General features: G+C 43.2%; 5 protein-coding genes across 14 annotated transcripts; 3 read left to right on the top strand and 2 right to left on the bottom strand.

Moving 5' to 3' along the window:
• The first annotated feature begins 6,423 nt into the window (after positions 1-6,423).
• On the top strand, positions 6,424-63,090 carry PLEKHH1 (pleckstrin homology, MyTH4 and FERM domain containing H1). 4 transcript variants are annotated; one of them, XM_081900906.1, is made up of 29 exons: positions 6,424-6,684; positions 13,128-13,290; positions 18,939-19,001; positions 20,935-21,096; positions 22,517-22,600; positions 23,341-23,422; positions 25,770-26,746; positions 27,708-27,786; positions 28,256-28,347; positions 30,045-30,195; positions 30,755-30,897; positions 31,159-31,269; positions 31,656-31,742; positions 37,144-37,305; positions 38,180-38,260; positions 38,422-38,601; positions 39,021-39,129; positions 40,368-40,480; positions 41,280-41,453; positions 42,127-42,224; positions 42,835-43,012; positions 43,205-43,360; positions 44,200-44,300; positions 44,860-45,001; positions 51,936-52,078; positions 55,505-55,634; positions 56,819-56,905; positions 57,464-57,610; positions 58,494-63,090. In XM_081900906.1, exons 2-29 carry the CDS (start codon positions 13,165-13,167, stop codon positions 58,686-58,688), a joined length of 4,353 nt encoding a protein of 1,450 aa, XP_081757032.1. In that variant the 5' UTR covers positions 6,424-6,684; positions 13,128-13,164; the 3' UTR covers positions 58,689-63,090. The 4 variants fall into 4 exon arrangements, with proteins under 4 accessions (XP_081757032.1, XP_081757033.1, XP_081757034.1 ...); XM_081900907.1 differs by having other exon boundaries at positions 30,758-30,897; XM_081900908.1 differs by having other exon boundaries at positions 20,953-21,096.
• Positions 63,091-64,373: 1,283 nt separating this feature from the next.
• On the bottom strand, positions 64,374-71,046 carry PIGH (phosphatidylinositol glycan anchor biosynthesis class H; the record flags this gene model as incomplete). Of its 4 annotated transcripts, XR_014165873.1 has the most annotated exons (5): positions 64,778-65,656; positions 65,882-66,474; positions 66,565-66,648; positions 67,202-67,411; positions 70,713-70,892. XR_014165873.1 is itself a non-coding variant. In XM_081902562.1 (4 exons), 4 exons carry the CDS (start codon positions 70,890-70,892, stop codon positions 64,599-64,601), a joined length of 555 nt encoding a protein of 184 aa, XP_081758688.1. In that variant the 3' UTR covers positions 64,374-64,598. The 4 variants fall into 4 exon arrangements, 3 of the variants coding, with proteins under 3 accessions (XP_081758688.1, XP_081758690.1, XP_081758689.1); XM_081902562.1 differs by lacking the exons at positions 64,778-65,656; positions 65,882-66,474 and adding an exon at positions 64,374-64,679 and having other exon boundaries at positions 70,713-71,046; XM_081902564.1 differs by lacking the exons at positions 64,778-65,656; positions 65,882-66,474 and adding an exon at positions 64,697-64,771.
• Positions 71,047-71,087: 41 nt separating this feature from the next.
• Positions 71,088-88,040, top strand: ARG2 (arginase 2). 4 transcript variants are annotated; one of them, XM_081902104.1, is made up of 9 exons: positions 71,088-71,224; positions 76,031-76,136; positions 76,761-76,833; positions 83,837-84,014; positions 85,117-85,276; positions 86,075-86,169; positions 86,309-86,413; positions 86,592-86,728; positions 87,594-88,040. In XM_081902104.1, exons 3-9 carry the CDS (start codon positions 76,830-76,832, stop codon positions 87,797-87,799), a joined length of 885 nt encoding a protein of 294 aa, XP_081758230.1. In that variant the 5' UTR covers positions 71,088-71,224; positions 76,031-76,136; positions 76,761-76,829; the 3' UTR covers positions 87,800-88,040. The 4 variants fall into 4 exon arrangements, with proteins under 4 accessions (XP_081758230.1, XP_081758227.1, XP_081758228.1 ...); XM_081902101.1 differs by lacking the exon at positions 71,088-71,224 and adding an exon at positions 74,350-74,500; XM_081902102.1 differs by lacking the exon at positions 71,088-71,224 and adding an exon at positions 74,377-74,500 and having other exon boundaries at positions 76,034-76,136.
• VTI1B (vesicle transport through interaction with t-SNAREs 1B) lies at positions 87,990-97,504 on the bottom strand. Its single transcript, XM_081902337.1, has 6 exons — positions 97,038-97,504; positions 95,630-95,688; positions 94,444-94,635; positions 91,709-91,882; positions 90,198-90,259; positions 87,990-88,360 (listed from the first exon to the last, which is right to left on the bottom strand). The coding sequence occupies exons 1-6, from the start codon at positions 97,393-97,395 to the stop codon at positions 88,270-88,272; spliced, it is 936 nt and encodes a 311-aa protein (XP_081758463.1). The 5' UTR covers positions 97,396-97,504; the 3' UTR covers positions 87,990-88,269.
• A 3,774-nt stretch (positions 97,505-101,278) lies between these two features.
• On the top strand, positions 101,279-118,143 carry LOC309364797 (retinol dehydrogenase 12-like). Its single transcript, XM_081902709.1, has 7 exons — positions 101,279-101,403; positions 104,116-104,234; positions 107,391-107,546; positions 112,858-112,962; positions 113,830-114,039; positions 115,277-115,466; positions 116,838-118,143. The coding sequence occupies exons 1-7, from the start codon at positions 101,390-101,392 to the stop codon at positions 116,938-116,940; spliced, it is 897 nt and encodes a 298-aa protein (XP_081758835.1). The 5' UTR covers positions 101,279-101,389; the 3' UTR covers positions 116,941-118,143.
• Positions 118,144-121,896: the final 3,753 nt, after the last annotated feature.

The raw sequence follows: 121,896 nt of genomic DNA on the forward strand, positions 1-121,896 counted from the left end.
ATGCCAACCACCTAGTTCAGGGTATTTGTTAAAGTTCCCATCCCTGGCTGGGTTCCAAGCAGTTCCATTCCTTGGTTATCTTTCTTTTCTTCTGAATGCATCCATAGTGCAGCAGCTGGGCTTGATCTTGACTTTCGGTGATATATGATGCCTGACATCACTTGCATAGCATTTACCCAGCAACCTGCTGACTCTGAGAAAGGTGCAGCAGGGAGTGCTCTGGTATGCGAGGACATCATGTACTACATGCCGTCCAATACCAGACACACAATATATTGTATAAAACTAATCTGCTAACAAGCACATTCTCCTTTCCTATGGCTTGCCAACTCCTACACCTTTGCCTCTCATTAGTTATCCCCTTTGCGTAACCAGGACCAGCCACACAATAGAAATTGATTTATTTATCATTCATCTGTTTCAGTTTTAAGCTACCCAACATAGATTAAGATATCCACATATTTGGCAAAACAGTAGGCTTTCAGTACACAACTATAGAACAGTAATGAAGTCAACATTAATAAACAGCAATCAAAGCTGCTGTAATAATGGTACTGTGCCAGCCTGTTAAGGTTTCCATTAAGCTTGGTCTGGAATCATAGAACCGTAGAGATGAAAGGGGTCCGAAGGGTCATCTAGTCCAAACTCCTGCAATGCAGGAATCTCAGCTAGATCATACATGACAGATGGCCATCCAACCTCTGCTTAAAAACCTCCAAGGAAGGAGAGTCCACCACCTTGCACACAAGTCTGTTCTACTGTTGAAGCTGCAGCTAGTGCAGAATGATACAGCAAGTCTATTGACATCAGTATAAAGCTGTGAAAGACTTGGGACCAACGTACCTTCAAAAACACCATACCTTGTTATATCCTGCCTGGTCACTTAATCTTGGTGTATGTGGAGGGTTGGGGAGAAACTCTTAGTATTGTTGAATGTGCCCAAGGTTTGCCTTATGTCCAGGGTCTTTATTGTGTTGGCACCTGCCCTTTGGAATGTGCTTCCAAAGAACAGGCTGATACGGTATTGGCCTGTGGGCACCTTCTTAAAATCTGTCTGTTCACCCAGCCTTTTTTCTGAGCGGGTGATGCAGCTATGTTGTCATATTAATTTGATCTATTGATTTGTGATGTATTTTGTACTTGTTTTATAAATGCATTTTTATTGTTGATCTTATGCTGTTCACCATATTTTTTCCTAAATGTTGGTGGTACAGTATATAATTTTTGGTATATAATTTTTTATAAATTAAAATATATACATTTATGCAGAATTGTGAGACTGTTGCTTCTTGAAATGCCAGAGCCACTTATTTGAAAGCCTGCCACTCAGTTGTCTCTCCGGCTTGGGCATGCTGGGCTGGTGTTTGAGGCTCTTTTGGTGAGCATCCTTGCCTGTTGCTGGACTCAGGGTTGCAAGCTGCAGGGCTCAGTTGGTAGCGCATAAGACTAAATTTTAGGGTTGTGGGTTCAAGTCCTACACTGGGCAAAAAATTCTGGTCCCTTTCAAGTCTACAGTTCAATAATTCCATGATCTCATTCCAGGGATCCCTGGCATTGTGGGCTTGGGGGTCTCCCATTCAGTGGTGATGCTCAGTGCCTCCTCTGTTGACACAACTGATATATTGGCCTCTAGTCTGTGCATTGAGGTTACTGCTGGAATCCAAGGCCGTGGCAACATGACTGACACTAATATTTTCATATGAAATACATCCATTTCTGAACTTTTAATTTTGGTGGCTCTCCAAGAATTGGTGCATCTCTGAATGGGTCTGCATTCGGAAGAAAAGTCAATGAGCATCACATGAAAGAAACATGAGCGGTGACTGGGCCATACAAAATGAAGACAAATATATTTCATAAAGAACATGAAAAGTTTTGAAGGTAGGAGAATACACTGCATTCTGACAGCTATACTTTTTGGCATAAACATTCCCTAGATGAGCAGAGAACAATGGAGATATAATAAATGCCTCTCAAGTTCTGGACATTTTTTTATTTGTTGCCAGACTCAGAGGTTATTTTCTTTCTCTTTTTCTCAAAAATCCCTTTGGGAAATCCTCAGGCACTTCAGCACTGGTTATTTATTACAATACATTTGCCACCATGCATAATGATTAACATAATTGGAAAGCTCAGTGCCTCACGGTCTGTTGTCTGCCAGGTGCTATTGTCTGTAGAGCTAGGAATCATTGGGGAAAGGAATGCTTCCCTGAGTGTAAAATGGCAACTACGCCAGTACTAAACTCAGTTCTGTCTAGACGCCATCGTTACTCAAAGCCTGCCAAATATTTTATGTGCTGTTATTTCTGGTTTTCTGTTTGTGCTTGTTTGTATAGATTCTGCTTACCTATTTTTCTTTTCCACTCACAAGTTTCAGCAGACTCCTGTAGCCAACAGGGTTTAACCTTCTGCTCATTAGTTGACAATTAGGACAGAAGGAGAACCATCTTGGATCAGCGCAAATGCCTATTCAGCACCATCTTTCACCTAGTACCAAGACAGGGGCCTCTTGGGAAGCCCACAAGCAGCACCCAGCAGGCCTCTCCTCTTTTTCATAAATTTATTTTTCATTTTCTCATTTTATAAATATTATAACAAAAAATAAATTTACATAAGCATTTTTTTAAAAAACAAATATTTATATTTACCCCCTCCTCCCTTTTAGTCCACAAATATCCACCAGCTTCTGTTGACCAGCTTTCGAAGGCAAACGTCAACCAGCTTACATCCACATACATCAGCCTGCTTCTGCCTTGCAGCATCCATCAGCTTCTGAATGTGAACTCCACTGACTTCCACCCACCAACATCTGCCGGCATCCATTAGGTCCATTACTAGACATCAGCCAGCTTCTGAATATGGATATCAGCAGCCTTCAAGACACCATCCCGTTCAGCAAGCAAACTTGCCTTATTATCTGTCAATAGCATTCTGCTGGCAGCTGATCGCCTCCTTCCATTTGCCAGTTCACCTCCTCCAAATAGAATAAACCTGTGCAATGCTGAATATCACAGCCATTGCAAGTTGTGTTCTACTCAAGTGCTTTGTGACATCACAAGCAGTCCACAGACAATGGCAACAATTGTGGAGGCATCATCTTCATCTCTTCAGATCTCACAATTGTGGGCACCCCGTACAGAGATTTAACTTTGTTATTGTTTATTGTGGAAAAAGTTGTAGCACACTCTCTTCATCTGTACCTATCATGGGCAGGGGAACATCATAGGGGATCTTTTCCAGCATAAAGCCTTCATTCCTTTGTAGAGGAACATCCAGGGGCTGTATGGCAGTGTTGGACAGGGTCACAGGCATAGAAGTGGAACAACAAATGTGACTCTTATCTTTGTACCATGGGCTCCATTCCAGCTATGCAAAAGCCATAAGTTTCTATGGCCTCCCATCACTCAACCCAGCTAAGCAAGAAGCACCAGTCACAGTTCAAGGATACTTTCCAGGCCAAAGTACTCAAGAGTACAGAGCGAGGCTGATGAGAGGCATGGCATAGGGAACATCCTGAGAATCAGAGAGAGTAGCCTGAAGGATTGCGTCTGGCCCACAGGGTAGAGCTTCCCTACTTCTGCATTAAAATAAATAATAACTGTAGCTTGTTCGGGGTGTTAGAAGACCCATTTTCCCTTCACGCAGCTACATTTCCCAGAGTTCTGTTAGGGGTATAGAGGTCTCCTCGCAATTTTCAGCACTCTTAATAAACTACAGTTCCAAATATTCTTCAGCAGGGGAAGCAATGAATGTTCAATACAGCTTTAAATGTATGGTGTGACCTGCATGTTGTGTTATCATGAATTATATCACAATTGACATAATAACACTATTGTTCATTTTCTCCTGTAGAGGGTAGTAATACACAATGTTTGCATGTTCCACACCTGCCTTCTGTTCCTGAACTGCTTCACTGCCCTGTGTGACAGTTCTTAGGAAAGGAAAAGTAATATGATGGGTTTGGTCATCCTAAGATCTACTTATTTGGAGAAATACCTCCAAATGACTCTACCCCCTTGAAAATATATGGGAGAGCAACAAGAACAACAACAACAGGGTATTTAGTTTCCAATGCCTTTGTGACATAACATCACCAGGCAATATGCTAGTGCATATGGGAAGACTGAGTGAGACCATACTGATAATACTAGCTCAGTATTGCTTCCCCTGATTGACAGAGGCATTCCTGAGTTCTGGACAGGGGATTTTCTGAGCCCTATTCTGGATATGCTAGAGACTGATGCTGGAATCCTCTGTATGCAAAGCATGTGCTCTGCAACTGAATTTTGGCCATTCCTTATTCCTCTTTTAATCGTATTATTTCACCATAACACTGAACAGTGACAAATATTCAACTACTGCTGGTTCAAAAGATTGCCAAGCAACCAACAAGTTCTCTACAGTGGCATTAGATGAGGCTGGCTGGATAGATAGATAGATAGATAGATAGATAGATAGATAGATAGATGATAGATGATAGATAGATAGATAGATGATAGATAGATAGATAGATAGATAGATAGATAGATAGATAGATAGATAGATAGATGATAGACAGATAATCACATTTATATCCCACCTTTCCTCGAGGGGGTTTCATGGTTTCCTGCCCATTTTGTCCTCACAACAACCCTGTGAAGTAGGTCAGGATTGGCCCAATTTCACCTGGCAAACTTCATGGCTCACGTGGAACTCACTTGCCTGGTCGGTCTTTGGCCCCTTTTGCATGAGTATGGGTCAACAGTGAGTTAGAAATAGGTGCTAATAAATAAATATGCTGGTAGGTGAGGAAGAACCAAGCAAGGATACAAACATATGTGACTGAAGGGCTGTGGAGAGAAGACACAGGGTGCCATGTTTTGCTTGCCGGACCTGGAAAATTAGACAGTGGGGCAAATAAAAGACAGTGGGGCAAATAAGCAGGAACCAGCACAACTGCTGCTTGGGCATGGACGAAAAGAAATATTCCCAAGCAAACACCTCATTTAGTCAGGACAGGGCTAAAACAGTAATAATTTAAATAGCCTTCATAATTTTTAACTGCTTGATTTAGCAGGTAAATTGACTTTATCTTGTAAACAGAATCCACTAGGAATCCTTATGCTAAGTAATATATAAAAGTACCCTTGATAGCTCTAGTTTATGTAGATAACATTGGTTGCTGCTTATACCAGACTAACTGCACAATTCTAAACATGCTTATTACACAGAAGTAAGTCCCTTGGACTTATCTCTGTAAGTAAGGCTATGTACACAGCCCTCACAACTGTGTTCGAGTCACATTTGCACACTCTTGTACACACCAAATAGGGGGTGGGGAGGTTGAACCTGATGTACATTACCTGTTTGGTTTCCCTGCCCCTGCAACCCCTGTCATTTGCACAAGGACAATGGCTGTCTCAAATGCACACACCTCAGCTTAACTGTGAAGTGAATGTGCCTTAGGTTTTCCCTTCATATTGAAGTTAGTTTAAGGGAAAAACACATCAAACAATAGTATTTTTCAGGACACTACGGGCCAGCTCTCTGTTGTGGATAACGTCGTGTGTACACAGATTCAAACACCAGCATGCACCAGAGCCAGAGTAAATGGTAATGTGTGCACAGTCTGAATGCATTTATGATTGCAGCGAAGACTGAGTTGTTCCCTATGTGGTGCGGTGTGGTTGCATCACGCCAAGCACTACCAGTCTGGCTAAGATCCACTTTCCTTTTATAACTTAGACATGTATAGATCATATAGATAACTAAGACCACTTGCGTATTATTATGCCAACACATGCGGAAAGGGCACAATTCATTGCTGGATATTGTGTGCTACAGTGTTTGCGCCAAAATGTCTTGGCTTTCCTTCCCCCCCAACTCCTCCTCCCACAAAACCTTTTCATCTTTCGACATTTTAAAAAATCACAATCAATCATGATTCTGGAACCCAGCTGCTTAAAAAAATTCTCTTTCAAATTCCTTATTTTATTTTTTAAAATCAAATTTAGGATTTGTGTATTGTGTTGTTTAATGTTGTGTAGGGGTATGTACATGGGTGTAGTGGGGGGAGAGAGCTGCAGCTGCCCCCCATCAATAAAAATCAATAAAAATACATAGCTAACTGAGGTTCTGTCCCCCCCCCCCCAACAAAAATCCTGGTTACTTTATGCCCATTTGTATGTAGCTTTCTGGAAGAGAATGAATGCATCTAGAGTGAGTATTTCTTCTCTGGGACAATGCCTGGCCAAGCTGAAATGAAAGAAAACGTGACAAGAGTGCTTGTCAGTACAAAAGAAGGCCATTTCCCACACACACACACACAAAAGATCACAGAGAAATCCTGTGGGTGGGAAGTCAGTTCCCCGCTGTTTTATTTTGAAGGGGAGGCAGCCTAACCTGATCAGGCAAGGGGTTAAAAGTGTAGTGCCGATGATGTCAGTTCCTGTGCTTCTTTGGAGGGCTGGCTGTGCTATTTGAGCCAGGCTCTCCCGCTTGAAGGAAAAGAGGGAGAAAAGAGGCAGAGAACGGGGAAGGACTGAATGGGACTCGAGCGTAGCTGTTGCGTGCATGACTTTCGTGAGATCCTCTCCCCCTCAGGGCAGCAGCAGCCCGCGTTTGCCTGGAGGTGAGCGGCAGGAGGATGGCAACACTCTGTTCCTGAGCACAATATAACCTTGTTCTGACCAAGAACAATACAAGGTCAGTCGCAACTTGGGGGGGGGGGCGGAGGCTTCTGCTATCTTGGCTCTTTGCTTGCAGTGCCCGGCTTGCCTCAGCCCTCCTTCCTCCTCCTGCTGCTGCTAGAGCAGCCTGCCCAAGGTGAGAGACTGTGTGAGGCTGGGGGTGTGCGGGGCGATCTTCGCTTTTTCTTGTTATTTCCAAAACTGATTTAAGCAGGGTTCAAAACTGTAGGGCAGAAAGGGATGATTGCTATAACATGTCTGTACTGTGTACTGGAAATCACTACCTGTGGTGTTGTATTACTTTGATAACTTCTTTCATTTAAAATTACTAGGCGAGAAGGGAGTAGGTAAATGTCCTCTTTTATGGAATGTGTTATCTTATTATTACAGATGACTTGGTGTGAACTAGTTATGACCGATGTAATGAATGGGTGGTGTAAACTAGCAGCCTTAACCATTGCCATCTCTGGCAAATAGTAAACAGTTTGGGGCTTCAATTCTAAACACATTCAGGTTCGAGAAACAAGCCCCATTGAACTTACTTCTGCATAAACATATTTAGGATTGTGCTGTTGGTCTTTTAAAAACAGCTGGCACAGAGTATTGGTACATTAACCAGGACTTTAAGGGTACTTTCATTTACTGCAATAGATGGGTATTTCCTAGCGGAAGGATGAAGTTTACAAGAGAAATGTAACTCTATGGTCGCTTTACCTGCTAAATTAAGCAATTAAGATTCTCCTGAGGACTATTTGTTTAAACTTTAAATGATTACAATGTTAGCCTTATCTTCAATAGCTGAGGTGTTTGCTTATAGTTATTTCTTTTTGTTCATGTATTGAACAAAATTAGTTCTTCCGAAGCTCTGGGTGGCTTACAAAATTGATAAAATCAACATCAATTAAACATAAAGTAGAATAAAACATACACAAGTAGCATTAAAGCAGCAGAAAGATAAAACTACAGGAAAAAGAATCCCAGTATTAAAAAGTGCTTTGTGCTTTTACCTGAAATTTAAAATGAGACACATTGATGATTCATCTCCATGGGAACCTCATTCCATAACTGTGAGGCTACAACTGAAAAGGCCTTGTTCCTTCCCACAATTGATTTAGGTGCTTTTATAAATGGGATGCAAAGCACGGTGCAGTTTACGAATCTTAAAAAGCAAAAGAACAATAAATGGGATATGTGCTTAATTTAGGGAGTGGCTCTCTCTGAGATATGCAGGTGCAAACCATAAGATGCAGTGCTTACACAATACTATTACAATGGAATGGTGATTGTGCCACCATCTTGCCTGGTTAGGCACACATGCACAATTGTTAAAGTGTAGTGTCCTCCATTTGTTTCACCAACAAAACCTTTAGAGCAGCAGTTATCATATTAAATACCATGTCCATACTAGCTCCCATGGGGTGCATGGGGTGTCAGGATAGTACTTCTGGTGGGGAACACATCGTGTTCCTTCTGGGGTAGTTTGTCCACCTTTGGTTCCCATGGATGCCGACAATAACTAGCTCCCAAAAGAGCCAAAAGAGCCATTGGGTTATACCCAACTTTAGTCATACTCAGACTAAAGCCATTGAAATCAATGGACAAGTAGCTTCTGTCCATTAATTTTAATTGGTATGCTTTGAGTATGATGGATTAGTTGGATATCACCCCCTGAGACTAGGCAAGATTTAAAACTGGCAAAACTCTCATTGAGCAGAACAGTCTTAACAGGAGCTTGAAAGTGATCTCCTTGTGAATTTCCCACCTTCGCTTTCTTTCATAATTACAAATATATAATGCTATTTGTAATGGAATAACCCACGCAAAAGTGAGTATTAGTATGGTAGTGCTTTCCACCAGCTGCATACAGTTTGAGATGAAACCAGATAATATAGATATGAAACTTCTGAAGTGGTAAAGTGAAGTGCAGACCTAAAATGTCTGTTATCCCAGCTAAATGTGTATAGCATTGCAGTCTTAATTTGAGATGGCAAATGAGCACAGGTGGCGGGAAACTGTCTTTAGTATTGCACCTTGGTGCAAGTATATATGAAACACCAGGACTGCAATATCTAATGAATTAGAAACATTTTAATTGACAAAAAGTTACAGTAGTCCAGGTCAGGTCAGACCAAGACAGAATAGTGTGGTCCTATGTACTTCCCTTGATCTGGACACTATATACCAGTATCTGTTGTTGCAACCTAGAATTGAAATTGGCTACCCCCTAAAACTCATGTGATTATTCGACTAAGGGCTGCCATCCAAGTAAAGAAATCTATGTAATGCATGTGTTTGTAAAGAAATGTAATTGCATTAATATGTATTTCACATGATACATATATCTTAAAAATGCTATGTTGATTAGTTTGTATACCTTTGACATAATGAGAAGTGAAAAAAGAAAAGATAGTTAGGTTCTGCTATATAATGGTTATGTTAGATGCAAAACCAACATTTTTGGGTAAATAAACTGTGTTTTTAAAAAGGCATATGTGAAACAGTATGGACATGTTTTCTCCAGAAAACTGCATGTACTACCATTATAACCTCTAAGATCAAGCCTTAATGCTGAATCCTTGATTACATTTTTTGCATTCCTCTCTGGATAGATGCATTCATAGTGGATATCGTAAGATTGTCTGCAAATGGCACAATACACCTACTAATCTAGTACTGCAAAGTGATTTATTATTGCAAAATGGGTGCTAGGCTTTTGATTATGATGAATACAATTTGTTCTGAGCTCTTGTAACTTTTTTTAAAAAACAAGCAGATAGAAGAAAGAGGTCAAATTCAATGTTTTGTTTCCCCCCCTAATCATTACAAGGATTTCTGTACAAGTTTATCTCTTGATACAAGCAAGGACTCAGCTGGCTTTATGTTGTGTCTTTCACCTCAAGCCTGTTCTCCCATGAGAAAAGAATGCTGTCCATGACTTCATTATAAGTAATAGATCCAATGTTGCCTTCCTACAATAAGGCACCATGTTCTGCTTAACAAAAGGCCTTGGTAGCTGGGTACGTAATTAGGGGCTAACTCTTTAGCTTTTTGGCCTTGATATGGAATTTTACTGCAGCTATGCCTGTTAGGCTTTTCCCTATTGATATATATATAACAGAAACTTGCTCAGTAGCTGGTGGTAGGGTGGGCGCTCGCGGAGGAACGGGGTTGTGGAGGCAGCGGACCGCCCCCGGCACCACTATTCCGGTAGAGTGCCATTGTGGCGGCCGCCCCCACGCGCCGCACACCCCCATGTGCACCAGGCACCATGCCCCCACAGACGGCACCCCACGCCCCCAGAACGCATGCCACGCCCCTGTGGGCGGCTCACCACGCCCTCGCAGGCAGCATGCCACGCCCCTGGGATGTGCGCCACACCCCCAGGATCACCAGCCATGCCCCCGCCAATTCTCTGCCCCCCAGTAGCGGAGCATGCAGCTTCACTGCTGGGAGTGCGGTGCCACTGCTCACCTGACTGCTGGGTAGTTCTGTTGCTATGGCTTTTTGAGAAGTAGATGGGAAGGGAGGAGGCTGCAGCAAGGTTTGTGCGGTACAGATGCAGGAGCAGAACCAACTGAGTGCTTCCTTCCAGTGTGTTTCCACCCTGCCATCTTCTCTGCCAGCTTACCCTTCACCCTCTGACACTCAGTGAATAGCAGTGAGGTGACTGACCAGAGGCCATGTGAGCAGGGGTGCCCTTCCATACTGTCCAGTACTGATCTTTCCATATTGCAGTGAAAGAAGTAATACCATTGTTCCATTTCAATAGAAAGATAATGGAGTGGCAGACCTGAAAATTAAATGGAGGTGGGGAGGGGCTCTCCCTTGCTGGAGTGTTTGCTGGCCAACAATCCATTGGCGATGTTTCTCTAGCTCTGGATGTCCTTCATTGAACAGAGGGTTGTACTAGGTAGCCTACAAGGCCCCCTCCAACTCCACAAATCTATGATGATGCATATTATATAGGCAAGTTTCTTCCTCACCATCTCCTATCCTTGGCATGTCAGGTTTGACAAGATGGGAGTGTAGAGAACCAAACTGGAAATGTATCATCTAGCCATTCTTCAATATAGGCTACTCCATTCTGTGGCAAGTGGTCCATAGGATGCAATATAAAAAGCCTGCAACTCAATCCTAGATATGTTCTCTTGAAAGTAAGTCCCACTGAGATCACTTTCTGGTACACATGCTTAATGTGGTAGGGACATGTGCTTAGTAAAATCTTTAAAGGAGTCTTTCCTGTCTCTATATGTTCATTTTATATGGATGTTCTGTCATTCTGGATTCATGTGATGCTATGGGCAATTAATTCAGTGCCCCCACATCAGTTCAGTGCTCTGAAGCTCCCAACAGCTTGACGCAACCATGAATCAGACACACCTGGTAGCGAAAGTGATCAGGAATGGATAGATTGGATAGACAGAGGGCAGCAGAAAAATACAGTGGTCCTCTGCCAAAACATTTCAGCTGTGTTCTTATGTGAGCTGAGATTTGCATGGCTGACTGTACTATGTGCATTGATGGCATCAGTGCAGCCCTCATTCCCACATGCAACAGGGTGGAATGGATTAACCCTCAAAGGCAGATTTCCAATGAAAAACACGAAAAACTGTGCCCGCAAGCTTTTCTGCTCATTAATTAATTCAGCTTTGTTTTTCAGCACTTTAGTAGTCATAGGTGCAGACAAAAAATTATATGCAGGATGGCCAAGGAGAGAGGGAGCGTTCCATCACTTCTCTGTGGCCAATACAGAAAGCAAGTGGGCTGCTGGAGGAGTGAAGTCCCCCTTTCCACACACAGCTTAGAAATGCTGCAGGAGGCTCTCCCTCTCTCCACTGGCAGCCCACGGCAGGCTGGTAAAAAGTATATATTGGAGACTGTCGCCTTTTGTGGGCTTATTTGCAAGGCTGAATTAAATCACCAGAATAGTTCCAAAGTTTTTAATTTCTATGCTCACCCCTCCAGCTTTTCAGCATATCTTTCCATTTCCATTCATTAAATTTGGGGACAAGCAAAAGGGACTTCCAAAGGTGATTAAAATGGACAAAGGGCCTTAGCTAAATATTTTTCAGACTGTGGCAATGAAATATAATGAATGGAGCTTTATCTTTGTTCTCTTATTATCTGTTTCACTTGGATAATTCATAGCCAAAGCTTTGTGGTGGAAGGGCTTCTGTCATCCATGAGGACACTTAGTTCATTGTGTCTTCTGCTGCCCACTTCAATTAGCTCATGGGCTTCTAATGAAAGGGGCATATTGGCTATGTGAATTTTAAGCATTAGCTAAGCAACAGGCCTATCGTTCCTGCTCTTGTAGCTGAACCTACATACCAGGAGATTAAATACGCACTGACAGGCTACCAGAATGACCCTGGGAAACATTAAGAGTTAGTACAGCTTGGTGGTCCAAAAGATAGCTAAACTGGGGGGAGAGAGAGACCATATGGAAACCAGAGTAACTTTGATAATGTGATCTTTAGGAGCTGATAAGAAGATTCGGTTAACTCTTTCACTGCACATTCTGGAACAACAGTGAGTTTATACCATAGTCTAAGGGCTTAGGCTGTTTGCATTTGCCTAATCTTCTAATCAGGCTTGATTGAAGCTCTTGTCCTGGAAGTCTTAGTTGTTAAAAGTTTGTTTACAGTTGGAATCTTCATTCTGAATTCTCCTAAACTTCCCGAGTGTTTAAAGTTTGAATGCAGAGTTTGTTTTGTGTAAACTGACATAAAATCATAGAATTCTAGAGTTGAAAGGGTCCCCATGGGTCACTAGCCCAGCCCCCTGCAATGCATAGTATAATGTTACCATAGCTAGATTGGAAGTAAAGGGACCATTAGGTCCAGTCACAGATGACTCTGGGGTTGCGGTGCTCATCTCTCTTTACTGGCCAAGGGAGCAGCCTCCGGGTCATGTGGCCAGCATGACTAAGCCGCTTCTGGCCAACCAGAGCAGCACACAGAAATGCTGTTTACCTTCCCGTCGGAGCGGTACCTATTTATCTACTTGCACTTTGACGGGCTTTCGAACTGCTAGGTTGGCAGGAGCAGGGACCGAGCAACGGGAGCTCACTCCGTCGCAGGGGTTCGAACTGCTGACCTTCTGATCGGCAAGTCCTAGGCTCTGTGGTTTAACCCACAGCGCCACCCGTGTCCCCAGATTGGAGGAGGCAGGGGAAATTCTCCTGTTAGGGAACATCCACCCCATATGTTTAAGACACATTCAATGCATGTTTTAAGCTCATTACTTGGCCCAAAGAATATCCAGAGCTGTAGTTTGTTAAGGTTACTGAGAATTGTAACTGTGAGGGGGGAAACTTCCATTCCCAGGGTCCTTTGGGGGAAGTCAAAGGAATGTGTTTTAAATGTGTATTGGGTGTGCTTAAAAAATATCTATAAAGACAATTCTTATAGCATTTTGGACATTTCAGTCTTTTTTTTCTTTGTCTTGCTCACTTAGGACATCTTGAGGTCGGTCTAGGGAGAAGGCATTCAAAATGGCAGAGCTTGCTGTTGAGAATGGTAGCTGCATGGACTGGCAGAAACGATGCCTTGCGTTGGAGACACAGCTCTTCAAATTCCGCCTGCAAGCTAGTAGGATCCGGGAGCTTTTGGCTGAGAAGGTGAGGCAAAAGCTACATTTTGTAACCAGTCTTTGCTGCTTATTCTTCTTTTTTTTAAATACTTTTATTTTGCTTTAAACAAATACAGATAAATATAGACAACCAAAATTACAAAAGAAAATTCCATAATAATAATGAAAAAAGCTAACAGACTACAAAAAAATCAAAGTACAAGGGTGCTTATTCTTAAACCTTTGGATGAGGATAGCTAGTAAGAGAGACTGTAACCCCCCGTGATGAGGCCAGGGACATAAGTTTCAAAATCAAGTCTTTATAATGAAAAATCAAACAGTTTCAACTTAAATTTGATACAGTACCCTATAAGAAGGTCTAGAGAAATTGCCTGTCATGTTTTAATTTGCTTATTAATGGACTGATTTTTTTAAAAAATAAATTTCTCTAAGTTAACAACATTCTGAAATATAAAGGTAAAGAGACCCCTGACCATTAGGTCCAGTCGTGACCGACTTTGGGATTGCGGTACTCATCTTGCTTTATTGGCCGAGGGAGCCGGCGTACAGCTTCTGGGTCATGTGGCCAGCATGACTAAGCCGCTTCTGGCGAACCAGAGCAGCGCACAGAAACGCCGTTTACCTTCCCGCTGGAGCAGTACCTATTTATCTACTTGCACTTTGACATGCTTTCGAACTGCTAGGTTGGCAGGAGCAGGGACCGAGCAACAGGAGCTCACCCCGTCGCGGGGATTCGAACCGCCGACCTTCTGATCGGCAAGTCCTAGGCTCTGTGGTTTAACCCACAGCCCCACCCGCGTCCCTTATGCTGAAATAGACACTATAATTAATTACAGTAACACCAACTGCAGTAGAATATCACAATAAAAACTACAATTAAAACATACATTATAAAATTAATTTTATACAAAAATGTATTTGGCTTAAGTTTCAGAGCAGCCTGAGGATGTGGACAAGAACTCGGATGGCTTTGAAATCATGATTTTCAGAACCTGATTCCTACCCTATCCACGTGCTTGTTATTTAAACCCCAAGCCCTGTTTCGTTCATTAGAAATCCTAAATTTAAATCTTCACCCAGTCAATGTTTTCGGAAAGAATTCCAGCAGAATGGTGACAGCACAATAAACTTGTCTGATTATTCCTGCACTTTGCGGAGCACCTGATGGCTGGACACCCCTGTGGAAAGGGAAATGAAGACTCTGGAGTTAATCCAGCCCTAGGGGTGTGGGTGTGTCAAGCTACCCTTTGTTGAGATTAGGGAGCAGTTTGGTTCAGTGATCAGGTTACTCTGTAACTGGCTGTATGGTTTTGTGATGTGGTTTTTCCTCTGAAGGCCAAAGAGTAAGCAGTTAAAGGCTGTAATTCAACAAAGCCTTGTCAGAAGTGCTAGGAGTGAGGGGAGGTTTTCTTCATCGTTTTCAGGCTAACAGGATGGTTGCCTTAGTGCTGAAAACGAAAACTGACTAATTTTGTAATTTAGTAAGTGATTTAGTAAGTCAGTCGAACAATTTAAGAACTGATTCACACAATTCTAATACACAACTTAAGTACCAGAATTGCAGCCTTAAGGGCTAGTTCACTAATTTGTTTGCTAATTTCCCGCCCCTCAACAAATTCCTAGGGCAGTTTCTAGTGATTCATTTGATAACTGCAGCATCAAGTGGTGACTTGTATGTATGAATGAACAAACCACAGGATGCCCATGCATATCCCTGCATAGCTCTTCAAATTCAATGTGTGTTTTTTGAAGGATTTAGTTCACACATTCAGCTTTGAACATTCACCTTTTGAATTGTCTAGTGATAACTTATCAAGTGACTGCACACACACACAAACACACACACACACACACACACACAGGTGAACATTCCCCAAAGTCCTTAATAAACATGTGAAGGGTTGTTAGAATGCTGTCTTAATAAAAGTTCTTTGCCCTGCGTTCTGCCATGCCTCTCTTGAGAAACTCAAAACAAATGCAATGCTAGCAATGATACTGCTCAAATGTTTTTTGGATGCTTTCCATGGAAATTAAAGTATGCTGGAGTTTAGAATTGTATGCATTGTATGCCTTTGCTAACTGGCATTTACTTGCACTCAGGGTTTTTTTTTCCCCATGCAGTTGCACACACTGAGGAGAAAAGGGGTAATATTCTCTTGATGAGTGACATGGCAGGCTGTTGCCATGGCAGCATGATGACCCTGTTACAATTGAGCTGTGGGGCCTCTCAGGAGAGAGAGAAAAGGACTGAGAGAGAGAGAGAGAAATGGAGAGAGAAAATGGAGCTGAATCTAATTAATGCAAAAGAGAGTAAAAGTCCAAAGAAAAATACTTTGATTCTGGCAGGAATGCCTGACTAAGCTTAGAAGTGGAGATGTGTGTACACAGGATTTCCTGGGTACTTTTCTCATGGGCTCATTTGAAGGGTGTTCATACTGACTGTTAATGCATCTTCACCCAGTTAATCTAGAAATGCGTTCAAGAATCTCATGTCTTTAGTAACTGGCATTTACTTACACAGTTGTGCACACAACGGGAAAGAGGGGTAATATTCAGTTGATGAGTGACATAGCAGTCTGTTGCCATGGCGGCATAATTGACCCGGTTAACCAATGAACTGTGGGCCATGAATCTTTGGCCGCTCTCCTCACCTTTGAGACGTCACTCTGTTCGATAATAGGGCTTTATCTTTCTACAGCATGTGGGAGAGGACAGCTTGGTGGGCTAGTGATCAGAAGCGTAGGAACCGAATTTTGAACATCTCATTTCAATGTTTGTTTCACAGTTAATTAGCCGTGCAGTGCAGTTTTCTCATCAGTATTACAAAACATGATACATAGAAAGTGCAATCTGAATGCTCAGCTTATTGTTAGTTTGCCCCTGGGGAACACATGATACTCAAAAAGCACCATGAAATTAACACTCTTGCCTGATGTTAAACAGAGCAGCAGTTTTAACATCCGACAGCAAGACAATGAAGTGGTGAGAAGGAAGATGAATACTAATTATTTTTAAACTGAGCCAGGCTACATGGATTTTTATTAGCTTATCTGAAGGTTTGGCAGACTGTCAGGGGTTGCCATGAGATCTTTAATGAATGCAGGCAGTTTCAGTATCCATTCAGTTGGGAGGTAAGTAGAGTTCTTCTGTTCTCAAAGAACCCAGGTTTCTTGGGGAGATCAGTCTCTAAAATGCTGGTCTCGTTCAGCTTACTCATGAGAGATAGCGAACCATGTCAAAAAGTGGTCAAGTGTCAGAGTGGTACAGTTGCCATCGTTCACAAGAGCAGAAATATCACCAATAATGTGCAAATGGTAATGTCTGTGCAGTGACCCATGGTACTGCAATGAAGTTGAAGTTTCAGTTTGGGACAAAAAGGATGTTAATTTCCAGGTATTATTCCAAGTAGGGGTGTATACTCCTACTGGGGTAGTTTGTCCACATTTGGTCCCCACCCTGCACTCAGCTCTCATCTGTGGCTCCTAGAAGCTGTCAGCATGTGACAGCAGCCACACCCCAGGAAAGGGCTTTGACCAACCAGCTAAACCAGGTGAGGGTAGTCAGTGAGTCTCAGACCCTTGGTGAGTTAGGGACTTCCCCTACGTGCGAAGACAGGCTCCAGCTGATTGAGCAGACAAGACCAACAGTGGGTCCAAAGGCCGAGAAGGTGGTTTTCTGCACATGCTGTAGAGGGAAGTGAGGGGCAGATGGGGCTCGTCAACCTGAGAAGGTTGCCCATCTAGGAAAAGGAAAACTCTGACCCTAAACCCCCTGAAACTCTGACCCTAAAACTTACAGGATATATTTTGGAGAATAAAAAGCTAGGGAATAAACCCTACACAAATCTGGAGTAGAGTCCATAAGACAGATGCATGGTGCCTTGTACGCATCCTTCTAGCAACTCCTGATGCCAACTTACTGCTCTGCTTTCCTTTGGAGCATATCAACGTGGCCGGGGGGGGGGGGGCGGGTCTTGTCATCTGGGCAGTGTAGGGCTTCCATACACACTGCCCAAGCTTGTGCCCTGGGGAGGTCACTTTGGTGCTGCTAATGACTTCATCCCCAAAAGGTGCACTCCATTCTCTTTCTCGAGACGATGGAGAAATCACATTGATCCCTCTTCCCTTCTGGGAATAGTAACTCTACAAGGGGAGTCACTGCACTTTTACCCAAATGGGTTTGCTGCTCCCAATCCAAAAGCATTGGTTTTCCTCAAACAACCCTCCAAGGAAAATGTTATGACAATTATTAAAATTAATGAGCTTTTGTATATAAGCTTGTGAGAACAAAGAACCTATGGGACACTGACCCATAGCCCTCTTTTCCTCTCCAGCAGGGAAAGTCTGTGTGCAGATATTGTTTTCCCAAGAAGAATGTGAAAGGAGGGGAGGTAATTTAGAGGTCTTCATTAAGGCATAGGAGAAGCCAGTCCAAGCCAGGGCAGGAGGAAGGAGCTGCAGACACAGCTCTGAATTGACACAGAGAAAGCCAGACTATTGAGAAGTGCAGGGGAAGTTACTTACATGAGATCAGGATGTGTTTAATGTAATTCCAGCTGATTTAATATCCATGCACTGCAATGGTAGTAGATCATCAGCAAAACGAGGATCAAACAGAAGCTTGGGTATCAAATTTGAATGGGGGGGGAAACCAGCTTTCTAAAATCCTTTATTTACTCTGTCAAAATTAATGCTGAGTCAGTGCTTCAGCATGGTATTACCACAGCATGGCGCTGAGTATCCCTGCCAACCTAGAACACTATAATTAAGGACGCTTCTGGAAAAAATGGGGCCATTCCTGGCAGTGCAGTTGAACCATTATTCAAGGGCATGTTTTGCAAAAGTGAATGTGGAGCGAGAGAATATAGGAGGACAATCAATCACTCAAGCCTATGAGGTGCGCACATGGGAGGTTGAAGTCTCCTGTGTAAATTGGGCCCCAAATGCCCTTGAATTTACATAATATTTATGTCAATCTCATACCTGTAAATAACATGATATGGGAATATGTGAGCATTGTTACTGCTTTCCCAAAGGTTTGATAAAGTAAATAGCACTCTTTGAAACAGTTTCTAGACATTAAAAGATCCTGCGCATCATAGTGATTATATAGTGATGCAGAATCTATCATACGTCTATCAAAGAGATATGGTGAGTTGAATGCTAATGGTGAGCTGGTGGCTTCTAAGTAAGCTGCTTATAGGAGTGGTGAATAGCATGTAAAATGTACCAGAAGGTATCCTTTCCAACGATATAATGAATGTCAAAATTCACTAATGAGAAAATGATGGGTGATAGTACTGTTAAAGAGCTATGTTTTATAATTCTAGAAATGCCAGAGATCACAGTGACAAATGATGGGTTTTATTCTAAAGAAGTAGAAGAAGTAGTAGTACTAGCATTACTAGTACTACTGGTAATACAGCATTTCCATGTGCTCTGGCACTCATCACGGTCTTCCATGCGCCAGTAGCGGTTTAGTCCTGCTGGCCACATGTCCCGGAAAGCTGTCTGTGGACAAACACTGGCTCCCTTGGCCTGAAAGTGAGATGAGCTCCGCACCCCATAGTTGCTTTTGACTGGACTTAACTGTCCAGGGGTCCTTTACCTTACCTTTACCTTTTACTTTAGTAGTAGTGGTAGTAAACCGTTTTTCATGTCTTCTTTTCTTCTGAAGATGCAAGAACTGGAGCAAAGAGTGGTTGAGGCAGAACAGAGAGCCCAAAATGCAGAGAAACAGGTAAGAGCTACTCTGATATCACTAGTCCCATAACATGTGAAAACCTTTACAGCTGGACGGGCACCCCAAGATTTCTAATTATACAAAGGTTTTCAGTTTCAGGTGACACATTTACACCTTACAGTGTTTATAAGCTTTTAATCATGTTTCTAAACCTTGCTGTAGCAGCGGGAAAACTGTGTTCTGTGGGCAAAGCCTAAAAAGTATAGCCTTTGAGTCCTCCAAATCATATCCATACCATACATTTAGAACCTATGTCTCTGCCCCGCTCCCCCCCCCCAAAAAAAATCATGGGAATTGTAGTTTGTTAAGAGTGCTGGGAATTTTAGCCCTGTGGGGAGTACACTCCCCAGAATTCCTTGGGAGAGGTCATGACTATTAAAGTGGTATAAATGTGCTTTAAAAGCATCATGTGGGTGTGATCACAGGGATTCTGTGGCCGATTATTCCCACCATTTTTAGTTGCTAAGCAATTTTTGGGACCCACACAGAATCCAGTTAATCTACCAAGGATACTATTCTTCAACATCCCTTTTTAAGGGGGGAGGGGGAAAGGTGAATGGAAAATTACAGTCCAGGTTGGACCGCCATATCCTGGCCAAACTTGGTGGAGTGAATCAGGCCTGGAGGCTTGGAGTTTGCCGCTGCCTGTTACCAGTGGCACCACCCAGCTTGTTATCTAAAGGAAATGGAAAGGCCTTTCGAAATGCCTTAATTAAATCTGACAGGCTTAGGAAGTGGTTTAATACATCATGTGGAGCTGCCACCCCACAAACAGGTATATTGTGCAGGGAAGCAAAAGACGTCTAGGAAATGAAATGACTTGTGTGCTGAGTCCTAAAGCTGGGTGTTTTTTTCAGCCCCCGAGTTCAGGGTTTTGGATGGTGTCTTCAATGTGCTCTTATCTTCAGATAAGGAAGGCAAAATGGTTACTGTCCCAGCTTGGAGGTTTCAGTGTAGAGTCACCACTCAGGCATCAGAAGAGCTGGGAGGGGCTCTTTCCTTAGACGGTAATTATTCCCAAGCTCTGATCCAAACACCGGCAGCTTGGGAGGCTAAGCTTTCTGGCTTGGGGTGCCACACGCTTGCCTTTCAGGTTCAGCGTAGGGGAGAGACTGTTTGCCTCTCTCTGTCTAATGTAGACAGACAGGAGGACAAAACACAGCTTTCTGCAACTCTGGGGCCAGGAATGTCCGCTGGAGCATAACCAGCTTTCATGAAAAATTTGGCACATAGACTGGGAAATATCCCGCACGGCATTGCCAATCTCAATTTGAGGCCTTTGAGGAGGAGGTCAGTAGGCTAGGGCCCCGGCGCCGTCAACATTTTAAAAGAGAAAAGCGGAGACTACATTTGAGAAGGTACTCTCAGGCACAACCAAATTATTTATGACATCCCTATAAAGCTTCTGTCCAAAACCCTGGAAGGGGACGGATAACAGAGCTGCTGGGATGGAGAGAGGGAGAGACATGTTCATAGAAAAAGAAGGGGCAGGTGCAGAATGCCTGCCAAGTGGCGATTCAGTGCCCCACTTATATGTACCTGTAAGACATGTTTGATGTCTTATTTCTTCTTGTATACTTGGTACTTTCTTGCTGTCTGAAGATGGCAGGCCTTCCGGGCATTTCTTTCAATTATCTTCTGAAAAATGTATTTTCTTTGAGCCTTTGAATATTTAGGTTGTATATCCACTTACCTGGAAGTGGAACTTACCTCAGGCTAGGCTGAGCAGTGCTGCTAAACTGATATTTTCAACATCAGATGCCAGCGCTCTAGTGGATGGGATTATACGAAGGGACAAATGTGTGAGAGTTCTTTAAGAAGAATCTGCCCTGCCCCAAATAAGGGTCCATTAGTGAATAAACAGTCTATTCCCACAAAGAGTCCAATGTGTTTCCTTCCCTTTCACCACCCATTGTCATTACAATGAAAGTGTGAGGGAATCTTTCAGGTGGAAGTTATGGAAGAGAAGCTGAAACTTGCCCACATGAAAACAGGCGGTTCAAGTGTACACAAGAAATACCAGGAGCTGGTGAGCAGAGTGCAAGAAAAGGATGAACTGATTGAGAAACTCGAGACACAGCTGGAAAAGCAGGTAATGAAGCTATTTTAAGCTGGGACACACATCTTGCCTCCACAGCCAGTGAGAAAGGTACCATCTGATATTATGGTGTGGTGCAGTGGTTAAGAGTGGTAGTCTTGTAATCTGGGGAACTGGGTTCGCATCTCCGCTCCTCCACATGCAGCTGCTGGGTGACCTTGGGCCAGTCACACTTCTCTGAAGTCTCCCAGCCTCACTCACCTCACAGAGTGTTTGTTGAGGGGGAGGAAGGGAAAGGAGATTGTTAGCTGCTTTGAGACTCCTTCGGGTAGTGATAAAGCGGGATATCAAATCCAAACTACTACTACTACTACTCTTCTTCTTCTTCTTCTTCTTCTTCTTCTTCTTCTTCTTCTTCTTCTTCCTCCTCCTGCTTCTAAAGTACATTTATGTCTGTCTCCCCCTTCTCAGGTCAATATTTATTTATTCGAAACAGTTATTGCTGCCCTTGAGTAGAGTTTCCAGAGCAATTTGTAGAAACAATATAACATACATAAATAAAACAGGTGACATCCCAAATGAAACGGGTGAACTCATGCAATGGGACTTCCTCTTGCTCCCCTTGCAGTTCCCCCATATGGCACCCAAATCTGTTCTGGGGTGTTGCGGGTCCCTCTGAAGCCGATTTGAGAGAACTGTGGCAGGGAGGGGAAGGAAGGACAAGTCTCATTATGTCTGCTTGCACAGCATTGGATATCCCCCTATAATAGTAATTAATACGTTAGAAGAAGAAGAAGAAATTTATTTATTTATTTATTTATTTATTTATTTATTTATTTACGACTGTAAGGGGGGGAATTATGCCTGGCTCCTAAAGGATAATGCAGTTGGTGCCAGGCACGCTTCACAATAGCCGAGGGAATTCCACAAATACAATCCCAGCACTGAGAAGGCTTTCTTTTTTTCATTCTAAATAAATAAATCTAATAACTACAAACAGGTTGCAGAAAAATAAGAAAAGAAAAGAAAGGAAAGAGAAATTAGTTTAAAAAGAAGAAGTATGGGGCAGAAGAGTTAAGTTGTCACAACTGGCAATAAATAACCATAGGAAACAGCTATGTGATTTAAGTTAATAACAGAATATATTAAGAGGGGAAAGATGCACTGAGAAGGCTGAGAAGGTTTGCCACCAGCTTTACTTTAGATGGCTGGAGCACCTGGTAGAGAGGCTCTAAATATGACTTCAGCACATAGGCAAATTACTATGGGGAAAGTGTTCCTTCTGGCACCTGAGTTCAATGGTCTAGTTCTGATTTGTAGGGAAGTTTCCACAAAGTCTCCAGAATATTCCTTACTGCTATGCAAGAATTGTGCAAGAATAGTGAGCTGTTGCCCATGGCTACACCTGCAATTTCTTCAAGTCAAATGGATCAGCTGCTGTCTTATAACATTTGTCTATTTCTTCTCTTCACAGAAACAACTGAGAGCGGATGATGCTAAAATTGTCCAAGAAAAGGCTGCCAAAATTAAAGACTGGGTGACAGCTAAACTAAGAGAGGTGATGGCCAGTTTGTTTCTTCCACACCCCTAGTCCATAGAATTACACAACTGCATTGGCATGAAAGGGGTGCTTGCAGTGACACCTCAGTAGGGATACCCTCCTCTGCAATGACATGTAAACTTCTGCATTGCACTGTTGGAGAAGACAATTTGTACAGCTGTGTGCCTTCTTTTGTGTGCTGATGGACTGTAGAACTGGGCCAGTAATGACGCTTACAGTACAACCTATGTACAGAGGTACCTCGGGTTACATACGCTTCAGCTTAGATATGCTTCAGGTTACAGACTCCGCTAACCCAGAAATAGTGCTTCAGGTTAAGAACTTTGCTTCAGGATGAGAACATAAATCGTGCTCCAGCGGTGTGGCAGCAACAGGACGCCCCATTAGCTAAAGTGGTCTTCAGGTTAAGAATAGATTCAGGTTAAGAACGGACCTCCAGAACGAATTAAGTTCTTAACCCAAGGTACCACTGTACTTGTTTAGTAATTTAGTTAGTGAAGTCTAAGCTTATTGGTTAAGCAGATCATCGTACTGTTTGGCCGTAAATATACAAGACAAAGAGAACTCTTCCTAGAGATAGGCCTTCCTTTCGAAGAACGTAGGAATTTTCAATTAAATTTATCTTAATTTTCTTGAAATTTTATTAAAGCCAAAAGTCTAGACAGAACTGTTTGTAAAAGAAATAAACTTCAAATGATTTTTTTTAACATAAAGTTTTTTCTTCTACTGTTTCACAGCTTGAGATGGAAAACCATTACCTCAAGGGTTATAACCTGAAGCTGACTGAGCAGATCAAAGTTCTTCAAGCAGCGCTGCAAGGTAAATATGTAATTTTTAAAATAAATATCTAGGAACCAGCAGGGAAAGTGAAAAGAAGAACCCTCAGATCTCTGTGCGTTTCACTGCCATTTGTGGTTTCCTTCTAGTACACAGAGGCAGAATGAGCAGAATATGATATTTCCATTTTCCATCAGTATATATTTTTAAAAAATATATACTGTGAGGCAGGCTGTCTGTGAGATCTCTGTTTCGGTCTCCATACTAATGGCTGGTCTATTAATTCAGCTGTAAAGGCTATAACTAATGTCAGTGGCAGAAAATCCATTACCTTTAGTGGGGCAACATCAAGCTTTAGATATTATCCTAGGGGTGAAGCTACTTTCTGAAAATCATAAGCAGATTTTCTTTTTTCTTTTTTCACTATGCACTCGGTCATTTCCTGACATGCTCACTGGCCAAGTTCATGGGTCCACCTAAATGTGGATTGTAGATGTCCCGTGGATGTTGCTTTAACACCAATGTTGTTCTTGTACATGCTAAGTACAAGAACTGCAAAATCTCATTAACCTCTCCGTCCCAAGCACATTCTTGTACAACTAAGAATAGCCCCACCCTTTATGTGGCTTATGCAATTGCCGAGGACCAACCAGTGTATCTGTTGCTGCATCGTTATTTCCTGCAGCTAGTACATAAAACTAGATGGGGATCCTGTGGCTGCCCTCCAGTTGTTGTTAAACTCCAGACTCCCATTAGCCTTAGCCAGCAAAGCCTATGGTCGGGGACTGTGGGAACTGTAGTCCAGCAAGATCTGATGGGCCACAGGTTCCCCATCCCTAACCTAAAGTATGGGTAATATTGTTGTGCCTTTTAAAACCTATGACATATATAATATGTCACCCAGCCCAATCATGCATTACATTTTCTATGGGCCTGTTCACACAGTGTACAATTCATACTGGGGCATGATGGTAAATATTGGGTTCCCATGCCTTTCTACTGCACATAGATACATTAAAAGTTACTGGGGGAAGCCTACTTCGCATTAATAGTGTTTGTTCACCCTCTGTACAACTAAAGACATGGGTTCTTTGTACTGGGTCCTGAAAACTTCATTCCTCAAATGTAAGGGAATTGTATTTTCCAAAATTGCGCCCGTTTGCTCTCTAACAGCAAATTAGGCATAGCCATGATGCATAGGCAAGCAACCTGGAGCACAGAAGAATTGTATGGAGGTGCCAATCCTGTGCCAATATTACCTGACTGGCCTCAGTTCTCTCTGCAAGCGCAAGCACCTTTCCAGTTGAAAGCTTTGCAAACAACTTCCCATCCGTTTTGATTGCTAGCGGAATGAAATGGTTGCTATAATAACCTGGTATTAAGTGTTCCCAAAATGCCACCAATCAGACAGCTCTGAATGATACATTGACTCCTGCACATAATTGTACTGTCTCATTGTGTCTGATTCAATTCAGCTTCTCCAACATAGGGGCTAATTTGAACCAGGGTTTAATCCCTTGTCTTCCATGCTCAGCATGGCAATGTGACAAGTCATAATGCGTAAAACAATGCCTTTGAACATATGCAGAGTGGATTTTCTTCACTTTTAAATAGCCACAGTATCTCCACTATGCACCCAAGTGTGTTTGGGATTAATAGACAGAACTTCCAAAGAAGAGGTCCAGCCTCATGCGTCTCTTTAGCTCCTCTTTTTTATTTTTGTAAATTTAACCACCTCTCTGGAAATAAAATCAATCTCTTGCAGACATCTCTACTGATTAACAGATTTATCTACTGTTTTGTTTACCTGGAAAACTGCAGGTACATTTACCGTGTTTAATACAGATCACTTTTGACAGCATTATACTGATTATTGATTTTGCTGGTTACAAAGGAATCTTTCTCCTTTAGTGTACAAATGAGGAATGCCATTTCACTAGTTTGTTGCTCAAAATAGACCTGTAAGAGCAATTGGGGGTGGTATAATCTGAAGTGTATTATCTGGCCATATTTGTCCTCTAATTAACAGATCACCAGAACCATCAGCGTGGATGGGTTGTAGGGGTTTCAAATGATTTGGGCTTAAAGATTATAAATTCCTTTTTTTAGAAGAGTGGTCTAATGGAACAAGTTTTCTACATATGATTATCTTGGCTGGCTTTGAAAGAGAAATACAGACAAATACATAGAGGATAAGGTGATTCATGGCTACTAGTTATAATGGCTGTGTTCTACCTTGAGCATCAGAGGCAGCAGGTCTATGAAACATCAGTTGTTGGGAATCGCAAGTGGAGAGATTGGTGTTGCACTCAGGTCCTGGTTGGTTGTGAGAACAGAATGCTGGACTAGATGGGCCTTCTTATGTTCTGATGTCTTTTCCCAATTGCAGATTTGATGACTGTGCCTTCTGAAGAATCTGTTTCCAACTGCAACATCCAGCTGTTTCGAGACCGATTCTCCTGCCTCCTTGAGGACTCAGACCGGGATTCCAGGATTCTTGCAATGGACATCAAACAGGCATATCAGAGTGTATCCATGAAAAGGGTTCCTTATATAGCAAGTGTGGTATTTATGAATGATGCCTGTGTAACGGGTGAGGTGAACAAATCAGTGCCTTCTCGGAGCTCACTGAGGCTTATCTCTGACTTCCCAGACTACCAGAACTCTTCGGTAAATGACCTGGTCCCCATCTGCCCATCATCAAACCACCAAGCTGAGACTGTGAAGTTTCATGGAGCTTTAACTTTTCAGTCTCCCCTGGAGGAACTGCAGAATTCCATTGGTGATTCAGACAAGACATTATCTGACTTGTGCAAGCCAGCAGATGGACTGAGTACTGACTTCAGAACTCATAGGTTGCGCTCATCCTCATCTGGGGAAGTGAAAAATGTTCTTAATGGTTCTCTTTCAACATCAACTCCAGCCCTCCAGCCCAAGTTGCCAAAATCCATTACTTCAACCTCCCACAATTTCCCAGGAAGGGAAGCTGGACTAGGTAACAGCATGACCCTCCCCAAAGTTCGGACTCCTAGCAATCCAAGGGACAGCATCCTGCTCGCCAAGCGGCATTATAGCCAACCACAGTCAGGGGCAGATTCCTTCCATCATGTGGCAAACAATGATATTGGCACTTTCAAGCCTATAAGTGCTGTTTCACATTGCCGGGGACAAGTGGAAGAGACTGATATAGATGAGGAAGTAGCTGAGAACATGGAGATGGAAGACTGTTTGGGGGAGGAGGCAGGGATGGATGAAGAGATTCACCAGCAATCTTGCTGTAATAAGGAGACATGGACTTCTGAAACCAGAGTGATGGACCCAGGAGGCAAGCCACCCACTCCTCCGCTGCACAGATTTCCATCTTGGGTAAGATATTCAGAATTCAGTACATGCCCAAGACTTTAATTCACTGCATTTTTTATTAAAAAAACAACAACCTACCAACAACAAAATCATTGCAGCTTGGAAATAACTGTGCATATTGCAAAGGTGTTGTTATTTCAATCTAATGTTATATATAATATATGTTATATATTAGGGACAAATTCTGTTTGCCATCAGAGGAACTGGAACAAATAATAATAAGATCTAAAATAAATATACAAAAACTCCTAAACAATACTCTAACCCAAGTTGTAGCAACAGGAAGTCGAGATGCTTTTGTAAATATTTTTTTCCTATATCTCTGCAAGAATTTTCATCTCTGTTCCTTTCCTTTTTTTAAAGATGTATGTAGGTACTGAGAATGAACATATATAGTGCTCGCTTTGGCAGCACGTATACTAAAATTGGAATGATACAGGGAAGAGAATGAACATATATAATTTTGATATGAACGTATTTTCTCCTTCCTGTTCTAATTTCTTGTGTGTTTCACAGTTGCTTCAGGGTATATATCAGAGATTGAAATTACACCTTATCAAGCCAATACAACTATGACCGCTGCTTTCCCTCTTTCAAACAGAATTGGAGGTGCATTATTTGTAGGAGTGAAGCAGCTGGTAAAAAGAGTGTGCTCAACACCTCCCTTTCTTTTGCAGCTCCTCTTCCCCCATGCACCCCATCCTCTTCCCTCCCGGTGTATGTTTCCAAGAATAGTCTATTTACAATTAAACTGTAGGTGGACCTTTTGTGTCTCCCTTTCTATCCAAAAGACAGCTTACGCGTTTGTGCCACCAGAGATATGCTTGTAGCTTAGTTGCTAGTGACTCTCTGGTAAAGACGACAGGACCTGAAGAAGGGACAAAGCAGCCCAAGTTGCCTTAAGTTCACCAAAAGTTACATTTTTGCTTTGTCTTTTCCCCTTGATCTTTCCCCCTTGTTTTAGGAGAGTCGGATCTATGCAGTAGCCAAGTCTGGCATGAGGCTTTCAGAAGTGGCTCTTGGGAGTGACCCTTCTAGCCGGAGTAAGTACTAGCCAAAATTGTCCCAAAGACTCTATACATGACCAGATACCGCTAGTGTTATCCGGTGGTATATTTTCAGAACATTTGGTCATGTAAACTCTTCTGTGATAAATGTACTATGGACTGAATTTATACCACATTTGCTGGTATACTGTATATTTGGTGATAAAGGGCATTTAGTCACAGAAACGTGCTCCACTAAAGGGCACCTCCATCAATTATGCTTTCTTCATTGTGGAGATACGGGAGATGAAAGATGGGTAGTCTTTACCAACACATAGTCTTTCAATGTGGTTTCAGATATAATGGTTATTTGTTAATCTTGGTCAGAGCCCCTGTTACCACATAAATGTTGATTATCCACATAGCCCCATCTAGCTAATTTAAACCCATCCATTTAAACATGCTGTGGGGATGCTAATTGCAGCTTGTCATTTTTCTTTCTTTCCTTTACATATAAAAATCTCAGCTTCAAATTCTTCAAGCTATTCACCTGCTGGAACGTTCACCTGCCTCATTTACAGAAATGTCACTGTGCCTGTGTACACCATGCTAAAAGGGGTAAGGACGATGACACTTGTGTTAGGACCAATATGGGAAGGTGGACAACTCTGTGGGAACAGATGTGGAAAGCAATAAACTGGTAGGAGAGCTCATAGCAGGGACGGAGGAGAAATTTGTTCAGTCAACATTTTAAAGAAAACTGATCTAATTCTCCAGTCCTGACCCATATGCAAATCTGAATGCAGGTATCAACTGAATTGTGCACTTCTCTGAGTTTTGTGATGCAGTTTCAGTACCAAAAAAATGCACACAGTAAGGTATATTTTATATTAAGCATACATATAAGTGCATATTTTATGGGGAAATGCTTTGAAAAGCATACAAAATGTATATTTTAGGGAAATAATGTGTACAAAATGCAAATAACAAGTATACAAAATGTGTGCTCCAGCGTTGTGTGAACAATTTACACACAATTTTGGTTTGTGTTTTTCTTAAACCTGCCAAGAAACTAGACAGAACAGAGCACATGCAAAGCAGACATGTGATGGAAATAGGTCCTTGGAAATCTAATTTCTTACTACTGGCAGAAAACTATAAGGAGTAATTACATTAGCGAACATTCAAATCAGGCAGATGACCGTCATACATACATACATACATACATACATACATGTAATCTAATCCCCCCCCCATGTAAACTTTGTGCAAGCAAATCAGGATGAAGGCTCATCTGCAGGTCTATCATTCAGTTCAGGTCAGTCTCCTTGTATGCATGAAGATGTCTCATACTCACATGGCTACACCTTAAATTGTCTAGATAACTGTTAAGTGAATCTTGCCTGTGCTGTATGTCTGCACACACACCACACACACGCTGCCTGGTCTCATCCTCTTCCCAGAAGTCAGAAAGACCTCAAGCTAGGCTCATATTTGCATTTGAAACTACAGGCAATGACCAAGTTAGATGCGTCCGAATGATGCAAAACCCAGAAGTAGGCCCAAAATAGCATAAAGACGTTATGGGAGCGGGCTTACTTTTTGTTCCCCATGAGATACTTTTTCTGCCACAACCTGTTAAATACTAACTAAAATAAGACAATGTTGTTGCATGCCAACCCAATCTCCAAGCAGTGCAGGATTCCAGGGGTTCCAAGTGCTTACAGTTTCCTGAGATCGATGGGCAGCAGAGACTGTAGTATCTTAAAGAAACAGTTTATTTACACCCTGAGCCTACGACGGAGGGGCTCACGTCATTAACACCACAAGAAGGTCTTGCTTCTCCCATAGCCACAGCCTTGGATTCAAGCAGAAATGATGTGTATCTCTCCTTCCTAAGCTTCTGCCTTTTTTCCCTAACCCTAATTGCCATTGGTAGGGCAGGCATATGCAAACTCGGCCCTCCAGATATTTTGGGACTACAACTCCCATCATCCCTAGCTAACAGGACCAGTGGTTAGGGATGATGGGAACTGTAGTCTCAAAACATCTGGAGGGCCGAGTTTGCCTATGCCTGCTCTAGGGCATAGAGAATGAAATGAACAACTATAGGGGCTTGCTTCTAGGGGCAGAGTGTAGAAACAGAACAATGTAACTGGTTTTCTTGTGCTAGCTTTTTTTATTATTTCATAAAATGTATATGCTGCTTGAATGTAAAAACAAAACAAAAAACCTCAAGCCAGTTTACGAAAGGTTCTTGTGAACTGTGATGTCTACATTCCCTTTTATCCTGACTTTGGAGGCTTGTTTTCCAGAAAGCTACCCAAATCAGCAACGTTCCTTTCTTAGACGAGTCCTCCGGCTCTGATGATGACTGCAGCTCTCATGTGAGCTTCAGAACCTCCAATGCAGGATCTGAATGCAGAAAAGCAAGCATACCAGGCAGTCCTCGTGCAGTGAAGCGAGGTAAGAGGAAGGAAGTACAGTATTGCTTTCTGGATTGCTAGGAGAAGGAGCTTTAAAATGATTTAAAAGCATCTTCAGGTAGCAGACCAGAATCATCAGGGAATTTGGGGCTTCAACTGTAGTAGAACTATCAGCACAATTCTAGGCACTTCCACTTCAGTGGAGCTTACTGCCAAGTAAGTGTGTTTTTAAAAACCAGTCTAGAGATTATCTTTTATCTGCTATAAATTATAAGTCAGCTCCCCAGCATACGGGGAAAAGTTCATAAACTTTACTGCGATCCTTCTGTTAGTCCACCTGAAATCTTGCTGCTTCAGCTCTAAAAAAAATGAACATCTCAAAACAGGTCATACACTAGGGAAAAGGCGTGTCAGTTTTGCCTTTGCAATCAAGGCGTTTTGCTAGTAATGTTAGTTTTGGGTTATTAGATGACTGGTAATTCGGCTCTTAGATGATTGGTAAATTTGTGAGCCTGTTTCAATAGTTTTGGTTCTGCATGCAAGCTTGGTCTTACTGAACCAGGCAAGCATGCATGTTCTTGGGTTCTTTTTATTTCTAGCAGGAGTCTCTATGTCTTCGCTAAGCTCAGAGAGTGACTACGCCATCCCCCCTGATGCCTACTCTGTTGATGAAGATTATTCTGAACCAGAGCACAAGTTGCAGCGGACATCATCCTATTCCACGGATGGTGGAGTGTGCAATGTAAGCTATCCCTCCCATCACCAACACCATCTGCACTTTGGGCAGCCTTAGCATCAACCTTTTCAAATAGAACAAATCCGGTGCCTGCCAGCTGGTGAGGGGTGTGGCCTAGGGAGAGGGATGTGACTGGGGAGCGGTTCTGGGCTTGGAGGAATCCCAAAGGAATCCAGCTAAAGAAGGCAGGAGGGCCTGAGGTTCCCCAGCCCTGGTTTGCACCTTGTCCATTGCACAGGAAAATAATATCTGTTTTATTTCATCTAGGAGCCACTGGAGAAATCTGGCTATTTGCTGAAAATGGGCAACCAGGTGAAGGCATGGAAGAGGCGGTGGTTTGTGTTGAGAAATGGACAGATCATGTATTATAAGTCCCCGGTGAGTTAGTAGCAAATCCTCATATTCAATAGTTTTAATAAACTACTCATCCTTTGGCCATCTTTGATATGGTTTTTTTTATCCCCAATATCAGTAACAGAATTGAGATATTATTCCCTCCAAAGAACGCACACAAGAACCACCATCACTCATAATCCCACCTACTAAAACTGGGGCTGTTGATTGATTGATTGATTGATTGATCAATGCATGCTTTCAGCCCTAATTTTTTAAATATTTATTAGCAACATTATCATGTCCTGGGTGCTTTCTCTGCTGTAAACCAGCCACGTATGCAGAATGTTACCTGGAGGTTGTGCCTCACCTTTTCTCCATCCCTTATATTGTATTCCTCGTTGTCTCTTGCATTTCCTTCCTCTCTCCAGAGTGATGTCATCTGCAAGCCCCAGGGGCAGGTGGAACTGAATTCTTCTTGCCAGATCATACGGGGTGAAGGATCTCAAACATTCCAAGTGAGCATTGCTTTTGACCTTTGTTTCTTATTTCTGAAGTCTAAAGGGCACTAACAGATTGGCAGAGAGAGAAAATGTTTTAATTGAGACAACTTTCCCTGTCATGACAAACCTGAATTGAAGTTCTTGGTTTTCATATGGTTTTGCCCTGCAGAAAAGATCAGGCAGATTAAGTTCATATACTAGAAGACCTGAAACCTAATACTCAACGTAAACTTAACCTTTAATGTTTGAAGAAAGCTGTAAAAAGCTTTTGACACAGCCCACTTTCCTGTAAAGTCTCCCAAGTATGATTGCACTTCTGTCAATAATGCAGAAACGTCTAAATTACAGCACTTTGATCTGTTCATATTCATTACACATACTTTAAAAAAAAAACAATTGAATGCCTTTTATTCCATCATACATAAAATATAAGCACAAATAAAAATAGAAGATGCAAAAATATCAGAAATGTCAACAGGGGCCACATATCCATTCTCTTAATCTGTCATCAAAATCGGAAGATGTGAGGATACAGATACATTCTCAAATCACACGAAATTCCGTAACTATCAGCCATATTTGACGAAGGTTAAATCCTGCTTACATCACTTATACTCATGATGGCTATTTTCTACCTCCAGTGTCTGAGGGAGTATGCCACTGAATCCTGGTTGTTGAAAATCCCAAGTGGGGAGAGAGCACTGCTACACTTGGGTCCTTCCTATAGGCTTCCTGTAGGCATCTGGTCAGTCACTGTGAGAACAGGATGTTAGACTTTGAGGGACCTTTGGCCTAATCCAGCAGGGATCTTGTTATGTTATTATGTCCCCTTTGTACAAAACTTGCAGTAGTGCTCCTGCAATGTTTGCAGAGCAGTGCTGCCGCTGGAATTTCTTCTGGAATTTCTTCTGCTGCCAGTTCTTCTCTGGATATCACCTCTTGGATATCGATCTGCCGTGACACCTGATTACTTTATGATCGTCAATCAGCAGTTTATAACGGGTCCGGCACACTTCTTCAAAGCTGCGCCACTGTTGCTCCCTTCAGGTCACGGCTTAGCAGAGTAGAACACACAGTGGTGTAAAGCAGACTTACTTCCTTCTTCTGGCAAGCACACACAGACAGCTCCGTCTATTTACAGCTCTTTATTGAAACATTTCAGCTACAAAGACCGGGGCTTCTTTCAGCCATATCCAAAGGCACGTCTTTGTCTCTCAGATACACAGAGAGAAGTGAAGGTACAGGGAAAAAGCTCCTCCTCCTTAGCTTCTAAAAGCTTCTGTCTCCTCCCGGCTTACGCCTGACGTCGGAATGTGACGCACACTCAGAACCCTTAACCATTTAAGTTCTGAACACTCACACCCCCCCTTGCGTTGGATTCCGACTGCACCTGTGGAACATCCTCAGCAAGACTCTGTGAGATCAATTCCTTCCCCAATGCCTTGCGCCCTCTCTTGGCGTCCCTGTTAGGCAACTGTGGAACCACCTCACAACTCTCAGAATCGCACTGTGCGAAACTTACCCACGCACCTGTGGCCTGGTACCTCTCTGGTGGAATACCCTTTGTTGTGCGACTGGACCTCCTAGGCACAAACTCAGGTGTTCCCTCTGACTCACTTTGATCAGCAGGTGTGTCCTCTGCATCATGGGATTCTCCTTCTGACTTAAAGCGTCTTCGAATCCTTTCCATCACGCTCACAGGAGAACTAGGCTCACTTTTGGGCACTCTCTTAACAACTTGTGGAGATGCCACATCCTGCTCTTGACCCTGGTCAGTGACCTGGTCGTCATCAGCAGCCTCAGCCTCTCCTTCCGCCTCATCAGAACTGTCTTCTGGATCAGAGAGACATTCTGATAGAACATCACGCCTGACAGGAGACTTTGACTTTACATCCTCCTCACAGAACTCAGCGTGTTTACTGATCAGCACCTTACTCTGATCACCTGAAGGGTAAGCAAATCGCCATGCACGGGCTTCTGGCTCATACCCACAGAAGATCATTTTCTGGAATTTGGCTCCATCTGGCCCTCGCAAAGCTTTAGGCACAGAGACAAATGCAGGAGACCCAAACTTGCGCAGAAAGTGAACCTGGGGTTTGCGGCCATTCAACAGAGAAAACGGAGTGTCACCTACCAGCGAATTGTAGGTCCTATTCCAGGTGAAGCATGCAGCTCTAGCCGCCTCCAGCCAAAACTGTGGAGGTAACTCAGACTCTGTAAGCATCACCTGTGCTGCCTGAACCAGAGCTCCACTCCTCAGCTCTGCCACCCCCCTCTGATTGGGTGAAGTAACTGTGTGACGTATCCCTTTCTCGTGAAAGAACTTCTGCAAAGCAGAACCAGTGTACTTAGCATTTCTGTCACTGATGATCGCTTGCACTCTGAGACCATGAGTCCAGGAATTCTGCGAAAAATCATCCAGAAAAGTCAGCAGATACCTGGCCCCCCCTAGACTCTGTTCCCTGACAGAATTGGACAGATCTATGTGAACCAGCTCAAAAGGTTTGGTGGTAACCCGTTCCACCTTTGGGTAACTGCACCCTCTCACCTTTGCTTGCTTGCAAGTGTCACAATTAATGGCACTTCCACAATTTTTAATCTTACAACCTGCAGCGACCTCAGGTAACACCTGCAAATCCTCTAAAGGATTGTGAATCGTTCTCTGATGCCATACGCATGCACATGAGGCATCATGAGGGGGAACTGTAGTACGCTGGTTGGGAACTGTAGCACGCAACGCCTGTGCTTTCTCAACCTTCCCCTCACCCCCAAAGAGACGTTTTAAGAACGAAAAGATCATTCTGTCCCCGTTTCACTTCAACAAGTCGTCTTCCTTCTCTGGAGATTGTGCAGGAATCCCCCTGGAAACAAACCTGAAAACCCTTTTTTAACAAATAAGGCACAGATAACAAACAGTGATGAACCCCTGGAACAACACAAAAATCCACCGCCTCCTGCAAAACAGAAAGGAACAATGTACCACAGTTAGTGACATTTTCCCGCTGTCCATTTGCAAATAAAACAGTTTGTCCTGTGGAAATTGCCGTGCAATTCCACAACTTGACTGCAGGTGTCTCAGGAACCATGTTGCGGTTAGCTGCAGAGTCAATAACAAGGCTGAGCTCGAAATTTTCCACTCGGCCGTCTTCGAACAATGCCATGCTAGCAGAGACTTGATAAGACTCTTCCTGTTTACCACGACCACCTGGTTCAGTTCCACGCCTGCCTGTCTTCCCAGGCCTGTTGCCACGGAAACCCGTCTGGTTCCCATGAGAAGTGTCCTTGCAAACATCCTGCCTCGGCTCTCTGCTCCGGTGGGGGCTACTGCCACGCAGACGTTGAACTCCAGTGGAAAAACACTGCCCGGGGCTCCTGCCAGCTGGCTTGGCCTTCCTCCTTCTGGAACGGCGCCTCCCACCAGCCTGGCCCCCCCTGAAGCTGCTCTTCGCTTCAGCACAAGTGAAAAGTCTTTTAAACTTGCCTTTGGAACTCTTCGCCCCCCCGATCTGCTCACTAGCGCTCCTAGAGGCCAATCCATCGGGCACAGGGCCTGCCAGTCCAGCCTCTCCAGGACCCAGTCCATCACACAGACGTGTAGAAGCATTACAACAGCTCCCCAACACTGTCCCAGCCCCCATTGGGCTTTCTGGGCATTCTTCAGCCCCCCCCCTGGGCTTCTTCCAGCCCCCCCCGGCCTGACTCCCGCTGAGCTTTCACACACACTCCTCAGCGCCTGCCAGGCGGCATGGGCCGATTCAACGCCCTCCAGATGAGGCTTCAGCGATTCATCAACGCATGCTCTGAGCATATCCAGCTCAAGTTGCATTCTCTGCTGGCTATCTTCAGCCCACGCAGCCCCACAGCTTGCAACGCCTGTTCCAGCTGCTGGCCAGCTAAGAGGTGATTTTGGCTCCCATTGGCTTGCTTCCCAAAGCCCTTCGACCAAGAACCATCCCCTTATTCTTCTGCTCCATATTGCCCAACTCTTTAGAGTGAGCTTTTCCAAAGGTATATTCTGGCTTTTGGCCATCTTCTCCCGTTCTCCCAAGGGGGCCCAAGCTTACTTACGATCAGGTACAGCTTCTCTGCCTCACCCTTTCGTGGAGAAACGATATTCCAGCTGCTTTTTAGCTCCAGCTGCTTCTCATCTCCAGCCAGCTCTCTGTATCAGCAGCTCTCACTGTCTCTCGGAAGCAGGCAATTAATCATTCTTGCTCTCCGGCATCCAGTCAGCTCCCGTTGGCCTCCGACGGCCCCTCAGCCTCAGAACGCTAACTTCAAAGCATTCCTGAGGCTCACAGCGTCTGCTTTACGAGCGTTGGCTGACCTCCATAACCTCTTGGATATCGATCTGCCGTGACACCTGATTACTTTATGATCGTCAATCAGCAGTTTATAACGGGTCCGGCACACTTCTTCAAAGCTGCGCCACTGTTGCTCCCTTCAGGTCACGGCTTAGCAGAGTAGAACACACAGCGGTGTAAAGCAGACTTACTTCCTTCTTCTGGCAAGCACACACAGACAGCTCCGTCTATTTACAGCTCTTTATTGAAACATTTCAGCTACAAAGACCGGGGCTTCTTTCAGCCATATCCAAAGGCACGTCTTTGTCTCTCAGATACACAGAGAGAAGTGAAGGTACAGGGAAAAAGCTCCTCCTCCTTAGCTTCTAAAAGCTTCTGTCTCCTCCCGGCTTACGCCTGACGTCGGAATGTGACGCACACTCAGAACCCTTAACCATTTAAGTTCTGAACACTCACATCACCTAGCCCATGAATAGGCAAACTAAGGCCCGGGGGCCAGATTTGGCCCAATCGCCTTCTAAATCCGGCCCACGGACGGTTCAGGAATCAGTGTGTTTTTACATGAGTAGAATGTGTCCTTTTATTTAAAATGCACCTCTGGGTTATTTGTGGGGCATAGGATTTTTTTCTTTTTTCTTTCCCTTTCAAAATATAGTCCGGCCCTCCACAAGGTCTGAGGAACAGTGGTTCGGCCCCCCACTGAAAGAGTTTGCTGACCCTGACCTCGCTTGATTATTATACCCTCGAATGGCATTGAAGAGCAACTAAATTTTTAGGTGTGTGTCATAATAAACAACACACTGGCAATTCATCTCACTGAGTGCGTCGCAGTTCTGCCCCCCCCCCCCCGCCGCCGCCTTTGGCAGCTCATCAATGCCAATGGAAGAAATAGCTGAACAGCTTCCTAGCTTTGTGGGGGGCAGGTAACAAAATGGATGAAGAGTCACAGTGCCTCTGTTATGTTTCTAAGGCACTTTTATCTTGCCTTGAAAGGTTCTAGTGATTGTGGCCAGAAAATTAGAAAGCAACTCATTTACTGCAATAACAACATTAATATGGCAAAAGCCTTCATGCTTGGTTGTAGCAACATGTAATATTTCCTTCACCTTTAGCTCATCACTGAAAAACGAACCTATTTCCTGTCAGCTGACTCTCCTAACATTCTGGAAGAATGGATTTGTGTCCTTCAAAACATCCTGAAGGTGCAGGCGACCAGTCCTACGGAAGTCCCTCTCAGTGATGCCAAACCCATTGTGAAAGGCTGGCTCACCAAGGTACTGCATATCTGCACCAGAAATAGTGGCTTTTGCCAACCTGCTGCTCCTTAGGTGCTGTGGACCATAATTTCCATTGATCTAATGGGAGTTGTAGCTCAGAATACGTGGAGGGCACCAGCTTGGCAAAGGCTGAGATGCAACACAACTGTGGGACAGCACAGGTAGATTAATATCCACTACAATAAATACGCAAAAGAATTAAACCCAACATTGATAGACTGTAACAAACCTACTGTTGCACTACTTAATTGATAGGTTGATTCACATAGACTTTGAACTCGGATTCACCATCTCGTCTCTCAGGTGTGGGCTGAGCAGAAGAGCTTTGGCTGAAGCAGAGTCTGGCCCTTTCAAGAGCTACTTGTTCATTGCTTTGCTGAGTATACTGTAGCAGCCTGAAGGCAGCCAAAATAAAAAGCTCCTCAAAGCAAGGTTCTACTGTCTTAAGCGGACCAGGGCTTCTCCATGTAGCTGGTTGGGGACATTTTGACATGATCTTCTTTCCTACATGATGGTTGGACATCCCCCACCCCTCCGACAAGGTTTGAAGCAGTGTTTTAGTACAGCAGTTTCTACGAGTTGGAATTTAAATCTAGACAGCCAAACCAAGTTGGTCTAAGTAAGAATATGGTCAAACTCAACAGTGTCTTATACTAAACAAGAATTTAAATTAAATAATCTTTAATAGGAAGCAGAATATCTTTTCCTTTCAGAACTATATTTCAAAACACAACAATCATTATGTTTTTTTATCAAAGAGGGGAGAAAGATAGAAAAGTGTGTGTGTGCAATTCTAAGTTTTCCAGAAAATGAATGAACCCATGCAAACAAGTTGAAAGAAAATCTTTTTATTCCTGGGCTGTTTCTGCAGGTGAAACATGGACACTCCAAGCTGGTTTGGTGTGCGCTGATTGGAAAAACATTTTACTATTATCGCAGTCAGGAAGACAAGGTATTTTTAATCCGCTTTTATATTCAGCGTTTTTCTCATCGGTCCTAGCCAATAGCTCCTTGCACAGTCTGTAACCTCCTGTTTTTATTACTATTTATTGATTTAACGCACACATGTATTTTCTACCATGCAGCTTAACCTGTTTGGCCTTCTTTTCTCAGTGCCCCCTTGGCCATTTGCACCTGCGGGAATCAAAGGTGGAAGAAGTGGACCGCTCCTGTGATTCAGATGAAGATTATGAGGCTAATGGTGGGGGGCTACTTTCTTCACATTGCACCCTGGTTATTCACCCTCCGGAGCAGAGTCCCACCTACCTACTCATTCGTACCAAACAGGAGAAGGTATTTAGGAAAATAATAATTAGCCACATTACAGAATAGATGCATTTTAAATAATAAATCCCGTTATTTAAAATGTACCTATTTATTACATACTCGTGGGAGGGCTCCAGATTATCAGCAATGGAACATTAAGTACGATATGCTTTGCTGGGAAAATGTGACAGTCATATTTTCCCAGGTACAATTTTTTTGCAATTTTAGTGCTTGCAAAGTATAACTTCCCTCCAGCTGTGAGGGAAGGAGTGCGTCCCTGTTATAGACTGAGAAACAAGCTGCATTTGCTGGAGACTGAAGAAATTAGCCCTGTACATCTATCACTGGTGCCAGGTGATACACCCAGATGGTATGCTATATGTTTATAGTTCTTAGGTTGATGTATGAGATTTTCAGCTCAGTCTCCTTTGCCCTTTTATTCCAAGGATACCTGGTTGTACCATCTGACTGTAGCAGCAGGAAGTAGCAGTGCAAAGGCAGGCACTGCGTATGAGCAGCTGATTGGGAAGCTACTAGATGCAGAAGGAGACCCAAGTAAGTAGAAAGGAAAATATTTTTCCTAGAGAGCTTGTTGTGTTGTCATTTGTCAACATGGTGGCTTCCCCTCCTCCTGATCCAAGGTTGTAACAGACAATTTTGAAGCACAGGAATTGGAAATGTTCTGGCAGATAGATACTTTCTTCCTCTTATGACATCTCCACAGTGGGGAGCAGGCACAATGAATGTGCAAAATCCAACTGTAAAGACAGTTCTGCTCCCATCCTTGCCCTGGCCAGATGTGGAGTAACAGAGCCTTCATTCAAGCTTCCTCAACCTTGGTCCTCCAGATGTTTTTGGCCTGCAACTCCCATGATCCCAGTGGTCAGGGATGCTGGGAATTGTAGTCTCAAAACATCTGGAGGGCCAAGGCTGAGGAAGCCTGCCTTAATTAAACACAGTATATTTGGACTATAGAAGATAAAAAGACTAAATGGTGCTCTCCTCACAACTGAAATGAGACCTTTCTATAAGTGGCCTTTTTGCTGTTGTGTTGTGTTAATCAGAAAAGTTAGGGCTTGCCGATCAGAAGGTCAGCGGTTTGAATCCGCGCGACAGGGTGAGCTCCCGTTGTTCGGTCCCTGCTCCTGCCAACCTAGCAGTTCAAATTATGTCAAAGTGTAAGTAGATAAATAGGTATTGCTCCGGCAGGAAGGTAAACGGTGTTTCTGTGCACTGCTCTGGTTCACCAGAAGCAGCTTAGTCATGCTGGTCACATGACCCTGAAGCTGTCTGTGGACAAACGTCTGCTCCCTCGGCCTACAGAGCGAGATGAGCACGCAACACCAGAATAATCTGCAACTGGTGCTAATGGTCAAGGGTACCTTTACCTTTACCTTTACATGCTCAGGCCACATTGCTTGAGAATGCAGGTGAGTGCCTAATATTTAAAAGATATTCTGTAACAAAACTCCCTTCATGTTGAAACCTAGCAAGTCTGGGAGAAGGATTGTAGCCTGATCACCTCCCCAATGTCCTGCATTTCCATTAGTGCAGAGTTTTTAACATGGCAGAAAATTCAAGCACATAGTTCCTCACCTGCATTTTGAAATGGGATGGCCCCAGGAGGGCTGTGCTTTGTGCTATTTTCTAACTGTGCTGAATGGTCCAAAGATGCTGATGAAGTAGCATGGTGCTGTCAACTTCTGATTCATTCACCAGAGTTTTAATATTCCTTTGCAATATCCCTTGCCCTGTGCAGTGTCTAACTAGCTTTGTCCCTCCCACTGATTCAGATTCTCCCTTGTGGAAACATCCTATGCTGTGTTACAGCAAAGAGGGGCTGCAGGCTTCCCTCACTACTCTGCCTTCAGAAGCACTGCAGACAGAGGCCCTCAAACTCTTCAAGGTATTTACAGAGACGGCTCTCCAAATATACTATTCAAGCATTTTATTTTATTATTGAAGAAAGATGAAAGGGAGAGTCAAGTTTGCACATGGCCCAAAAGTAACTTAAAACTCTTCCCTTTCTCTCTTGCTGCCCCTTAATCTTGGAACTGCCTTTTGGAACACCTACGATGCCTATCATCTTGCTTAATTCAAATCCTTCAAAACCCTGTTCATGAAGCCTTTGACACAGTCCCCTAGTTCCTACACCCTACAATAACGCAGACTGTAACTTAGCATGTGCAACTGAAACAACCACATGTTGTTTCCCTGTTAAGCCCCTGCCTCTGCTTCACTTCCTGTGCCATATACTGAATTGTAAGTTCCTTGGGGCAGGGACATGTCATTTTGTAATCTCTTCTGAGAAACGCAGTGCATGCTGATGGCCCTGTCTAAATACAGTCAAACCTTGGTTTTTTAATGTCTCGGCTGCCGAACATTTCGGAAGCCAAACGCCAAAAACCCAGAAGTGAATGCCTCCATTTTCGAATGCGTTTAACTGGAAGTTAAATGGCTTCCAAGGTGCGTTTTTCATTTTTCCCCATTACCTTTGCAACCAGCCCTTTGATCCTTGGTTTTCAAACATTTCGGAAGTCGAACGGACTTCCAGGACGGATTACGTTCGGAAACCAAGGTTCCACTGTAGTCATTGTCATCGTTGTCGTAGATGATAAACTTGTTAATTGTTGTGAGGAAAATGTAATGATACCATCGCTTCCATCTCAGTTAATGTACTTCTGTTCTCCACCCCCCTTTATCAGTCTTGCCAGCTGTTTATCAACATTCCTGTGGAAGCTCCATCTATTGATTATCATGTAACCCTGGCTCAGACAGCACTCCAGGTCTGCCTGACTCACAGTGAGCTACAGAATGAAATCTATTGTCAGTTAGTCAAACAGACCAGCAGGGAAGCTCAGAATCACTCCGTCATCCAGGTGAATGTTCCCCTGTTCAAGGTGCCAATTGCCACATCTGAATTTAAATGACTTATTAACAGAGAACTTCTTTACATGTTTGCATTTGCGCTGGAGGCAATTGTATTTATTTCCACAGAAACCATTTTTCTTTTTTGGTCATGTGTGATAAGTAATTTGATTCCCTGCAGAAGGGTAACATACAGACAAAGCCTGAGAAATGATAACTGAAAAGGTAAAGTCAGGACATACTCATTCAGCTCCACTGGATATAGAATGGAAGCCTTCAGTGACACTGAAAAGTGGTTGATCATTGCCTCAGAAAACCTGACTACAAACCTACACACCTAATGCTTAGCTTAGACCTTATACTGGTCTGATAGTGGTGGAATGAAGTCCTTGTAATAAGGCTTCTTCATGTTTGATGGGAGCTGAAGCATATTTTTAATGGTAAGGGCACCCAGGCAAGCAACCTCAGCAAATTGCTGCTCCCCTGGTAGAGTTGTATCTATTTACACTAGTATATATCCTTTGCAAAACTGGCTCCCTCCCTCAAAACTATTGCTTCGGTAGCATTTGTGATGTGTGAATCAACCATCCATGAGAATTGGGTAGATGATATTTTTGTCTTGAGAATAAATGGCAGGGACAACAGAAATGCAGTTATTCACAGTAACCCTATTTTTCTTCACAGTGCTGGCAATTACTAGCTCTTTGCGCTCCTCTCTTCCTGCCTCAGCAACATTTCCTTTGGTATCTCAAGCATCACCTACAGCAGCATGCAGACTCCAGGTGAAGAGCTTGTCTTGTCTGGGTTAAACTGGAGTCAGTTTTTATGAATGGATCTAATAGGACGCGATAAACAACTACCTGACATTCAGAGGACATCTTAAGGCAGTCCTGTTCAGGGAAGTTTTTAATGTGTGATATTTTAGTGTATTTTTTGTTTCTATGGAAGCCGCCCAGAGTGGCTGGGGAAACCCAGCCAGATGGGCGGGGTACAAATAAATTATTATTATTATTATTATTATTATTATTATTATTATTATTATTATTATTATCATCATCATTCAACTTATTCTCGCTAATGGAAGAAATGTTTAATTTTGAATCCATGGCTGTGGCTATGGGAGAAACAATACAATTTGGGGGCGTTAATGCTGTGAACCCCTCCATTGCAGGCTCAGGTTGCATATATGTGTAAATAAACCATGTATCATAAAAACACCACAGTTTCTGCTGTGCCTCATTTCCAAAAGGAAACACTGGCCCTGGGTGAGCACCTGGAACCCCTGGTGACGTGCAACAGCATGATAGTTATAGAAAAAACAATATTTGCAATAGTGCAATGGGTGTTTCTGAAACATATTTTACTCCCCCCCCCCCCGATTCTGTGATTTAGAACCGAAATAGGCAAGTATGCCATCTACTGTCGAAGATCAATGGAGCGCACTTTGAAAGCTAGAGAGCGAGAAGCTAGACCTTCCCGAATGGAGGTCGTGTCCATTTTGCTGAGGAATCCCTACCACCACTCACTCCCCTTCAGCATCCCAGTACACTTCATGAATGGGACCTACCAGGTGAGAGAAGAGGGCTGGGTGACTTTACACTGAGAAGATTTCAAGGCTGGGTAAAATGACTCCTCCGCCTCAGTACAGAATTTGCCGTGGGTTATGCTTGCCGATGGATCTGTACAGCTAAACTGTGTCCATGTGCTCACCCATCAGCAATGATTTTGTCTTCATGATTGTTTCTCAACTGTTTCATTTCAGGTGGTCGGTTTTGATGGCTCCTCAACCGTGGATGAGTTCTTGCAGCGGCTGAACCAGGAGACAGGAATGAGGCTGTCGTCCAACTCGGGGTTTTACCTATTTACAGACGATCCTTCTGGTAGGGATCTAGAACACTGCCTACAAGGCCCTATGAAGGTGATTACGCATGATTACTCATTATTAATATTAATATTATTAGTTAAATTTCTATACCGCCCTTGATCTGAGGATCGCAGGGCGGTTTACAATATAAAAACACATAGTACAGTAACAAACAAAAGCAATAACCCTGCCACACACAGTTTAAAAGTCAATAGATTGCTTAATTAGCCAAAGGCGTGGGAGAAGATGAACATTTTTGCCTGGCACGCTAGGTGAGCCTCCCTGGGGAAAGCATTCCACAAGCAGGGAGCCACTGCAGAAAAGGCCTGCTCTTGTCTTGCCACCCTCTGGACATCTTGTGGAGGAGGCACATGAACAAGGGCCTCAGATGATGAGAACACAAAATACATACCCCCCAAAAAACCCAATATAATCCAATAACCGCCCCTCCCACAAACACATTAACTGAGTAAATACATTATCATGTATTTAGTTTAGTATTGAGTAAGGATTATTATTTAAGTAGATTAATGATATGGAATTATTTTTGATGAAAAGAAAGGTGAATATTTTGTTTTATATATACAGCATACACATCTGTAAATATTTAATTGAAAATATGTTGGCACTGACTCACTTGTTTATTTATTTGTTTTGTTGTCCAAAGAAATAGTTAAAAGTTTTCCATGGCTTCTAAATAGTCTCTGTTCAAATATTATCACAGTGGGTAGGCTTATTTCTAAATCCTTTGCAAAGTTTCAATATTTTATAAGGATTCATGTCTCACTGAAATGAGCCCAGGTTCACAGTACTGTCCTATGACCTGTGCTGTTTTTATGCATGTCTAGCATGAAGTTTCTGTCTTCAGCCTCATTCAGTCTCTTTTTTCAAAGATCTGTGATGTCATTTCAAAGTGGGAGCAAGCTCTGAAAGAGTTGAATCCTGGAAAATACGAAGGTGGCACGAGAATAGTGAAACTAACGTATAAAAACAGGTACTGCCCACTGCTGGCTTGGATTGGTATTGCATCCCTATGTCTTGTGGAGCTTAAGGTTTGATCCAGCTTTATATTTACTTCTGTTATTTAAGTAGAACTGAAATTAATGGGAGGGGGAAGTATTGAGGAAATTCTCCTAACTGAAATTTGGATGCAGAAGTTCCAATTCAGGCTGCTTAAGTGGGACTTATCAACTGACATTGGCTGGATTGGCTCTGCTGGTGCACTTGCACCACCCTTCCCCTTCTCCTTTCTGGTAAGCAACAGTGACCCATCGCTTCTGTTAAGTGTGCTTCCTTATAGCAATAAAACAGAGAAGTCCCTGCCAAAAAAATTCCCCTCCACATATTCCCTTGAAATTAACTGGAGATGTGCAGGTCTGTGGAGGAAAACTTCCCTGGGGATTGCGCCCTGAGTAATCTCCCCGATATGGCATTAGCTTTAAAACTGTAAGTAAAGACTCATTGAACTTAGACTGAGCAAGGTCTAGAAGATGCTGTGCTAAGGTGTGGCTGGCGTGTTTCTTTTTCCTCTTTGGCATTTTTCGCCCATCTAGGTTGTATTTCCGAAGCCAAGCAAAAGGTGAGACGGACCGAGAACGATTGCTGCTGGCTTTCCAGATTAGTGGGGAAATATCCAGTGGGAGATTCCCTGTCAATAAGGAGCTGGCTCTGGAAATGGCAGCTTTGATGGCTCAGGTGAGTGGCCAAACCCTCATGCTTGTGGGTGTCAAGTTCTCTATCTCTGCATACCATGTTGGAGTAGGTAGTGTTTCTAAGGCTACGGTTTGGTTCAAATGCACATGAAGACACTGTCTTGCTGAAGCTAAGCAGGTCTGGATCTGGTCAGTGTCCTGGACTTGGAACTCATAAATGTTCACAACTGGAGGTTTAAAAGTTGTTGTTTCCATAAGCATAAGGAAGATTTATTCATAGGCATCACAACCAAATCTTACAGTTGGTTTCACTGTGGAGGAAGTGGTTAAGGTAAAGGTAAAGGGACCCCTGACCATTAGACTCTGGGGTTGCGGCGCTCATCTCGCTTTATTGGCCGAGGGAGCCGGCGTACAGCTTCCGGGTCATGTGGCCAGCATGACTAAGCCGCTTCTGGTGAACCAGAGCAGCGCACGGAAACGCTGTGATCTACTTGCACTGTGAAATGCTTTTGAACTGCTAGGTTGGCAGGAGCAGGGACCGAACAACAGGAGCTCACCGCATCACAGGGTTCGAACCGCCGACCTACTGATCGACAAACCCTAGGCTCAGTGGTTTAACCCACCATTATTATTATTATTATTATTATTATTATTATTATTATTTATTTTAAATTTCAAGTAGCAAAAAAAAATACCCATACAAAGAAAACAGGACTTAGCAGTTGTACAGAAAAGAAAGAAAAATAGCCATCAAATGAAAGTGTGTCTCCATAAAGCTCCATGAGTTGATGGAGGGTGTAAACCATGTTCGATTCTCTTAACAAAGTCAATAAAAGGCTACCCTGTCATACAGAAAGTGTGAGTCTTTCCCCACAACGCTGATCAATATTCTTACTGTGAAAATGGAGTTTGTCCTTATGCACAGTGTCCCATACTTGCAGAATCCAGGCTTCAAAAAAGATTTGCATTTAGAGCTTTCTGGTTTTTGACAATCACTTATCTAGCTGCAGTTGATAAATGGAGGATAAGGTCTTTATTGGTTATGTTCTTAATCTGAGGAGTAAAGATAGTAGGGCTAATTTTGGGTGTAGCGATTGTCCCATCATTTGATTATTTGAAAAACAATTGTGGAAACATCTGAGATGGGGTGCGTTTTAAAATCTCTCCTCTCAGCAGCGTCAGTGCTTTACCCCGGTCCTTGGGCAGTTCTTTTATTTAGGGCAGCTAAAGCTGCCATGTCAAATGGAGCTTCTGGTCTCTCTGTGTTGTTGTTATTTTCACTGCATTGAGCGCTGGTAGCCACATTGGAATCGGCTGTTGCTTGGGCTTGTGATTCTCTGATGATCTGAGACGGCGGTGAAAACCAGTTGTCCAGAGTGCTGCTTTGTGATTCCCCAATTCTGCAGCTCATAGCCTGCTTGGGGTTGTTAAAAATTTGAGCAAGACTTCATTTTGGATCAAAACGCCATCTTGCCTTGGTGATGCCACCACTCCTCCAAGGTTTAAAAGTTTTCTTGATGAAGTCAGTACAGCGTAGGTTACAAGCTGGTAAAGCACAGCAGGGTACAATACAGGCACCGACAAACAGCACACTGTTGTTGATAAGCAGTGTCCAGTGCACAGCGGAATGATGAAAAGTATGAGCCAACATGCTCTATACTACTTTATTTACAGTTCAAAGCTGGTAAGTTACAGAAAAACATCTTCCCTCTGCCAGAGCAGAGAAAGCGTCATCTCTCCTCTAAAGCACGGAGAGAATCACAAACTGAAACTGCAAAGAACAGTGAAAAACAGGAAACCAGTGTACGTCATATCCAGTCTCCCGTTCCCGTGGGAAAACCTCCAACAGTACAGACTCTGTGGAATGTAAACAACCTGTCTCGTGACAAGCACTTCGCTGCACAGAGAAGAAAGCAGAAACCAACATCCTCCCCCTTTCTGTGAACATCTCTGGGCAGCGTGTTCGTACAATATCAGTACAAACCCAACTTCTGCACATAGGTACAGTGTTGATCCCTTGATACAATCTTGGACAATACATCAGCAGGAATTTCATTACCTGGCATATAGGACACCGTTACGAGTCCCTTCTGAATACGTTCCCTAGCATGTTGCAACTTCAATTGCAAGTGCTTCGTGCTTTGCTTACAACCTTCAGAATTCAGCAAAGCCAAACATGCTTTGTTGTCCTGGTAAACCTGGATTGGACATTTGACAGGAATTTTCATATCTTTGCACAATTGTAACAACCATTCACAATCTTTAAGTGAATAAGACAGTGCATTCAGTTCAGCTTCACAAGTACTTAAGCTAACTGTTGTTTGCTTCTTGCATGACCAATCAAATAGACCCTGATTGTACTTATAGCAAACTCCAGACGTACTTTTCCTGTCTGTAGTGTCACTTCCAAAACTTGCATCTGCAAATATCTCAAGACCACCAGACTTCTGATTGTTAAATCTCAGTCTGTAATGCATAGTGCCTTTCAAATACCGCGCTATGCGTTTCAGAGCTTTCCAATCCTTAACAGTAGGATTGTTGACTTGTCTGCTTAGCAAATTACAGCTTACAGCAATGTCAGGTCTTGAACATCTGGCAATGAAGTTTAGCTTGCCTAGCACACTTCTGTACAGTGTAGTGTCAGAAAATGCTTCTTCAGTGTCATCTACCTGATAACCTGTTATCATCGGTGTGTCCACAGGGTTAGCATCCATCAGGTTTAGTTTGCTTAACACATCAGCAATTTTCCGTGACTGGTGTACTAGAATGTTACCATCTTGATCTCTCTCTATTTCCAGAGATAGGTAGTTGTTTACCTCACCAAGATCTTTCATGTCAAAGTGCTCTTTCAGTTGAGCTAGGGCGTTATTGTACATTGTGACATCTTTCCAAAAGAATAAAAGATCATCAACATAAAACAAACAATACAGTTTCTTTTGCCCCTCCTCTTTGACAAATACACATGGATCAGCTTTCCCTTGCTTAAAACCTAGAGAAAACAATACTTCAGTGAGTTTTGTGTGCCAACACCGTGCACTTTGTTTGAGACCATAAAGGGACTTTTTCAGAGCACAAACAAATCCCTGTTTTACCTGTACGCCATCAGGTGGAAGCATATAAAGTGATTCACCTAGAGATCCGTACAGAAAAGCTGTATTCACATCATGGTGACTAATGTGTAGATTTTCTTCTGCAGCTAGCTTGAGCATAAGCCTAATGCTCTCATACCTCACTGTGGGTGAGTAGGTCTCGTGATAGTCTTCACCTGGTACCTGTGCAAATCCTCTGGCTACCAATCTGGCTTTGTGTCTGACTATCTTGCCATTTTGATCAGTCTTCGCTTTGAAGACCCATTTGCTTCCAAGCAATTTCATTCCTGGAACTACTGGAACTAGCTCCCATGTTTTGTTCCTTTCCAAGGAATCAAGCTCAGCCTTCATGGCATTTAACCATGGCTCAGCTTCCTTTGAATCCAAATCCTGGATTTCTTGGAAACTTGAAGGTTCAAAAACCTTCTTGGAGCTTTTAACAGCTGTCACTGCTATGTTAGCAAACTCATCAGCAAATCTCTTTGGAGGTCTGCCTTTTGTGGCTCTCTGTGACCTACGAATTAGCCTTAAGTCTTCAACACTCTCCTCTTCCTTCTTAGGAGAAAAGTGACCTATTGTGAACAATGGTTCCTCCAATTCTTGATCAGAGCTTTCAGAGGGTCGCATAGAGGCTTTCGCACTCTTGAAATCCTCTGAATCATCTGATTCAGTTTCAGACTCAGAATCAGAACCTTCATCAGTGGGTGTGGGTTGTTGCGGTTGCTTTTGACTATCCTCAGTCTCATCACTGTCATCAGGATAACATTGGAAAATTCCCACATTCTCCCCCCACTTGGCATTGTACTCAACACTTCTTGTGAGCTTAATTTCCTTAGAGTCAGTCATCATTATTCTGTAAGACCCTTTCTGATAACCTAGAAAGATACCATGCAATCCACGCTTGTCTAACTTGGAGTTTTGTGGTGAGTGAACCCACATGTCAGAACCAAAAATTTTCATGTGTTTGATGTATGGCTTCTTGCCAAACATCTTCTCATAGGGGGTACAACCAATCGCTGAAGATAACCTGCGATTATAACTGTAAGTGAAACATGAGAGAGCTTCGGCCCAATAACTCTCTGGAAGATTTGCATCATGCAGCAAGGTTTTTAACCCTTGAAGCAATGTCTGATTTGCCCGTTCCGCAAGTCCATTCTGCCATGGCGAGCGAGGACTAGACAAATCGTGTTGAATTCCTTTCTCAGCCAGAAAAGCTTCAAACTGTTGAGAAGTGAACTCTCCCCCCCGGTCGGTGAAAAGAATCTTAATCTTCTTACCATGCACATTTCCCAACCAAGCACAGAATTCCTTGAACCTAGGAAAAGCCTCTGATTTCTGCTTGAGATTGTACACAAAAATATACCTGGAAAATGCATCAATAAGAACCATGAAGTACCTATTCCCACCCAAAGAGGGCGCTAGTGGTCCAACCAAATCAGCATGAATAATTTGGTATGGTTCTGTAGCTTGCCTACTAGACACCTTACCTTTCGCAGCCATTTTCACCTTGTTTGCTGCGCATGCCTTGCACTTCATGTGGTACCTGCAGGGTTTAATAGTCATACCTTCAACCAAGGCAGGCATTTTAGATACTGCCTCAAAATGCAAATGTCCAAATTTCCTGTGAAAAGCATGAATACAATCTGCATGCAAACTTTTGTTAGAACCTGCAATGCAACAAGTGTCATCCTGCATAACATCATCATAATACAAAAGAAACAAACGATCAACAAATTCAGCATACAATTGATAATCATTTTTCTTTGTGATGATGCACCTATTGTTCTTAAAGGAAACGTCTATTTTCCGCTCCATCAGCTGTCCAACGCTAAGCAGATTATGTTTCGCGTCTGGCACATAAAGCACGTCCTGTATCGATAAGTCCAAACTGTGAAGAACAACAGTTCCGTAGCCTTTACTGGGGATTGTGTGGTCATCTGCCTGGTGAATCGCACCTTCCTGCGGTGTAAAAGACACGAACAGTCGCTTATCGTTGCACATGTGATGCGTTGCAGCTGAATCAACAACGAAGAAAGATCTAGACGTCTTCTGGACCTCTGCAACCTCTGCAATCTTTGCGACCTTTGGAGCGTAGCGTGAGACCATTGCCTTGTGCTGCGTTGTCCTGGACACCGGACCTTTGCCTTTGCTCTGGCCTTTTCCACGCGATGAGCTTCCACTGCGCTGCTCTGTCTTGGCCCTGGGATATTTGCATTCCCTCTTCATATGGCCTAGACGTCCACACGAGTAGCATTTCACTGCCTTCAAAGCTTTGGCGCCATCTGGTGGTTCCACTGCACTATGGGATGACATCTGTGAAGCCTCCCCATTTCCCATGCAGCCATCACCCCGCCGAACCGCTTCATTCTGAATCATGGCAGTTTCACAGGCTACTGTGAGTTGAGCATTTGGCTGATCAGTGGTATCAAATTCCCCACTTGCTTCATCCAGCCTTCTGCAGCTAGCCATCACTGCTGCTTTAAATCAAGCTGCTGTATACATGCTGCTTCTGTGTACAGCTGCTTCAATCCAAAGGCAAAATCAAAACAGCCTCTGCATGTGAGCCTGTGCCGCTCTTCTGTTTATATGCTTTGTTTATCTGCAGCTGCTTCAAACTGCATTCCAAAAGCAAGTTCAAAAGTGAAAGTCCCCAAGTGCCTTTCTCTATGCTGTGCTAAATTCTTGCTGCGTCATAGAGCTGCAGTTGCACTTTACTTTCGTTTTCCCCCAGCATAGCGTCCCTTTGAGCCATTTGCCTGTGCCGCGGCAAAACCGGCTATAAAAGTTCAAAGTCCAGCCTTAAAGCCATTAATTAGAAGCTGGCAGGCTGCCCGGAGCAGTAGCACATACCTTCATCAATCATTTTGACGCGCAGAGCAGATACCTTGCGTTCCGTCTCTCTGCCGCTGTTCCGATGCTTTGCCGGCACTTCGTCTCTAGCTCCTTTGTTCCTTTGCCAGGAGCCCGACTTCTGAAGCCCAATCTCAAAACACTGCATTTTTCTGGGCCCGAAACCAAATGTTGTTGATAAGCAGTGTCCAGTGCACAGCGGAATGATGAAAAGTATGAGCCAACATGCTCTATACTACTTTATTTACAGTTCAAAGCTGGTAAGTTACAGAAAAACATCTTCCCTCTGCCAGAGCAGAGAAAGCGTCATCTCTCCTCTAAAGCACGGAGAGAATCACAAACTGAAACTGCAAAGAACAGTGAAAAACAGGAAACCAGTGTACGTCATATCCAGTCTCCCGTTCCCGTGGGAAAACCTCCAACAGTACAGACTCTGTGGAATGTAAACAACCTGTCTCGTGACAAGCACTTCGCTGCACAGAGAAGAAAGCAGAAACCAACACACACATGAGACCACTGACATGTGCACCATTTTCACCGTTGCAAGGAGGCAGGGGTGAAATGGGGTGGGGCAGACTTCCGTGCATCCCGTTGACGCATGTTGCAGCCAGGAAAACAATCCCCACACAAGTGGGGAGTTGCCTCTAGTACAATACATGACTAGGCTTAGCTAAGATGTTGATCCAACACTTGTCACAAACTGAGTTTTTGAGGGAGTAGGAACAGAAAACCAGGGAGGGAGAATGGAATGAATTTTCCCAGAAGAAAGCATGACAGGGCAATGGAATCCTGAAAAGGAGCAGATCCCAGTTGTTGGTCTGGATTCTAGTCTGCTGTTTAGAACTTCTACGTTACCTTCTTTATTTGTTATGCCTCTGATAGTTGCTTGCCTTCCACATTCACACAAACACACACACACACACACACACACACACAGAGAGAGAGAGAGAGAGAGAGAGAGAGAGAAAGAAGCACTCACACACTAATCGCTTGCACAAAATAATTGTTTGTTTTGGTGTATTTCCCCCCCCCCCTTAGGTGGAATATGGAGACTTAGATCGGCCAGTACCATCAAGTCCTGGAAGGTCATCCCACTCCAAAATGCAACATCTTCTCCAGCAAGTCCTGGACAAATTCTATCCCAAGCGCTACAAGCAAAGCATTACTGCAGAGCAGCTAAGGTAAAAAGAGTAAGCATGCCTGCCGGCTTTTTGCCATATGGAGTTTTGAGCTAAAAATAAAATATTATCTAATGCTCATCTTGCATTGTTATATGCTGTTTTTCTTTTTAGTCTTTTATTTTGAACTTTATTTTAAAAAAAATATTCTACATTTAAAAACAAGACGCAAATACAAGGGTTGAGTTTAGCTAATTGTCATTGATCTGGAACGCGAGTGGCGTTCTAAACCACAGAGCCTAGGGCTTGTTGATCAGAAGGTCGGCGGTTCGAATCCCTGCAGTTCGAAAGCACGTCAAAGTGCAAGTAGATACATAGGTACCGCTCCAGCAGGAAGGTAAACGGTGTTTCCGTACGCTGCTCTGGTTCGCCAGAAGCGGCTCAGTCATGCTGGCCACATGACCCAGAAGCTGTCTGTGGACAAGCACCAGCTCCCTCGGTCAGTAAAGCGAGATGAACGCCACAACCCCAGAGTCGTCTGCAAATGGACTTAACTGTCAGGGGTCCTTTACCTTTAATTATCATTGAATGCACACACACCTATCACTAAGAAATTCTGATTAGTAAGGCAAAGCACACACTTGCATCCTATAAAGGAAGAAAGACTCACAGCTTCAAATAATACCAACTTGACTCTCAAACTGAGGGTGAGGATTTTTTTAATATCCCGCCAATCTGGCTGAGTTTCCGCAGCCACTCTGGGCAGCTTCCAGTACATATAAAAACATAATAAAACATCAAACTTTAAAAACTTTTTGATACAGGGCTGCCTTCAGATGTCTTCTAAAAGTTGTGTAGTTCTTTATCTCCTTGACACCAGATGGGAGGGCATTCCACAGGGAGGATGCCACTGCTGAGAAGGCCCTGTGTCTGGTTCCCTGTAGCTTCACTTCTCTCAGTGAGGGAACTGCCAGAAGGCCCTCGGAGCTGGACCTCAGTGTCTGGGCTGAATGATGGGGTGGAGACGCTCCTTCAGGTATACAGGGCCGAGGCCATTTGGGGCTTTAAAGGTCAGCACCAACACTTTGAATTGTGCTCAGAAACCTACTGGGAGCCAGTGACAATCCTTTAGGTCCGGTGTTATATGGTCCTGGCAGCCACTCCCAGTCACCAGTCTAGCTGCCTCATTGTGTATTAGTTGTAGTTTCCAGGTCACCTTCAAAGGTAGCTCCACATAGAGAGCATTGCATTAGTCCAAGCGGAAAATAACCAGGGCATGCACCACTCTGGCGAGACAGTCTGCAGGCAGGTAGGGTCTCAGCCTGTGTACCAGATGGAGCTAGTAGACAGCTGCCCTGGACACAGAATTGACCTCCATGGACTGCTGTGAGTCCAAAATGGCTCCCACCTTCAGGGGCACACTTTCCCCATTCAAGACCAGGTAGTCTCCCACCCCCACCCCTCCTCCTGCGGCAATACTTCTTTCTTGTCAGGATTCAACCTCAATCTGTTAGCCGCCATCCATCCTCCAATGCGTCCAGACACTCACACAGGACATTCACAGCCTTCACTGGTTCTGATTTAAACGAGAGGTAGATTCAAGGTTATGTTCCTTTTGTTAAACCTCTTATAAACAGTGTTTTCTTTTCTGGGGATACTCAAGGGTACGCGATACCGGCACCTTTTTTTTCCTAGAAGAAAAGCACCGCTTTTAAAATTTGACACCTCTTTCTGGGTAGAAAAAAGCAGGCTCTTCGTTAGAGTCTGCCCTTTGTTAAGGGTGCTTCCAGATGATCAGTTCAGTGATCATTCATCCTGATTTGTTTGCTGAGAGATTGGATAACCTTGGCTATTTGATGGGCGTTTACTCTGAATTGTTTGCAGGGAAGGGTGGCTAGGCAATGTTGCATCAAAGCAAGTCTCTCCCACACTTCCTAGTGCATCTCCCCCTCACTTTTCCTACCTCAAAAAATGAAATTAAAAATCCGATCTTTCTGGGAAGTGAGTTTGTTGTGCAAGAGCTCCAAATCAGCTTTCATTGTAATTGCCTCTATGTGACTGAATCCCACCTGCAAACAGTGACTGTGTGGAAGTGCCCCTGGTCAGCAGCACAGCATTCTGAAGTGGGAACAGCTGCTGCCTGCAGAAGCAGATTAAGTGGAGCCTTGGGGCTCCTACACCCTTGTTGATTTGCAAGCTTTGCATCCAAGCATAATGTCAAACTCATTTTGCAAACTTCCAGAATCAGGTGTCAACTTGTGAAATCTTGCAATGGCTGAAATGTAAACAAAAGTCTGGTGGCTTGCGCGTGAAAAGTGCTATGTTCTGCACTCTTTTGCTGTACTGTAGTGCAGTGTTTCCCAACCGGTGTTCCGCGGCACACTAGTGTGCCGCGAGATGTTGCCTGGTGTGCCGCGAGCGAGTCCAAAAAAGGTTGGGAAACACTGGTTTCTCTTTCAAAAAGGAAACGTGGGTTAAAGCGGCGCCGCCGCCTCCCACTCACTTTCCTGCTCTGGCTTCCCTAACAGTTTTCCGAGTTGCGTCACTGGATCCAGCCCCCTTTTCCACATGTGACACGGGGCTGGAGGGAGGGAAAGAGGGCTTTACGTCGCGCACAAGGGCAGCCTCCTAGAAGCGCTCTGGGCCGGCGCCGTTTCACCGAAGGCGCCGGAGGACCCCCACCCTCAGCTCCTTCAGAAAGGAAGCCCCGCCCCTCGGCTCCCTACGCCGCCAGGCAGCTCAGCTGACTGACGAGGACGTTCTGCGGCGGCGGCCGCCGCACAACCACCGCAGTTGCTGGCAGCGTCCGCAGCGCAATAAGTAACAGCGCCTGGTGCTGCCAACTCTTTCTCTCTCTCTCCCGCCCCGCCCCCAAGCTCTCGCGCGCCCCGCGTCAACATCGCCGCGCGCAGCTTCCCGAGCTTGAGGCCAGCCGCTGCACGCACGCGCCGGCTCGTAATCGGCTCCGGTTGTTGCCTTTCTCCGCCGAGGTCGGTGGACCCCGAGCCTAGGCTTCCTTCCCGCACCCCGCTTTCCGAAGACCGCACACCAGTTGGGCCAGTACATATTCCCCTCCCGTGACTGGAGCGGAATAGCCCTTTCTCTTCTTCCCCAACCCTTGTCGTTGGAGGAGTCCCTCAGTCCCTCGCTTTGCTGCCTCCTCCCCCCCCCACCCCCAAATCTTGGAGGTTCCCCGGCAAGGGGGAGGGAAAAAATTGAAAGTTACACTTTCGTGCGTCCCTCCCGGCGTGACGCTGCGCGCTGACGTCACGGGGCTGTAATGGTGGCGTGCCTCGAGATTTTTTTCATCAAACAAGTGTGCCCTTGCCCAAAAAAGGTTGGGAAACACTGCTGTAGTGACTCCACCATCTAATGTTTTGAAAAGCATTAGGGTACTTTGAGGCCTTTAGGTGACAGATACTATATTAATGTATCTATTTTTATAAGCCCGTCGCTGAAAAAGATGACAGATTGATCTTATTTCTATAGGTGGCTGGCTGACCGACTGGCTACAAAGTGGATGGCGCTGCAGGGATGCTCCCCGCAAGAATGCATTCGGATCCATTTGACTGTGGCTCGGAAATGGCCTCTTTTTGGAGCCAAACTGTTTCCTGCTAAGGTAATGCTGTGTTTCTATGGACAAACACATTTTATCAAACTATATTCCACAGAATATAATTTTGGGATAACATACTGGATTTTGTTTCATAGCTGGAGAAGACACTGGGTTTACTTATTTATTTTAAATAGGGATACGGTATAGATAAGGGACATTGTTTTCAAGCTGTTAGTCTTCCTACCACTAGGGGTCGCTAGCCATCATCACATAGCCTTTGGAAATTGCAATGAAAACTAGCTTTAGCAGACAAACGGGATAAATGATCCAAATCTTACTTGTCAAGAGTTTTACCTCTCTGAAACTTTCACACTTACATAATAAATGCAGTAAGATTTACTACCACTGACCTTTGCCTTATTAATAACAACTTAAGCAAATGGAGGGTGCCATTAATCATTCTGTCAGCACAAACATTTCTGCTTCCTGATCTCCCCTCTCCTCCCCACGTCCTCTGTTCTGGGGGTTCTCATGACCCTCCAGAGTAGATCTGGTGGACACAGAGGGCAAGGAAGCTTCACTGTGCTAGCAGGAGTCCTTCTGCTCACTTCCGCTAGCTCATGGGGTTACTTCCATGTACTGTATCTAAGGCAAGCCTGTGAAAATCCTTATTGAGCTGAAATGGAAACTTAAGAAGTTTTCCAGACAATATGACAGACCATTTTCTTCTCGCCTTGGTCTGAAATTCTGGAGAGCTGCTGCCTTTCAGTGTACAAAATACTGATAGACCAGGGGTCTGTCCTGATATAAGACTCCTGTTTTCCCCTCATAATATTCCTGCAGCAGCTTGAAATTATTACAACACTACTGTATTTCATTACCATTCAGGGATGGACCGGGAGATTTATTTGTATGGAGATACTGGAAAAAAAACCCCAAATCAGGGCAACAACATGCATTCCATTCACTTTCCGCAGTCAATGTAACTTCCCTTGAATTAGCAAAACGCTAGTTTACCATCAGTAATAAATCTAAGCCTCTCTTGTCCTAATGATTCTTAAAATACTGAAACCAGCATGCATCTTCTTAAAAACAGTAATGCACACTGTGATACAGGCTTTCAACAGATATGATATAGTTAATAATGTGCACAAGATAATATGAACCCACAGACTTATCAGTTGTTATTATCCCTCCATGGTAGCATGACATTATAACAGTATTACTGTGTCTTATTATTTCCCCAGCCTGTCCTACCTTCTCCCTTGGAAGACTCTCCACTTTGGATAGCTGTGAATGAAGATGGAATCAGTATACTGGAATATAATACTTTGGTATGTTGAGAAACAGTGGCAGAGGAATTTCAGCTCTTTTCTCCAGAACCACATTTCAATAATTATGCAGGACAGAAACTGGGCATACATTCTGTCATTGACTCTGATTACAGTTAGGAGAAAACAATTTATTTGGCTGAATCAGGTGATTTATTAAATCAGGGAAAATAAACTGTTTCTTTAGGAAAGATAGTGGCAAATAGAACCAGAGGCAATAAGAGAGAAATCAGATGATTTCAAGAAAAAGCCGCTTTCAATTTATGGACTTCCAGTTCATTAAAGTCACACTACTAACTGCTGCTTCAACGTGGCATGCGCTTAAAAAAACCAAAACTGGATTATATACATTTTATGATTTAACCATTCGTGTGGCATACTGTTATGCTTTACTGTCATTATTATTTCATTTTAGAAATTCAGACTAAGAGACTTGTTCAAACCTATTCATGAACGAGGCTTAGACAATTCCTAAAACCGTTTAGAGGAGGGTGTAGAAGACCAATGCTCTTATGTAGCAGTTTATTGTCCCTAATCATCTTATCCTCTGCTTACATGAAGCACTTAAAGCTGGCTTACTCGTACTCTTCTGTACTGACCTTTGGAGGCTGTCATGATGACTTTATGGTTGTGGTCAGTCAAGTGAAGGACAGGTGCTCTGGCCAAACCACTCCTGAAAAACTACTTTTTACAATGGCAGCTGTAAAGGTGAGTACAAAGCGAAGTGTGGGGAATTTCTTTTTTTTATTGAACATACATTGAATATAAACCCCCAGAAGGCAGCTGATGTTCCTTTCTCTGGATAGGGCCAGAAAAAAAAGGCATATATGTGTGTGTGCTTGGTGCATCAAGCACGCAGGGGTAGCTGTGAAGTGTTGGTCCTTCCAAGTTTCTTCCAAGCCTGAACAAGTTCCATGTGGTGAAGAAAGACCTTTTTAATTTGGAAATGTATATTTAGGAAGTTACTTATTTATATATTATAATACTATTATTTTCTTCCTAGTGCATAAATTGCTCTTGTGTGCAGTTTGACATCTAAATTACATTATTGAATGCATAATTAACACTGCAGTACCTTTATCCTGGGTTTTAAGCCCTGTAAAATCTCAGAAGTGTGGCCTGAGACTAGGCTACTCAGTCTGGGCATTAAGTCAGAAACCTGATATTTGCTTTTTTGCGTTTTCTTCTACAGAAAGGTGTGACTCACCAAAGCATACATCCTTTCTAACTGGCCTACAGTTATAATGAGCACCTATTATCTGTGGGAAATAAAATTTCTCTCAAAATGTTTAAATTTTAGATCATACATGCATCGTGTATGCACAGTGAGTTGAACAAAGAACACTGGCCAATGCATGACATCTCTGGTTTTAGGTAGCTGAGTTTGAAAAGATCTTTGCCCAAGGCTGTGAAGTGCAGCTGCCAATCACATGACAAAACTGAGCTTGATGGACCTGTTTATATAATAGCTCTATGTCCCATTTTATAGCATGGGGTGATTGTATCAAAAGGTCAGCTTACTAGTTGGTCCAAGAAAATCAATTTTATTGGAATACTCTTTTTTTTTCTTTCCCTTTCACCTTCCCAACAGATTGCTGAAGTGACTCTCCTTATGGCTAGCTATATTAACTACAGTTCATCGACGCCACACCTGTCTCCTACGCCTCCTCCTCAGAGTGTCAGCTCACCATGGAGAACGTCATCTACTAAGAAGCTCATGGAACTTGAAAGCAGGTCTTTCTTTCCTTCTCTGCCCCGGACCACTAAGGGGCCTACACTGCTGTAAGCCCTGTTTCAAGTGCCTTTCAGAGTTGTCTTGCCACACTGTGAATTGAAGACTGCTGTGATTTCATTGCTTATGTGCCCTGCTAATCAGGCAGACTCCAGGTCTACCTCCTTGGTGAAGTGCAACTTTCCTAGAGGTTTGTTTAGAGCTATACATCTTTTTTCCCTTTAAGAACTAGAGCTGGGGGTAGGGTTACTTATTTGGAATAGAAAGGGTATCTTTCACACTTTGTCCCTGCTAGAGTTCTCACGTAGCACGGCATTGCCTCCAACCACTTTTAAACCACACCCTTGGTTTCATCTTTTTGGGTGGCTTCGCTGATTCCACGCACACTCAACTGTATCAAAGCTTTTTCTTTTGCAACCAGTATTTCTCTCAGACCTCACTCCCGATTGCAAGAGTTTTGACAGCATTCATCTTCTTACTAAACATGTGTTATGATTAGAAACTAATCATCAGTTTCTCAGCTATTGATTTCTTCCTGAATATGCATTCATCAGCTATTGACCTGCAAACTTCCCAGAACACAAAGCTTGTTTTGGGGTCTTCACCTGATTGCCAACTTACACTCTCTTGCCTTTCCCACTCTCCCCGGCAAAAATAGCACTATTTATGTAAGATCCTATTTCCCCCCAAAACCTTTTGTTTCCCTACCTCATCTTCTGAAGTGTGCTGGGTAAATGAATATGTACCATATTCCTTAAGACATTATTTCAAGTGCAAACATCCTGAGATGATAGACTGACAAAAATGGCATTGCCAAACACACTGGATCAGAGAATTCACATAATATGTAGGCAACTAGAATAATATATTGCTGCCTTGAAAAAGCGCCCTGAGGAGGGGAAATATGTGCTTTTCCCCAACTGCAAGGACTTTTGTTCTGCATAAATGGGGGTGGGGGTGAGGAGAGACACCTGACTTGGGAGAACTATTGCTTGTAAAGAAAGGGCTTAGAAGAGGAAATAGCTATGTTGAAGGTTGGAGTCAATTACTTTTGTACCTATTTTTCACAAACATACTATATAGTACTCTAAAGATGTGAGGAACTGGCTGGGAGGACTTGATATAGATTAACATAGGGATACCCAGGACCAAAAAGCAATACTGTCTGGATCCCAATAGTCCTACCAACTTTTGTGCAAGGTATGATACATTCCCTCATGGGGAAAACAGATTTTTTTCAAAAGTTGTGAGATACAGGGGTGTTCCACACTTCTGATGTTTACACCTATTGGGGTCTTGTACAGTAATGCCTCTGTTATACACAAATGTGTATTAAATCTACAAATGTGGAATCCTTGCTGTTAGATGGTGCTGACCTTATCATTGACCCTGAGTGCCTGCAAGGCTGTTGAGATGGTCTGGACCACAGTCTGGAGTGACCTAAAGAATACAGGGGTTGCCCATCCCTGCTTTAATGGATTAGCTAATTATGGGAAATGGTTTCATGCTGAAGTGTCAGACAGTAAGTAAAAAAGAGAAAGTGTGTGAACAAGTGCCCATGTTGCAAAGGGGGAAAGATACCTAGCCTTCTTATCTAGGTATCTTAACTGGGCAGTTGGAGTATGTCCAGGGTAAATCTACAAGTTTCCAAGGGTACCAGTATAAACGTAAGTCAACATTGTGGTATTGGGGCAGAAATGGCCACTGCCATTTGAAGATGCCCACACTAGTGGCAGCCAATAATGTGGAGCAGTGGGGAAATTCGCCATGTGGTGATTCACATGAATAATATTACACATTACAGGAGAGAATTTAATATGGGGATAATATTACACATTACAGGAGAGACTTTAATATGGGGATCCCCATTTGCAGGTACAGCTGCAGTTCCATTTCCCCTATAATATATAATTGAATTCTTAGCAAAAGACTTGTGAAGTAGAAGTATCAAAAAATTTTGGCACTGGAAAGAACTTGGGTGGAATGCTGTGTTCAACAGTGAATGCAGATCATGCTGACATATTGGAAATGAGTTACATGGATGATCACAGGGTCTGGGAAACAAATCCTGTAGAGGGAGGCTGAAGGAACTGGGCATGTTTAACCAAAACAAAAGAAGGGTAAGGCTGCAATTCAGTGCATACTTAATTGGGAGTAAGCTCCATTAAACTGTGAGACTTACTTGCAAGTAAGCATGCATAGGATCAGGACGCAGGAGGAGTATATTTAGAGTTTTAAAATTATTTAAAGGATATAAAAAAATATGTGTGAAATCAATTGAGCATCCTGTGCCTCAAGGATAGGAAATGATACCATGGGTCTGGGCTATAGGAAGATGGTCTCGGATTAAATATTTGGAAACAGATTATAAGAGTACTAATGGTAAGATCAGTTCAGCAATAGAAAAAGTTGCCTGGACAATTTGCGGAATGACTTCTTCGTATATGCAGGGGATACTTAAGGAATGGCTGTTTAGTATTAGAAGTTTCCTTTGATGATCCAGAGTATTTCCTTGTAGCTGAACAATTGCACACATAGTATCTAGACTTTCTGAATATGGGGGGAAAGAAACTACTTTGACTAAAACATTTTCATGGTTGATGAGTTTTCGTACATGGTACAGCATTAGGGTGGAATAATTTAACATGTTTACTTTTGAACTATAGTAAAATGCAGGTAGTGTGCTTTTGGGGGAACTGGCAAAAACATGAATGGTTGCAAGAAAATATCCCTCATATATTCTACTAGATAGATACTGTACCATAGCATTACACAAGGACAATCCCTTGGCTCTTGCCATAGAGGTGCATTTTATGATGCATAATCTCAGGTGTATGCTTTGAAATGTTGGAACCACTATATTGTATTTATTTTTGGATGTGTTCACTACTGACATTTGTACTAGGACCACTTTGAAATGGGAAGGCATCTGATGTTGTTTTGCCTCCCATCTTATGGCTTTGTTTAACACAAAAAAACCTTATTTTTTTTAGCAATACTTATCTTTGGAACTCCTGCTTCCTTCAAAGGGGAGTGGTTAGCAAACAAATACATTTCTAAATGGTGTCCATCTTGCCTTTAAAAATAAGTGATCTCCTTCCAATAATCACTTGTGACAAAGCTGATAAATTGATTATAGGTATTGCTGTTCAGATTATTTTTCCTGTAAAAATGTATACCTATAATGTGATTTGTACTGCATTCTTGAATAATCTACATTTCTATAACTAAAATAAAGATCTGCAGATCATTGTTATTTTATTTGATCTGTGTGGCCATTCTCCAGCATCCATGGACAAGCCATATGGCACTTGTTGAGTGTAGCAAAACCTTACAAAGGAAACACTTCTGTCCCAAAAGAACAAGAGCCCCACCCATGCAGATCCTCTTGCTGGATTATCTGCACATAAAGCTCAAATAATCTGTGCATCTGAATCTGCAACCTCAGCAAAGTGCACATCTGGAAGCAAAGCAGCAGCCTAAAACCATACATCAGGTTCCATCTGCATGGCCTGTCAGCTGGCAGGAAGGTGTGTGCACATCCTGTTAACCATGCATATATTTGGACAGGATCCTTTAAAGGTTCCTGCTAAAAACAGGTGAGGGCTGGTGAAATTGTTACAATTTTTTTTAATCTCTTTTTGCTCCCAATAATCCTTTTCACGTTGGTTGGGGTCATTTTCCCCCAGATTGCTGTTACAGCTGTTGGTTGTCTGTCCTCAACTGTATTTTAGCTGGTTTTTTATATATTTGTGAAAAGAGCTGTGGCCATCTGAGGATGTGAATTTTTCCTACTGTACTTGAAACTTACTGTGAGAGCAAAGAACAGAAGTACTGTAGTCTACCACACTTGGACACTGTTTACTTCCAAACTATGGAATGTATGTTCCATCTATTTCCACAGAACTTACTTGCTTCAAAGTAATGTGTGTAGCGTTGGAGGGTTGAGAACACTGTACAATCAAATCCAAACTGTCCACTGAAAATATACTTATCTTCGGCTTGTTTCCACGGATAGTGTTAGGTATGCTCCAATACTCTCGTTAATGCTGCTGATTTTCATTTTACAGTAATAGCCTTACTCCCATGTTAGATGAGAGGCTGGAGCTGAAATATAGCAGCTTACTAGTTGATCCCAGTGAGACCTGAATCCAGCTCTCTCCTCTGATGCAGAGACTATGATGCCACTATATATTTATAGTTTATTGGCATTCAGAAAACTTGTCTATTGAAACCATGACAGATTTGTAGGATTCCCTTCTAGCAAAGTTTATAAAATTCAGTTGTGAACAGCCCTGTGCCCCTAGCTGGAAATTTGCTATAGCACAACAGTGAAAAAGAAGACTTTGTTTTCACAACTACTGTTTTGTACATAAAAAACTATGATGTACTGTAATGCAATGATGGTAAAGCTAATAAACTTATGATTATCAATAAAGCAGGAGATTTTTCTTTCTTTCATTGTTTTATTTGTTACCTAGCTTTTGGGATGGTGTAAGCAGATGCAGCAAACATTCTATGCCAAACACAGGGACCTATTTCCTCTCAGTTGAACACAAAAGATCCTACTGAAATAAAGGGGGTTTCTGCTGGTAGAGCAGCTTTAACAGTTGCAGCTGGATATCAAACCAGTTCCTTCCACATTTTAACAAGAGAGCTGTAGTCTACAACACATTCCTTCAGTAAGAATGTACTTGTGTCTTCCTTGCCTAGAAATCAACAGGGGAAACTGAACATGCGTTCCATCAGCAGCCTCTTCATGTGATGGCACTTCTTTGAAATCTGGCAAGCATTTGTCGAACTATTCAAATAGCTCTCTTGACCCCATGCAGTCTGCGCACCAAACTTGTACCATGAAATTGTGATGAGAGGGGTTCTCTTGGTGGCTATTCCACAAAGGTGCAACTCCCTTGATTTGAAGACTTGCCAAAGCCCATGCCTGAATATTATGTGGCATTTGCGGGGGGAAATCTTCTTTAGCCTGGACAAAGTAGATTTGGGATAGTTTTAACTCAGGATAGTATTCTTATACAGTGGGTCTCTTAATTATCAGTGTTGTTTCCTGCCCAAAGCACATGCAGTAGGACAAACTAATAAGGGAATTGCATTTACTATTTGACAAATTTCCAACCAACAATTCAGGCAGCTAAACTTAGGGATTGTGGGAGATCAGCATGACTTCTGACACTTTCCTTGGGAGGAAGCAGTTCTGCACCCTCTCCATGTCCTATGACCAAGTGCTTTGAAATTTCCCTGAATTTCAAAAGCAGTTGTCTGGCTGGATGATGAGAAGTCTGTTTTTCTTTGACGTTAGATGTGAGGTTCTCTAGACTCTGGCCAGATCTTCCATGTGTACTGGAAAATGTCCTTACAACATATGAACTTGGTAAACACAGGTTATCTTGTTACAACACAGAACACAGCAAAATGCTTCTAAAACAACGAGTGAAAGGATTTGTTTAGCAGACATTTGTATCAATTGCTAATGACAAACCTAAGTGCATAAGTAAGAATATCATACAGACACTGAAGATCTCACAATTGATTTTAGAAGATAATGTAATGGTGTTCTCAGTTTCTCATCTTCCATATACTTGTACTAAGGTGGCAGTTTCCCTGTCCATCCCATTTCTGCTGAACCTTCCCTGTAGATTTCCATTCACATGGTAGAGTTAATTATTTACAGAAGGTTTATAATCATTCTTATGTCATGTTGGAGAAAAAAGATGTGGGGCCCAGTTTAGCCATTTCTCCACCATAACATTTATCCAAGATTACATACTCACGTCCTTGCCCATGAAAGCACTAGCAGGTTTCAGTTCTCTGGTGCATTAGAATCCACTGCCATCTAGTTATCCACATGGTCAAGTCCCTTAACATGCTTCCCAACTATTTTTTTTAAGAAAAGCTTGGTATTTTAGCAAGTTTTCTACCCAGATAAAGACTTCACTTTAAAAACTGGTGTCAATATGTCTTCCTCTGCTCCAGGATTTCTTGGCAGCTTTTGTACACTTGGACAAGGCAATCTAGACGCGGCTTGGAGCTCTATATATAAAGGAGACAAGAGAGACTCAAATGGCTGAAGAACTGCAATTGCTGCTGAAAGATTAGGGAGGCTTCACCCAAAGCCAGCATAGCTACAGGAGGAGAAAAATAAAAAAGGTTTCATCTAGAGATGGGGGGGAAATTTGATTTTGTTTGCATTTAATGTGAACCTACTGAATTCCCACCTACTGAACAAAATACACAAAACAAAACAGCTATGTTTTGAAATTCACACTACTCTGAATTTTGCTATGCAATTCCTCAACCAAGGTGTACAAAAATGCACATCTTAGAGAAAAGTATGCATAAAATGCACACATTAGTGGAAATGACATACAAAATTTATTAGGAGAGATTGCTTGCATAAATGTATACATCAACATTTAACCAAGGCACACACACCTGGAGCACACACTCAGCTGGCACTGGCACATGCACCTAGACACACTGAACCCAGGCAAACACACCTGACACACACAGGTTATCTCTCTTACCTAACACTGGCAGCACATGCTCATAGTCCCACCCTATCTTCTTTAATTCTACAAGTTCCTCTATGTAAAGCCAAGTTCCCTGACTGGCTATACTGACAAAAGGAGAGAGAGAGAGGAAGGCAGAACAGCCAGTTTGGAGGGACCAGCCACCCCACCAAAATGCTACGTCATATGTTCTGTTTATGTGCTTATTTTGTTTCTTTGCTGGAGACAGGGTATATGTCCCTGGTTTGCTGCTGGCTAGGAGTTCAAAAGAGCAGATCGGCTGATTTGAGATGATGGACAAAAGCAAGCTGGAAAATGAATTCTGCATTCTCTGTAAGTAAAAATGTAAGGATACAAGCAATGTGGAGGGGGGGGGTGGAGAAACAGGGTTGCCCTTTCTGAAGAACATCTACTGCTGCAGAGACTAGCCTGAATGATCAAAGCAGTGATGTTTTAAAAGGCCTAACTTCTTAAGTTTTATCCAAACTACAGTGGTACCTCAGGTTAAGTACTTAATTCGTTCTGGAGGTGCGTTCTTAACCTGAAACTGTTCTTAATCTGAAGCACCACTTTAGCTAATGGGGCCTCCTGCCGCCGCACCGCCGGAGTACGATTTCTGTTCTCATGCTGAAGCAAAGTTCTTAACCCGAGGTACTATTTCTGGGTTAGCGGAGTCTGTAACCTGAAGCGTATGTAACCCGAGGTACCACTGCATGCCTTCACTGATCTGGTCAGCCACAAAATTAATAGTATCCTAGAACTCCACCCATGCTAACACAATAGAAAAGGCATAAAATTATAACTTTCTACTACTACTGAGGTGGGCCAAAAACTCAGAAATATTTCCGTATTTAACTCCTCACCTCTGCGGTAATTTCCCACTCCATCCCACCCACCCTTTGCTCTCTGAGTCCTAATGCCTTTTGAGCTGCTGAAAACAACTCTTAGTGTAAAGTCCATTTGGAAGCTTTCTTCTTGAAGGTTGCCACTGAGTTTCATAGAAAAACAGGTTAATTTAGTACGTGATTATAGAAGTGTTAATTGGCTCAGTGAGATGGTAAATTGTATTCTTTAGAGCTGACATAACTGAGAAAAGCAAGGGCTTAAATGCACCAAAGGGTGACTAGGGTTACTGCCCCACCTACCTGGGCAAGATCAACTATCCAGAAAGTTCAGCAGTTAATCCATGCTCAACTGAGCATGTCACTGCTGCGTCTAAGGTGCACTGAATTACAAACTAACAGCTACTCTATGTTCTTGGACCCAGGATTGAAAGGAAGATCACGTAAAGAAGTGTTGTGTAGCACTGCAGAGTTCTGAAAATAAGAGGCCACAGTCAGAGTCTACATGGCCTAACAAATATTTTCTACCATCTCCAACACTCCTGTGCACTTTGATGGACTCACCTGGAACAATGGTACTACCTCTGAAACAACATGAGGTTCCACAGGGTCTTGGAGAAGGATGCACAGGTAATAGATAACCTTTTGCTACAAAAACAAACAACACACAAATATAACAATGAGAAAGTTGTTCTGTGCTACCAATTATAAGATTACAACCGTGGTACAAGAAATCGCTACCCACATCATTATCAGAATGATAATTTCTTCACGAAAGGATAACGATATCCTAGAGTGACCAGTAAGGTTTCCTTAGGTTAGAGCCACCTTAGAAATTCTTTTTTAACCAACAGAGAAGAGAATCAAAGAGGTTTGCTGGCCCCACCACCCATCTGCCTACTGAATTAAGAACTTAACCCCAACACACAGTTGGACCAGGTCTGCAGCCATCCCTCTCCCACTGAGATCTGTTGGGGAGATTCCATTTAGAGTTCTCTCATTTCAAGGGGAAAGATCAGCTGGTCCTGAAGAACAGAACAGAGCCCTTTCTGTTGTTGCTCCAACACCATAGAACACCTTGGCATCTGACATGGGAAAATCCTTTCCAGACAAAACAAAAAACAAAGAAACCCAGCCCTCTGGTTGCTGAAGAAATGAGATAAGCAGTAGCATAGTAAAAGAAGTGGCATATTAGGCTTACCATATAGATGGCTTCGTTGATGACCACATCTTTTACCTGGCTTATCTCTATAAAGGTTGTACTTTCTTTGCCAGATGCATAGGATGAAGTCATCTGTATTCCAAGTGAGCCAACAATAAGCAGAGACTCCTGGTCAATTTTCACAAAGTGCAGGTACGCAAGCAAGCCTATCAGTGTGACAAATATAGCAGCAGAGAGCACCGCACTGTTCTGTAATAGAAACCAAGTCAAGAACATTAGGCCAAATCCTTTAACTGACCTGTTCTCTCAACTACTGATTTGAAGACATGATCATGACAAACTTCCAAAGGACTTGAAGCAGCCTAACATTCCAGCTATTGAACAATATGGAATGAGACCACAGCAACTGAATTGTGCGTTATGCATCTGCCCTTCATGTCAAAAGGTTAAGTATAATCATCCTTATGCTTAGAGATAAAAAGGGGGAAACAAAATCAATCACAGATTAATCTTATGAAGTAGTGTAATGAACAGAAAATAGGCCTGGACATCTAATAGACTTTCCATAGATAAATATAAAAATAAAGAGAATGGAGTTTCACCTCTCTCACCTGCACTGTTTATCTAATTGTATTTTAATGGTTCCTCTTCATATATGTATTATTGGTAAATGAGGATAAATCAATTATGTTTTAAAAAGCACATGTAAACTCTATTAGTACAGTATAATGTAAGAACATGGGGTACCAAAAAATATAAAAAGGCACCAACTTTAACAACTATAGGGAGAAATGAGATATTTTAGAGACTATGCTGGCACAGAAGACCATTCTTTGAACATATCAAACCACAGGACAGCTTCTCACTTTTTTCTCTTTCCAAAAAGAACATATAGGGTTTTTTCATTTATTTCGTTTCTGGAATACTCTTGTGTAATTTAATATCTTCCTGAGATGTCGCTTTTTGTAAGCTACAGCACAACCTTAGGATTGTTGACATTCCCAAAAATGTGTCCATCGGATTGCAGTCCTAGTTAATAATTCTGAACCAATCAATCCAGAGACATGGTGGGTAAACATAACTTACACAGCAAGCGCTGTACTTCCCCCTGAATATGAATACTTAGGTAAAGCTCTACACAACCCAGAATTTATTTCCAGCATATAGAAATTTAATTTAGTTGAAAAAGTTACAATCTCTGAGTAACTGACCTTCTTTTAATAGAAGAGGTTGTTGAAGCTCAATACGACTTACTCCCAAGTACTGTAAATGTATATAGAATTGTAGTCTAGCTTAACTGTTGTCTACTATTTTAAAACATGCACATTCTTATACTGAGGGTGTGCAGTAAATTTACAGGCTGCTACAATCAGACCATGCTAGATTTTCAAAAAAATTATTTCTAAACCCAGGAATAAGAGAGCAGAGAAGGCAGGGCAAGACTGGATCCCACACCTAAACATACTTAACTTTGGAAAGATACACAATAGGACACAGAAAAGGCAATCAGATAAGGCACTATCAGGTATCCTGGCAGACAGGAGAGAAGCAACACACTCAAATTTCTGCTGGGGACCACCTCTTTCTGTGATGTATGTATGATGTTTGAGGGGGGTGGTCTTGAGCTACAGAGTAGGCAATTTCAGAAGTCTATATAAGAGCTTGCACACCAATGTTCTGGGTCCCTCCTTCCTCCTGTGCTGGGGGAGGATGAGCACCCTGTTGCAACAAAGACCAGGCTTACTAGCTGCTTTGCTTCTCAATATTCTCTGGTTGGCCTCTGTTACAGTGGTACCTCTGGTTACGAACTTAATTAATTCTGGATGTCCGTTCTTAACCAGAAACCGTTCTTAACCTGAGGTACCACTTTAGCTAATGGGGCCTCCCGCTGCCGCCGCGCCGCCACCGTGCGATTTCTGTTCTCATCCTGAGGTAAAGTTCTTAACCCAAGGTACTACTTCCAGGTTAGCAAAGTGTTTGTAACCTGAGGTGCCACTGTATTTTTCTCCTACCAATAAAGAACCTACATAAGGACTCTATAATGAGCTCTTGGATATCCCATAAGGGAAAAGGAGCATTTTTTTCTTATAACACTTAACTTTGGAAAGAAACACAATAGGGTATCTCCTGTTCTTTTGCTGTGGTAGTCTATTCTCTGCATGATTATCATAGGCTGCATGCTTCTAGGTACTTGGACTAATTTAGGAAATAGTGTTACAAAGGTTGCACGCCATCCCCAATCTCTGCCAAAGCAGTGCATGAGATTCCAAAGGTTCCAGGTGTTCACCCAAGGTTGTGTTTCCAATGAGAATCAAAATACGGTGAAGACTATAGTGTCTTTTAAGAAATATGGTTTAATTACACATATTTACAACTGAGTTTATATGAAAGGGGTGTAGATCTTACAGCATTGTCATTTCAAGAGCAGCTTGTTCTTCATAGCAGCCCAGTAGTGCAGCCAGAGCCATCCTAAGCACCATCCCTTTGTTCTTGCTTCCCAGCCAGCTCTCATAGCTGATGTCCTTCAGCCCCCACATGGTGTTCTCTCGACTTCCTTTCTTGATCCCAGGTGTCCCCTGCTCCAGGCAACACCTCCCCATCTGTCTTGTATTCCAAGCCTAGTTTTTAAAAGGCACATCTTTCCTGTGAGTATAGCCTGCTCCCTCCCCCTTTTTTTAATCCTAAATATTTCTCTGTCCACAGTAAGCATGGCAACTGTTTTGCACAGACAAGGATTTCTCTGGGATGGGCCATAAACACCTTTTGTCATGTTGACAGCCTCTATCTGAGGTGATGCTTTGGCTTGGAAAGGGAGCTTAGCCTGTATTTTTCCATTGGCCTGGAATCCACCCTTCAATACACCAAATATCTAAATACAACTGTTCATTCATTTCTACCATTTACTAACGGATTCCAGTTCCCTAGAACTATGATAATATTTATGTGTCAGACATAAATACTGTTCTAGGAACAGGACTAGATCTTCCATAGAATCCCACAAAGCTTTCTACTGCAATTTTCTAAGCCTACTGAAACTTTTTCCAAGTAAGCATCATGCACAGGTCTGCACTGTTAGGGATGGGGTTGCTGGTGAGCAGAAGGAACTTATTCAAAGTTACTGTGGAGATTAATGTGCAAAAAGGGCCACACACCCCTTTTGAAAACTCCATTGGTTAACCGCATCTCAAAACTGGAGAAACATAAAAGAACAGCGCTGCTGGATCTAGTCAAGCATGCTGTTCTTGCCTAAGTCGACAGAGACTAGGAAGTCTCGGCCTGGCGCCTTCTGAGCAATTGTGCACAAAGAGTTGCGCTGCATGGCTGCAACCCTTATGCACCGTGAATCGGAAGCGAATCCCTTTGGATTAAATGGAACTCACTGCCATACACGGGGGTGGGGAAAGAGGGGAGCGGAAGAGTCGCGGGGTGAAGTGGCTGCTCTAATACTTGGGGGGCACCCCTCAAGCGGGACCTTTAGAAGTCCCTGTCCCCGAGCTACCGGCACGTGGCGGAGCCCGTAGGCAAAAGGCGGCCAAAGCCTCTTCCGTACCTGGCTGAGGACGAAGAGCCCGTAGGCCACCAGCCACACGGAGCACGTGACGGCGCTGAGCGAGCGCAGCTGCAGCCTCGGGCAGCGCACCTGGAACTCCCGGCAGGAGGCGCTGTGGTGGAGGCGCTGCAGCGTGATGCGCTCCCCGGACAGGGCCAGGTACCCCTCTTCCTCCGCCATCCCCCACTCCAGGGAGCGACGAGAACGCCCCAGCAGGCGCGCAGAACGGCCACCACAGTCCTCCCGTCTGCCTTCCGCTCTAGTTTCCGACCAACTCGATGGTATCGAGGCTCCGCCTCCTTCTGGGCGAGGAGCTGTCTCTTGTGCTGGCCGCCCGGCGACCGCGGAGGGGATGTTTCTCTGCGAGCCTCGCCTCCCAGCCCATGAGATCCGTCCGCGCTTTTCTTCTCATTCCCAGGCTACACCTAAGCTGGCCATTTGTCTGGTCCCGCTTCGGCAGGGACCAGACAATGCCTGGGACACAAAGAGACGCGCAAAATGTAAATTCTGAGGTAAAGGACGACGGATGACGTCAGCGACGAATGTTACGTAACGTTAAGAATCCCAACAAAATAAAATAAAATAAAATAAATCCTTCCAGTAGCACCTGTTAAGAATCCCAGTTTTAAAATGAAAAGAATGCCATTTTATAACTTCCTTCCCTTCTTATTCTTAAAGGTAAAGGGACCCCTGACCATTAGGTCCAGTCACGGACGACTCTGGGGTTGTGGTGCTCATCTAGCTGTATTGGCCGAGGGAGCCGGCGTACAGTTTCCGGGTCATGTGGCCAGCATGACTAAGCCACTTCTGGTGAACCAGAGCAGTGCATGGAAACGCCGTTTACCTTCCCGCAGGAGCGGTACCTATTTATCTGCTTGCACTTTGATGTGCTTTCGAACTGCTAGGTTGGCAGGAGCAGGGACTGAGCAACGGGAGCTCACCCCGTTGCGGGGATTTGAACTGCCGACCTTCTGATCGGCAAGCCCAAGAGGCTCTGTGGTTTAACCCACAGCACCACCCACATTCTTATTCTTACGCAAGTCCAATTCTTCTAGCGGATTCTCGGGCGAATAATGTGGCAAACAATTTCAAGTAGACTCTCGGAAGAAAAAGCAAATTCGTGTAAGCTAAACAAACTATAGTTAGGGCCCTTCTCTCTTGCCCCCCCCATATACATTTTATTAATTGTATTTCACTATTAATATACTTCTTATTCTCAACAAATACTTTGATAAAATACATATTTTGTTATGTGCAAATGGCTTTAGATACCTATTAGGTCCATAAATTACCATTCAACACACAAAAAACAGCGACAATTTGTTGTTGACAAAGGACAGCTGGACATATGAAGGGCCCCATTACCTTCATTAGCTTCAAACCTAAATATGGCCCTGAGTGGGGTAATAAAACACTGAAAAAGAGTAGGCTAGTTTCTCACAAGGGACGCAGGTGGCGCTGTGGGTTAAAGCCTCAGCGCCTAGGACTTGCCGATCGAAAGGTCGGCGGTTCGAATCCCTGCGGCGGGGTGCGCTCCCGCTGCTCGGTCCCAGCGCCTGCCAACCTAGCAGTTCGAAAGCACCTCCGGGTGCAAGTAGATAAATAGGGACCGCTTACCAGCGGGAAGGTAAACGGCGTTTCTGTGTGCGGCTCTGGCTCGCCAGAGCAGCGATGTCATGCTGGCCACGTGACCCGGAAGTGTCTCCGGACAGCGCTGGCCCCTGGCCTCTTAAGTGAGATGGGCGCACAACCCCAGAGTCTGTCAAGACTGGCCCGTACGGGCAGGGGTACCTTTACCTTTACCTTTTACTAGTTTCTCACAAAAAGTTAGAAGAATAATGCCTGGACACTTTTCCTCATGCCTCAGTTTCTGCAAAACTTGCTCTTTTTTAAAAACAAACAAACAAGCTGGGAATCTAGGGGTCATGGTTCCTGTGGGGTGGGATGGGCTAACTACCCCCTTCCTCCCGCACCCTGTGTGTCAGTCCCAGCTTAACTAAATCAGGAGCTCATTGGAGATGAAACTAAAGTATTTTCTTGTGGGACAACTAGCATGCAGATGTTCCTGGAAAAATGGAGTTATGTGCAGAAATGCTATATGCATAGTTACCTGGGAGTAAGACCCACTGAATGCAGTTGAACTTACTTCCAGGTAAACATGGATTTCACTATTTTCATTGTAATCTTCTCCCGTGGATGAAACAAATAGAAGGGCTACTTTCACTGTTTAGAGTAGAATCAAACTTGCTATTTACATCAAACAGCAACCTCGGAGTTTACTACCATGGCAGTTGCATTAGTACATCTATCAGTTTCTATATTAAGTTGCATATAGACTCACATAATTCATTATGTTGCTCTGTTGTTTCAGGTTTTCTATTAATTGTAACTTTTTAATGTGTGTTGTGATGTGATAGACGTTTTGCACTTATGCAATTTCTATCTTGTCTGTTTTATATACTTAACAAGTCTAGGATGTATCTTCATCATAAAAAGAACATGAAATACATTCATGTTCTTTAAAATTTACATGAACAAAAAAAAAATATCCAGTGTACAATTTAAACAAAATTCCCAGCACCCTTAACTAACTACAGTTCTCAGGATTCTTTGGGGAAGATGTGCTCTAAATAAGCTTTAAATGTATGGTGTGTAAACAGCTGACATCTGGAGGGTGACAGATTCCCAGAACCTGCAGCCTACAGGGTAGGTTTGTTTTAATTACTCTGAATTATCCACTAGCAAGTTGTGATAATTACAAGATTGATTGGTGTTTTTCCATGTCCTGAATGGTAGGTTTCCATGAAGTGAGGAATCTAGTGCTGATTTGGAGAGTACATAATTGTGTCTCAATATAAGGCAGTGTCATATCTTTTAATCTAACTCAGAGGAACCTATGAATTAGGTGTATGATAACATCTAGAGAAAACTAAGTTTGTGGAACTATACTGAGGCTGCAATGCTACACCATTTTTCTGGGAGTAAACCTGGCTGAGTAAACCAGTAGGACTTACTTTTGAATGACACATTTATATAGAGAGAGAAAGAGAGAGCACTCCCCCCCCAGGGGGGGTATGCAGGGTACGCATACCCCTAAGCATTTTGTGAATCTAAGTTTGGCCTCATTGAGCCGCAGTATTTCAATATGAGTAGCAAAATGAGAGTACCCCTAAACATTTTTTTAAAGAAAAAAAACACTGGATAGATAGATAAGTTGGCAGAGCATGAGACTCTTGATCTCAGGGCCATGGCTTCTGGTTCAGGAGGTTGGACTAGATTACCCTCGTGATCCCTTCCAACTCCACAATTCTATGGTTCTATGATATCCTGCTTATATGCCAACATGGCTAAGCTCTTTGGAGACTATCCAGAATAAAATCTGTAATTCACAAGGAAGACCAGATTTTTAATATATATATATCAAATTTGCTTTAAGATAATGATCTCTTGTAGGCTAATACACAGGAAAGCGTTTTGTTATTATTGATTGGTACTCCTTTAATCCAGGAGAGCTGGGAGGGTGCTTGCGAGTGCGCAAGGGAGAGTTCCGAACTGGGGCAATGGCAGGGCCGGAATGCTGCGCGACTGCCGGTTCCAGGCCCTTTTGTGTGACTCAGGAGTGTCGCGCGTGTGTCAGAATGGGCGCGTGGCAGCCGGCAAGACCCGAGTTCCAGGGGGGGACGGGACCCTGCAGAATAGCGGCTTATGAGCTTTTCACAGCAGCGTCTGTTTAAGATGATCCATGTCAGTCGCGCCCTTTCATCGTTATTTTCCCTAGGAGAAAAATTGTGAGGCGGGTACTTTTCTGTGTGTGTGTGTATGTGAACTAGGTAGTGTGCTTTGATTAGACCGCGAAACTTTGAAAAGTGCCGATATATAGAGAAGGAGCCGGGTGGGAACTGGCTCCAGGACGTTTCCAGAGATGGCAATCGAGAGATAGGAAGTGGTCCCGGGCTCTTTATTGGAAGGCGGCCAGCTTTGGTAATCGGAGAGCTGGCTGGAGTCCGGCTGCTCCGTCCCTATCTAAGGGACCTAGCTTTGGGGGCGGGGGCGGTAGAGGCGGACTCCCAGGGCGGACCAGCGAGGGGCGACGCTTCGCACGTACGACGAGGTACTGGGTTCATGCCCCGCGCCTGCAGTCCAAGCAGCAGATTGTAGGGCGGGAAGACTTCGAGATCCTGCACGGCAATGGGTGCCACTCAAGAAGGCAAAGGAAATCTCTTTAGAAACAGGAATAGCCCCTGTTCCTCAAGCAAGGCGATAGACTTCTCTCCCACTGCAATCCTACGACTTCTAACTGGAATTAAAGTATCCCATTTCTTTAATTCTTACCTTTATTATGATGATTGATTTCAAACACTTGTGTAGCATCCTTCAATAGATTTCAGGACTGGGAACAACGGAAACCCCTAAAACATCCAAGCCATAGCATTGGAAATAGTAATGGAGCAATAATGGTTTAACAGTTGCAGTGTGGGAGTATGTAGTAGCGTTTCTTCCCTCGAGCTATGCTATCTTTTCTAATCCTCAGGCCCGTGTGGATTGTGGTTTTGTGAAGGTCAGTGATAAGAGTGGTTAGAGTGTTGGACTCGGGCCTGGTTAGAAACCTCACTCAGCCATGGAGCTCACTGGGTGATCTTCGGCCAGCCACAGTCTCTCATCTTACCCTACCTCACAGGGGTGTTGTGAGAATAAAATGGGGGTGGAGAACCGTGTACAATATCTTGATCTCCTGGAGGAAAAGATGGTATTTAAAAGGGGTGTGGGTGTGTGTGTCCGAACGCACCTCTTTACTTGAAGAGAGATGATGCAATTCAGTGTGAACCGTCCAGGCTTCACAAATGGTCTTTGAAATGTCTTGCTTGACCCTTTGGACGGGCGTGGGGGGGGGAGTACAAATATATTTTTAAAAGAAATGTAGATGAGCATGGCGTGCATGGAATAACTCTGAAAGGGCAAGCGACCCGCAGCAGGAGAAGAGAGGGGTGTGTGCGGGAGGGGGTGTGGAGAGAGGGGGACGTGCGTCCCAAAGGCAGCCAAAGCAGGTTGGTCACGATTCTGCCCCGGGGTCTCGGCATCCCCGGGGGCACTCGGAGGCACACCTCCGCGGAGCTGCGCGGCGATTGGCCGGATGGCGAGAGCAGCCCGGGGAGGCGGCCAGGGGGCGGGCGAAGAAGCATCGGGGCGGGGAAAGGGCCGGGCGTGTGCGCTGCCTCGCCTGCTCAGCTAGCGGAGCCGGCTGCTTATAAGGAGCGAGCGATCCGGTTCCTCTTCCTCGGTGCTTTGCACATCATCACCTCCGTCATGTCGCTTCGCAGCAGCTTCGCGCGGCTCCTCAAGCAGCAGGCGGGCTCCTCGATACAAGTCCAGAAGAGACCGGCGCACTCGGTGGCCCTCATCGGAGCCCCTTTCTCCAGGGGACAGGTGAGTGAGCACTGCGGGGGGGGGGACGAGGCGGTGTTTGGGTGTTGGAGACAGAGGGATAGGTGGGCCTTCACTCAAGGTAAAAGGCTGTAACTCTATTGCAGCCGAGCGCAGGTAGGAGGAACAGAGCTGGGGGGGGCAAGGGGAGGGGAGACAGAAAAGGAAAGGCAGTCTGGTGTAGTGGTTAGAGTGCTGGACTAAGACCAGGGAGGCCGCGGTTTAACTAAACTACGTTCTAAAAGCACAGCATCCTCCCTCCCGCCTGGGGGTGATCCGTGAGGCCCAAGTCCTCCTTGGGGCGAGTGACGCTTCGCCATAATGCTGGAGGAGGACCGCACGTGGTCATTGGGGCAGGGATGGAATCCTTAAGATCCGCACAGTGATATTTTTTGGCTGGGGGGGCGGCGTTTTAAGATGCGTATATCTTTAAAGGAAAGGACGGTCGGAGCAATGTTAGCTGCGGGCGGGGGGAGTGTTCCTGCGCGCACCGGGCAACCGGCTTCCCGAGCGTGGAAATTTCCACGCGGTTCTCTTTCGGCGCTGTGACTCAGCGGCGTCCGCTTCTCCGCTTTCCCGGAGGCGCGCATAGCATCACCGCTCCTTTCCTGTTTTGTCTTCCTCCAGAAAAGGAGAGGAGTGGATCACGGTCCCTCAGCTATAAGAAATGCAGGGCTGGTGGGGAAGCTGACTGGCATGGGTAAGTAAGAGGTTTATTTTGAAAGAAACCGCCTCTCCCGTAGGAACATAGCAGGCTGCCTTAGACCTAGTCAGACCACTGATCGCTCCAGCTCAGTATTTGTCCAGGCAAGTCCCACTTGGAGATGCTGGGGTACCTTCAGTGTGTACCACCAAGCTACATCCCCAACAATTGCTTTTCATAGAGAAGGTAAGTGAGTTCTCCCCCACCCCCATGACCGATTGAGTCTCTTTAATGCAAAAGTTAGCTGTTGGGAGAGATTTGGCACTCTCTGCAGATTTACAAACCTCCTTTCTTTGAGAGGAAAGCCTGTACAATTGTACATCTGAACATATGTACAATTTGAAGCCTGATGTACATATGAAAGAGGTGGCATGAGTCCTCTGAGGGGCTTCTCAATAAGGAGGCAAAGGAACTCAGAGGCTCCTAGAGTGACCTTCCCTTTCCTCCTCAGGAATGTTCTTCTTTGTCTGTATGCAGAGAATGAAACACTTGTGTAGCCAGAGGCAATGTCCTTATTTCAGCTTAGATAAATTGTTTATTTTGGAATTTTGGGTTCAAATAAAAGCAGAAGCTGTCCTAAGGCACAGTTGGCTTAAGACATTTTGATGGGAGGAGTTATGTACTGAATCCTAGAACAATAGGATCCAGAATGCAGCAGTCTGATTGGTCCGCAGGAGCCACCCAATCCAGGTGGAAGTGAATCAGCGACCTGATTGGCCTAAAGGAGCAGCCCGGAATTAGCCAATCACGCGGGGCCCATTGTGTAAATAATGTATATACGGCTAGACGTTTTGGGGAAAGTTTAATTCATTGCTATTATGAGCTGAATAAAGAGCATGAAATTCACACTTGACTCAGGAGGCAAACAACAAAAGTCCCCCCCCCAAACAAGATACCCAATTTTGGCAATGGGGGGGGGAATCCTACAAGTGCCTCTTCCTGGGAGTAAAAATATAATAACATAATAAATTAAATTATTTAACAAATCAATGTATTGTCATGCCCCCCCCCCAAAAAAAACCTGTCTGGCACAGCTACCTCATTCAACTCAATGGTATGACCAGCCAAGGAATCAAGATTTAATATTACTTTTATATTGCATTTGTGGTGTTGGAGAATCAACAATTTGCCCATGTCTATTCCAGCAGAAGTAATCTCATAGAGTGACTGAAGCTGTTTATTTACCAAAACCAGGCCTAAAGCTCATAGTTTTCTGCATCCAGTAACTTGAATTCACTGTGTTGAGTTGGACTTCTTTCGATGCTAAGTCTTAGCATACTCCTTTTGTGGTTTTGGTGAATGAATGAATGAATGAATGAGAGAGGAATGTGCTAATGTCCCTTATGAGTCTCTTCTACTGGCAGTGCCTGATTTCCAGAAAGTTATGTAATAGGCAGCACAGCTGTCATTTTAGCCAAACCCTTTTAAATCAGTGTAGTTATAATTCTGTGACTCAGCATTAGTCACTATCTTACAGGTACCTTACCTGCAACTCACACAAAACTTGGATTTGTGCAATTATATCAGGAATGAAAAAAGTTGATTTGATCAGGCATTTCAGTTTTGTGAAACATTGAACATCTTGAAACATTTGCCATCTGAACTGATATTAATGTTAATTGTCTGATCTGGATATGTTTGTTATAGCCATTTGACGCATCCTCACAGTGTACAGTTTTTTCATATTTTGAGTTTCAAAAAACATACAGTGTGAATTGTGAAAATACTTCAAATGATTGTCAAAGCATATACAGTGGTACCTTGGTTTAGGAACAGCTTAGTTTATGAACAACTTGGATTAAGAACGCTGCAAACCTGGAAGTAGGTGTTTTGGTTTGTGAACTTTGCCTTTGAATATGAACATGTTCCACTTCCTGTTGAGTGTGTTCCATTTGTAAATTGAGTCCCCTGCTGCTATGGGAAAGCATGCCTTAGTTTAAGAATGCTTTGGTTTAAGAACGGACTTCCGGAACGGATTAAGTTCATAAACCAAGGTACCACCATATAGATTAGGCAACTAACTATGCAGATCCATCAGCTGTTCAGAATCTGCTACAAAACTCCATGGGTGGTATTAAACTAAATAGTTATGCTGTGTAACTAAAAGCTGTTGCGCTAGAGTCACTTCCCTCCCCTCTCCTCTCCCCACATACACCCTAAATCTGCTGCAGAGGGTAGGAGAATTCCCCAGAGCAGATTTAGCAGGGGGGCAGGGAGCATGCAAGGAAAGGAGAGTGCATTGAAGTAACACTGCACAGCTAAAATCCATTGTGGTACAGTACCCTTTTAGTTGTGTTCCAAAAGTGCCCTGAAAGCAGGAGTGGAGTATCTTCAGTCTGGAGCCAAATTTAATCTGCCCTTGGAGTCCTCTCCAGCTGTAATATGGCGAGGGGAAAGGGTTTTGATGTTGTATGAAAGGTGCAACTACAGCTTCTTTCTGAGCAAGAAGATCAAAGCACAAGGGAAAATGTTTAGACCAACTTGTGTTTCTTGCAAATACAGTCATACCTTGGTTTTTGAACAGCTTAGTTCTCAAATGTTTTGGCTCTCAAATGCCACAAACCCAGAAGTCACTGTTCCAGTTTAGGAACTATTTTTGGAAGCCAAACATCCGACGGAGCTTCTGTGGGTTCCAATTGGCTGCAGGAGCTTCCTGCAGCCAATCAGAAGCTGCACTTTGGTTTTCGAATGTTTTGGAAGTTGAACAGACTTCCGGAACAGATTCTGATTGACTTCCAAGGTACGACTGTATGCAAAAAGTAGTCTATGCATTAGGCAACTGCCTGCCACTGCTTTAGATAGCTATGAGTTAGGACTTGCAATTGAGCAGTGTATTGGCCCTGTTTGCATTCTACTGCTGGTATTTGGGGTAGGGTTACCAGACGTCCCCATTTCCTGGAGACAGTCCCTGGATTTACAAATCTGTCCCTGGACAAAATCCGTCCCCAGAATGTCCCCGGATTTCATTTAATGTCCCCGGATTTATATTTTAAGTGTGGTAGATTTATTAGTAGGGAATGAATCTTGTGTGATTCATTCAACGGCACAAGACACTTCATATGAGGACTTCCAGCGAGGCAAAATGGCGGGCGCCATGGCAGCGAGCTGCTTCTGAAGCCAGCCAGAGCCAACTGTGCTACCAGGTTAGCTCCAGGCTGCTGAGACTGCTGCTGGCACTGCCACTGCCAAGGGGGAACCAGGGACACCCAGTGTGTCAACTGGGGGAACTGCCGACACCCCTCCATGCGACCCAAATCGAGCCAGGCGCAAGAGTGCCCAGCCACCTGGCCGACTGCCCACTGGCACTCTGGGGCCAGGAAAACCCTGGAGCTGACTAGGGAGAAGGAGTAGAAGAGAAGGAGAAGGAAGAGAGAGGGAAAGGAGGGAGAAAAAAGAGGGGATTCCCCAACCTTGCCGCACTGCTGCTGCCGCAGCTGCCACTGAGCAGGAGAGGTAGAAGGGCACTGGGAGGGCAAGGACATGTGGCCGAGCCCAGGCCTGACCTGAGCCTACTCCATGGCGGCTAGCACTCCAAGAGAGCAGGCCGGGGCCCAGAGGAAGGCCGCATGACAGGAGACTGCAGAAGAGAAGATATTCTTAATATTTTTTAAAAATAACTTTTTAAAAATAACCTTTTTTCTCTTTTCAAAAATAAAAAAGTGTCCCCAGATTCTTTGAAAAAAAATCTGGTAACCTTAATCTGGGGTGGATTTGGAACATCCAAAAGTGCATTGGAAAACACATATAAGTGCTTCAAAATTTACCAAATTTTGCTCTTTGTCATATGTATTCTTCCACTCCTTTCAGAAGAGATTGATTCTGTTTATCTGTTCTTTGAGGGGGGGGAATGAACAAAAAGAAGCTTTGTTATAAAGCTGCTGAAAAATGAAAAGCAGTGGCTCCAAGTGTATTTGGTAACTAAAAAATAAAAATTCCTGTAGCACCTTTAGATACTTTGCCTTTGCTGTAGATTGGTACAGCTTTCCTCCTTCTGATACAGAAGTACAGACATGACTTAACAGCAGTAGTTTCATAACTGAAAGCTCTTTCTCACTAGTTTAGAGAAGTACAGCTTGAAAAAGTGGCTGCGGCTTGTGAAGTATGGTAAACGTGATGTCATCAACTGATGATAGTATGCTTCTCTTGAGCAATCCTTGCAACCCAGACAAGTGCAGATTTAACCTCTACTTCTTGTTAGGAAACGAGGTTAATTCTGTCACATGATTCACTGACTAATCTTTTCAGCTTGGTTATGTTAGAGCAAACCTTGCAGTTACAAATTCCAGAGCCACAAGGTATTGTTTCGTATCTCACAAATGAAAATTAGATCCATTCAAAAGAATGGAAGAGCAGTTGTGACTCACTCCCAACTTATAATGAAGTGGCAAAGCAAGATGAATAGTGTACGTACACAAAAACATAGAAAAGGGACAATTGCTTTCTGTAGTGTCGTCTCAACTTCCTGTTCTTATTGAGCCTCCGTCACATTGTTGTCATGCTTGCCAATGAATCAACTTATCAGTGCCACATTGGAGTTTTCTTTTGTAACATTTTTGTTGACATATATAAACGTCAGAGTCTGTTACATAACGTGCAATACACCCATTGGTGTCTCTGCAATAGCTAGGAATTTTTGCCTTTGCTTAAATTGGCTTTAAAACCCAATTTACATAGCTGTCAAGCACAGGCCATTTCAGTTTTGCTTTAACCAGATTTGATAATTTGGAAGCAAATGAAGCTATAAGGTTCACATACAACTGAGATCACCTACACACCAGGCGCGCAGAGCTGGTCCCAAAATTGGGGGGAGGGGGCATTGTGCAGTGCTCCCCCCCCCGGCCAGGACACACAGGTGTCCCTTTGAGGATTGCCAGAGCACTCTGGCATTTGCGATGGGGAGTGTGCTGGGGGATGACAGCACCCTAGAAATATTGTGGGGGCTGAAGTCCCTTCTGCCCCCTAAAGTGGGAGCCCCTGCTGCACACCCTGCAGTATTGATTAAATCAAATATTAAAGCAAGTGCCAATTCCCCCCCTTTTTTGAGCAATCGGCATACAGTATTGACACATCAGTATAATTTCTGCTCAGGAGAGAGCTCAGATTTCATAGGATAGATAAATGCTGATCATGGGAACATGGACGTTTCCCTGGTTTTCCATTTATTTGGTCTTGTTCAGGGGAGAGCTCCAAACAAAAAGCAGGAGGGAGAAGAAAAAAAAACCCTTAAAGGGATAAAGTAAGTGAAACTAGCTGAATATAAATGGCTTCATAATTACACTTTCTCTCTCTCCTGGCTCCTTGCCAGAAACTCCTTGTGCAGCCAACCTATAGAAGGCAGGCTTGGTGTCAGATGACTGTGTCTCAAGGCTTCAGCACAGTAACACTATCTGCACATGATGACCTAGTACACTGCCATTGCATCAGGTTGTGATGCAACTTTGCAGGTTTGATGTTTGTAGACTGACTGATTTTGAATGCATTGTAATGCCAAATGATGTGGGTTTTATCTGGCTGATCATCCTTTTGAGATAAAGAGAGCACAGTGCCAAAAATATATGCACTGTAGGTTTGGTGACCAGTCTTCATTTTGTTAATCTTTAACTGTGTTTTGTGTGTCTGTGCTGTTATTCCCTTTGCACTTATGTAATAATCGCACTAAATGTACTACAGGGATTACCCCATCATTTGGGGGAGGTGGGTCTTGTTAACTGAAGATACTTATTTTATGGCTAATCTGAGAACACCGGAAGCTATAGCTTTACTGAAGCTAAATAAGTGCGGATCTGGTCAGCACACTGGATGCGAGATCATGGAGAGCTGTGTAAAAGAACGATCTGTATATAAAGAATATTTTAAATATTGATCCAATTTTCCAGTATAAAGTAACAAGCTAAAGCAAGAAATGTAAAGTTAGTTTAGTGGGGTTCAGTTAACATTTAAATTTCACTTTAATATGTCTTTAATCTGTTTTTCTACTACTGTACAGTGAAGCTTTCATAGAATTGTAGAGCTGGAAGGGACCACAGGGCTTGAACCCATGACCCTGAAATTAAGAGCCTCATGTTCTCCCGACTGAGCTATCCCAGGTTTCCTGTAAATGACTATACTCCCATCTGATCAAATCTTTTTAAGTTTGTAGGTGGGCAGGAATCAAGATAGAAACAGTGGTGGTATTATGTCCTTGTTTTGAAAATATTTCCTTATTCAAACATGTAGGCAGCCATAGAATGGGAGCAGGGGCTTGCAAACACTTCACACCATATAGATATTAGGCCTATAAATAGCAAAGGCTTAGGGTTTCCCGAAGTCCGAGGGAAGATGACATTCATCAGGGAATGATGAAAGAGAGGAGTGGTATTGCAAGTCCTGGACTGCTGAGGTCCAATTACCTTAACTAAAGGAAAGGGTGTGTGTAGGAGCTGAAGTAGAGACTGGTTCAGGGGAATGCACGGACTGACTGTATTTCTAACACAGCAGCCATGGGTGTGACCTATGGGATGGTGGCAAAGCTGCTGTTCAGTGGCAAGCCCTGTTGTTGAACACAGTGTCACATCTGCCCACAAAGTCTGGGCACCAGCAGCAAATTACATTAGCACAAACTTGCTCTGCCCCTGCTTCTGAATAAAGTGTTTGGGTGCAGTGAAAATCCAGACATTGGTCAACATGTCTATTCTTCTCTTACAAATATGAAGGTGGGGTTATTACCCAAGTCCTGTGGCAGGCTTCCTCAAACTTGGCCCTCCAGATGTTTTTGGCCCACAACTCCCATGATCCCTTGCCAGCAGGGCCTAGCTAGTCAGGGATGATGGGAATTATAGTCTCAAAACATCTGGAGGGTCGAGTTTGAGGAAGCCTGTCTTATAGGATCCTTGAATAACGAGCAACACGGTTGCAAAGCAGCTGTTTAATTACCTTCATTAACCAAGTTAATACCAACCACCAGTATTTCCTGTCACTGGACTGGGCAAGTGCAATTATGTGCTTTCTTCTTTTCCCCCAGGTTGCCAGGTGTATGATCTTGGAGATTTAAATTTCACCCAGGTGCCCAACGATGATCTCTACAACAACCTAATCATAAACCCACGCTCCGTGGGATCAGCTAGCCAAGTTCTGGCAGACACAGTGAATGGAGCTATTGCTGCTGGTCATAGCTGTGTAACCATTGGAGGAGATCACAGGTGAGTTGGGAGGGATCCGTGAGGAAGATGGTCTCTTGAATGAAATAAGTCTCAAAGAGCTTTGGGTAAAGTTCACTCCTCAACTGGATTCGTTAGTTCAAATTCCTGTTGACTGATTGAAAGTGACAGGCCACTGTCAAGTGTTAAATTGTTGTCCCCTGGTGGCAAATGCGAATCAGTTTTGCCTGATATAAAATAATGGTCAATAATAAGCATGCACAGTAGGCTTTTGTTAGGCTTGGAGAGCTGCCAGATCTTGGGGATTTATCCCAGAATAATGGCACTATCTTTGGTCTCCTGTGAGAGCATCTCTGGGGCCACAGGATATTGCAGTGCTCTCTGATGAAGCCCGTCACTGGAGGTCTCTTATTTGCAGTCTTGTGATCCTCTAGAGCAGGGTTTCCCAAAACTTGAGTTTTCGGCTATTTTTGGACTAGTAACTCTCATTATCTCATCCAGCATGCCCAGTGGTCAGGGATGAGGGGAATAGTAGTCCAAGAACAGCTGGAAACCCAACTTTTGGAAACTCTGCTCTAGAGCTATCCCTCTACCATACCAGTTGCTGGAGAACAATAGTGGGAGGGGGCTATTGTCTTCATCTGCTGGTTGCAAGCTTTCCCAAAGGCATCTGGTCTGATCCAGCAAAGCTGTCCTTACATTCTTATGAAGTGATGGGTACTGTTTATAAAAGGATGTGACTGTATGTATACACACACACACACACACACACACACAAAGTTCATTTAGTAAATGAACTTGTTTTATTTATTATTCTCAGAGGAGGCACAGCAAGGTATCTATCAGTGCCTGTAAGAACCAGACATGAGGAACAGGTAAACTGCTTTAGCTTTGCCAGAAAGGCAACCTCCAACAGCTGCAAAAAGAACCCCAACAACCCTTAGGTAGAATTTATTGTGGATTTCGCATTTTTTAGCATATCAGGAACCAGGTTATATAATTATCACACATACTGTACAGCTGTCAAATTCCTTTGTAAAACTCACAATTTTCTCAGTGTATTAACCCAAACTTAAATTAATACAAGAAACTTTTGAAGTAAACTGGACTGATAAAAATCTGAATCTGATTTTTTTTTTTGCAGTTTAGCGCTTGGGTCAATCAGTGGTCACTCAAGGCAGTACCCACACCTATGTGTGATCTGGGTTGATGCACATGCTGACATTAACACTCCACTCACAACCCCATCAGGAAATCTCCATGGACAGCCAGTCTCATTCCTTTTAAGAGAACTTCAAGATAAAGTAAGTGGGGATTATGCTGGACATCTATAAAGTAGATTTTATGAATTCTGTTTTGTACCATGTTTTGTAAGGCAGGCATTAAAGTCCAATCTTAACTTACCCTACAATCTTGAGCAATTTAATTTTAAATCTAGAACATTATAGAAATAACCCCCAGAAGGAGACAGGTAGTTCAATTATTATTGATGTCTGCATAGAACCTAGCTGGGAACACGAGACCCTGCCCTATGCTGGACATGATTTTAGCATAAAAGATGTTCTACTATTTCCTCACATGCAGCCCCTATTTAGAAAGCAGCATATTGCAGTCGCAATAACTCCCTTTCAAGTGCTAGATACTTTTTGTTCTTCTGGACTAAGATATAGGCAATCAGGGTTCAATTCTCAGCTCAGCCATGAAACTCACTGGGTGACCTTAGGTTAGAAGGAGAGAAGGTGACTTGCCCAACTCATGGAGTTGTGAGATCAGAATGAATAGAGAACCATGTATGCCAACTTGTGGCTAAAGACAGGCGGTTAACGCCACCTACCTATCAAACACAAAGTGTCACAATCACAGTCAGGTGACCCGTTTTTGCCTGTGCTGTTTGAAATTGAATTGTGCAAGCAAAGCACTGCGCTATGAGGTCAGGTGTAGGACAGCTGGGCCCGTATTGGCCAAAACAGCTTCAAGGTCCAAATGTGTATGTATTGACACAGTTGAGTATGGTGTTCATTATACATCACCACTACACCATCATGTAAACAAGCCTAGTGTAAAACATCCAGGACTACGTTAATTCTTCTATTCCTCTATAGGTGCCGCTGCTTCCTGGATTTTCCTGGCTAAAGCCCTGCCTTTCACGATCAGATATTGTATATATTGGCCTCAGAGATGTTGACCCTGCTGAACAGTAAGTACAGGATATCTGAACTGGGAAAACTTTCTTCTTATTTTTTTTTTAAATACGTACTCGGCCTACTGCCATCAGTAAGAGGTATGGTGCATAACATTATAGCTTTAAACATTTATATTTTTTTCTTTTTAAACAGCTATATTTTGAAGAACTATGGCATCCAGTATTTTTCAACGAGAGATATTGATCGTTTGGGAATCCACAAAGTGATGGAAAGAACATTCGACCACCTTCTGGGCAGGTACAACTTTTTTGAGGATGGGCATTTTGGGAAGCGGCGTTAGGCAAAAAATACTTAACCTATTCACATGTCAGCGAACGATCAGCTTGTCATATCCTACTAACCAGTCCCCAGTTACCATGATGTGATTTATTTCACATGGGTTATACCTGTATTATAAAGTGATTCTCCTTCACAGAGGACAAAGACCAATCCACCTGAGCTTTGACATTGATGCCTTTGACCCAACTCTGGCTCCAGCAACAGGGACTCCTGTCTTGGGTGGATTAACATATCGTGAAGGCATGTACATTTCAGAGGAAATACATAACACAGGTAAGAACCAGACAAGCACATTTTACTTTCAGCTTTGGATAACATGATACAAGTAAACACTTGCATGGCAGCTGTGTTACAAAAGTATTCAGTGTTTATTTAAAACGTCGGAGTGTAAATGAGAAAGCTCAGGTTCTCTTCCTTAATTCACCCCATGCTAAGAAAATTAACAAGGATAAATTGGAATGGACAGTAGTAAGGATCAGGAGAGTTCTCAGGTGCTTTCAGACATCAAAATTGCACTTCCTTGTTAGTACAAGACAAAAACCAACTTTACTCAAATGTTTAAATTATTACAGCTAAAAGCTATGCCTAACAAACTCCCCATATGAAACGAGGCTTGCTTACAGGAACAATAGTTTTAGCTGCTCTATCATCAGGTTGCCTTCATTGAGGCTCCCTTGCAGCCTCCATTATCAGGACCTTGGCAGCTTCCATAGCAAGGGGAGGTGGGAACCTAATATCTCTCACTTGACTCTTTATCCAGTTTAATTATAGCTGTTAGGCACTCTTAAAACACTAAGGATCCGTGTAGCAGCATCATTTAAAACATTTAACTACTTATTTGCAGTATCTCTATAACAATGTTGCATGCTACTGGCAAGAACATAAACTAGAAACAGGGCCAAACTGGCTAGCAGTTATCATTGCTTTTGGGCCGCAGTTTGAAAAGGAAATTCAAGATAAGATTATGCTAAATACTGCAGTACTTTTAAAACAGCAATAGTTTATTTCAGTCAATGCATGGCCGGAACCTTGGATTCATTCATACGAAACCACATCTGTGGACCACATCTGCCCTTGGGCTGAAGTGATGCTTTAAGTTCTGTGTCTTCCATGTAACTCAGTGTCTTTAATTTCCCAGGCCTGCTTTCAGCCATGGACCTTGTAGAAGTAAATCCACTGCTTGGAGATTCACAGGAGGAAGTGAATGCAACAGTTAACCTTGCAGTAGATGTGATTGCTACATGCTTTGGGCAGACAAGAGAAGGAGCGCACATCATGTTTGATGATCTCCCAACACCCAGTTCACCAGATGAATCTGACAGTGAAGAGCAAGTACGGATGTAGGACCCTCAAGGACCCTCAAGGATCAACAGATGCTTCAAATGGGCATTATGTACAGATCTGTTGATCTACTCAAATGGACTGGCTAAAACCCAACTATACCACAGTCTGAAGTGTTCACCAGTTTTGGAGAGACTAGTTACTTTTCCCACTGCGTGACCAAACCGCTGTATTACAAGCTAGACAACACATTGGCTTAGGTGAACGTTTATTACTTTGCAATTATACAAAAACTTACCATCCCTTCACTGCCCTCCGTCTTTCTTTACAGATACATTTCCTCTCAGTAGCCCTGTAGCATTCTCAAACGAACATGCTGTTAAGACCTGACAACACACCAGTATTGTCCTTCAACTGTAGTAAATAAAATCCACTCCTTTCATTGCTGAAGAGCAGTTCCTTGGCAATGATTGTAATACAGTCCTTAAGATAGATGGAAGGCTTGAAAACAGCTGTGTGTGCGTCAAGAAGATTCAGCTGAAGAATTTGTAGTATACAACACCTCCCAGAATGACTAACTCCAAAATGATGATAAAGGAGAGCAACAGTTTGTTTGTCATAACCCTAGAAGGAAAGATAAGACATGAGATTTATTTGGGTTTACAAAAAATCTTATTTGAATTTAATGTTGCCCATGGAAATCATTCTCACTTAGATGAGACAGAAGCATCGTTTCATATTTAGACAGTGAAAGCTATTGTGTATTTACGCATAAGAAAGTCTGGGACTTAATCCCAGGTGAGTGCATATAGGATTGTATCCCATGTTGAGGAAATAATAAAAGGGAAGAGTAGCAAGAACTTATATTTGAGTTCAGCAAAACCGGCATTGTTCCTGGGATTCCTTATAAAAAGCTAATTTAAAATCACATAAATGTATTAGTATCTGAGTTAATATGTAAACATACAGGAAAGCAGCAATCAAAATAAGTTAACACCTTGAAAAGCTGGTGACAATCCAGCTAGGTGACAATTTCAAGAAAATATTGATTGTCACAAAAAAAGATACAGAAACAAATTTGTAGCACGATAAAAGCTCAATTCAGATATCACAGCAAACCATGATTCACTGCAACTGTAGTTGAGTCTATACTGCATTTTTGCTTGCTTGCATCATCTGAAAGTTGTGAGATACTACCCCAAACAGCTCTTCCCTGCTGTACTGCTGGGAAAGTAGCACCACATGCTGCTTTGTTATCACCTGATGGCAACCCCAAGGCAGCAGTGTATCCAGTGCCCACTCAGAAACTTGCAGGTTGCTTCTGTGCAATTGTGCAATATGTTCTCTTTTTTGGCATTCTGCCAAAAAAGTTTCTCCTGAAATGAGCATAAAACATCATTTGATTTTCAGGAACATTTTCCCATAACCTTCACCCCCTCCCCCTTTCCTATAAGCATGAAGTACTTATATGCAGTTATGTAGTTAGCCAAATAATGGGCCAGAAACTTCTGAAAATATCTGGAATATGCACCATAGAGAGGAATAGGCATGCTTCACACCTAATTGTGGCTGTTAACAGACGTATCTTGTAGTTCAGCAAGAGAACACAACTGAGAGTCACTATCTTCTGGAATACTGTCTTGGATATGTTTCCCTTTGTACAGTTAGTTCAATAATAAAAAAAATGTTTTCTGAGTGCATTCATTCCCTTGCTTTCTTTTGCGTTCACATTGAGAATCAATTTAGCAACTGGGACATATAAGGGCTAGGATGTACTGGGTGGTTGGGGAGATTAGGGCTGTAAACTGAAGAAGTCTAGAGAAAAGCACATTTAAATGAACCACAGTAAGAGCTGCTTGAGTGCTTTCACTTTTGACTCTCTCAAGCGCAGAGATGGAGGAATCTTTTTGGTTCAGTGGACGAGATCTTTACTTTCCTCCACCCCCAAAGACCGTTTTTGGTAGGTTGGTGCCCCTGTCCACCTGTCAATCATATGACATGATGACTTCAGGTGACTGATCCTGCCCACCTGTCAAAGTTGACCCGTCAGAGTGGGCAAGGCAGCATCCAGAAGGACTAGACTCTACTCACCAGCTGATGAGTGGGTGTTTAGATCAGATGGCTGCCAGGGTCTGCTTTGCAAGCATGTTTCCTACAGGGAACACCCTGGCAAAGCAGGTAATTGTTTGTTTTCACTTCAAGGCAGTATTCTTTTTGGGGAAATGGTACCTGTTCCACACAGTTTTTAGAAAATGCTATTTCATCAACACTCAGGATCCATGAAAGGATGAGAAGGCAGGGTTTGGGCACCAGGGAACATTTTGGGACTGGCCAAATCTGTATAAACGTGATGGGCTGCATTTGAACCACACTGGAATCAGACTGCTGGCACTTAGTACATTAAAAAAAAAAAAATTCAATCCAAGTCTCAAAATAACTGATTATTTAAATGGCATCTTACTTTCTTGACATGGCACGCAATATCTTTCGACTTTTGCTTAAATTTTCACTCGTGTTCACCAGCTAAAAGGAAAAAAACAACAACATTTATTACTATTAGGTTGCAACTTGAGTTTGTGCTCATGGATACCTGCCCCTGAAGGTCAGCATCACAAATTAAGTACACAGAATGAGGCTCAAGCACATGCAAATTGAAGCAGGTTTGCTTAAATGCTTATTCCTAAGGTGCAGTCAATAAGCGTGGCATCATAAGAATAGACTTATGATGCAAGGGCATGATTAACTCGTTTTAACTATCTATACTGCTACCATGTTCGCACAGGCTAGTATGTCTCAAGTAGTCATTTTTAACCATGGCTATGTGTACTCTGTACTAAGAATGGTGAAATTCTGTGCCCAGGCAAATGGAACATCCCCAATGGGGCTTAAGCACATGCAAATAGGTATAATGCAAGAGACATCTTACATACTGTGAGTTCTTCAACCCATAACAGTTATGTTAACTGGGCAAATTTGCGTAATTCTTATTTTGTATAATTTGCCATGATTTTCCTCTCACGAGGAGGGCCAATGAGCTCTGAAGACACCAAAGCCCCACCAGCAACCACTTGAACTTATTCAGCAAATCTGCAGGCTTCTCAGATTTCAGCAGGCCTCAGTCACGCAATTTCAAGCATCTATTCACAACCATAAGGCTAAAACTTGCTTTTAGAAAAATGTAAGCAGAGATTCAGGGCAACAAACATTTTGTGCATTTCTTGGGTTCCTGCAGAATCTCAGTATGTACATGCAGCCCTGTTATTCAGCCAGCACAGAAACAAAATTACAGAGTTTGTACTTGTTTTAGATATACTGGCCTACATCTGATACAACAGAAGGCTGTTTGCAGAACCAATCTCTCTCCCTCCCACTCCACATCTCCTGCAAAGTCTCTCTGAAGGATCAGAGGCTCTCCTGAAACACGGGGGTTGTGCTGCTGAAAGTGGACTGCTGAGCTGGGAAATCACCCAAAACAGGGAAGAGAAACCTTGCAGGAGGGGAGCAAGGAGGCTTGAGGGAAATCAGATGCATGAGCAGACTTGTAAAAGTGCAGATCTAAAAAGAAACCCTGAAGTTTATCTTATTTTGGGATGGATGTGAAATTATGTGCTCATTACAGAGTTTTTTACCAATACAGCCATACCCTGGATCTCAAACGCCTTGGCTCCCAAACAAATTGGTTCCTGAACGATTGAAACCCGGAAGTAAGTGTTCTGGTTTTCAAACGATTTTCGGAAGCTGAACGTCCTGTGCGGCTTCTGATTGGCTGCAGGACACTCCTGCAGCCAATCAGAAGCCGTGCCTTACTTTTCGAACAGTTTTGGGAGTCGAATGGACTCCTGGAATGCGTTCTGTTTGAGAACCAAGATATGACTGTATGTGTTTTTAAAAAAAATTCCCTAGCTTCTTGCTTTTGAATTGGCATGTGTTTATTCCGAACATGTGAAACAACAAAAAAAGCTTTCCACTCACTCTGCCTTTGGTGCGGTCCAACTGCTCCCGCTGCTCCCCAAGTACTTCAATGATCTCTGTACCAACTTGATCTGTCTCTGCAGCAATCTGGTGTGAACGCTCAATGCTCTGAGTGGCTCGGTTCAAGCTTTCTGTTCCTTGAAGCAGCAGCACCCTCTGAGACTGGAGCTGGGTCTTAAAAGAGACAATTAAGACACATTTTTAAAAGGCAGAGAAGATATTTTACCTTCTGATAAGGTCTGTGTGAGATGACTCAGCCTAAATGGGTGACTGGCAATCTCTGCTTTATAAGAACATTTGACCATTTCCATGCTTGTTTAAGCTTTTACCATTGTCAAAGATGTGCGCATTATGCCTGAGGGGGAAATAAATAAATGGACAAAGAGACATATTTTCCATATTAAAAAAGTGGCTCATGCAGGAAAAGGTATTTCCTGTCTCAATCATTTTTCTTTGATGAAAATGCAGGCAACTCATGAACAAATAATTAAAATATATTGTTACTTTTATCACAATTATACCAAACCAAGCCCTACTGTTGTGGCAGTTTCATCACCTAAGGTAGAAGTAAGGAGAACATATTCCTTCCATACCTGAGCATCTCTCCCTGTCCCTTCACCTAAACAATTCAGGCCCTGGTTAGAGAGCTGGAAGACCAGGGTTTAAATACTCACTTGGCCATGAAACACACTGGATAATCTTGGGCCAATCACTGTCTCTCAGCCTAAACTACCTCACAGGATTGTTGTGAGGATAAAATACAGAGGCAAAGAGCTATGTGTGCTACTTTGAACTTCTTGGGGTGGGGGAAATGGGATATAATATAGTAAATAAATACAATAATCTACCCTTCATGCTTTATAATTGTACATTTAACAACCAAAAGTGACTGTGGAAATCTATATACATAACAGTAAAAGCAGACTCCCCAAGTTGGCAGGAGGCAGGAATTGGAACATGTAAGAGGAGACCTCTACCATGAAGAAACTCCCTACTCCTGCAGGAAAATATGGGGAGCAGAGAAGATAACCCTATGATCTCTTGGCAAACCACCTCTCATTTGCAGTGCACATTGCTCTCTGCTATCAAAAAATGAATTGTTTTAACTGATTTTAATAGTGCATTTAAGTAGCTGTAATCTGCCCTGAGCAGACAATTGCTGAGAGACAGGATTCAACCAGGAGCTGTGGGAGTGAAGGGAGAGCTGTTAGTGGAAGGGGTGTAGGCACTGGGGGGGGGCTCTTTAAGAAAGAGAAATGAGAGCAAAGGAATTCCTGTCTCTGTTCCTTCCTTCCAGCACTTTCAATGGTCCACATGTAATATTACTCAAGAATAAAATTAAATAAGCAGCAGGTGGGATGAACTATTCTTTCACACATAAGTTAGTCCTAACCAATAAAAGATATACCATAACAATAAGGAGAACAGAGAACTTTGAGAACTTTCCCCCAGGTAAGCTTTAAGAACCCCAGGTCCTCAGTGTTGCCTCTGGCATTGCAAAAGAGGTTGTCAAATGACGTTTGTTCCTTTCCTGACAGACATTAAAGAAGGAGAATCAATCCTCTTTTAGCTTTAACTGCTAAATCTGACCTGGGCAACACGGAAGTCTAAAATAACATATGGCATAACTCTAATCAGGACACAATTGCAAGCCTCCTACATAAGCAAGGGCTATTTATGGCCAACTTGATATGTAGTATCTTAAATATATTTAATCTGTATACCCTTTTTTTATTTAATCTGTGAATATTTTATTGCAGATACCAAAGAAGGATGTGCTCCATATAAATCACACATGCACCATTTTAAGTATCCCCTTCCTTACAAATATGGCAAGTGCTGAATTTATTTGTCTGCTTATGCATTTTTAAAGTGTCTTTAAGTGGGTGCTGGTGGAAACCTGCCTTGCTCTTTTTAGCTGCCTCTTTCTGTGATTAATTGTACTTACTTTGCTGAATTTAATTTAGTATTTAAATGTTGTTTATGCATTAATTGAATATTCTTTCATGTGGCATCCAGTTGTGGTAACAATATTGATGAGTAAGCTGCAAAATGTTTTCAATAGTATTTGTGGTCTGTCCCATATTTATGTGCAAAAAAAAAACCACCTAAGAGGTCAAAACTGTAACTCTATCAAATCAGTGCAGCTGCAAACAACCAGACTGTTCGGTCTTAACAGCTTGATGCTTTTTCTTTACAAGAATAACCACAGAAAACTTATTGACAGTACTTGAGTGAAATCAATATGCCTCAAATATGCGCCTTCCACAATACTGATATGCATACAGAGATTTTGGAAGCCATAGTTCAGAGATGCTTTTGGAATATAGAATATTCTATATTCTCTCTAATCCAGAATTTGTTGAGAAAGAAAAAGAACATTTTAAATATACAATTTCCTTCTAACAAGAAGCGGTGGTTTATTTTCTTCCACTTAAGAAAAACTGTGCCTACCTATCGGCGCTCTTAAAAAACTTATTGATGGTTGTCAATATAAAAAATGCATTTAAATCAAAAGAAGAAAATAAATTGTCAGCTCTACTAATTTTGCACTACTGAAATTACGCTTTCTGAAGAACTTATGTATTTTTCCATATACTTGCATTGTTGCAATAAATACAATCACAACTCCTCTGTACATACTGGAAAGAATTAAACTTAGCAAGAACCATAAGAGCTTTGTCACCAATACAAATAAACAAAATCAATATAGTTAATTTATACCTAGTACTCACACTCTGCTCATTTTCTGTGGCATAGATCCCAAATTTTGGGTCTCCATGTCCTCCTGGAACCACTCCCAAATCTGTACTTTTCATCTTCCTCTGAAACATGGCAAGTTCTCTTCTGTAAGTCCGAATTTTGGCCATCATTTGATTGTGGAAGGACATTGGAGCATATTTCAGTTCTTCTTCCATTTCCCGTAGCTTTAGTAAGTTTTAAAAAGCAGATACCAAAATCTTTGTTAAAAATGTCCTTGAAGTAAGTCAGCAAAGTCTGAGGATAGCTAATAAGCCAGGACTCTGTGTTATATTTTGTAAAAATATTACCCCCACCCAAATTTCTTAATAGGATATATAATTCCCTGCGTTTAAATCATGGTGTACTGAATATTCAGCAAGCTTCTTTATTTTTGCCCTCCTAATAATATGAAAACTCCAAAGACAAAAACAGAACTAAAAGTAAATAGAAGAAAAGTTTCCCTTATCAATTGAAAAATATTATTGAAAAAACATAAAAGCAATAATCAGAAAATGGATGGCACACAAAAAGTTCTAAAAATATAGCAGAATCTGAAAAGATACTGAAATTTTTTGTTTGGTACAATTTTAAAAGTATTATCTAATAGTTCTTTGTTACAGCACTCACTATTACGCTTAGATGAGTCAAGTCAACGATTTTTAAGCATGCAACCGTACCTCTATATTTTTTATTAATTTCATAACATTTATATAGCACTTGATTAGGCTTGTCTAAACAAGAATATTTTCAGCAGTGAATGCACCTGCTTGATCTCAACAGGCAGGGTGTTCCAATTGTAGGCGCTGCCACACTAAACAAGAGGGTTCTTACAATTGCGGGATAGGTATTATGTGGCACCTGTAGTAGTGCCAGTTCTACAGATTGAAGAGGTGATTGAGTGGGCAGAGGTGGGGTAAGGAGATCTTGTAGGTAAATTGGTCCCAAGTTGTTAAGGGCTTTATATACCGATAGTAACACCTTGAACTTGGCCCAGTAGCAAATTGGCAACCAATTGTAGATCTCTTGAGCACAGGTGTTATATGCTGGCAAGACCTCACTCCTGTCAGCAATCACGCTGCAGCATTCTGCTCTAACTACTGTGACAAGGCCTTCCCAGTCCAGGAATGGCCATAGCTGTTCTAAAAGCCCTCTCCCTCCAATTACAATTCATATCCTTACTGTTTCATTCGCCTCTTTTTGTTTTTCATCAAATTCTCGAATCAACTTCTTCTTCTCTTCTAGAAAACATAACAGAAAAGATGGAAAAAAATAGCACAACAATCAGCAAAGCCAAAAGGACTTCTCAGTGCAAATCCACATAAGAATGTATACATTTTTTGTGATGGCCTTTGACTACCTCATTGTTTCAGTGAAAATTATTTTTCATGGTCAAACTGTATTAACTGATCATGTAAAATCACTTTAGAAATAACTACCAAAAGATATGTTATCCTCCTACTCCTCAACCAGCCAGCTATCAGTTTGGTTGGTGACTAGATCTCACTTTTCCAAACAAGGTAACATGGAAGATTCAGGGGCAGCCAACAAGGTGTCCGCCAGATGATGGATTACAACCACCAACATCCCCAAGAGCTGGCAATGCTGCCTGAAGCTGGTGAGAGCTGTAATACAACAGGATATAGAGGGCACATTTGTAATGCCTAGGCCTCGTCCACACAATATTTCTGTCTCCTTTTAAAAAGGGGGTGGATTACACATCCAGATCTGCAAACAACAGAGAGACATGTCTGCTGTTACTCATGAATGTTTCCAGAATATCTTATATTAACTATTTTGGATTTCATTACAGGAATAAAATGCATATAGTTAGGCACTCCAAAACCCTGTATAAAATTACTGTCAAACATCAGATCACTGGAAATAAGCAACTATCTGACTTTTAGAAGACATCTGAAGGCAGCCTTGTTTAGGGAAGTTTTTAATGTTCAAAGTTTTATTCCGTTTTTAGTGTTCTGTTGGGAGCCACCCAGATGGGCGGGGTATAATTATTATTATTATTATTATTATTATTATTATTATTATTATTATTATTATTATTATGCTAGAGCAAAATGTGACGTTTATAAGCATCCTGTTTAAAATAGCCATTTGAACTCCACTGTGAAATGTCTAGGATAGGGCAACCTTCCGGGGTTGTGATCTCTCTGGTTCTTTTCTGAGCACCAGGTTTCTTTTTTTAACTGCATTAAATTCCACGCTGAACTTCGCCTTCCTTCCGCATTCCAACCACGCTTAGAAGCGAGGGCGGGGTCACCTATTATTATTATGATTATGATTATTACGGGTCCTCCTCCTTTGACAGCCGCCTGACACGCAGAAATCAGCGAGGAAGTTTTCCCGGGGTCACTTCGGGCTCCTTGCGAAGAGAAGCGTCTCGGTCAGGATGCTGCTCAGAGGCGGGTTCCGCAAAAGTAAACTCAACGGCAACCCCTCTTGCAGCAACCGACGCCTAGCCGGACGGCAGCGCTGCAGGACCCGGGCTTGTCGGGAGCGGGACCGGGTGGCGGAAGGGGCTCGTCCGGTCCCCCCCACCCCCCCGGCTCGCTCGAGCCCCGCTGCTACGTACCAACGGCCGAGCTCCCGCGCAGCCTCTCGGGGGCTCCCCGCAGCTCCCCGTGCAAGCCGCGGAAGATCTCGTGCAGCCGCTCCAAGTGCTCCGAAGAGCCGGCGCCGCGCTCCGCCATGACGCGAAGAGGGAGCGGGAGCAAAGCGGCGCCTGCCCGAATCTGAGGCCTGGTCACCGCGGCCTGGTAATCACCGGCACCTTCTCGCAGGCGCTTCCGGGAGGAGGAAAAGCGGACGGGGGCCTTCCCTCTCGCCGAAAGGAGCCCTGCTCCGCCATCCGGGGGCCTGAAGCCGCGCCGCCGCCAGGAAGTGTCGTTTGCACAGCGCCGCCCAGCCTCTGGAGGGGAAATCATTTCCATGGAGATAGAAAGAGACCTTTCAATAATAATATATGTTTTTAAATAATCTATGGTAACTTTTTATAATGCAAGCCTTTTTTTGTGTCCTCCTGTTCAGAGGAGAGAGGATTAAAGCAGCAGCCTTCACCCTGTTGGAAGTTAGGCTCATTTGTTTGTACTCCCCCCCCCAATAATTTTTATTAGATTTTACAAGTGTAGAATTATAACAATACAAAATACATATCCATATTTAGAGATTTCTCTGAATCTCCAGAGTACCCACCCTCCTCTCCATGGGTCCAATTGTCAATTTGTTCAAATGCATATTATTTCATAACCCATATTTTATATCTCTCTGTTGTCCATGATATTTACTAAATTACAAGTGTTATTAGCATCCTGCTACTGTTTTCATCTGCTTACAGTGGTCCCCATCACAGGGATTCGAACTGCCGACCTTCCGATCGGCAAGCCCAAGAGGCTCAGTAGTTTAGACCATAGCACCACCTGTGTATTCATACATGTACCCATACATGTACATGCATGTTTGTATGTATACAAGTACTCCATCGCAGTCCAGGTCAGCCCCAAAGAGCTTGCTGTCATAATAGCAGAGGTGCCATTTGCTATGCAACTTCAGCCAACATGATTGAGCCAAGTGGACCACACAGTGTGGTGCCATCACCACGACAATGGTGCAGTGCCAGGTTCCCAACTATATTTCATGGAACTGCCCTGAGCCCAGAAAAAGAAGCATGTGTGGCCTAGTCTACTAGCCTATTTAAAGCCAGTGAGACCAGGAGCCAAGGAAGAGATGTCCAGGAGCACAGAGCTTGGCTCTAGGAGGGGAGAAGAGCAAAAGTTAATTGTGGATATCTAGTCACATAATTCCAAATAAATATGGGGTTACATGATGGGCCATTACTACATGCTGGTCATTATAGCTGTCATTGCTGTGTCACAGTCCTTATGACAAAGACTGACATTTTGATTTATATCTCTACAGAGCAGTTCAGCTCTTGCAAGTTACCTTATTTCTTTTGGAAGCATACTTGACTTCTCAAGCACATGACAAGTTTGAAATGGGCAATAGAATTGCTTTCAAGTTGGTTCAAACACCCTCCTTTGACTCCCTAATGGATGTTCTCCTTTTAGCCAGTGCATGAAAATATGACATGTCTGTTCAACGTATGAACAGGTGGCAATCTCTGAGCAGTTCCTGTGCAGGCAGGGCTCATCTTGAGTTTAAAGGGCTCTTTTAGAGTAATATGTCTTGCTTGACCAACGTGTGATTTTTCTGAAGGTACTGTTGTGTTCTAGGAAGTGGGTTGCAGGAGGAGTATGCAACTCAAACCCTATACTGGGAATGGGAGGTGCCCCCATATCTGGAGGTGAGACAAATCATTGGCCACTGAGAAGCCTTTTCAGTTACAGTGCCCCATTCACCTCTAGAATGGAGCACATGGAAGATGGAGCAAGCTTCTTTCCCCCTGCTATTCAGGTTACAAGAAAGGAGATTCCGACTGAACATTGGGAAGAAATTTCTGACAGTTAACAGCTGTTTGACCCTAGAACGGTCAGGAGAACCTCAGGAGGTTGTGGGCTCTCTTTCACTGGAGGCTTTTATGCAAAGTTTAGATGGCCATCTGTCATGGATGCTTTAGTTAAGATTCCTGCATTGCAGAGGATTAGACTAAATGACCCTAGGAATACTCTTCCCAGTCAGGCTCACCTGACACCTATTCTCATGTCTTTTTTGATGCAAGGTGAAGCCCTTTTAATTTTCCCAGACATCTAAAAGCTGTTTTGAATTGGCTTTATTCAGCTGGTATGCTGGTATGCTTTTACTGTACTGCTTTGCTAATTATACTTCTTGGTAATTTTATTATTTTAATCTATTTCAAATGATTTGCTAGCCATTCTGGAAATAGTAATATTGAAGTGCAGGGTAAAGTAGAAGTGGAGGAGGAGTGATAGTCAAGTACATTGCACAACTAGGCTTAAGCAGGGGAGCGCAGTGTACTTAAACAATATGATGCAATTTACACTGATACCTGAGATTAGATTGGAATAATTTTGTGGGTGATCTCAAAAGAGTCTGTGATGGTTAGGGTGGTGTCTCATAATGGAAGTGGTGTGACACCTTGGTGAATCCAGGACTGAGGTGTTTTCTGTTGTTTCATATTTTATTTTCTGCATAAAAATAAATAAACCAATAATAAAAAGAGTCTATTTGGGAAGAGTTTACATAAAAGGTTGTGAGCAATCTTATGATTGATTTAGACGTGCTAAGGATGATCATAATAAAGTTTGTGTGCTCATCAGGGCCTGCCAGCTATGAGGCAAGGTGAGGCAACTGCTTCAGGTGGCAGGATCCACAGGGACAGTAGATTCTGATGCAGGATCTTTATTTCCTCCCTTGTTGCTGATGTAGATCTTGACTCACCCCTTCTTTCCTGGAGTGTGTGTGGGGCATTTTGTGGCTCACTTCTTTTTGTGGCCAAAAGTGTCTTAGGCCAGCCCTGGTGCATAACAGCACTACATTGGTGTAGGTATTTCCAAGGCCAAAGCAACAGCTGCTATGGACCTCCTCCAGCAGAAGAGACACTATAAACATCTGCTGGCACGTAAGAAAAGGGAAGCCATTAAGAACACCTGAACTTTACTTATTCAGGCAGTTAAATCCAATGATTCATCCACATTCTGGCATATCACATCTAGCCCACAAGGCTATGGCCCAACCATGGTGGACTGTCACATCCCCCCAGGGACCTGGGAGGCACACTTTCAGGAACTTTACTCGGACAGCTCTGCTGAAAATGGAAGAGCTAGCCAAATGATAGGAAATCTGCCAATGTGGGCTCCAGTGATGGTAACAGAGATTAAGAACTAGGTAGCTCAGCTAAGACTGGGAAGGCCCCAGGGGAAGACCTAATCCCAGCAGAGGCCATTAAAAACAATTTGGACTTCTGGGCCCCCACTCTGGCTTCACTCTTGACCTGCATTGACACTCATGGTCAAGTCTCCAATGACTGGGGGCTTGCAATCATTGCCCCTATATATAAAAAGTTGATGAGATAAAACAAGATATATAGTCAACATCTATTTCTGTGTGTTCATTTCAGTGAGAATACATACATTATATATTACCGGTACCTGTAATCCAGAAACCCAATGGGCTGCTGCTGGATGGACAAAACACTGTTTCTCCTCCAGCAGCAGATTGCATTGTTGGGCTTCAAGTTACACTATTCATAGTCTTTAAAAAGTGTGTTTAGATAGCCCTTTCTATTTTTTAAAGAAAAGCAGAAACATGGGCTCCAATTTGCAATGCACATCTGGTTCAGAAAGCAGGACCAGGCCAATTTCCTGCTAAAAATCACCTAGTTGCTGTTTGTGTCATAAACCCACTTGCTTTACTCTGATAGTGAGACAGAAGTACATTAACAAGTAGAGGCTATAGATCAATTCCATATAGGACACTTTATTTAGAGGTTTTATGAAATAAGATAAATATAAATATCCTCCCCCTGCCTCCCCACAAAAGACTATTCAGTCTAGGGTCTAAAGTGACCTAGCTGTCTTTACCTCTGCAAGTATATTAAATATTTCCAGGCCGTTTGGACTGGGATTCAGTCCTGTACTGGACTGGCAACTTCAGGTTGTACAATGAAAGGAGATTTGGATATCTTGCGTAACAAACCCACTTTCCCCTAAGACTGGATTTTTTTGCAATAAGTATAGTGTTGGGGAAATGCACTGGAAAGTGTGGGATAAAAATTGCTTGATGCAACATTCTACACCTCCCTCCAGATAAATCAGGATTAATGCTCAGTAAGCAGCCTGTCACTCTTGGTTCCTCCCAGCTATTAGCATTTGCCAACAGGTGGTGTCATAACTTTCAATTCTTGTAATTCGTTATTTCTAATCATGTGGCACTCCTCCCACACCTCTCACTGTTTTATATCTGTCAGTCAGTTGAGAAATTTCATTTGCAGAGGAGAAGTTTTCTACAATGTCAGCTCTCAGGTTTGGGTTTCTTTATTTCACTAGCTATCCTGTAGGCTTTATTAACTTGTTCTCAGAACCACAAGTAACATTTTGCATAGGCCACATGCATTTTTGTATGCCATACTGAACTACAAGAAGTAGACAAAACCAAGCAGGTTGCAGTCCTAACCCCACTTACCTGGGGGTAGGACTTACTTCTGAGTAGATTTGGTTAGGACTGTACTATGTGTAAATAATTTCTAACCTAATTTAATATTTGACTTTTTACTGCACTTTTATTATGCTGGAAGTTTCCCAGAGTGGGTGAGGTATAAGTAAGAAAATATTATTATTATTTAATATTCATTGAGGTTATGATTAATATTTCCTTGGCACACTGAAATGTTGTTGTTCTTTAGTTGTTTAGTCGTGTCAGACTCTTCGTGACCCCATGGACCAGAGCACGCCAGGCACTCCTGTCTTCCACTGCCTCCCGCAGTTTGGTCAAACTCATGCTGGTAGTTTCGAGAACACTGTCCAACCATCTTGTCCTCTGTCGTCCCCTTCTCCTTGTGCCCTCCATCTTTCCCAACATCAGGGTCCTTTCCAGGGAGTCTTCTCTTCTCATGAGGTGGCCAAAATATTGGAGCCTCAGCTTCAGGATCTGTCCGTCCAGTGAGCACTCAGGGCTGATTTCCTTCAGAATGGATAGGTTTGGTCTTCTTGCAGTCCATGGGACTCTCATATCTACAATTATTGCATGCATTGTGTGGCCCCCTCTCCCTTTCCCCCTTTCTCATTAATATGCTCAATTGGGCTCTAGCACTTTGGGGAGATTTGTTTCAGCCCTCCCTAGCGACATTCTGAAGGCTAAACTAAAAAAAGTTGCTAGGAACCTTTGGGTGAAGCCATGCACTTTAAATGTATGGTGCAGATGTGACCTTAGGCTGCAATTGTGAGAGAAAGCCTTACTGAACTTAATGGGTATTAAGTACTGACCTTTGAGGGGCAGTTTTATATAGGTGAGTTTTTGTAATATTGTATCTTATAAATTTCTGATAATCTTATTTTTTTCCACAAGACATCTGCTTTTGAAAACTGAAATTAGTAGTTTTGTGCAAGTAGTTCAACCTAGGGTGCGAAATAACTTAGCACTGGTTACTGCCTGTATCTGTGAGGGAATGCAGAAGGCGAAGGTTGCCAAACCACTTGCTTTGTCAAGGGAATATCTTTCGCTGGCTAGTTAGGTGGTACCATTTAGCATAGCCAAAGAAGTTGCTCAGTGCCATAGAAACCAGCCTTTCCCCTCGCCTGGCTGGTAAGTAGAAGAACAACAGCAGAGTAGTGTGAGGGAGCTGGAAGCTGGGAAACAGAGACATGACTTGCTCAGTGCTGGACTTTGGGGTTGCTAATCCTGTGAGTGCCTCCATCTTATGCTCTAGTTGTATATGCATATGTGCCAATAAAACCATATATCCTAACAGCAGCAACAGTCTCCATTGGTCTTCACTCCAAAGAAGCAAATCCCTGGGAAGCACAGGCACCTCTGGAGTCTCTCACTGCTCAGAGATTGGGGTGGTATGTAACAGAAAGTTAATGGCTATTGAGCTGTAGGATATACCATTTTCTTTATGCATATATACAACCTGAGCATAGGATGGAATGGCTCACAGCATCAACACTCCAACAGATCTTGCCTCTCCATTAGGTTCTTAGCCCCCACCATTCTGCTGCATATCTTTGGATTCAGCACAGCCTACGGAGTCTAGCTCAGACAAACCTCAAATACCAAAACTAACATCCCTGGCCTATTTGTTTTCCTTCCTAGCAAAGCATGGTATCCAGCCAGGTAAGGAGGACGTGGGAATACCTACCTGCTCTTTGAAGCATCTACAGTGGTCATTATGGCAACACATCTATTTCCTACCTAACTTTTTAAGGTGTCAAAGCCATTCTGATCCTGATTGATTGATTTTTGTTGTCATCGCTACTTATTATCTGCCCTACACCTTAAGGTCCCAGGGAGGGCGTGGCTTACGACATTTAAAATGCAATTATTGCACAATATTAAAAAATAGATCAAAATAGATCAAAATAACTTATTTAACCAAGGAACCAGTTTGACTGGTTCACCAGGTTTCCTCTTGTAGAATATAACCTCACAGACGAAAAATCGCAGGCCTGCAAGAGATCCACAGATATCATCCAGACTCATCTCCCAAACCAGTAGCAATATTGTTTCTTCAGATTTTTGCTTAATTGGTGATACATTTTTTTCATTTAAAGGGATTTTTTACCATGCTCTTCCGTCAAAAAGGCTCGCTGGGTGTCTTAGAAAGGAAAGTCTCTGTTCTCTGGCATAGAATCTGAGGGTGCCCCCAGATTACTTTGTGGGAAAGGCGTCAAGCGCATTCTGGTACTTTAGAATTCTACAGTCTAAATCCAGCTGCTCGTTGTTGTTATATTTTTAAACAGACTTTTTGTGGTTTGGAAAGTGATGTGGGAATGCATGAGCCAGAGGAGAAGGTTAAAGGACAGAATCACAGAATTGTAGAGTCGGGAGGGATGATGAGGGTCCTCTATTCCAACCCCTGTAAGCAGGAATCTTTTGCCCAATGTGGGGTTCAAATCCACAACCCTGACATTAATAGTCTCATGCTCTAGCATCTGAGCTGCCCAGAGAAGCAGGCCAAGAGAAAACCTCTATACATACCAAAGTAACATTTACGGCTGCGCTCTCTTATGTTTTAGGAAGTGGTTTGCAGGAGGAGTATGCACATCAACCGCTCGGCTGGATGGAAAGGTGGCCGTGGTCACAGGGGCTAACACTGGAATAGGGAAGGAAACTGCCAAGGACCTCGCACAAAGAGGCAAGTTGTCTGTCCCATTCATCACCCACCACATGCCACTCAACCATACCGAATTGAGTGGGACATCTCTGAATTACAGAAGCCATCCTGTTTTTTAGTCCAGTAATTTGCTGTGAGTCAGCTGGCTTGTGCCAGACCAAAAGACACTCTTTTTTTGTTTTTGTTTTTTGTTTGTTTGTTTCATACTCTCCTGCAAATTGGCTCTCTCACACCAGAGCGCTGGACCAAAAGACACTGGCTCCCACGAGAGCACCCCTATTTTCATCACATGGATGTTGCAGAGATTGCCACCATCAGGGTTTAAATGAATAAAGGCTGCCTTAACCATTTTTAAGTGAACAAGCAAATTTATAAGTGCCTTAACTCTTTCCTTAAACAGAGGGTTTCTGGTTCATAGGATTTATTTTCATTTTTTAAAGGAAATTCACTGAATTACATAAGCCCCCTGAAGGAGAGGAGGCATGTTGTTGTTTTTTTTAAAAAAACACGCCACAAGGGCTCTGCAATAGCAGCTGCACTTTAATATGTAAGCTGCCATATCTGTTTTAACTATATATTTCCCCTTTGGCTCTAAAAGCATACTTGGTTGCTTCCGGGTCGGCGCCATCGCCGAATGGCGGGCTCCCTCCGAGCTCCGGAGGGAGCCTGCTCGGCAGGGGCTGGGTCCTACCGCACCGGCGATGCGGGGACCCTTAAAAACCACGGCCACGGAGGCCGTGGACATGGAGACTCGGCTGGCACCGTCAGCGCCCTCTCGATTCGTGAAGGAGCCTTTTTAAAGGCTACGGATCGGGTGCCGGGGAGGAGCGTGGTGCTTTGAGTCCTCTGCTATCCCTGCCGAGCGCAGCCGCATGCCATCCGGCGGAGAGCGCTGACTTCTTCTATTGAAAATTTGGACCCAAAAGAAGAACCCGTGAGTAATTGGAATATGGACTAAAAAGAGGGATAAATTTTTAGAATTTGGAGCGAACGGGGGAGGTGGAAAAAAGGAAGTCAGCCCCCCCCCGAATTGTAGAAGAGCCAAAACAAAGGACTGGATAACTAAGATCGAGAAGAACCTTATCTTGCCGAACTAGCAACTTCGCGAGGGAAATTTATAAGATTGAGCTGGAGGAGAAAAGTGGAATTTGTATTAAAAAGTAACCCCCCCGGAATCCCTGGAGCGATTCGTGAAAATGCCTGGAGAAGAACAACGGAGGTTTTGACAGCTGTCAAAGAGCTGTCAAAACGGAAGAATGAAATTGAGACTTTGTTATGAGGACTTTGCCGGCTACATTTGTTATAAATTGGAGATAAATTGTTTCAAATAAGGATTTATAAGTTATTTGGACTGGCGGATGTGATCTGGAAGGGAACTTTGTTATTGTAATCCACCTAGAGGAGCTGAGGGACATTGCATGTGTTTTCGACGGGAAACTTGAACAGTTGGATAGAATTTTTAATCTCCTGGGAAACTGCAGAAATGGAACATTATTTTGTCTACAGAGGCCTACACTTTACTGGAAACAATGGATTAATCTGTTGAAAAATGAAAGGAACATGATGTAATGTTTTGCTCCTGAATAACAAGCCTCTGTAGAGACACTAGAAGCCTTTGGAAAAAGAACATTTCTGTGAGGGAACAGGGAAGTAAAAAGGAGGAGAGTGATTGACAAGAACAAGGAAACAACAAGAACTGGACAGAATGTGGGAACATTTGGGATATCCAGATTTGACAAGCTTATGGATATAAAATTGGAGCTTATACTCCTGGATATAAAAATCTGGATAGAAGAAATGGGCCCCCTTTGATAGACTCCTTCTATGATTGGACATCTGTAATTTTAAAAATGCCAGAAGTTTAATGTATGCCATTTTAAAAAAAAAAAAAGACCGGTAAAGAACCAGAGGGATGTGGGTTTAGTGAAAGGTGGGTTCATCAGGAAGACACTAGAAGTGGAGGGATAGGGGGAACGCAACAGGGAAAGAGGGGAGGGAAATTTGGAATCCAAAGGTTGTAAAATTATTGTTTGTTTTTATTCTATTTTCATCTGTATTATATCTGAAAGGGGGGAACTCGTGGAAGGGAATAGGTCGACCTTAGGGGATGGAAATTTGGATAAATTGAGTTATTGATGATGAGTGTATTTTGGGAATAAGAATTTGTTGAATATCATTGCTTTTTTGGAAGATTTGGAACACAAGAGGGGGTGGGGAGGGGAAGTCCTGGATATTGGAAAAAGTTTATGAATTGGATTTTATTTGTTTTAATTTGGAAAACCTTAATAAAAATTATTTAAAAAAAAAATAAAAGCATACTTGGCATACCGTGTAGTTCTCTGTATTCACTTCTCTGTATTCACTTTTTCTATACAATAAATAATTTTAGAAACCTCTATCATGCCACTTTCCTTAGGCTGCAACCTTACACACTTACCTGGAAGTAAGTCCAATTGAAGCAAATGGTCAATACTGCTGAGTAGACCTGTCTAGGAGTACACAGTTGTTGCTTTAAAAGGCCAAACAATGTGATCCACATGTAATTCTTTACCACAGGGATGAGGAGCCAGTGGCCTTCCAGATGTTGCTGGACTTCCACTACTCCTCAGCATGGCCAGTGGTCAGGGGTGATGAGAGCTGTAGTCCAGCCCTTCTGAATGTGCCCTCATTGGTGGAATGAACATTTGACTGCGTCCCATTGGAACTGCAGTCTCGATATATTTAATTAACCATGGTTTAGCGTTATATCTGAATACAGCCATTACATTTGGGGTAAGGGGGGTGTATTTATTACTATAAATGTATGTATTCTGTCCCCTAAAATAACTTTAACCAAAGGTAATTTCCATTTTTAGAAATACATTCAAGTGTATTTTTCTTGAACATAGTAATGGGTAATTAGACAAGGGCAACTACTTCAAATGCTTGAGGTGAGCTTAAAAAAGCTGAGTATTACTCCCCTCCCACAAAGATTCACAATTTATTGCTGCCTATAACATCTGCTGGCAAAAGGGCTTTTACATATATTTATATTCACATATTCATATTGTAGAATTTTTATATTATTTTATATTTTGTTCCATTAAAAGAAATTAGTCTAGAAAGACAGGACCAGGACCAAGTTTAGAAACAGCTTGTTTGTCTTATTCCTCTTTTCTATTAATTTCCCTTTTGAAGGTGGTCGTGTCATCCTTGCCTGCAGAGATATAGCAAAGGGGGAAGCAGCAGCCCGTGAAATTATAGCTGAAACAGGGAATCAACAAGTTATTGTGAAAAAACTGGACCTGTCTGATAGCAAATCTATACGGGCATTTGCAGAAGATTTCCTAAAAGGTATGACTGACTAAAAGTTGGCACCTGTGTAGTTACTGGTCCTAGAGATAATCTGTGTGGAGTCAAGAGTTTCATAGGTTTTGTTTAAAATAGAGAGGTATTTGTCTGGCTTCCCTATGTGTTCTTTAAACCAGGGATCAATAACCATTTTAGACCAGGGGGCACATTTTGAATTTTGAGAGAGTGCTGACTGCTCCAGTCACAAAATTGCTGTACAGTAATGGGGGCCATGGCTTAACACAATATGGCTGCCATAGCATAACACAGAACAAAAGAGAGAACAGTCATTGCTGATTTTCCACCCTTACCCCACCCTTGGACATCCTCATGCTTAGCACAGGAAGTCATCTATGTCCTGCTGGTCCTGATTGTAGTGACACAGCTGTTAAAGGCAAAAGATTCCTCTTTTCTCCATTTCAAAACAAAGCGAAGGCTGACATCCTGTAGCCATTTACCTGGTGTTATAAGTGACAAAACTGCTCCTTTCCCCTTATGGGGTACCCAAGAGCCCATATAGAGTCCTTTCGTAGGTTCTCTATCAGTAGGAGAAAATAACAGAGACCAGCCAGAGAATATTGAGAAGCAAAGCAGCTAGTAAGCCTGATCTTTATTGACTGTTGCAACAGGGTGCTCCCCCACCCACAGGAGAGAGGAGGAGGATCCAGAACAAAGGTGTGTCCGCCCTTATATAGACATTTTAAATTGCCCGTCCCGGAGTCCAAGACCACCCCCAGAAACATCATACATACATCACAGAAGGGGTGTAGCCCAAGACCACCCCCCAGATACATCATACCTACATCACAGAAAAGGTGGTCTACAACAAACCTGAGTGCGTTGTTTATCTCCTGGCAAGTTACCTGATTGCATTATCTGGGTTTTGGCCACTCTTTTTTTTGTTGTTGTTGTTGTTTAGTCGTTTAGTCGTGTCAGACTCTTCGTGACCCCGTGGACCAGAGAACGCCAGGCACTCCTGTCTTCCACTGCCTCCTGCAGTTTGGTCAGACTCATGTTTGTGGCTTCGAGAACACCATCCAACCATCTCGTCCTCTGTCGTCCCCTTCTCCTTCTACCCTCAATCTTTCCCAACATCAGGGTCTTTTCCAGAGAGTCTTCTCTTCTCATGAGGTGGCCAAAGTATTGGAGCCTCAGCTTCACGATCTGTTCTTCCAGTGAGCACTCAGGGCTGATTTCCTTAAGAATGGATGCATTTGATCTTCTTTCAGTCCCTGGGACTCTCAAGAGTCTCCTCCAGCACCATAATTCAAAAGCATCAATTCTTCGGCAATCAGCCTTCTTTAGGGTCCAGCTCTCACTTTAACTATACAGATCTTTGTTGGCAAGGTGATGTCTCTGCTTTTTAAGATGCTGTCTAGGTTTGCCATCGCCTTTCTTCCAAGGAGCAGGCGTCTTTTAATTTTGTGACTGCTGTCACCATCTGCAGTGATCATGGAGCCCAAGAAAGTATAATCTCTCACTGCCTCCATTTCTTCCCCTTCTATTTTCCAAGAGGTGATGAGCCCAGTGGCCATGATCTTCGTTTTTTTGATGTTGAGCTTCAGACCATATTTTGCGCTCTCCTCTTTCACCCTCATTAAAAGGTTATTTAATTCCTCTTCACTTTCTGCCATCAAGGTTGTGTCATCTGCATATCTGAGGTTGTTGATATTTCTTCCGGCGATCTTAATTCCGGCTTGGGATTCATTCAGCCCAGCCTTTTGCATGATGAATTCTGCATATAAGTTAAATAAGCAGGGAGACAATATACAGCCTTGCCGTACTCCCTTCCCAATTTTGAACCAATCAGTTGTTCCATATCCAGTTCTAACTGTAGCTTCTTGTCCTACATAGAGATTTCTCAGGAGACAGATGAGGTGATCAGGCACTCCCATTTCTTTAAGAACTTGCCATAGTTTGCTGTGGTCGACACAGTCAAAGGCTTTTGCATAGTCAATGAAGCAGAAGTAGATGTTTTTCTGGAACTCTCTAGCTTTCTCCATAATCCAGCGCATGTTTGCAATTTGGTCCCTGCTTCCTCTGCCCCTTCGAAATCCAGCTTGCACTTCTGGGAGTTCTCGGTCCACATGTTGCTTAAGCCTGCCTTGTAGAATTTTAAGCATAACCTTGCTAGCGTGTGAAATGAGTGCAATTGTGCGGTAGTTGGAGCATTCTTTGGCACTGCCCTTTTTTGGGATTGGGATGTAGACTGATCTTCTCCAATCCTCTAGCCACTGCTGAGTTTTCCAAATTTGCTGGCATATTGAGTGTAGCACCTTAACAGCATCATCGTTTAAAATTTTAAATAGTTCAGCTGGAATATCATCACTTCCACTGGCCTTGTTATTAGCAGTGCTTTCTAAGGCCCATTTGACTTCACTCTCCAGGATGTCTGGCTCAAGGTCAGCAACCACACTACCTGGGGTATACGAGACATCCATTTCTTTCTGGTATAGTTCTGTATTCTTGCCACCACTTCTTGATGTCTTCTGCTTCTGTTAGGTCCTTTCCACTTTTGTCTTTTATTATGGTAATCTTTGTATGAAATTTTCCTTTCATATCTCCAATTTTCTTGAACAGATTATTTTTGACCACATCCAACTTACCCAGGTTCATGGTTCTTACATTCCAGGTTCCTATGCGATATTTTTCTTTACAGCATTGGACTTTCCTTGCGCTTCCAGGCATATCCACAACTGAGCGTCCTTTCGGCTTTGGCCCAGTTGCTTCATCAGCTCTGAAACTACTTGTACTTGTCCTCCGCTCTTCCTCAGTAGCATGTTGGATGCCTTCTGACCTGAGGAGCTCATCTTCCAGCGTCATAACTTTTATATGCCTGTTGTCTTTGTCCATGGAGTTTTCTTGGCAGGGATACTGGAGTGGCTTGCCGGTTCCTGCTCCAGGTGGATCATGTTTGGTCAAAACTCTCCACTATGACCTGTCCATCTTGGGTGGCCCTGCACAGCATAGCTCATAGCTTCTCTGAGTTATTCAAGCCCCTTCACCACAGCAAGGCAGTGATCCATGAAGGGGCTTTTGTTATTATAACTACTTAATTCCTGAATCTAGGTCACAGCTCACACCCTGTTCATATCTTGAATGTGCCCTTAAGACAGGATTTGTGAGGACAGGATTTGTGAGGAAAGAGACATGGGGAAGGTTTCTCACTTTGACCTTGCAGATAAATATTTGAGGTCAATTTGTTCAGGACCTTGTCTATGGGGTTTCAGACGTGTGGTTTATATATACAGTTATCAAACATTATTTATTTTATATATGACCTAATTTTTTTTATAACACTGGGAATAACTCCCACTGAACACAGAGACATCTGAAGTAGAAATGTATCCCATTATACTGGAAATTAACAATGCTGTGAATTCTTAATAAGTACTTGGACATTAGCTTCTGCACAGCAGGAGACATGCCTGAGCCTTTTTGCAAATTTCACATTTTGTATTTGCCATTTGTGGAGGGAATTACCGGTATTTAACACCAACCTGCATTTATTGTGTAGCATTTACAGAAGCGGGTGGCGCTGTGGGTAAAACCTCAGCGCCTAGGACTTGCCGATCGTCAGGTCGGCGGTTCGAATCCCCGCGGCGGGGTGCGCTCCCGTTGCTCGGTCCCAGCGCCTGCCAACCTAGCAGTTCGGCCTATAGAGTGAGATGAGCGCACAACCCTAGAGTCTGTCAAGACTGGCCCGTACGGGCAGGGGTACCTTTACCTATTTACAGAAAATAACTTTTAGCAGGTACCTAATCTTGAATGAGTCCACTACAGAAAAGACGTGTCCTAGTTGCTAGGGAAAAAGTAGTTCAACCTATTCCAAGAACTCCTAGAAAATAAGACAGAAGCAGGAAAAGTACAGTAAAGGGGAGGGGTAAACAGAAACTTTTAATGACCTCAGGGATTTCTATTGCCTGGTATCCAAACAACTTACCGGTACTTTACAGTCACCACATTGACTTTACTAATTGGCCTAAAAACACTGGCAGGTGGGAGCAGCTAAGCCAATTCATTTCACAGAAATCACTTAGAAGGGAATCTGCACATTTTGCTTCATAACTTTCCTTCTAAGAGGGCTAGAGACTTAATTTTTTAAATAGAAGCTTAGAGTCTAAGGAACCCGCCTGAGGGCACCAAAGAAGGCCTTGTGCCTGCTTGGCGATCTCCACTTTAAACCTTCCATGACAATGTTCTTGTATTTAAGAGGAGCTAACCTTTTGCTTGGAAGCTTTCCCTTGAACCTTTCTGGCACTTTGAAGCAGGAGATGGATCATTCCACAGCTTCCATTTGAATTTTGAGATGTCTTATATAAAACACCTGGCAATGTTAACTGCCAGAGACATGGTAGATGGACCTTAGGTATGACCCAGAATAGCTATTCTTATAATTGACTCATTGCACTCTTGGGCACTCTGATTAAAAGGATGATATGCTTTTGAGTAAACACATTTAAGCATGTATGCTGCATTTTGCCTGAAAGGGTAATAATATGTTTGTGTGTGTGTGTGTAGGAATGACTGTTCAGCTCCTTAGATATAATAAACCCTGCTAATGATAGTAGTGTTCTATCCAAAACATGTGTCACTCAGAATGGACACAGGGTATATTATATATTTAGCTAACAATAAAGGTTTAGAGATAATTTTTAAATAAATAATAGTCCATGAAGTTGGACTCCTACAATTGCCAAAACCCATTCAAAATGGGTATGTATGCACTCAGATACTTGAGCAATAAGGATACATACAATATTCACTGGAAATTAGTCTGAGGTAACAGGCCATTCATACAATCCATTTCTTTCCCACTAGTGCTTCCATTTATTTATTTATCCTGTCACGTGGTCCAACAGGTGGTGGTATCTCACTATTTACCTAAACTAGTAGGAGATCTTGGCAAGAACCATCAACACCTCTGTCTGATAGAAGTTTGAATTCCCTCCACTGGTCGGTCCCGTTGGTTAAACTGTAAAGTTTTTCTGTAGACTGAGTAACACAGTCTAATATTTCATCACTTAGTATTTGCTAATTATTTTTATCAATTTACTATACTGTACTTCCTTGTTCCCAACATATATATTCACAGTAACCTTAAATCATAGAATTGTAGAGTTCAAAGGGATCATGCGGGTGATCTAGTCAAACCCATGGGAAGGAGGAATGTCAAATAAAGGATCCATGACAGATAGGTGGCCATGTAACCAAATGCTAGTTATGATAAGAGCCTTGCTCCTTAAACCATCTCAATCTTCTTGTCTTTGGTATTTTCTGCTTAATACCCAATCTCGGCCATTATTTCCTGTAGAGGAGAAGAAGCTCCATATCCTCATTAACAATGCAGGAGTGATGATGGTTCCCTATTCCAAGACTGCTGATGGTTTTGAAATGCATATTGGAGTCAATCACCTTGGTAAGATCATGAGACATCGATGTGATAAATGGATATATTACCTGGCTTCTCTTTATTCCTGTATTTGTAAACCTGAATTTAGACAGGAAAAGCATAGAGACAGGCGTTGTTGAGGGTAACACCATGAGGATTACACAAATTAAATTTGAACGCAAAAAGTTATAGACACACTGTAAACTCCAGTATGGACAGGCCCCAAGTCACAGTCCCCTGGAGATTTAATTAAATTATTTATACTGTGCCCATCTTGGTTGAATTTCATATATTCATTTGAACTAACCAGCCAATTTTTTGGTTATCTATTTCTAGTTGATTTATAGTACAGTAAAATTAATGTCATTTTGTTTGATTTAAAAAACAACATAAAGTGTTTACATTATTGTGAGTACTATTTTTGTTCTAAAGCTTAGTTTTACATTATACATATGTGTGCCCATAAGCTCTAGAAAAAGGTAAAGGTAAAGGACCCCTGACAGTTACTGTAAGTCCAGTCATAGACGACTCTGGGGTTGCGGCGCTCATCTCGCTTTATAGGCCGAGGGAGCAGACGTTTGTCCTCAGACAGTTTTTCCAGGTCATGTGGCCAGCATGACTAAGCCGCTTCTGGCGAAACCAGAGCACTGCACGGAAATGCTGTTTACCTTCCCGCCAGAGCGGTACCTATTTATCTACTTGCACTTTGACATGCCTTTGAACAGCTAGGCTGGCAGGAGCTGGGACCGAGCAACGGGAGCTCACCCTGTCGCGGGGATTTGAACTGCCGACCTTCTGATCGGCAAGCCCAAGGCTCAGTGATTTACATCACAGCGTCAGCCACGTCCCTAAGCTCTAGTACAGTAAATAATTGTAAATCTCCTCTCCCTTTAGGGCATTTTCTCCTAACATTCCTGCTGCTTGACCGTTTGAAAGAGTCAGCCCCAGCTCGGATAGTGAATGTGTCTTCGCACCTCCATGCTGTTTGGCGGATAAACTTCAAGAACCTGCAGGGAGAGAAATACTACAATGGGTTCCTGGCATACTGTCAAAGCAAACTGGCTAATGTTCTGTTTACCAGGGAGCTAGCTGGTAAATTGCAAGGTGAGCTTTAAGAATGAAATGCTAATGGCGCACAACCACTCATATGTACGTATATAATAGGGTTGCCCATAGCCAAAGCCTGGATGTGAGAGGAAGGGGGAAGTCACAGATTACTGAAAGGTTGCACACATGAGAGACACATACATACAATCTCAGCATATTATGGAGGGGCTCATAGCATTAGCACAGCATAGATCTTGCTTCCTCATTTATTTGCTGGCAGCACAGAGGTAAACATGTCTCTCCCCCAGGCGCTGCAGCATCTGCCCACTTCCCTTCTCACTCGCAAGCAACTTTCAAGCTCTCCGCTCCTTTGTTGTCCTTTTGCTTCTTTGTCACCTAGATGCAGCTAATTTCAACATAGCTCATTCCTTTGAAGTGAAGCAGAGCACTACAGTGGCTGTCTGGTCTTTGAATTCAAAGAGCTTGCCTGACTGGCTCCCAACCTCCCTCAATCTCGTAACCATAGTTGGGTTGAGAAAAGGTTATGCATCACCACATCACCTCTATGTTTCTCATTGCCCCAGTAAGGAATTTTAAATATTGCACATTGAAAAGGGCCATTGGGCTAACCTGACATGCATTTTGGAGGAGTTGGATGTCTAAATTGTCCTAATATTGTATCTTACCCATGCCATTGCCAGTGGCTTCTAATGTTATCTAAATTAAGGGTTTTCAGTGATTTATGAATCCACTTTCCACAGTCTCCAATGCTTCTTTATCCCCAAGGATGTTTCAGCCAAGCCATCTCACTGCTGCCTTTCCTCTCAGTTCATACTCAAACTAGCTCTGATAAGTGTTGCTAGTTCCCAAACTGTGCTGGGCATTGCACTTCAAGACTGCGGGGAGAGAGGGAGATCCCCAACCATCAAGACAGATTAACATTCTGTTCATTCCCGCCTCGCCCCCCTAAATATGTAAACCATTCATTTAGTATGCTATAACAGATTTCAATTTAAGAGATGTTAACTTTTTGCTGTTTTATTTATATTTTTGTGTATTTTTAAAAAATGGCTTTGTTAAACCCTCGATACTAATTGAGTGCTGCACAAGGTTCTGTGCATTGCAATGATATTGTGTGTATTACAGTGAAAAGGGTGGTCCAATACTAGCTGCCTAGTATTGGGTACAAGGGAACAATGCCTAGTATTGGTACATGGGAACAATATTACTCCTTTCCTTTTGAACCTTTGGATTCATATATTTTGGTTGATATTTCTGCTTTATGTTTTTCTAGGCACTGGAGTTACTGTCAATGCTTTACATCCTGGTGTGGTTGATTCTGAATTGTCGCGTTACTCAAATACGTCAGGAATTTCTAAAGCGCTGTTTCGCTTCACGTTTAAGACACCAAAAGAAGGAGCCCAGACTAGTATTTACTGTGCAGTGGCAAAGGAACTGGAGTCAGTGAGTGGGCAATATTTCAGGTGGGTCTGGGATTGTGATTTGCAGTTGGAATACAGACATCTGGATTCAACACATCTGGATAATTTTTTCTGCGGTAATGCTCAGAGGTGCCCACATCAGACCCAGAAGGCAATATTAAAATGGCACATTGCACATTAAAAGAAAGAGATCACATGCAATAGCTCTAACTTAAAAATAGCAGTGTGGACATGGGTTGTGAGAAGTCTTTGCCTCTGGTACAGCAGACACAGTGCAATTGCTCCTTTGAACTATTAAAGGTAAAGGTAAAGGTAAAGGACCCCTGACAGTTAAGTCCGGTCATGAACGACTCTGGGGTTTTGACGCTCATCTCGCTTTACTGGCTGAGGGATCCGACGTTTGTCCGCAGACAGATTTTCCGGATCATGTGGCCAGCATGACTAAGCCGCTGCTGGCGAAACCAGAGCAGCGCATGGAAACGCCATTTACCTCCCCTGACAGAGTGGTACCTATTTATCTACTTGCACTTTGACGTGCTTTCGAACTGCTAGGTTGGCAGGAGCTGGGACCGAGCAACGCGGGGATTTGTCCTAGGCCCTAGGCTCAGTGGTTTAGACCACAGCGCCACCCGCATCCCATCTTCGAACTATACAGAAGCTATACAGAAATAACAAAGCTATTATCAGGAACATCCAGACAGAACAAAAGCCCTTTTCATACATAGTCAATTGGGGGGGGGGGTGTCATATACCAAAATTTGCCCCTTACCTTTTCAACAGTGGGCAGGACAGCTTCTTTATCTTGTGAACTGCCCTGAATTTTTTGGATGAAGGGCAGTATATAAATTTAATAAACAACACCAACAATAATTCATTATTATATTTTGTAACTTGAGAAATGACACGCAGCTTTGCTGTCAGTGGGCTGGCCACTAATTCCTTCACTCTCAAATGATTCGGATGCAGCTTCAGTTGGGGGGGGGGGAGCTGCAACAAAGCCATAGTGTCTCTTTATCGGCAACCACCATGTTTTGTGGCAACTGTCTCTGGCACCAATGACTGCAAAAATTAGGCAAAGTTCAGTGCCCCATACAAAAACAATGAAAACATCCCCTTTGTTCAGGAGTTTGAATTTGCTCTGATATGATCACTCAGTTAATAGGTTTGGCTATTCCTCATCTTGCTTGTCAACCCTATTGAATTGTCTGAGACTTACTTCTCAGTAAACATGTATAGGATTGTGCTGCTGGGGTAACCTTAGCCCACTGTTGTCCATAAACCCAATTTGCTATCATATTGATTTGGGAAATACGCTCAATGTTTAATCAGAATTCTGATTCTTTGATGGTTTTGAATGGCTTAACAAATGATTAACAAAGTGCCTAATGAATATTTATTTTTTTCTTTCTACAGTGACTGTAGACCAGCCTGGGTTGCTCCTCAGGCTTGTAACAAAGAGACCGCAAAAAAACTCTGGCAAGTCAGCTGTGAGCTGATGGGAATCCAGTGGGAGTGAACTGGGATGGGTCTGTGGTTGACATTCATAGACAGAATGTGAAGGCAACCAGAACAAAATAAACTATCCTTATCTTCTCATGTGTAGATGTCAGTGTCTATCAGGCACTTTATAAACATAGATTGTATATTAATAAAATATGTTCCAATCAACACTGAGTTCTACTCTTTGGTGACCTGAAGACAGTGATACTTAGCTGCAAACACATAACTGCTTCCCTGGGGGGGGGAAGGAGTGAATCTACCCTTATTGGTTTGTGATATAACTTTCACATGTAAACCTGTTAGATTGGTTGGATTTTGAGAAATTATCCCTACATAGAGGAGGGCAAAAGTATTATTTTTTTATATGCTGAGTCAGAATCCTCTTCCTTCACTTCACATTGAAAACTCTTTTTTAAAAAACCCACAAAACACTGCACGCATTATCTGAAAATGGAAGTCTATAGTCACATCCACACCAAACATTTAAAGCATTTTGACAGTCATGGCTCCCCACAAATTATCCTAAGAACTGTAGTTTACCCCCCAAGCTACAATTCCCAGCACCCTTAAAATTACAGTTCTCAGGATTCTTTGAGGAAAGCCAAGCTTAGGGTTGAACTAGTGAAGGCGGTGAAGGTCCTGTGTGAGTGCCTGGAAGCGGTTGGAGGATGGATGGCGGCTAACTGTGAAGGGAAACAGGGTTACCCCAAACAGCCCTAAAAACTGTTTGTGAATTCAACCCCCCAGCCAGGCCTTGCCTCAAGCATTTTAAAACTGCATTTCCTCTAAGACAAAAAGCATTAGCCAAGCATATTCCGCTTGCTGTAACTAAAAAAGGTAGAGAAACAAAGATAGAGAACAGTCCATTGTTTCCCAGGCCTTTCTCAGGCTTTTGGCCTTGCTAAGAACCACATTGCAACTTGCTTTCTGTCAAACCATGCCAAAGCACAAGAATGAAACAACTGGAACACTCTGAAACCCCCTCACCCCCTTTCCTGGGAAAAGTCCAAAAATGGTCCCAAGACAGAAACTTTCTGTTCATGCTCAGGGGAACTCATGGGCAGGACTCTTGAAGAAGGAGGAGAAAGGGGGAGGGAACTGGAAGGGGATATATACTCTGTGCAATGGCTGTGAACTTCGTGCTTGTTTTGTGACTTATCACACTTGCTCCTCTGCCCACCTGGGTTGGCAGAATAAAAAGCTCTTTCTCTGGATTTAACCCCTTGGTGTTGTTTGGCTCCTTTCGTCCCTGCTCGGGTGCAACATTTTCCTACCCATGGTTTAAAGGGCCTAGAAAGGCTACATTTTCTTTTTTTTAAGAAGTTGCATGAGACCTTAATGGACTTTTTAGACTATAAAATCGTAATGATGGGAGATATGAATGGAGTTGTCTCCACAAACATGGACAAAGCACAGAGACAAGTGATTTCTAAGGAAGGGAGATTACCAAAGACTTTTTTTGAAATGACTGAAACTATGGACTTTATTGATATTTGGAGAACAAGGAACCCTCTTGAGAGAGAGGGAACTTTTTTCTCTGAAGCAAAAATGACATGGACAAGAATTGACCAAATTTGGGTTACTAGTAGCCTGGCGCCAAGAATAAAAAAAATAGAAATCTGCCCAAAAACTTGCTCCGACCATAACGCGGTAAAGATGGAGATGAAATTAACAACAACTGGATCCTTTAGATGGAGAATGAATGACACCCTATTCAGAGATGAAGAGATTTATAAGAAGGCCCAAAAAACATTGAAAGATTACTCTGAGATAAATTTGAGAACAGAAGTGAAGAAAAGAACAATCTGGGACGCTAGCAAGGCCGTGATGCGAGGTTTCCTAATTCAACAGAACTCTATAAAGAGGAAAAAACAAAATGAGAGAAAAGAAAAAAATTCTAGAAAAAATGAAAGAAGGAGAAAAGAAATTGAGGTCTAAACCAAAGTCTCACGAGATCTTGAGAGAAATAAAGTATTATCAGATGCAATATATGGAACTGATGAATCAAGAAATAGAATGGAAAATAAAGCAAATGAGACAAAAGACATTTGAATCGGCAGACAAATGTGGGAAACTTCTGTCATGGCAATTGAAAAAGAGGCAGAAATTGAACACTGTGACAAGTCTAGAAATGGATGGAAAGATTATCCACAAACCGAATGAGATAAGTAATTGTTTCCAAAGTTTCTTTAAGAAATTGTATGCACAAGGGCCAGTTAATGAACAAGAAATAGAAGAATTTATTTAAAAAGATGGACTGCCAGAAATTTCAGAACAAAGCAAAATGATTCTGAATGAGAAAATAACAGAACAAGAAATAGAGGGTGCCATTCAGAACATGCAACTGGGAAAATCACCAGGACCAGATGGTTTGTCTGCTAGATATTACAAAGCGCTGAAGGAATGGTTAATACAACCATTGAAGGAAGTTTGTAATGAAATTTTGGAGGGGAAAAAGGCACCTGAATCGTGGAAAGAGGCTTTTATCTCACTTATACCGAAAACAGAGACTGAAAAGAACCAGGTTAGAAACTACCGCCCTATATCTTTACTTAATGTGGATTATAAAATTTTTGCAGACATTTTGGCAAAAAGACTGAAGAGAGTGTTGTTAGGGGAGATTCATAAGGACCAAACAGGCTTTCTCCCAGGGAGACATATGTCAGACAATGTGAGGAACATTATAGACATTTTGGAGTTGCTAGAAGTGGACATTAACAGGAAGGCTGTTCTAATTTTTGTGGACGCGGAGAAAGCCTTTGATAATATTTGCTGGAGCTTTATGAAGAAGAATCTCCAAGGGATGGGGGTAGGCCAAGGTTTTCAAAACGGTATAGGTGCAATATATTCTAACAAAAAGCAAAGTTAATTGTAAACAATCTGGTAATGGAGGAAATACCAATAGAAAAAGGTACACGACAGGGATGCCCAATATCCCCTTTGCTTTTTATATCAGTCCTGGAGGTTTTGTTGAACATGATTAGAAGGGACCAGTTGGTTAAAGGAATTCAGGTCGGAGCCAAACATTATAAGCTAAGGGCATTTGCAGATGACCTAGTATTAACTTTACAACAGCCAGACACTAGTACTAAAAGAGTATTAGAACTAATTGAGATATTTGGTCAAGTAGCAGGATTTAAATTGAACAAACAGAAAACGAAAGTGCTGGAAAAAAATTTAACAATGGAAGAAAGAGAGAGATTTCAGAGTGAAACAGGTTTGGAAATAACGAAAAAAGTGAAATACCTGGGGGTGAACTTAACATCTAAGAATGTGAACTTATTTAAGGACAACTATGAAAAGTGTTGGACAGAAGTAAAGAAAGATCTAGAAATATGGTCTAGGTCAAGAATGTATAATTTGCTGTTGAAATGGAATACACAGGATGAAACGGTGAAATCAGCTATGATTAAATGGGCACAAGATATCGGTCATGATATTCTCTACTTCTTACCCCTTGACATCTTAACACTCCTCAATTTTACAACAGTTTTTAAGATATGTTTGGAATTTCTTCCAGTCCTCTTCCACTGTCTCTTTCCCCTGGTCTCGGATTCTGCCAGTCATCTCTGCTAGTCCCATAAAGTCTGTCACCTTTGCCTGCCATTCTTCCAGAGTAGGTAGTTCTTGCATCTTCCAATACTTTGCCAGAAGAATTCTTGCTGCTGTGGTAGCGTACATGAAAAAAATCCTGTCCTTCTTTGGCACCAGTTGGCCAACCATGCCCAGACGAAAAGCTCAGGTTTCTTAGGAAAAGTCCACTTAAGGACCTTCTTAATTTCATTGTAGATCATCTCCCAAAAGGCTTTAATCTTTGGGCAGGTCCACCAAAGGTGGTAAAAAGTACCTTCAGCCTCTTTACATTTCCAGCATTTGTTATTGGGCAGATGGTAAATTTTTGCAAGCTTGACTGGGGTCATGTACCACCTATACAGTGGTGCCTCGCAAGACGAAATTAATTCGTTCCGCAAGTCTCTTCGTCTTGCGAGTTTTTCGTCTTGCGATGCACGGTTTTCCATAGGAATGCATTGAAAATCAATTAATGCGTTCCTATGGAAACCGCCTTCCCCCGACCTCTTCTGGCGGGCGGCATTTTAAAATCGCCCGGGACAGCGGAGGACTTCTCCGCTGTCCGGGGCGATTTAAAAGCCCCTGGGAAGGCAGGCAGGGGGGACAAAGGCTTTCTTGCCCCGCCGCTCGGCTTCGGGACATCGTTCCGATGCCGGCGGCGGGGGGAGGCTTTCCCGCCCCGCCGCCGGGCTCCGGGACATCGTTCTGAAGCCGGGCGGCAGGGGGAGGCTTTCCCGCCCGGCCGCCCGGCTTCGGGACATCGTTCCGATGCCGGGCGGCGGGGGGAGGCGTTCCTGCCCCACCGCCCGGCATCGGAACGATGCCCCGAAGCCGGGCGGCTGGGGGAGGCGTTCCTGCCCCGCCGCCCGGCATCGGGACAATGCCCCGAAGCCGGGCGGCTGGGGGAGGCGTTCCTGCCCCCGCGTGGCATCGGGACGATGCCCCGAAGCCGGGCGGCTGGGGGAGGCGTTCCTGCCCCGCCGCCCGGCATCGGGACGATGCCCCGAAGCCGGGCGGCTGGGGGAGGCGTTCCTGCCCCGAAGCCGGGCGGCTGGGGGAGGCGTTCCTGCCCCACCGCCCGGCATCGGGACGATGCCCCGAAGCCGGGCGGCGGGGGGAGGCTTTCCCGCCCGGCCGCCCGGCTTCGGGACATCGTTCCGATGCCGGGCGGCGGGGGGAGGCGTTCCTGCCCCACCGCACGGCATCGGGACGATGCCCCGAAGCCGGGCGGCTGGGGGAGGCTTTCCCGCCCCGCCGCCGGGCTTCGGGACATCGTTCCGATGCCGGGCGGCGGGGGGAGGCGTTCCTGCCCCGCCGCCCGGCATCGGGACGATGCCCCGAAGCCGGGCGGCTGGGGGAGGCATTCCTGCCCCGCCGCCTGGCATCGGGACGATGCCCCGAA

This window comes from Podarcis melisellensis, assembly GCF_964234715.1.
Source record: "Podarcis melisellensis genome assembly, chromosome: 1".
NCBI lineage: Eukaryota > Metazoa > Chordata > Lepidosauria > Squamata > Lacertidae > Podarcis > Podarcis melisellensis.

Excerpts from the sequence above, each read along its gene's own strand:
- PLEKHH1 (XM_081900906.1), top strand. The coding sequence starts at position 13,165 with ATGGCAGAGCTTGCTGTTGAGAATGGTAGCTGCATGGACTGGCAGAAA. Across the intron at positions 23,423-25,769 it reads TCTTCAAGCAGCGCTGCAAG|ATTTGATGACTGTGCCTTCT; the intron begins GTAAATATGTAA and ends TCCCAATTGCAG. Across the intron at positions 39,130-40,367 it reads AGATGCAGAAGGAGACCCAA|ATTCTCCCTTGTGGAAACAT; the intron begins GTAAGTAGAAAG and ends CCACTGATTCAG.
- ARG2 (XM_081902101.1), top strand. The coding sequence starts at position 74,418 with ATGAGCTTTTCACAGCAGCGTCTGTTTAAGATGATCCATGTCAGTCGC. Across the intron at positions 74,501-76,030 it reads TTTTCCCTAGGAGAAAAATT|CAGCTTCGCGCGGCTCCTCA; the intron begins GTGAGGCGGGTA and ends GTCGCTTCGCAG. Across the intron at positions 76,137-76,760 it reads CCCCTTTCTCCAGGGGACAG|AAAAGGAGAGGAGTGGATCA; the intron begins GTGAGTGAGCAC and ends GTCTTCCTCCAG.
- VTI1B (XM_081902337.1), bottom strand. The coding sequence starts at position 97,395 with ATGGAAATGATTTCCCCTCCAGAGGCTGGGCGGCGCTGTGCAAACGAC. Across the intron at positions 90,260-91,708 it reads TGGACCGCACCAAAGGCAGA|CTGGTGAACACGAGTGAAAA; the intron begins GTGAGTGGAAAG and ends TTTTCCTTTTAG. Across the intron at positions 88,361-90,197 it reads TTGCGTGCCATGTCAAGAAA|GGTTATGACAAACAAACTGT; the intron begins GTAAGATGCCAT and ends CTTTCCTTCTAG.
- LOC309364797 (XM_081902709.1), top strand. Across the intron at positions 112,963-113,829 it reads TATTGGAGTCAATCACCTTG|GGCATTTTCTCCTAACATTC; the intron begins GTAAGATCATGA and ends CTCTCCCTTTAG. Across the intron at positions 115,467-116,837 it reads GTGAGTGGGCAATATTTCAG|TGACTGTAGACCAGCCTGGG; the intron begins GTGGGTCTGGGA and ends TTCTTTCTACAG.